Source organism: Argiope bruennichi, chromosome 4 (genome assembly GCF_947563725.1).
Source record: "Argiope bruennichi chromosome 4, qqArgBrue1.1, whole genome shotgun sequence".
In the NCBI taxonomy this organism is placed as follows: domain Eukaryota; kingdom Metazoa; phylum Arthropoda; class Arachnida; order Araneae; family Araneidae; genus Argiope; species Argiope bruennichi.
Genome location: NC_079154.1, coordinates 135,093,538 through 135,197,292, shown reverse-complemented (window position 1 = coordinate 135,197,292; position 103,755 = coordinate 135,093,538). Strand labels below are relative to the sequence as shown.

Here is a 103,755-nt window from a genome sequence, read left to right as displayed (position 1 = left end):
GAGCTCTGATTATCTGTCTCTTAAACAATCAATACGAAATGCATTTTGTCTTTGACAGTTGATAAGATTAAAAAAATATAGATTTAATAACGAAAGAATATAGATTTAATAACGAAAGAATATAGATTTAATAACGAAATATATACTAAATCGGTATACTTTCTTGTTGCTGTCTATGAAATAAAGCTTTTTAATATTTAGTATTGTGGTGAAGCGTTATAAGCTTGATAACAGCTCCTGGTCATAACCTGTTCCTACAGTATAATGACCTAAATGACTGTAAAGGGTCAAAGACAAAAAAAAAAAAAAAAAAAAAAAAAGGAAAATTTGAAATGAATCTATCCATCTTATTTCATATTGGATTAAAGCACAATATGGTGTTTTGAATAACTAAATAATAACGTGAAATAGAAGCTAAAATTTCAAAAACAATATCAATAAAAATAATACTGAAAAGAATTAACAGCTAGAATTTTTCAAATTCTATAAAGAATACAATTTTTTCTTTCTTTACTTAGGGAGTCTAAAAGAAAAGAATCTGTGTTATATATTTGCAAAAGTAAAATGAAACTGAAAATCTGTAATAGCGAACCAAAACGAAAAGCTAATGTCCGTTATCTCTTAAAAAAAAAAGTACCGTTTTGAAATTGAAGCGAGAAAGTATTATTGTATGAAATGTATCAAAAGAAATAAAAATCACTTCCTTCGATAAGCTTGCATTAAAAAACACGTTTTAGAATCCGTGCAATATTCTAAAATCAGTTATTCCATATAAATTCATAAAATATCAAATAGCGGGTAAGGGGAAAATCTCCTTTGGATCTAGAAAGCAAATTTTTTTAACTTCAGCAAGAACAACAGAGAAAGATAATGTGATTAAATGATTTGATGAAATAATAAAATTAATTTGATTTTCATTTTAAGAATGAAAAGTATTATTATAAATCATAAAAAAAATGTTGTAAAATATTTGTTAAAATTGTGGAAGAAGTTATATAATAATTACGCTATTATTAAATAAAATGGTGTGCGAATAATAATTATGTGATAATGCAGCAAAACACCAACATTTTAAATAATTTGTAGTTAACTGAAATTATATTTAACTTTTGGAAATTGATAGGGATTTCTGTCTTTCTGTTATAGGCATATATGTTAAATTTCAATAAAATCGGGAAACAAACAAACAAAAAACTGTAGATCTCTATGGAAGACGAATAACATTTCTGTTTATATATTTGTGTGCGTGCGCGCGTGTTGTAGTAGTAATAGTATTTTTGGAGTTACGGACCGAAAGAATGGACTTAATTTATTTTACCACAGGAGGTATAATTTTTACGCAGGAACAGTGGAACAATTTTGTACTAGAAGACAACAGCGGAAGTGACAAAATTTTTTCCTTTAGTAGGTTTATTACAAAATTCTGAAAAGGATTTCTTTGACAGCTGTCTATTTAGGAAAGGGATTCTTAGGTAACTTTGCAAAGGATGCGTAGGTGTTTAAGGATCTTTTTCCCTTCTCTCAGAGCGTGAGAATTAAAGCGTCAACAATTTTTCAGAGTATGTGTGTCAGAGTATAATTAAATAAAAATATGGGATTTGGATCAGGAAATGAGTGAACATCTTAGAATGAAGTTAAAATGAGCTAATTTAAGATAAAAATTAGAAAATGAATTAAATTAAGAGATATCATTACATATATGTGCATGTAATAACATTTAATAATTTAATTAATTTTATAATTCTTACCTTAAATGAACCCTGTTTTTATTCTGAAATGTTCACTTTTTCTGATCCAAATCCTTCTTTTATTTAATTATTTCTAGCACGCGCTCTGAAAAATCGTTAACGCTTTAGTTCTCTCGCTCTGAGAGAAAGAATAAAAATCTTAAACACCTACGCATTTTTTGCAAAGATACCTAAGATTCTCTTTCTTGAATCGACACATTTCAAATAAGCTGCTAGTACATACGAAATAGAAATTACGAGTTATAAATTACGAAGAGCGAGTAATCTCTAGTTTTGCCCATGGAAAACCCGTTTTTGACTAGCCCGTTTTGACTAAAATGGATAGCGGTCATTTTCACGCAAGCCAGAAAGTTGCTTTTGAAATATTTGCTCCACGAAAACGAACCAATTATTTTCAACAGAATCGAATCACCACTGGTGTGGAAAAATGAATATTACCCTTCTTTTGAATTCTAATCTACAATGGTACAAGCTACAAAGTTTGCAGCTTTCAATTGTGTTAATTTCTTACACTTAAATTAACTTTTCGTCGGTTTTTTTTCTTTTTTAAAAATATATTTAGTTTCAGATTTGAGAGAATCAGAGAATTTAGTTTCAGATTTGAGAGAATTTGTTTCTTCTAACATTGTGGCTTATTTCCAGGGCATTTTAATGTATAGCAGTTCCATTTTTAAACTATTTAACGAAGAAATACTATTTGTAAAGCATGATCATTTATTCTGTGAATCACATTATAAAAGCTTTTTGTACATTTGAGATATCTTTGTACGAGTAGTTCTTGTACACACATATACAAATTTATTTATTTCGTGTATCGAATATTTTAGTAAATTTAGAGTGCATTAAACGTTTAACTAATAACAAATGTAAAAATATGTTACTTAGATAGAAAGCGCTACCGTGCAATGTGAATAAAGTTTCTTTATTATTAAATTATCTTAGTCATTACTGTCTTCTTAATTTACATGCGTAAATTAATTTACATTTATTACTTAAATATTATATATGCCAGAACAAAAGTTAGCAAAATTTCTCGAAGATTTCTCTTTTTAAGATTCTATATGCAATAGACCATTCCAAAATTAAAATACGATGGGCCTCTGGTCAGAAAGCACAGCTTTATGGATAGGAACGATTTCTGTGTATGTGCAGTATCTTGACATCGAAAAATTGAAATAATTTCACGGATATTCCTCGTAAAATTTTATTTTATGAAGAGTGACTATTGGAATAATTGGTTGCAACTGTGGATTTAATCTGGTGTATATTATTCAAAATAAAAAAAAAACATAATAATTTAAATCACTTTTCATCTGTTCTGGGATTCAAACTGACGACCTACAAGGAAAAAAAAATGCACTGCCGTTACATCTATGAGGCCATACTTTAACCGAGATTCAATGATGTCTCAGATTATGTATACAATAACATTTCATAGCTAGATGTACGATGGGTCTCTGTTCTAAAAGCGCAATGCCCGATTAAGAACGATTTTTGAGAATGTGCAAAATCTTAACATCTAAAAATTTAGTTAATTTTATAGATATTTGTCGTAAAATTTTATTTTATGATGAGTAACTTTTGGAATAACATGTGGTAACTGTAGAATTAGTTTGGAGAATAATTTAAAAATAAATAAAAAATAAAAATACATAGCAGTTCTCTGTAGTTTCGAAATTCGAACTGAGAACCTACGAAAAGGAAAGCAAAATGGCTGTTGTACCCATCAGGCCATACTTTCACCGGGCTCCAGCGAGGTCTAACTTTCTGTACACAATTAACCTTTCCGAGCTTGAAACGCGTTGGGACTCTAGCCTAAAAAACAATGCAATGAGTAAGAATGATATTTGTGCATGTGCAAAATCTTGGCATCTAAAAATTAAATTAATTTTATAGATATTCGCCATTAAATATTATTTTATGAAGAGTTACTTTTGGAAGAACTTGTAGTAACTGTCGAATTAGTTCGGAGTAAAATAATCAAACTAAAAATAAATAAGAAATAAATATGCATAGCAGTTTTTATCGGTTCTGGGATTCGAACTGAAAAGCTGAAAAACTGCTCTGTCTTTATCGAGCCTTACTTTCACTGAGCACCAATGACGTCTAATATTCTATATGCAATTAACCATTTGTAGCTTGAAATACGATAGGTCTCTAATCTAAAAGCACAACGCTATGAATAGGAACGACATCTGCGCATGCGCAATATTTTAACATTTAAAAATTGATTTAGTTTTGTAAATTTTCTTCGTAAAATTCTATTTTATGATAAGTAACTGTTGGAATTATTCGCAGTAATTGTAGAAATAGTCCGGAGAATAATATTCAGAATAAAAATTAAAAATATACTACACACTTTTCTGCCTGAGTTGGAACTGAAGATTTATAAAAGGGCAGAGAAAATGTGCTGTCATTATATCTTCATGTCACACTATCAACGGCAGCTATTGAAATCTGATTCTATATGCGAATAACCATTTCTAGCTTGAAATACGAAAGGTTTCTGTCCTAAAAGCACAATGCTATGAATAGAAACGATTTCTGCGCATGTGCAATATCTTGACATTTAAAAATTGATTTAATTTTGTAAATGTTCGTCGTAAAATTGTATTTTCTGAAGAGTACTTAATGGAAAAATTCAGAATTGTCAAATTTGTCTGGAGTATAATATTCAAAATAAAATTAAATATATCATCGATTCCGGGATTGGAACTGTGGACCTATATAACACAGAGAAAATGCTCTGCCGTTATACTCATCCGGCCGCAGCTTCATCGAGAACCAGCCAGATCAAAAATTCTATATGCGATTAAGCATTCCTAGCATGAATGACGATGGACTTCTGGTCTAAAAGCACAATGATATGAATAGGAATGCTTTGTGAAATAATGAATGCTTTGTGAATTGAAATCTCAAAATTGAAATAATTTCAGATATATTCCTCGTAATATTTTATTTTATGAGGAGTAACTATTGGAATAATTCGTAGTAACTATAGAATTAGTCTGGAGTATAATATTCAAAATATAAAGTAAATAAAAATGTATAACGCTTTTCACCGGTTCCAGCATTCGAACTGAGGACCTATAAAATGCAGAGAAAATACGCTCCCGTTATACTCCTCTGGCCACAGCTTCATCGAGAGGCACTCAGATCTAAGATTTTATATGTGATTAAGCATTCCTAGTATGAAATACGATGGGCATCTGGTCTAAACGCATAATGCTATGAATAGGAGCCATTTCTGCGCATGTGCAAGATTTTGATATCTAAGAATTCAATTAATTTTATAATTATTCGTCATAAAATTTTATTTTATGAAGGGTAACTATTGCAATAATTTGTAGTAAAAAAAAAAAAAAAGCACTTTTTACTGGTTGTGAGATTCGAAATTAGGACCTGCGAAATGTAGAGAAAATGCGCTGTTCTTATACTAAAACGCCAAACTTTCATCGGAAACCAGTGACGTCTATATCCAATTAATCATTAGTAGCTTGAAATACGTTAAGTCTCTGGTCTAAAAGCATAATGGAAAAATAGGATCGATTTCTGAGCATATGCAATATCTTGACCTCTAAAAATTGTGAATATTCGTAATAAAATTTTATTTTCTGAAGAGTAAGCACTGGAATTATTCGTAGTAATTGTGGATTTAATATGGAGTATAATATTGAAAATAAAAAATAATAAAATTATGTAACAATTTTCATCGGTTTTGGGATTCGAACCGAGGACTTGCCAAAAGCAGCGTTAACGCTCTACCATTATACTCATCCAGCCATACTTTCCACGGGAACTACGGACGTCTAAGATTTTATATATAAATGATAATTTTTAGCATGAAATGCGACGAGTCCCTAGCTTTAAAAAAACAATGCTGTGAATGCATGTACAAGAACTTGACATAAAAAAAATCAGTTAATTTTTTAGACACTCGTCATAAAATGTTATTTTAGGAACTGTTGGAATAATGCGTAGTAACTGTAGAATTTGTCTAGAGTAAAATATTCGAAATAAATAAAAATATATAACCCTTTTTATAGGTTTCGAGATTGGAACTGAGGACCTATACAATATAGAAAAAATTCGCCGCCGTTATCACTATCCGTCTATACTTTCATCGAGAGTCAAAGGGATCTCATATTGGATATACAATTGACCATTTCTGGCTTGAAATACGATGTGTCTCTGGTCTAAAGGCATGATGCTATGCATAGGTACCATTTCCGAACACGTTAATTTTATAGATATTCGTCGTAAAATTTTATTTTATAAGTAACTTTTAGAATAATTCGTAGTAACTGTGGAATTAATCTGGAGTATAATAATAAAAATAAAAATATATAACAGTTTCCATTTTCACGATTCGGACTGAGGATCTGCAAAAATTAGAGAAAACGCGCTGTCATTATACCCTTCAGGCCATACTTTCGTTGGGAGCCAAAGAGGTCTAAGATTCTGCACACAATTAACTTTTCCTAGCTTGAAATACGACGGGTCTCTGGTTTAAAATCATACTGCTTTGAATAACAATGACTTCTGCGCATGTGGAAGATTTTAACATCTAAAAACTGAGTTAACTTTATAGATATTTAGTTAACTTTATAGAAAGTTAACTAAACTGACTGAGTTAACTTTATAGAAAAGTACAGCGAAAACGCGCTACCGTTATACCCATTTGGCTACACTTTCATCGAGAGCCAACTATATTCAACTAACCATTCGTAGCTAGAAATACGCTAGATCTCTGTTCTAAAAGCTCAATGCTATGAATAGGAACTGCGCATGTGTAATATCTTGACTTCTGAAAATTGAAGCAATTTTATAGATATTCGTCGTAAAATTTTATTTTATGAAGAGTTAACTATTGGAATAATTCGTAGTAACTGTAGAATTATTCTGGAGTATAATATTCAAAATAAAAAAAAAGTTAAAAATATATAACATATTTTATTGGTTCCAGAATTCGAACTGCGGACCGACAAAAAAGCAAGTGTAGCTAATTTTTTAAGAATTTAAAATTTCAAAATTCCATTTTCTAAAGAAAATGACATTTTTTAATTTGAAAGATATTTTCTGTAACTCTTAATTTTTTGTCATTTATTTAGATTAAAATGATTTTTTTTTATTTTAGATTAATTATCTAAAAAATACAATTATTGTAATAATCATTTCAAGCATGAGTGGTTTTAACCTCAAAAAAGGTAAATTAATTATTTTTTTATTAATTATACTTTTTGTGCATTTTATTATGAGCAAATGATCATTTTTATTTAAGATCATATTTCGTATGAGATGAGCTTTTAATATATATGTATGATTTAGATAATTGTTATAACTTTTTATTTATTTTCTAGATATTTGTAATTCAGCATTTCATAATTTGGTAATTTTGTTTAATTTTAGGATATCAGCAGCAATAATCTGCTATTTAAGTCTGTGACTATCTGAACTTTATAATTTGTTAAGTAATTTGCAATTATTATATTTTTAATTTAAATCATGTTTGAACAAAAAACAAACAATCTATAATTTTCAAACAAACAATCTAATCACATATTTTTAAAAATTCTGCTTGACTTTTTAAGATAGTTAAATATAATGGTCTAAATCATTAACTTCATAAGATGCAAAACATTTTTATTTTGCTCATGCACTAGTTCAATAATTTAAATAATAATACATTTTTTCTGTACTATTTTTTTTTATATTTTATTATTTATTTCTTAGTTATCAGTAACAATTAATACTTTCAGAATATCAAAAATTAAACTCATTCACTAAATTAAATTATTTGACATTGTGAAATTAAGTAAATTTATGTAAAAAGTTCATAATTTAAATTCAAAATATGTTATCTATACTTATAAATAAAGCTCAATGTGTGTGTGTGTTTGCACTCTACAGGCCAGGTCATTTGACCTACAGCTACCAAATTTGGTACATGTATACCTTAGAGGTCGGGAATGTGCCCCTGGGGTCCCTTTTTTTTTTGAATTTTTAATTAGAATTTTAATTATTAATCAAAAACTAACTTTTCCGCCAAAAAAATCTTCCATTTTCCGCACCGCCAAATAAGTAAGACTTCAGTTTTTTTCCCCCCCCAACAGTAATGAGGCTAGGGTTAACATTTTTTGGTCGATTATTTCAAACGATTCTGTTTATTTTCTTAATGTTTTATGCATTTAAAATTAAACATTGTTAATTAATCCATCTTTCAGATTCATTCTGAAGTACTTTTGAATTAAAATAACACAGAATAAAGGAAATTAAAAATTTCTAATCTGCATAGCGTTACCCCAACTGGCGTAGAAAAATTCAGGCATTTGCGTTACCGTAACTGGCGTTGAAAATTCACGCATGCATATTGTGTTCTGATTGTTGACATGACAACCATTATCAACGGATGATTTAAATTATTTTTAGGTTAGTTGCATGCTTTTGTAATTAAATTGTATTTATGTTAGTTATATATATTTTTTGTATATGTTTATAGTTTTAAGTACATCGTTTTTTAAGTAGTTTTTTTAAACCTGTTTTCGACCGATTATTTTAAACGATTCATTTTATTTTCTTAGTGTTTGATGCATTTAAAATTAAACATTGTTAATTAATCGATCTGTTCATGATGAATCTGAGAAAATTTTGTTGACAAATTCTTGAGATATTACATAAATTAAGAAAGATATTCTTTAGTGTCCATAAAGTTTAAACGCTCAGTGACTCTGTTTTCAGTAATCATATTATAAAAAAATGATTTGTTTCAGTAAAAAATATTATTATATTAATTGCAGATTAATTCTTTCCACTTTAATTTAAAGCATAAATTCTACGAGAGGTAACAGAAAATTAGAGAGATACATATTATGTTATGTCTGAAGGCCTTTATAATATTATGAGTGAATTATATGACTATCAAAATTTGAAGTTTTAAAATATTTTGATGAAGAATCTATTAAAGTTGGAATTGTGTAAAATATTTAATTACTAAAATTTAAACGAACATTAAGATTGGCGAACCGGTTGGTCGTCAAAGGCGGCTAGTATATCAATATTTAGGTTATATTAGAAATTAAATTTTAGCACTCTTAAAATTGGTTCATAGAGGGAAAAAAGACAACTTGCAGATTATAGTTTTAAATGCAAGGGATAATGTTTCAACCCCCCTTTAATTTGCCTTTGTTGCCTCTGTGCACAGACAGAAAAGAAGGAAAGGGGGGGGGGGGAGAATACCAAAGAAATACTAGGAACAGTAGCAAATAGATAAGGATGGAAATCAAAAGTGAGAAATAATTTTACACATCTCTGAAATAAGATTTTGGTAATTGTTCATGTCATTATCTAAAGAGCTAGTAACTGGTTTCTGAATTTTTGTCCTTGATGGAAATTGTTATAATGATTCCTGTAATGTAAATATTTAATAAAATAATAAGTTTTTAAAAGTATTATTGCTTTTGATAAAACTAGAAACATCAAGATCCTGCATTTACTCTAAAAATTTTGTTCAGAAAATTAAATTAATATAAAAATAATTTTAAATCATTTAATTCTAGAGCTTCCTTAAATTTAAAAGTTTTGACCAACAATGTAGAAATTCACTAACAGTTAATTAGTTGAAACTGAGCAATGACAATTCCATCAATTTTAGACTTGCCAGATTATTTTGAGAGTCAGTCTGAAACAAGCATATTAACAATTTTCAATAAGCAGCTTTGATGTCATTCCCATCTTCATCAAATTTTACATTATGTTTAGTTCTCCCCTATAAAACTAATACTTACAAAGGATGACTAATTAAATTTCTTTTTTCTTTGTAACCACATAAAAGAAAGTTTATCTATTTATTTATTTTGTACACCAGAACTTATATTTGTACACTGATATGTGAGTTTAGAATATTTGAATGTAAGAAAGAAGTGGGATGCTTAAAAGTTATATAGGAAACTAAGAAAAATCAGAAAATGTGATTCATGAAATAAAATTTATTAATGCCAATAAAATTTCTAAAAAAAGATCTGTTATGGCAAAAAAAAATGAAAAACATTCAAGAGCTTCTGCATTTGTTCCAAGCTCAAAAAACAAATATGCACAGAACTTAGTATTCAAATGAGATTAAGCCTCACACATTCATTAAATATACAAAGATACTGTCATGAATCAATACAGTATTTCTCAACCTTTGGTGACCATATAAACACATTTTAAATATTTACTACGCATAAGAAATAAAATAACAATATGAAGAATCAATCAGTCTCACTTCACATTTCCATATTTACCAGGAAATAAGATCAAATTAAATGGCTCTTTTTACAAGATATTCTTGAATGCAAATAATATAAACCCTACTTCTAAAATAAGCCAGCTAAAACTACCAAAAAAAGAACGTATTCAGTGGGCTACTAAAACAAATGAAATATAAATAAATAGCATTAATGTATAATTACATAAAAATATATTATATTACTGATATTAAAACTTCAAATAAACAATTAAAACAATTTAGAAATAATTATATTACAAATAAATGGTAATATAATTATTTCTAAATTTCTAATTATCAAAACTGGTCTTTTCATTTTAAATGTTCATACATATGGCAAATAATTCAAATTTATTAGTCAAAATTTCTTAAAATGAATTTAAAATTTTTCAAATTTTTAAAGATTTCATTAAACATTGGAAAATACAGTTTACTACTTTAAGAGAATAATTTTTATAATTAAAAGTAGCATACTGTAGAAAGGTTAAATACTCATGCCATAATATCTGATTTGATCTTTTTTCCTGGTATAAATAGAACATAAACAATTTAATAGAGCAACAGAACATGACTAAAATAATCAAACAATTTATCCATATAGGTATATGATAAACTGAGAGTCCTCTAAAATGTAAACATAGAAAAATTCCAATAAAAATGCAACTTTGTCTTAAATATACATTAAATTATTTTTCCTTTTACATATCATTATGAATCGGAAGCATAAATTAAGAATACTGCTTATTAGCATTTTCTTGGCATTATTATTCAATCTTCCTACAGGGAGAATAAATAAATGTATTACTTTTTTCATTTATAAAATAATTTTAATGTGCAGATTTTAAGCAGTACTGACATTATCAATGTGCAAGCATATTAATTTCCTTATTTCAAATTTTCCTCTATATTCGATAAGTTACTGTTATAAAATTATCAATTAAAAACAATCATCACAAATATAATGGTAAAAGATTCATAAAACTTTTAATAACAGTGAACGTTTAAAACTAATTTTTAATTAAAATTATTTTACATCTTTCATTTGAAACAATGCTTTCAATTTATGTTTCGAATAATTGGCCATTATTGCTTCATAACTATTGCACTAATAATCAAGACATATAAATAAATGAAAATGCAATGAAGAAAATGAAATATGCAGAAACAGAGCACTTCCAATGGTAAAAAATGAAACAATCAATATTATACAATACTTGAGAAGAATTTTGAATCTATGGAATGTATTTTCAAAATGATAAAGCTATGTGAAGTATGGTTTGAGAAAAGCTGTTGCAATCTTTTGTATGACAATTGTCTCAATGTTATATAGTAATATAATCAGCATTCACAGCACACTGCACAAAAGAAAAAAAAAAAAAAAAAAACACTTTTTTTCTCCCTTCTGGATTTTAAGGTACATGAGAAAGAAGCCGTTCTACAGCTGCATTTACATCTCCAAAGGTAGCAATCAAAGCTAAAATTGAAAAGAATATTATAATGAAGATAGAAAAAATTTACAAATTATCGTTATTCCAAAATGATATTACAATATATTGTGTCTTAATAAGACATAGTATTTTATAATATGTAATAACCTAAAATCTGAAGTACAATAATGTAATTTTTATCAAAATATGTTTCATTAATTTAAAAACAGTAATTACACATTATTTTAGCCAATTTTTCATTTCAGTTTTAAAAAATGTTATAAAATAAGTTTGAAAAAAAAAAAAAAAACTGAACATTTTGTTTTTAAAATTTTTTCATCTTCACAACATTTTCCAAAATATCTATGAAATAAAGAAAATGTTTAATTGAAAACATGCTATCAAATTGTGTACAAAACATTATTATGACATTTTCTTTAGAGAGGGAAAAAATCACCACTATTAATATTGGAATAGAAAATGAAAACAAGCTTGCTGAAAATTTTCTATATTTCAGTGACACTGAGAATTTTTCTGACTGTTGATGGCAAAGGAAGTTCTCCTAAACTGAGGCTTATCAAAACATGCCCACAATCCTTGAAGCTCATTTACATGGCTTAGTTCTGTGGTAATGGGATAACTGAATGTAATTTCAAAAAAAAATTCCAGAAGCTACTCGTTAGCTTAGGAATATTGGCAAATGATTGCTAAGTTAACTAGCTTCTTCAGCAGAGCATTGGTATTTAAGGGGGGGGGGGGGGGAGAGGATGATTTTGAAAGCAAATAGGTAAAAAAAGTGAATACTTAAACAAAATTTATAATATTGAACTAAAATAAAGTCATTTGATTTAAAAAAAATTTGTTGAAAACATTATTTTAGTTTCAATCAGATTATTACATAATTTTTACTACAGCTTTCAAAAAATTTTCACCTTAATAATATTAAGATACATTTATAAGTAAAATATCCATATTTCTAAATAAAAAGTTTGCTTAGAAGTAAAAAGTTTGTTTAAGCAAAAGTTTGACATTTAGAACATAAAGATTTTTTTTTTTTTTTTTTGTATGTGTGTACGATGAGTGAAAAATCTTGTTAATTTCTAATATGAGAATTATTTCAAAAATTGTCAGTGATTTTTGTAATTAAATTTATGAAAAATTTCATGAAGTTTATTTTAAATGCTTAGAATTAATACCTCATCTGGGTATTTCATTCTGCTAGGTACTCATATTTTATTCTGCTAGGTACATCATAAGGCATCAACAAATACTTTAGCTCCAAAACATTTGGGATGAAATAGCTTTAACAGCAATTTTTTTTTCAAGAAAATTATGTTTAGGAAATTTCAGTTGTATTGCCATACCTTGCAGATTAGCTTGTCTATTAACAAAACCCATCATTTGCATCTGCTCTAATTGACTCTTGTATCTCTCTTCAGGTGGACTTTCTGTCTGCAAGATTATTTGTAAAAAAGTCAATTTAATAAAATGGTAAGAAATCATCTATATTTTATAAACAAACAATAAAAAAATTCTGTAATGACAAATTTTGTATTATAACATAACTAACATCCAGTGAAATATTTCTAAAAACAGGGTTCCCACTCTTACCGAAGAAAAAAAAAAATCAAGGAATCTATTTGGAAAATTTAAGAATTATAAAATTACATATTTTAGATATAAAAATGCAAGCGCTAAATATAGATAATATTTGCATCGTGGACATTATAATAGATCATTACTTTCTTAATTATTACTTCTAGATGCTTCACTTAACACCTCTAAGGATATTTATTATGCTCATCTTCAGTTAATAAATAAAAACTTACAGTTCAAAGTGAGTTTTAAGATGACAATGCAAGAACCTTTACCATTAAACAATACATGGCAACTGTTAAATACTAATTTCATAGAAACTACAATTGAATATTCATTTCACAAACATACTCATATTCTAGTTGAAAACCTTCATTAAAAAAATTGTTAATCCTATCAGAATTCCTATCCTTTCTTTTGACCAGCAATTGAAGGAAAAAATTTCAAAAGACAGACAGAAGTAATCACACTTTAATTTATATTTAAACAAGTAAACAGAAAACAGTACAGCATCAAAATATTTTAAATTTACACTTTCAGTTCTTTATTAAGGGCATTAATTCCTACAATCATTTAATTCTGCTTTGCATTGAAAATCTCTAATCTTTTCTATAATTTCACGTAGTTTGTTCAAAGACTTTTGCAGTATAGAAATACTTTCTTCAATTTTAATCCCTTTTTCTTTATTTTAAATAATTTAGTTTATCAGCAGTGTGCTTCCTTTACTTATAGTTTACATCATTTGAAATTGTAACCTTTGCTTGTCAATGAATTTTGGCATAATTTTGCATATAAATTTTTTGGCCATTTGAAATTATTAAATATTTCTAAAACCTAATAATTTTCAGCCTCAATATTTTTATTTAAAAAAAAATCAGCTTTCAACAATGATTTGGCCATGGGATAAAATTTACCAAATCTTAATTTCCTATGATTTTTTATAAGACTTTTGACCTTTTAAATATTTTCGTAAAACTAATTAAATCGACTTTCGGATGTTTCCAATTCCAAATTCTACTGAATTACAAGCCACATCACATTCTATTAAAACAGAATAATATTCTTTTACTATGGTCACTTGAAATTCACAAGAACAGAAAGAATAGCTTTCAACTTGAAGCTTCTTATAGCAGGGCTTAAACGACTATTCCTTTCAGATCTAAACAATTCATACTTCTGATAAATACATTAAGTGAGAAGGGAATACATTAAGAAATGAAGTTATAACCTTAATATCCAAACTTTATTAAAGTACAAATTAGTTCTGATATTCATGATTCAAACCTGTAAGCTGCTTTTACAAAGAGAGATAAAAAAAAAAAAAAAAAAAAAAAGTAAGAAAGAAAGAAAGAAAGAAAAGTGAGAACCTTGAAAAAGTATATTAATTGCATGTATTTGAGAGATAAAAGGAAGATAAACTCAAACACATTGGTATTAAGGCATGCATGCATCTGTTAACTAAAATTTATATAAAAGGCAACAAGAAAACTTTTATTTTCATGATTTGATCAATATATTTTTTTGAATTATTGCTCAATACTTCTTTAACTGATTACTTCAAAACAAAAAATAATTTTTTTTTCATTATTGATTTTTTAAAAGGGTATGACATTTACCATTAATATAACAGAGCATAAAAATAATAATTATCTGAGAAATAATTAAATAATAATTAAATTTGAGAAAAGCAGATAATACATTTTAAATGTGATTATAAATTTTAACTAAACATTTTTTTTTTTTTTTTTTTTTTTTTGCTAATACATAAAAATTAAAGCAACCAAAAACATTTAAAAAGATATTTGGAAAAAGCACATAGTGAATTTTTTCATTTCTATCAAAACACATAATGAAAATGAGGATTAAAGAGTAACTTTCAAAATATTTTTACAAATGGATTTGCAACATGCATGCATAGCCACATTTGAATTCTGTGATTTGTTAACAACTGTTTCAAATTTACATATATGGTGACTATTAAATAACTTTCCATGCGAGAAGGCATCAGCAACTAATGAATGGATTAGAACCAAATTTCATATACTAATTATAGAAGGCTCGGTAGGGTTTAAAAGTAAACACATAAAAATCCTGATGCAATATTTTGCACACAAAAGAAGTGAATGTAACGAAAATGTTACATTGGATCAGAGAACAAAGATGTTGATTAATAAAAGATTATTTTCTGTGTGTTTCAGAAAATAATCTTTCACTTCTACATGTATATATTTTATCATAAGAACTTTAACAAAATTTTGCACAAACCATTTTTTATACGTTCATTGTTATCTGTTTTCGGTCTGACAGCACCAAAATTTATTTCCTTCATGACTTCTGAATGATTTTTAATCAATTCATACGTAATTCATCTGCCTGAGTATTCTACAGTCTGTATATGAAATTTGATTTAATAGTTTAACTGCAGAAATTTGATTTCAGTTTCAACTGCAGAAATATGATTTTAGTTTTAACTGCAGGTGCCCCCAGACAAGGAAAACTATTTTTGGTTTACTGGGTATTAACAAATGAAAAGCAGTGTTCGAAAAAGAAATCTTTTCAAAGTATTAATGCTTAGTTCCTACTGGTTCTTTCACTTACATTGTTTCCCTGAGCCATGACATTCACCATATTGCGCATGAAGAGACTAAATGTGTCTTGAGAATTTACAGTGGGTTCATTTGCATTAGTTCCTGAAACATTCCCTTTTTCTTCTGCAGATCTAGAAAGCAATGATGTACTGGGAGGTTGCCCAGGAAACCTAAAATACAAATTTAAAATAGAAAAGCAATTTTAATAAAATACAGCTTATAATAAATTTTGATTAAAAAATTAACTCTTATAAGAATAAAAATAATTATTACAAAAGTAGTTCGCTGAGAACAGATGATACACATGCAGATAATAAGTAAGCACTTTATATAAATAACACAAAGGCACATATAATAGTTAATATAGACCAATTAATAGTCATTAAGAATAACTCATCAAAACATTTCAATTCATAAAAGAATGATGAATAAATTCAAGTTGAAAATATACAAAAATAAAGAAAATTCAGAGCACTTTAATTTTTATGAAATTTTTTTTTTTTAATTATTAAGCCAAACTCGCAAAAAATAAGATTCAAACTGTAACTTTTCAACTGCAATTTCAAACATAAAAAAATATCAACTACCTACTCATCTGTCTAGATCTCTACTTATCTCTTTCTATATATATATATAGCTGCAGTTTTTTTTGACATGCTGGTATTTTTGGTGATCAAATTTGGTCCCAAATGCTTTTTGGGGGAATATAAGGTCTCAAGACTATACAAAACTTCCTTCTACAGAAAAGTTTCAAAAACGTTTGACCTTTCACCTCGCTAGACTATAAAAGTTGGAGCTGCAGAGTTGGTTGAGATATTGAATGTATTAATCCAAGTGAGTTCTGCAATTTCTGCAATTATATAATAATTAGGGATGAAACCAGTACCTTTCTAAGTTTTTTGTCAACATCCATATTTGCCTTTTATGCAGTCCGCTTTCATTTCATTTCATTTCATTTCATTTCCTTAAAATACATTTAAAACACTCTATTTTTCTACCTTTCATTTCTAAACTTGTAATTAATCTATGCTAATATACAGTCCTGATGCAAATTTGTATGGAAAATAATCTGGAGAGAACAAATTTAGAAAATCAAAGATTAAAAGCATTCATAAAAGAATAAAGAAAAGGCAAGTTTTGTTCATAAAGTTCTTATTTGTTTTCATAAAGAAGCTATGTAAACAAACAGTTCTGGAAAAATAATTCTACCTGAATGTAAAAAAATATAAACAGATACAGTCAAAATTACAGATAAATAAAAATTACAAACAACAATTTACACACCACTTCTCTTTTTTATATAAATAATTAACTGAATCAATATTTTGTATCAATAGTTCTGTTTGGTGAATACTTAATCACAAAGAAAATAAAACATAAGTTCTTTTATGAACTAGTATGAAACATTATTGAACCATGTTGTATCATCAAATATATTCATTTTTAGTAAATCAATATCTCTATAAAGAACTTTTACCACTAAAGTAAGGGGGGGATAGTTCATGGTATCATATACTTACAGTAAATAATTTTAACAATTATCGAAAAAAAATCAAAATAAATAAATAAATAAAAATAATGAAAATAAGCATTCAAATTAAATAAATTCTGAAAAATATATAATACATTATTTTCATTCAAAAGTGACTAGAAATGAGCATATACATAGCTTATTATATATATATATAACTAGATACCTCTGGTGACTAACTGATTCACCATGATTAATGATCTCTAAAATTCTCAATTAAATATGTTATGTAATGTAGTCTTGATAGCTTCTCCAACAAAATATGTACACTTCAAATTTTCATAGATATGCAATTCATATTATTTTAGAAACCTTACACTGTTTTGTTCATTTCGCTATACAGTTCCATTATTTTCTGTGAATTTGCCTAAAATTCATTAAAAAAATGCATATGCTTTGGTATTTTTAATTTTTTGACAATGTAACTTAACATCTGATTTAAAACAATATAAAATTTTGTATTTTCTTCATCCTAGCAATATATTTTAAATATAAAATTTAAATCTTTTAGAGATCTTTTTCAGAATTAAGCAAATATTTCACTTGCTTTCTTGAAATTTGCTTTGTTAATAATAGTTTGTTTTATGGGCAGAATTTTAATTTCACTATTTTGCATATCTCAATATTATTTGTATTAATAGCAATAGTAATTTGGATTACAAAAAAAATTCATCTTTAATAGTGATTCTTATAAATAATTAATATAATTGAAAGGATACTTTTTTAAAATTTGAAAATGACATAAAAACCATTTTTGTACTGAAATATTTTTTTAAGTTAGTGAAAAAAAAAAAGCCAAAATTTTGCCTTATTTCAAAGAAATTATTTCAAGGTTCTTGTCTTTATTCTCCACAATATATATGTGCTTTATAGTTGTAAATCAAATGAACTATCCTGTAGAGTGCCAATGCAGACATACACATGCACAATTCTTTAAATGAAATCACGATTTAGTAATCTTACATGTTAAAGACATCAGGAGCTGCTTGCTGTAACTGATCCAAACCCTGGTGGATATTCATCATGGCTGATAGAGCTTGAGGATTTGTTATAAATCTTTGCATATCAGGGTTTTGCATCTAATATGTAAAGAAATTTATATTTATTACAAATATATATATATATTATTCATACTATTTCTATATAAATATAAGAATTAAGTTTTAATTTTACATATTTGCCATATTTTACATGTTATCATATATATATTTACAAATTTAAGAAACGTTAAAAAGAAAAAGAATTATTCGTACTTGTCTAATAAATGCTGGCAATGCTTGCTGCATCCATCCCTGAACAGCTGTATTGTTTGCAAATACAGGATTGTTGACCATTACCTAAAATAGTATTTTTTCATTAATTTAAAAGCATATCTAAATTTCATAAATGAATACTGAAGGGAAATCAAAATTTCAGTCATCAATATTAAATTTAAACTTCAGTGCTGTTTATTTTTAAAAGAAGATCAAATTGTATTTTTTGTTTGTAGTTAATGAAAGATCTGGGGTTTATTTAATTAATATAACCATTTTATTTACCCAATCTAATAATTTAAACCTATAAAATATTGTTTTAGATTAATATGAAATAAAGGAATGCATGTTAATATAATTGATAACAATTTTTTTATTATTTTGTTTTAGATCATTTTTATAATTCTGAATCAGTTTTGAATTTTACAACTGCTTTAAAGATATATAAAAGAATAATAAATTATAAACACATATGAGTAAGTATGGGTAGCAAGGAATGTGGGAATGCAATATTCAAAAAATTCAAAGGCAATTTCAAGTTTGTTAGTAAATTAAATGTTTTGTTTGTTTGCAGTATTATATAGAATACTGAGCAAGCCTGACTTACATGAGCAGAAACTGCCACGGGTAAATATATTTGACTATGTGTAGAATAAATAACAGAAAAGGTATAAACTAATAACAATGAATTAGGTCTTATTTTTTTTAAACAAAAAAGTTCTTGACTTTTATACTTTTAAATTTATTTAAGTAGTACTACTGGGCAGTTTATTCAATGTTTCATACATTTTCTTGCAATTATACAAATGTGTGTAAATGCTAATACTAACAAAGATATGTATTACAAAATTTGATTAAAAAACATATAAGAAAGTTTTTAATGAGCATTTATTTTTTATGAGATATTATAATTTTTTCGGTCTTTTCTTCAAGTAATTTTCTAATAGTTTAAAAAAAAATGTATTTTTTTAATAATAAAGAAATAAATGACCAGAAGATTAATCAAGGTTAAATGAAAAATCAATCATTCTGTTTTATTTCCAATTTTAATTACCTTCTAAAATAATATATAAATATTTTTTATTCTTTTGCGAAATATTAACTATGCATAATCACATTAACAACAAAATATTTGACAAGTTTTTGCTGAAATTCTATAAAAAAAGAAACTAAATATTTGCATTTTTTAGATATCAAACAGTTCAAGAAAATGTGTCATTTAAAAGCAAAAAGTAACAAAGAGTTGAAGGCAAGGGCCTAATAATAATAAAAAATCTACATTGCCAACAGAAAATTATAATTTTAAATAAAGAATATTTTACATTATGTCACATATAAAAAGCATAAGCTACCAGTGTAGATAATATTTACTTGAAGAATGGCCAACAAAGGTTTCAAAATAATAATGATCAAAAATCTCATTTAGTAGTTATTACAACAGGAATACAAAGAGATAAGAAAAATATTTAAAATATTTCTACTTGTCAAAAATTAATTTTATAAGTTAACAAATAACTAAAGGCTCAATATTTAAAAATGTATCCCAAGAAAAAATCAGATATTAACTATATAGCATGCACACTTTTTATTAAATTTACCTGACTTGCTACTTCAGGATTAGCAGCCAAAGCTTCCATCATGGAATTCATGTATGGGGCACTTAGCATTTCTTGGACAAGTTGAGGGTTTTGAGTAATTTGTTCCATGATACTTTGTAAACCTGGAGATGTAAATAAACCGGGAGATGCTTGTGTACCAGAAGACTCATTACTTTTTGACTCTCCATCTTTGGCATCTTTTTTGGCAGATACAGATTCAGCTTTCTTTGTTTCAGATTTCCCTGAATCTTTGGATGCTGATGAAGTAAATAATAATAATAAAAAAGCTTCAATGCTTAATTAAATATAAACACATTAGTGAAATTTATTTTTACATTCTTCAGAAGACTCAGTATGAATAAAATTAATGCCTTGTAAATTAACTAAGGATGGTCATGAAACTAAATTGTGAATATATTTGCATTTCAAGCATTTCTTAATATATTATAAATTTATAGAAGCATGTATTATTTCACACAATGAAGTGCACGTAATCACATAATGAAGTACAAAATAAGATAATGAAACTATTACCCATTTTTTCACTTCTTTTAATTCAAAATCACGCAGGTCAAATCATTAATTCAGTGCATACAGCACATCTCCTGGTTTTATTCTACAATAATATATTTAATTTATTTCTCATTTTAGTTTAGACTTACATTCATAATACAATCCTTTGAAATATTAGTAACATACTTAAAAATATAAATAATTAAAGAATGGTTTCATATGTTTATACTACTAGAAAAACTTAGATTTATCTCTCTTTTTTCATCTTTAATATTGTAAGTTAAAGAATTAAAATTTTAAGTGAAATGGATCTGTTTAATAAATTATTCATCTTTTTTAGTAATAAAGAAGAATGTGTGCTGCTCCTCTTGAGGACAAATCATTAGCCTTGGAGCACAATTTAATTAAAATTGTAATTATTAAAATATTATGTGAAATTTTGAAATTTGTTTCTTTATAACTTGAAGAAAAAAAATATTATTTTCAAAATATTTTGCATGGAAATGATAAAAGCACACAAGTCATCCATAATATATAATCTGAAATATCAAAAATTATATATAATATCTATAATACTAATTATGTTACCCCATATTTTTTCTTTAATTATAACATTTTTTAAAAATATGTTCAGGCATATTTTACAATAATGCTTTTCATTGCTTAATGAAATTTAAATTGTTTTCATTTTTATAACAAATACAAAAAAAAAAAAAAGTTTAATTTGAATAGAAAGCTTTGATTTAAATTATTTGCAATTCCTACATAATTAAATATGTACTTTTTCTTGTTGTAACATGATTAGCAGTATAAAAACATAGAACTTTAAGTCTGAAATTTTGTCTTCTTATCACATCAATTATTTTTTTAAAGATCAGAAAACAAACAAAAAACCCTCTTGAGATATTACATAAATTATGAAAATATTTAGAATTACACATAAAAAGATTCTGATGTTGAACAATTTATTCCTTATTCATATATATTTTATGTGAATATTAACAATTTCCTGCACTAGATTAAGATTCAAAATTTAAGTGAGATGACACGTACAGGGAATTAATTAATGCACAGCCTAATGAACACAATGAAGCTTAAAAAATTAATTGATTTAAATGTCTATCAAAATGAGAAATTCAAAAATACTTTGGTAGTTGAACCATTAACCAATATAAACAAAGGAGTTTAATGAATTTTTTTATAATAATCCCAATGAACTAGCTGATCACCTAAAGAAAAAAGGAATAATTTATTTATAAACTGAATATCATAATATAAATCTAGAAAGAATATTTAAATACAAATGATTTTATGAGACATCTTAAGAAAACTACATAAATAAAGAAAGAGAGAGCAAGAAGCAGGGAAAAAATCAAATAAAATGTGGCATAGTTGAAGAAAATCAATGCTTCAAATTCATGTATTTTTAAAAAGTAAAATTTTTAATATGAATAATAGTTACCTGGTTTATTTCCTTCATTTGAAGCATTTGCTGCAATCTAAAATTAAAACAGTAAAAAAGATGAATAATTTTAAATACAATTAACATTATACATACAATTTGGTGTTAAAGATTATTTTTTAATTTCTTGCCTAACTAAAAAATGAAATTTACAAAATATAAATAAAACAAAATAAAATATGACATGAAATAAAAAAAGATTAGTTTATATAATAAATAAATAAATAATGAATTCTGTTATATACTTACATCAACTCTACCTTGTATCAATTCTTGTAGCATTGCAGGATTCCTGGCATATTCCATAGTATTGCGTAACACATCAGGATTACTCAGAACATGACATAACTCTGGATTTTTCTGGGAAAGGGAAAAGGGAGAACTTAGTAAGATACTACAAAAATGAGTTATAAAGAGAGAAATGAAACAAAGCTAAAATTGACTTATTAAAAACAGTAAATTCCTTCAATAAATACAAGAAAAAAAATTTAGTATCTCATCAGATATATCATTTCGAATTTGAGCCCCTATAGCCCAACAAAATTACCAACTTATTATACAACTACAGAGGGAAAAAAAGTAATTTGTTAAAAAATTATCTTTGATTAAAATTTTATAATTATTGCAAATTGGCATATTCAATTTTTTAAGCCAGTTTCCAACTTACATCCCAATAATATATAAGAATATGTATAAAGATTGATTATTTTTCAATTCTATATTATATAATTATTAAAAACCAAAATCCATATACTTAATACTTTTTTTAAAATATGATAAAAGAGTAAAGCCTTTGGCATTTATTTAACATTGTAAAATTTATTTTTCTAATAAGCCTTAGTGTTTGGATAAAATCTTTAAATTGCTTTTAAAGATTATCTTAAATTCTTTTTAATTTTAAAATTCCAATTTATATCTAGTTACAAAACATAATCAGATTTTTTTTTAAAAGAAAATTTAAGTTTTATCCTTTCAAAATTAAAATAAAATTAGTTTAGTGAATTCTGTTATGCTCCTGAACTACAGTCCAATTAGATTATTAGGTAAGATGGTTTGAAATTGATGGTTATTTTTTCTGTAACATATATACAGCAAAGATGATAATAGTATATAGAATCCATAAAGATTAACAGTTTCAGTTATAATTTTTATTTAATTATATTTTTTCCTATTATTTAAAAAGAACAGTCATAAATAATAAAAGCTTTTGATTTATACTTATTATATAAAATTCATATAAAAAATTACAAAGTGCTTGGGTAAATTTAATTTTCATAACAAGAGAAACGTCTTCACTTCAAAATTTCAGTTAACAGACACTAAAATAGTGGAACAAGATTGGGGAACCACCTTAAAAAAAATGCATATTTTGAACTATAGACGATTTTTTTTAAAATCAGCATTTTTTTTTTTCCAATTTTAATTTTTCCATTTTAAATAGTCTGTTGTATAAAAGATTAGTTTTGCTTCAGTACTGCATAGAAAATTATGAACATTTATGTAAACTCTGTTATCCAAAATTTATTAACACTTTAAATGTCTTTTGTATCAAATCAATATAAAATGCTTGCATTTTTATATGATATTAAATGCTGACTGCTTCTTCCAAATGTAATCAATGGTTACTGAAGTGTGGGTCACAACACCAAGAGTCTCAATTTTTTTATAAAGGTAAAACAGGTTCACAAAGATGCTGCAGAATTCCCAAGAATATATACTTTTCATAATTTTATTTTTTTATTCAATTTCATTGGTCATGGAATTTTTGAAAAGTACTTATCATTGAAATTATAAAATATATTTTCAAAAATTCTGTACAGATTCAAGATCTATCTATGCATTTACTGTTATAAATGATAATCTGAATTGTCTTACAAAAAATTCATCAAAACAAAATGCGGAAGTCCATGCGGAATTAAGGAATTCAGGTTTGCAGTGAAATATGAATGTCTACTCCAAAAAGCTAACACTCAGATTATAGGAATCATTTGAAAACTGGGTTTTCAATTGTTATAAATTTTGCTCCATCAATTTTTATATAAGTTAAACTTTTTTCCCATACTTTAGCTATAATTGAGTTGTTGCTAGTTAGCTATATTGCAAAATTTTAAATTGGGCACAATGAAAAAAAAAATCAGATACATGGAGGAGTCAAGGAATTGAAAAAGCATGAAAATCGCTGATCTAACTTATTCTGATGATACTGTTTGAAAATTAACTTTTTCCCCCCTACATTTCAATATATGCAAATCATTGATTCACTTGAACTTTAAAAAACAAAGTAAATTAAAATAATTTATATCAATAATCAAATAATAGTAATAACTAATTTATATCAATAACTGAAAAAGAATTAAAATTTCTGTAGATTTATGATGAGGAGAATTTTATGGTTTATAGTTTTCATTATTATCAGCTGATTTAAAAAAATTCACAGTACATCAAGAAATCTGATTTGGATAACTTTTTCAAAAGTTTAACAGATTTTACAAGCTAATATTCACTCATCAAATAAAATATGATTTAGAAAATAAATTTTCTTCAGTTTTGAAAAGTTACTTAAAAAAGACAAAATTCTTAATAAAGATCAACTGACATTTATTTTCAAATCTTGTAGTATTTAACAATGCCTCCACATTTTCCATACATGTAACACTTTTTTCTTGTTAAAATTTTTTGTATAGTACAACAAAAAATAATGAAGGCATAATATACAATATACTAAAATTAGATTTTAAAAACTGACAGAATTTATTTGATAAATTATAATAAATCTTTATATATAGTTTACCTCCAGCATATCCTGCATCTGAGGATTAGATGTGATTATTTGTCGCATGTATTCTGGGTTTTCCATCATAGACTGAACAAATGGGTTGTTCATAACTTGCTGTAAAAGCTCAGGATTTTGTAGAAGCTGAAAAAACATGATTCTTACAAAAGAACAAATACCATTGATTATATTTGTTAAAAGGAATATAGTGCAAGCAGATAACTTTGCATGGAATGTGACACATTGAAACAAAAACCATTATGAAACTCTACATAATTAAATCTTTCTACAATTAAATACTTTATAAATTATAGAATCAACTATTAATATATAAGAATTGTTCACTGATTGTTTAAATTAATATCATTATTTTTTAATTAATTTCAAGTAATATAACGGATTATCTGGGTTAAACATATCACACAACAATTGCATGTTCTTTTTATCATCACATTTAAAAAAAGGTATTTGATATTACAGATTTTAAAAATTCAGAGTACATAGGCATACATGTACTTAGAAAATAACCAGAAGTACTGAAAAGTAAAAAGTTTGTTAACTGCAGAATGACAATTTCTTCTTTGCATAATAATTTTAAAAAGATTCAACCTCTTCTGTATTACAACTTTAAAACTGTTGATTACCAATGTTTAGTTAAATTTACCTCCTTCAGTAACCCACTGTAAACCTATAAATTTGATATCTAACCATACTTTCAATAGAAAGGTTTATGGCCTGACACATAGCATTAGATATAAATAAAAAGATTGTTAATGCATTTTTCACAGCTTTATCATGTCATAATTTTCTTCTCAGAATATCCTTAACAAGTATCAACCACAACAAAAAAATGTGCACATAAATTATACTCAATACACAAATGAAAGAAAATAACTTAGGAACTAATTATTTCTTTAAGTCAAGGTCTAAAAAGAATCTAACACTTTTTTTTTTGTGCACTTTCAACATTTTTTCAATTGTATTTATAAAGCATAAATCAATTATATTTCTTTATTTTTAAAGTTTTTTTTTTGGTTTATAATTGAGAACAGATATTTGTCTCCCCCCCCCCCTTTTTTTAACCATGAATATCAAATATTCTGGTAATAACTAAAATAAAGAATAAGGAAGGAACAGATGTCATTAAATTAATAAAACTACTGTTCTATTGCAATAACATTGTGTGTGTGCGTTATACAATGTATTACAACGTTATACAATGTAAAGATACAATGTATTCTTCAACCAATTCTGGAGAAGAAATCACATATAAAAACTGTGTCATCTACACAGTATTCAATGTTAATTGTTAACATAACAAATTTTTTGGTACAATTTGTTGTGGAAATATGTTGCAGTAAATGAATTCTTAAGTTAATGAAAATTTTAAATAAGAAATCTTATAATCAAAGTTACAGAATTAATGTATTTTTATAAATGACTTATCAGTTCTAGGAAAGATAAATTCTTTTAAATAAAAATTAAATTTTCAATTCCATAATAAATATCTAAATCACCTCTCTTTGCATTTGTTCTTGCACTTCAAGAAAGTTTGGAGATCCTAGTCCCAAATTTCCTAAACCTGGGATACCTCCCAAAGCACTCAGCCCAAAAGGTGAAGCTGCAATATTTGCAGATGATGTTGTCTAAAGAATAAGAAGATGAAGAAAATGAAAAATATTTTAAAAGATAGAAGGAAAAAAAAAAAAACATTAATTTAAAATAAATATTCAATCAGTATTAAACTTAAAAATTTTATTAATGTTAAAGAGAAAGAAATTACCGTAGAAGATTTGATGACTACATGTACAGTATTTTCATCCTGTATCCCTAATAATCAAAAAGAAAAGATATTAACTATAATGCAATTTATACATAAATATCATTTATGAAACTCCCCTAAGTTGTTACTTTAGGTTTATATTTATATTTCATTCAGATCTGTAATTAAATCAGTCAAGCATAATTATAGATTCCATAGCTTTAGAATATAAACACTTTTTCAATACTTATCACTATTTATACCATCATGCTTCTGTTGCATTACAGTTCCCACTGGGAAATGTTTATTAAATGGATGAATAAGGCATGTTCAATGTTAACATTTAATTGCATCAGACTGAGTATATAATTATATATACTTAGTCTGACATATTATAATACCCCTTCTAGCAAGGATGTAGATAAAAAAAGGAAGATGTGCTTAGTAAGCTAAGCAGGTAATATTGCTATATTTAAAACAATCAATTTTCCACAGTAGTTTTGGTATTTTCAATCTTGATTTCCTTCTATATTAAATTTATTTATTTACACCATTCTTTTAGGAGCTATTAATTTTTTTAAAAAAATTTACTATGAATAATTTTCAATTTTTTCAAATACATTTGGATTGAATTAAAAGACTTTTATAATTTAATTGTAATTTTGTTTTTTTTAAAAAATATTTATTTATTCTCTAGAAAATAAAGATAATTATATAAGAAAGATCTTTACTACCTCTTTTCTAATCCCTTCAATGGTTGCTTTGGGTCTTCAAAGTGAGGAAATTAAATATTTTTAACTCATACACACAGATATAAAAAGTTATACTTTACAGAAATATAATATATAACAATAAAGAAATTAAAAAGAAATTGAATACATATGACAAAAATTTAAGAAAAAAGTATATATATGAAAAATAAGTTTTCTTTTTTATTTTTCAAACGTAAGCCAAATTAATGTTAAGAGAGAAAAAAAAACAATTTGTGGAAGTTTATAGAAGGCGATTCAGAAATATAAACAATTTGCATAGAAATCAATTTAAACAAATAAGTCATTTTTACAATGGAACTCAAAGTCATCAATTCAACATGCAATATTATACAAATTCAGTTTACAAAAAAATTATAGGAGAATATTTTTTAAAAAAATACTATGCAACTACCTGGTGTGCAAACAACCTTCCAAAAAACAACTGTAGGCATTTCTTCACAAATATTATAAGTTCTCATGTCAAGTCATATTGGCAACAAATATAAAAAGGAACAAACTATCTCACTCAATGTTGACCCAAACAATGATCTTGACGTACTGTTGCATTCCAAGGTCCTTTTATTATAAACTGTTTAAAGGAATCAGTTGTCTTGGTTACACTCTTTTTCAAGCATGAAGTTTTGTTTATCAAAAGGGAAGAGGGAAAAAAGACTGCAAAAATAAATCTGAGCTATGGCTTTATAGCTATAATAACTCCTTTAGTGACTATGAGTTACATCCCCATCACCACACTTCTATGGCATTAGTACTTAGTTTTATATTTTTGATCTTCTTGCACATTACCCGATGATTTTTCTGAAACACCTAATATATAATTAAATATGTTATAATTTCAAAGATAACAGCAAAAATTTTATACAATAATTAAATGTCAGAATATAAAAAATCTTAAAATCTTTTAGTAAACAAGATATTTATGAATTTCAATTTTAACCAAAGAAAATGAAATGGATAAGTAAATTCAATGAAGGAAAGTAAAATATTTTAAAGTAAAATGAGACTTACCACTGCCAGATAAAGTGTCATCCTCTTTTAAAATTTGTCCAGAAAATATAAGACAAATTTGGTCAGTATTAATCTTGAAAACCTTAGAAACTTGAGTTTTCAACTATCAGGATTTAAAGAAAAAATAGTATAATTTGTAATGAAACAGTTCCAACTATAATAAATACATAAACCTTGGATGAAACAACTAAAGTTCAAAAATACATTAAAACAATAGCATGATTATAATAATAATATTAAAAAAAAATCCCTATTAGAAATAGTTGTTAAAAATATATTTCCAGCTATTTTAAAACAGTTTAATTTATTTTACAGAAAAGCATAATAATTTTTACAAGATTAATGAAATATTTATAAAATCCAAAGAAATGTTCTTACATCTGCTATTTTTGTAAATAAAAAAAAATGACCAAATAAACAAAAAAAAAATTATCCTGATTTTGAAAACATTTTTAAAAAAACAAAGATGTGACAAAAAAAAACTGAGCAATGGAAATAAAAAAAAAAAAAAGAGAGAAATATTTCCTCTTTTACAAAACCGATTCTTTATACAATAAAAAACAGAATTAAGTTGAAAAATAAAAGAATTTTATTAATAAAGCTACTTAAAAACAATTATCAATTACTTCATAATCTTTTAACAAATTTTCACTGTTAATAAATTAACAGCCAACTAGTAATTTCATCATATATATATACCATTGAAACAAAAAGGAGTCATGGTTAAAATTTACTGACCACTCAGATCATAATACAAAAAAAATCCGACTCAAAAAAATATTTTATGCAATATTACGTCAAAACTTTGCTGATAGATATGGAGAGAGATTAACCTATTCTGAAAATTCACTATTAAAATGTAAGCGAATTCAACAAAACTATACACTGACATCTGAAATTTCTACTCTGAGTTTTATACATTAGTAATAAAAAATATATTGTAAGTTGCATTACAAATAAATTTATCAATCATTGAAAATTTCACATACTTCACTTATCGACGCATCTTTTTTCAATTCAATATCACGCTTTTCTTTAATAGTTTTGACAGTTACTTTAATCTTATCCTCATTATCTTCAGAAGCATCATTTGCAAGTTCTGTTTTAATTGTTACAGAATCATTGGACTTTTTAGATCTCTTTGGACTTCTCTCCGTTTCACAAATAACATCATCATCTCTTGGTTCTTCTTTGATTTTTTCTCCCGTTGGTAATTCCACAGTTTCTTCAGCCATGATTGCAGAAATTGAAAAATAAACAAACCCAAGCCGCAAGTAATCCGCAACCGCCGCAAAACGCAATATTGAGTTGAGTTGAGGACTTCAATTCAATTCAAAGTTTTGTTAAGCAAAAAAAAAAAAAATCATTTAATGTGAAGAATTAAACCAGTAAAATAATAAAAGTGTTCAGGATTTTATTTCCATTTTATTTATTTGAAAAATTTTTGATGGAAATATTATTTATATCTTAAATTTCACACACACACACACAAAAAAAAGGAATTGTGGAAAAGATAATATTTATTAATTCTTATTTCTCAATCTGGCAATAACTGTAAGGCCATACTTTTTGTTTTCATGTTTCATGAAGTTTTGTTGCGAGTTAAGTCGCAAAAATCATTGAAGTTATCTTCATTTAGTTTTTGTTTGCTATACCTTTACTTTTTTTTCCTTAATTGCTGTAAGTACTATTAATAATTCACGCATTTGAATGTTGTGTATTATTTCGCTGCATTTGTGTCATTGTGAAATTTGATATTATGCAAATTTAATGTTATTTATAACATTTTTATTTACAAAAGAGCAATTGTTGATTTTTTTAATTATAAAATATGAATTTTATAAGAATAATAGATGAATTTAGGATGATTACAATTAAGTAAAGTGATTAATGTATGTGGATGTGCGTTGAATTTTTTTTTTTTTTTGTTTAAAAAAATTCAGACTATTTCTTTTGTTTCCTTTTTATAAAAGCGAACAAATGTAATAAATTTTTAGCTTTATATTCATTAATTTGAGTTCATGTGTTGAATCAAGTAAAATAATTTCCGGAGATCCTCTTTCTTTTTCCCTTTTTAAGTTTCTTGCAATTAATATTAAATTTGATAATTATTGATACTTGTGCTGCAAATGACCAAAATATTGCTTTGATATAAGCTAGAAGAAATTTCTCTTGAAGTTTCTCTCAATTATCTTTTTAAAATGTATTTTTAAGTGCCTCAAGTGTAAAAAATAATGATTTGCAAAAAAATTTAGAATAATTGTCAATTATATATATGTATATATATGCTTTTTTTCCTTCCTCTCTTTTTTTAGTTAATAAATATAGCCGTAAAAAATAGTTGGTTTTTCGTCTCTAAAATAAATTAAAAATTTATATTTGTAACAATTTTTTTTAGTTATTTGTTTTATAATTAACAAAATTTATATTTGCAGCCAAATTTAATTTAGAAAATTGAATTAGTGTCTCAATGACTGAAATTAAATGTAATTAATAATATAAAAGTAGTTTTTTTTTTTTTTTTTTTTTTTTTTAATTTTATGTTTAACACAATCCCAGTAAACAGACACATTATATATCTTTATATAACTTTTATTAGCAAGTTTATTTTTAATATAAATTTGAAAAATTACTAAATTTATACTGTAGTGAAATTATTAAATTAAAATGAATAAACTTATAGGTTATGTATTCATTAAATTTAGATATGTTCCAAATAAATTAAATAACTTTTTAGAAAGTATGCAGAAATTTTAAACTGTGCATTCTGCTTTTTAAATTTCATAATATTTTGTAAATTCTTTAAATATGACAATCAAACAAAAAAATTGTTAACTTCAAATTTTATTATTTGCCAACTTTCTATTGCTTTGAATACCCAAAGTTGATGTGTAGTATCTTTTTCATTACTGACTGTAAATAAACATTTTATAATAATAGATCATCTTGTGTTTATACTCAGTTTAAGAATTAATTTATAATCTTTTTTTTTTTTTTTTAAAGATATAACATATTTTGTTATTACATATATTATGACTCTTTTTCAAAATACCCTATTTTAATGTAAATATCTTAAGAATTCTTTAAATTTTTTCCATTGCCTAAAATATAATTATCTGACTGTTTAGCGATGAATAATTATTTTGTGTTCCTACAATTATTTTTGTTTTTTATAATTGACTTTGTAAATAACTCTCTTTTTCTTAATATTTTCATAGATGTGTAGTCCTAAAATTTTGGTGTGTGTTGACTTTGATAATACATTAGTTGATTGTAATACTGATGTGGAAATTAAGAAGGTGCTACATGGCAAAGAAATACCTGAAGAAATTGAGTCTTTATCAAAGGTTTCCAAAGGATGGACTGCTTATATGCGAGAACTTTTTAAATTTCTTCACAAAAGTAACATAACAAAGGAAGACTATATTCGATGCTTGACACAATTACCCATGGTTCAAGGAATGAAAGAGCTTCTTCTTCAAATGTATGAAAGTGGAGATTGTGAAATTATAATCCTTTCAGATGCTAATTCTTTCTTTGTCCAAACTATTTTACGCCATCATCAAGTGAATGGCACTGTCTCAAAAATATTTACTAATCCTGCTGAATTTGATAAAGATGGTTGCCTTCAAATTAAGGAATTTCAGAACCAAACTTCTTGCACTAGATGCCCTCCTAATTTATGTAAAGGTTCTATTTTAGGAAATTACATATCTAAAAGAATGATAGAAGGTGTACAATTTTGTAGAACTTTATACATTGGTGATGGTCACAATGATGTGTGTGCAGCACTTCGTCTGGGAGTTAATGATTTTGTATTTGCCAGAGCAGGTTATCGTCTTCTGAGATCCTTAGAGAAAATGCCTGCTAAAAATGTTAAACCTACAGTTGTACCTTGGGAAACAGTCAAAGATATTAGAGATGTACTATTATCTTCTTAAGATATAAAATAACAGTTAATTTGCTTTGTTTATTTTTGTTGCATCTGAAATCATTGTACAGAATAAAAGTTGATTATTTATTTTGCTTTTATTTTTTATTTGTGATGAATAGCAGGGTTCACTATGCTTTGGATTAAAACATTAATTAGGATTACTGGTATTCCATTCAAGTTATAATGCAAATACATAATGATATTAGTAATTCCTTAAAACTATAAAAGCTTCATTTATAAATTATGTCAATGTTTCTGCTAAAATCTAAATTATATAAAAATAATATATTCATAACAAAGAATTTAATAATTTTATTTTATTCTGAAACTATATAATATTGAATTACACAAACTATAATGAAAAACTAATATTATGAATATCACCTAATATATATTAATGCTGCAGTAATCTCTTTATCTGGATTCATTTTTCTTGAATCAGGGTTTCACTTAAATATATTTAACATTGTACATACTTCATATTTATTATTAATGTTGATATCACTTTAATGTTGATACCTTCTTTTACATTTAACATATATGTTTTTATAGTTGCTCCTTGGCTGCACCATTTGCTGTTCACAAGAGTCATATTTGCTTAGTGCAGCATAACCAAATATGACTCTTGTGCCAAAAATCACCAAACAACCAACCAATCTAGACTGCAGATTTTTATCTTAGTTCCATTCATATCTTAGAATACAGAGTTGTATACTTCCTGTGAAAAATATTGATTTCTATTGAAATGAGAAAATATTCAGAAATATTAATTATATTCATATGCAAAGGTTTATTAAATTTTAATCTGTGTTTCTCCTTCCCTTGAACTTTAGAAGGCATGAATATCTTGATCTGTATCCTAGCAAATACCTCTAACCTTAAAATATTCAATGCAGTATCTTTAAGTCTGCTCATTTATGACCCCTGCTTATCCTGAATTAACATTTATTATTCAATTTTTGTGGTATTAATTCTTTTATTCACTTTTATGGATTCTATATAAATTCTGGATCCTAATTACAGTTGGTTATTTGCCAGCTATTTAGCGATTATATTACTGTTTCTAATAAATTTTTACCAATTCTTATTAATTAGAATTGCACTTAATTGAATACTATGAGATATAAATTAAACTGCATTAATTTAATTACATACTTAATTTTATATTATTATGTTATTTTTCTTTTCTTTTTTAATTTTTAAAAGCAAGATCTTCTACCACAAAAGACATTTCCTGTAATGGTTTTAATCTGCGAAGTAAGTTTGTTATAATATTTTTTATACAGCTTTTCTGTGATTAGTATGTTTTTTACTGGGTGTCCAGCAAAGAACACTGATTTCAATATTAAAACTCTTGATAGAAGAATGAAACAAACGGTTTGATCAATTCAGCAAAAAATTTGGAAATTAATTACAGAAGTTGTTAACAGATGGCGCTGTACAGAGCTTTTTAAAGGTATCAGTCTTCAAATCAAACAACAAATCCTGCAAAGTAATTTTTGGAATCAAATCAAAATGTCCGGAACGTGCAGTACAGGTGGCGCAACAGATAACGAAATTTGTTATCACTCCCTGAAGTGTCTCAGTAGAAATGGACACATATGCTGCACAGATCTACTCTTCAAGCTTGTCCAGTGTCGTGGAATTGTTGGGATAGAGTCTTTCAATGCACCCTTCAAAAAATAGTCACATGGGGTAAAAAGTGGGCGAATAAAGAGGTCAATCCATGTCTGCTTCAGTGTATTTGGAATAATCAAACGCAGTCATTCCATTCCCAAAGCATTCCTCCTGGAAACGAAACACCTGTTCATTGCGATGAATGAGCCACTTGAATGAATGCCTACATGAATCACTCGGTGAGTGGTTGTGCCTCCAACGCATGCTGTGGCGTTGTTCCAAGTGAATTGTTTTGAACTTGTAATATAACTCTCACCAGTGATCGTATCACGCATGGAAAAAGGTCTCTGCTGCATACTGCAGCCCAAACAGTCGCTTTGAGAAAATGTAGTGATTTCACCTCAGGCAAATTAAGATTTTCGGTTTCCTTTAATCGCCAATTTTGTTTATTCACAAAACCATTTAGGTGAAAATGTGCATTGTCTGTAAACCAGATGCAGCCAACATCGAATCCATCCTGATCAATCATTGTGAGCACCGTGTTCGCAAAGTCCTCCTGGGGAGTTAGAATTTTGAATGGAAACGCTATTTCTCAATATTTTGTGCATGCTGGAATGCTTTAAGCCAGACTCTGCTCAAATTCTTCTAATGGATTTCCTGAGATATTCTTGGATAATTCCAGAAACTGTGATGTCATTTGCATATGTAATTACCGTTTGCTGAGGCCAACATTCTTCACTAAATCATCAGCCACGCTGCCTGTCCTTTGGAATCTGTCGAAAAGCTTGCGAATAATTTTTGCATCAGGGCCTTTTGCAACATTATATCGTGTCTGGAAACTGTGCCTTGTTTCTGTAAGACTATATATATTCTAACCTGTGATATTCCAGATCTCGAAATACACGTGGTTTAATGGAATATATGATTTGTAATCTCGAGTCGATACGATAACCTTCTTTTACAAATCTCAGCAAGATCTGATCTCTCAGGACATAGGCGCGTTATTATAGAGAATTCGTAAAGCGTATATCGCCATCTATTGCAACATTTATAATTAATTTCGTTTGTAATTCTATAATTAATTTCTATAAACGTTTGTATAGAAATATTTCAAGCTTTCATATTACATTTACCGTTTGTTTCATTTCTTTATCGATAAAGGAATTAAACTTTTTTTTTTTTTTTCCCCTCATTCTTTTAACATTTTCGAGATTTTTAATTTTGAAATCGGGATGCTGTTTGCTGGACATTCTGTATTTACATGCAACACATTTTAAATGCTTTTCGAAATTTTTCATCTTAAAATGTATATGACATGTCGTTAACTTTTGAACAAAGTTTAATAAGGTAATTTATATGTTAACATGATTTTTTTTAATTCTCATAAAGGCTGTATTCACTACTTACATAAGGTTACATAAATGAACATATGAAATATATTTAAAAAAATAATTATCTTGAGTACTACATAAAAGATAAAATAATTGTTATCAGGGGTTAGCAGCTTGCATGATATTGAAGAGGAGTTTTAATTATCAGTGCTGGTATGATTTGTATTTAATTAGCGCCTATTTTAATTTCACTCAGAATTATAATAAAATGTATAGTATTTAGTTTAATGTATTGTTTTCTTTTTAACAAAGATCTTGATATTATTATGATAAAAATTTGTAATTTCTTTTTTGTAAAACAGTATTCCTTTTTTTTATTTTATTTTTTTATTATTATTACTAGCCGCCTTTGGCGACCAGCCGGTTCGCCCATCTTAATGTTCATTAAAATTTTAATAATTAAATATTTTATGCAATTCCTACTTTAATAACTTCTTCATCAAAATATTTTAAAACTTCAAATTTTGATATATAATTTACTCATAATATTATAAACGCCTTCAGTCACAACGTAATATGTATCTCTCTAATTTTCTGTTAGTTCCCGTAGAATTTATACTATAAATTAAAGTGGAAAGGATTAATCTGCAATTAATATAATAATATTTTTTACTGAAACAAAGTATTTTTTTGTAATATGATTACTGAAAAGAGTCACTGAGCGTTTAAACTTTATGGGCACTAAAGAATATCTTTCCTAATTTATGTAATATTTCAAGAATTTGTCAACAAAATATTCTCAGATTCATCATGACCAGAACGATTCATTAACAATGTTTAATTTTAAATGCATCAAACATTAAGAAAATAAAACGAATAGTTTAAAATAATCGGTCGAAAACAGGTTGAAAAAAACTACTTAAAAAACGATGTACTGAAAACTATAAGCGTATACAAAAAATATATAACTAACTTAAATACAATTTAATTACAAAAACATGCAACGAACCTAAAAATAATTTAAATCGAGTCCGCTTTCGTTGAAATGTAAACAATCATAATACAATGCGCATGCGTGAATTTTCAACACCAGTTACGGAACGCAAATGCGTGATTTTTTCTACGCCAGTTGGGGTAACGCTATGCAGATTAGAAATTTTTAATTTCCTTTATTCTATTTTATTTTAATTCAAAAGTATTTCAGAATGAATCTGAAAGATCGATTCATTAACAATGTTTAATTTTAAATGCATCAAACATTAAGAAAATAAATAGAATCGTTTCAAATAATCAGCCGAAAAATCTTAAGCCTAGCCTCATGACTGTTGGGAAAAAAAATTGAAGCCGTACTCATTTGGCGATTTGAAGATTTTTTTGGCGGGAAAGTTAGTTTTTAATTAATAATTAAAATTCTAATTAAAAATTCAAAAAAAGGGCTATCCTATCTTTTAAGTTAGATCAAACTGCACACGGTGTGCAAATTTGATTAAAATCGGTTAAGTAGTTTAGGAGTCCATCGCGGACAAACAACGTGACACGTAATTTATATATATTAAGATTGAAAATATATTTTTGCAATCTGAAAAATTATACGTGCAAATATATTTAAAAGTAAATTACCATTAATGCTACATTTAACTGTTCCATTAGTGCATCTTTATTTAATTTTTATCTCTATATGTGCATTTTTATTATAACATTGTAAAATCTAAAGTTTACTAGATTATAATTTCTAAATTTTCAGTAGTCTAGAAATGCGCACAACTAAATTTTTGTAGATTAAAAAAAAATGCACATAAATTTCATTTTAAATTTCTAATTATTAAAAACTTTATAGATAAAAAAGGATACATTTCAAAATTAATTTATTTATTTAGATTATGTAAAATTATATTATTTATAGACTTTGGTTTAAAATGTAGGCTTTAAAGGTAATAACTGCGGCTCCTTTTTTTTTCTCTCTCTTTTTTATAATTATGATAAGTATCGCTAATATTGAATCCATCTTTCATAAAGTGAGTTCGTTTCAGGTAAATACACATTAAATATTTCTATACTTTGAAATTATTCTAGATATTCAAAAGATACAAAAAAAAGTTATGAACTTTTACAATATCTACATTATTAATTCAATAAATCAGTTTTATTTAAGGCAAATATGGTTTAATATATATCCTTTCAATTCAGGGTCCATTGACTAATATGTAAACCTTAATAATAGAAATACATGTGTTAAGATGGTCTAAATGAAATTAAAAAAAAAAAAAAACACTATATTTTATGTAACTTGAGTTAATACATTCGCTAATAAATTACAAATGTTTAGTTTTTATCTAGATCCTCTGCTCTTTGAATCATACCTAACAAAATATTCTTGAGACGCTAGTATTTTTAATAAAAATAGTTACATTCTAATCAACTCAATCAATCACTACAGCTGGCTGATTTATGAAAATCTGAATATCACTATTCAATAAAAACGGGCGATTTTAGACCATCGACCGCATTATAGATTATATGCAAATCATCACCGACGGTACAAAGGCCAATCATTCATAGGCAAGACTGATTGGCCCAAGATTATGAAAATGTTGATTGTTCTAAAGTATTTTATTCAAAACTTCATAAATCGATTAGATTTGATAGCAGATGACAGAAACGTTCATTTAGTTATTTAAAAGTTGAACTATCAAGAATATTTCGCAAAATATTATTTCCTTAGAATCAAAGGACTATAAAATTTAGACTTTTATGATTTTTTGAAGAAATATTTTACGATTTTTTATATACCGAAACAAATTAAAATATTATTATTCATATCATTTAAATCCTTTTGAAAGTAAAAGTCAACACTGAATTTTATGATGGATCCGAGAAATTTTTGGCGAATAATTCTTGAGATATTACATAAACTATGAAAATTTTTCTGTAGTGCACATAAAACTTAAATGGTGAACTTAATAAAGACTTAAATGCTTGTATTGTTTTCAATACTCATATTTAAAAAAATGCCTGATTTTAGTAAAAAAAGGATTTTATATTAATTGGAGTTTAATCATTTCAACTTTAATTAAAATTTAAATTTTAAGTGAGCTGACAGAAAATTACAGAGATACATAGTACATTATAGCTCAAGGCCTTTATATAGTATGAGTGAATTATACGACTATCAAAATTTGAAGCTTAAAAATGTCTTGATGTAGAAACTATAAAAGACAAGTAACATAAAATATTTAATTGAAAATTTTAACGAGCATTAAGATTGGTGAACCGGTTGATCGCCAAAGACGGCTAGTATGTAATAAATTTTTTTAAAAAAAATCTCCCTTCCTTACATATGTGTAAAAAAAAATCAGATTTAAAATATTGTGAAGGATTTAATAATGAAAGTTGTAATTCTCTACAAATAATACTCATTTCTTTCTGGTGAACACCATTTTATTTTCGGACACATTTTTTGTGCCTCTTCAGGTAGACTGTTGCAGATTAGGACACATCTCACAATTGGTGCCACGTCTAGTTCACAGAATCGTTCTTACGCACTCTACGTTCAGATACAAAAAGGAATTAACAAAAACTTTGTACTCGACAGATACGCCATCTATCGGCGTGAAGCTGTAACAAAAGTATTAAAATATAGTGAATTACATGAATGGATAGTGAATTAAATGAAGGATTAAACTATAGTGAAGAATTTTTTTTACAAAGTCCAAAGCAAAATAAACTTATAGTAAATGGAAGTTCAGATTGTAATAAAAATGTAAACTTAAGCCATTTATTCATTTAATTTTAAGTCCTTCCATAGAAAATGCTGCTTTTCTTTTTATATTTTGAATAGTTTATCAACAACTTTTTAACCCTATTTTTCAGCAATAGATAAGTTTTGATATATGAAAAGTCTAAGAACACGGGGGTGGGGCAGTCTTTTTCAAATAAATAAAATAGTTTAATTTTGACACTACTGCCTGATATCAGAACTTTTTTTTTCTTTTTGCTCGTGTAGGTACTACTAGAAAAAGTGGGTATATTATAAGATATAAGTGTTTGATTTAAGAGGTACTTTCAAGTACTGTAAGGATATAAAACACCGAGAAGACAATTTGGACATTAAACTTGGTAGCCAAAGATGTAACAAAAGAAAAAAAAGTTTTGTTTCCATGAACTGGCGTTTCTTCTTCAAATCATAAAATACAAGAATCTTTTCTTTTATTCTATAAACCATTCAGAATGCTGAAGATTAATTATACAGCTACAGGCTTTAAAAAATATAATTAAACCCATTAGGAGAGGGGTGAGGAGGTTACAAAAAGTGCAACAGAACGTACTACATATAATCTGTTAAAGTCAATTAGACTAAAAAAAATGTTTTATCTTTGTTGAAACTACTGCATAATCACATTTCTTTTGTATAGTGAGTAATACAGTACTAACGATTTAAAAAAAAAAAAAAAAAAAAAAAACATTAACTTTAAAACCTTTCCTAGGGGAAAAAAAAAAAAAAAAAACCGAAATCGAAATAGATTTCCAGAAGCATGCTTGATTATGCCTAGAGTTAGAAATATGTCAAAGGAGCCAATTTTATCTGTACAAATTTTCATTGATATTTTAGATCTTGGCTTTACATTGTGCAAATAATATATTTTTTAGTTTTATTCACATATTCTTAAAACCTACCAACAATATGAGAAGTAATAAATAAAATAAGTGTAGACTTTAAAAAAATACTCATTACTCATCAGATGAAAATGTACACTACAGTACACTTCCGAGTATCCGGTCTAATACGGCGGAAGGGCAGGCCAGATAACAAAAGAAGCCGGATAGGCTGTTCTATAAACTCATTTATTTGCTCACCAATACCAGAAGGCAAAGTTTTTATACCAAAATTCACTGTTATAACACATAATTTCACATTTATTGAATACTAAACCCTCCATTCATCTCAAGCAATTTTGATAAAATGCTTTATTATAGTACATTAAAATTAGAGTTTTAGAAAATCACTAGATTAAAAGTTTTCAAGGAAAAAAAAACAAAAAAACTTTTGTTTAAATGGAATTGTTGTAAATATTTATCAGGAATGAGTTAATAGCAATTAATGATGCTATCGTATATGATTGCGACTATGGATTTTATCGGAAGTCGCAGTGCACTACAATATCATAGTGGCTGGTACTCTGCAAACGATGAAACCAGCGAATCTACTGTGCTCAAACTGACTAGCGTCTCAATCACAACGTAATCCCTATGGGATGGGCGAATCCATCATGAACCGTACTTTTCACAGGTAGGTACGTTTGCCCGAGAGGGGCAGCAGGGATAAACGTTGGCTTTTAAATGTTGAGTTGTAGCTCAACGCTTATCCCGGTTCATTTGAATCGCTTTTCGTTGATCAACGAGGGAATACGTTGTCATTACTTTAGCATGTGAATGTGGATATAGTTTTCCTCTCTATTAATGTCTATTTTTAAATCACTATTTCTTATCTTTGAAAATGTTTACAAACTTGTTCGTGTGTTGCATTTCATAAACGGATCGTATATAATTTTTAGAAATGTATAAAATTACATTGTGAATGAAGAGGTAATGTGATATTGATATTTAAGTTTCAGTATGTAATATGGAAATAAAGCAAATCATTAACCATTTCATTTTCATACTTGATTTTTTTTTGCCATTATATTACTCTTGTGCTTTGTAGTTTTAAGTAAATGCATGTTAAATTCTTGTAAAGGTGATAAACTAACAGGAATGAAATAACTTATTGAATTTAAATAACACGTTTTGTGAGTAGAAGACATATAACCAAAACTTAATGATCTAGGTCATCTTTATTTTTAAAAAAATAAGTAAAATAACTTTTACACAAATTTAGAAAAATAATTTTATAAAGTGCTTACTGTAAAAACAACTTTAGCACAAAGTTTATTTCCTACTCGGGGTTCATAGTGTAATAAAAGACATAGCATGTTGAGTAGGTATATATTGTAATATTTATTGTATATCAAGTCAAGCCTTTATTCAAGAAACAGTTTTCTTAAAAGGATTCTGATTTTATTAATGTTTGATTGAGATTTATTTTACTATATTATAAATTTCTAAAATTTTTATTATCACAAGTTGTTTTCCTCTTCTCAATAAATAAAACAAATTGAGTTTTATTACTTAACAGATAAATCTCATTAAATGAGCAATAAAAATATGAACCTTTTTAATGCATGAAATAAAACTATTTTCAATTCATGTTTTATTGATAATTTAAGTTCTTTTGTAACAAATTAATCCTACATAAATGACACAATTGTAAATATATTTAAAATATTTTCATTTGATGAAGTTATTTTATTAGTTCAATAACATTTTAATAATGTCTGTTAGCAATTTAAAGTTGCAAAGAATTGTATTTTATAGTGATTTTTTTTAAACATAGGACTATTTAAATTCAATTTTCTTATGACAAGTATAAGATTATATTCAATTACATAAAAGTATTAAAATGTAACTCCCTGCGAATATTTCGGAGGATATAAATTTTTTTTTTAATACTGGTTTTCTTTAAATTAAGGTTTTTCTAGTTATTAAGAAATCATGTTATATAGAGTTTCATGTTCATACTTGCAGCTTCCTCAGTATATTTCAAAATATAAATATTCTTGAAAGATTAATATAATGGTCTTTTAAAAGATGTTCAGAATATTCACAATATTGCAGCCTGTTACTGACATTCTGAATATAGGAAAGGAATAAATCTCTATTTTTAAAAAATGAAACTACTAAATTTTCCTGTTAATAACTGAAAAAGAAGTGATATTGAACTAATATATTATACAAATATAGAAAGCCTGAATGTTCAGCATGTCACATGTTCTATTTCTAGTAGCACCAATGTCTCCATGTGAAAACTTTTTTAAAGAGGGTTAGTGGAATTTGGCTTCATTCTATTTAGTCGTAGATGCCTCCAAATGGGGAAAGTTATTTTATGGTCACCCTGTAGTTTAATTACACAAAATTTTTGAAATATGGCAAAATGAAGTTTTAAAAATTCATTTAAAAAAAGTAAAAATTGGAGCAAAAAAATTATAGTTAGGAAAGAATTAATTTTACCTGCTAAATCATGCAGCAGTTATTTTTTTCATGTTTAGGAGTATGAATATAATATCCTGAAAATTCTACAATTAAATAACAAGCTAATTTTGAATTAAGCAATAACATTTGGAAAAATAGAAATATAGTCAAATATCAAATTCTTATTGGTTTAACAGTATAATATAAACAAATTAACATGAAATAAAAACTAAAGAAAATAAATAATATATAGCACTGTATTACACAATTTTTTGACTAAACTTTAATAAGTTAATGTCATAACTAGGCAGTTTTTAGAGTGAGGAAAAATATAATGTATAGATTGTTAGCTTTATACAGCTATAAAATGTAAATAAATGTGTTCATGGTAATTTTTTTCAGATTGTTGTTCTGTGACATAAAATCATATTTACAGTGTTTGGGAATGAAGTAATCGTGTTATCTTCCTTTTGTGAATAATTGCAATACTTATTAATTTATTTGAAAAATCTTGGTTGGTTTCATTATAAGAGTCATAAAAAGAAATAGCTATAATATATATAATCCTTATGATGAGAAAGGTTTTATTTGATTTGTCAAAATTTTTCTCATCTAAATCTTAATGCTTATCTTATTGAAATGATAGTGCAAGTTTACACATTACTAAAGTTTCTACTATTTTAATAACAAAACAATGACAAAATGAGATTCTCATCTTACTGTTTATCAAATAAAATACAAAGATATCCTTACCAAATATGAAATCATGATAAAAAGAATTAAATAATAATTAGCAAGTTCACTTGAATCACAACAAGAAAAACTAAAAGCTAAATTTAGAAGAGCCTACAGAAGCAAACTGTTTTTTGAGATGTAATCTAACTGACACTGCTCACAAATGGTAAAATGTTTAGTATGTAATAAAGTTAAATATAATAAAAACGCAATATATATTTATTACGAAAACATTGTGTAATGTAACAAACAGAAAATGGATTAATATTACTATGAAAGGGAATACTATGCAATATTGAAACATGACATTGTTTTCATATTTGTTATAGTCTGTTCCATCATTCTGTTATGCATTTCATAGTATATATATTCATACTTGTCACATCAGGTGACCAGTTTGTTCATCAGGAACATTGGTTGTATTTGTTTTTAGATAAATTGTTTAGATATAACTTCATATCAATGAGTCTTATCAAATAGTTTAGCATTAAAATTGTGATTTTAACTGACTTACTTAAATATTCTTATTTACTATGTGTATTGTGATCATAAACTTTTCTGATTAAGACTGTTACTTGACATCATGGCACTGTTGAAAATGTAAATAACCCTTTCATCTATCTTCTAAATTTGAGGTATTGTAACTTCACTTTTTCTATTTGTTTTATAAATTGCTCAGATATTAAATATAATACTTCTTTACTTGACTTTCAATAATGGGCAAAAACCATGCGATTAATTACATGATGAAAAAATGAAAACGATTTGGATTTCAGGGTAATAATGTAACATTAAATGTGGGGAGGGGGATATTTTTAAAAAAAGCAAATATTCGTTCTACAATTCAATTGATATAATTAAAAAAATTTCAAACAATGTAAAATTTATGTTTGTGCAGTGATATTTTCAGAAATTATCATGGAAAAACGGCGAATTTCAGCTTAAAATATTATTTAAAATTTCTAAAAAATCGATGCACACATCCACCATTCTACATATGTGTGACATTTGATACATGTAGGTCAAATATTTAGCTTGTAGAGCACCAAAACACACACATTCAACTTTATTATTAGTATATAAATATATTTGTTCCACTTTTTTTATAATTAAATGTTACATTATTCGTTCGTTGAAGCAAGTTATGTATGTGGTGGATTAAAAAATGATTCCGTTTTTATCTTAATAATGTATTAAAATAAAATAGATAAATATATATATATATATATATATATATATATATATATATATATATATATATATATATATATATATATATATATGCAAGTGATACAATAAATGAGTTTGTCTGCATTATCTAACCAATAAAAAAAAAAGATATTTACATAAATACTACAGACAACAATTCTGTGCACGATGACTTGCAATTCTGTTATTTGGTTAAATGTTACAAACTGTATTTTGGTTTATATATTATAATTATGCTAAAAACTAGTGAATCTGTAGAACTTCAGCTCTCAAGAATTGAATAAATTTGATGATAGTTAATAGATATTTTATAGAAACTTTTAATTTAATAAATGTAAATAATAATATTTTATAAACTTTCTATAGCAAACAACTTTTTTTTTATTATCTTTATTGAATATAGAATAAGAAATGAAATACTTTTTTTACTTAATATACAAATGAATCTAAATTTTTCAAGGCAGATTTTTTAAAAATTTCAAATGCAATTTAGTTTTTCCATTGGTATATTGTATCTAATTATTAAAAAATATAGCATTGTAGTTTTATTAGAAACAAAGAATTTTTCAAAAGCATAAAATATATTTCTTCATTTGAAGAACTTATTGTGCTATTTGACTTTAAGTGGCAGAAAAAAAACTTAATACAAATTAAAATAATATAATGAAAATAGTTATTTCCATTTTTTTATTATTATTTATATAAAAATATGTTATTTTCTATGAGAAGAAATATATTTCTATAATTTTATATTATTTATTTTATTGTTTTACAATAAAAAAAATAATAAACACAAAATAAAGTTGGATGGACACTAGAAACAAAGACAAGGAACCAAAGTAAACAGAATGAAAGTAATTTGATTAAAACTTGTTTCAAATATTTACATAAAAGCTCATTTTTGTGAGGCAGTTAAGAAAATAATATATTTGTTTTCATTAGGTTTGCTTCAAAATCATTAAGGAAACCAAAATATGAATGGCTGATAAACAGATAATATACTCTCAATTAGCATTGGAACCATTGTGCATTATATATGTAATTTTCATAATTGTGCTATAGATATAGGAAAAATATTTACAGATTGGTTACAGAAGGCTACACTTAGCTGAATGCCTGCCAAAAATGTCTTTGGTAAGTGGTTAGCGATTAAAAAAAATAACTATAATTGGTTATTTATTTACTGAATTATATAGGTAATTCTCATAATTTATAAGACTAACAATGAAAAACATTTATACATGAATATTTGACCGAGTTAGTCCAACAAACATTGATATTGCATAATAGGAGATGCTTTGGATGTAGAATATTTTACTATATAACTTTCAAAAATCAAATAATAAAAACAGCAAATTATTTAGCCTGTAACTAAATTGAAATACTAATATGAAAATTTTTTTTTGTCTATTGAATTGATATATTACAATGTAAAATTTTAATGAAAGGAATTAACATTATCAAGAGGGTTTTGCAATGAATAGACACATATTAAATGCACAAACTACATATAAAATGCTACGCAAAATGTGTAAACTTTATTAAGAATGAGAACAACGCATAATATAAAAAAAAATATTACAACTGAAAAACATAGATACCATAATTACAGTTTCAGGATCAATAAAGTAAAGAAAGCGACAAGAAGGAAAAATTTACCTAAGTATTTTAAACACTAGTATATCTTCTCACGAATCATGTGATGTGTCGCATTTTATCGTTAAAAAACGTTCCAAGATTCAAATTGCCAATACCACAATTGATTTTGAATAATCAATTTTTGAATACTTAGTACATTCTAAAAGAGACACTATGAATCTATGTGTGCAATATTTTACTTGCTTACTTTTCTTTTTAAAAAGAATTTATCAAAGCATAATTATTTTTAGAAACTATATAACTGCAACTGGCTAATGGAAAATAAATGTAAAACTTATGAAGTTCCCAAATAATGTCTTAAATTGTGTTTTTATTATATGAAAACACAATACAGTTTTGGGAATGAAATTTTTATTTCAGAAAAAAAATTGGCCAGCTATATCTTTAAATTGGGACTGCAAAAAATGCAAAATATCAGAAAACATTCTAAATCCATTCCAAATTTATTCTTTTTGAGTTTATATTCTGAATTAACAACATTCTAATCATATTATAGAAAATACTTCTACAGAAAGATTATATCAGGAAGCGTATTCTATTTAAAGTATATATATTTCAGATGCTTCAATTTGTCAATGCCTTTTGTGACTATCTATGGTTTAAAAATCCAAATTTTAGTTTATATTACAAAATTGAAATGTTCTCACGTCATATTTTAAATTTAAAAATAGCAGTATACATTTTTTTTTTCAGTTCATGGTAACATATTAAGACAAATAGAAATGTGAAGTTTAGGAATTATAAAAAAAAATAGATATACACTGTTCTGGGAATGTAAAGGCAAATATAACCATTGGCAGAATATTTTTTTTCTCAGACTATAAAGATATTATATCCATACAATCATATAATAGGCATATCTTTTTTATTTACTGCAGAAATAGTACATGTTAGATGTAAATGAAAAATATGTTTCCATATTATTCAGAAATTTTTCTGTAAAGGAATGTTATATTACAATTAAATTTTTTTCAAAATCAGTAAATTACCAGTTTTGAAGATGATGTATTAATGGAAACATTCGTCGGGTCAAATGTACTTTTAAATGATTTCAAGATTCATTAATATCAGGAAATTCAGAACCCTATAAAAACAGAATTAGTAATAATAATAATAAAAACAGTAGAAAACAAGTAAAAGCCACCTGAAAATGAATTGTCTGAAATATTGCTTTTGGTAAAATAAATGGTATTTGTATTAAATATCCATTGAATAAGATGAAGGTCACTGAAAAATATGTTTTAAGCTAATATGTCGACAGCTTGCTTGGAAAACGCATCCTTCCACTCCAGCGGAAAACGATTCAATTGAAGCGGGATAAGCGTTGAGCTACAACTCAACATTTAAAAGACAACGTTTATCCCTGCTGCCCATCTCGGTCAAACGGTCCTACCTGTCGAAAGTATGGTTTGGGATGGATTCGCCCATCCCGTAGGGATAGACGTTGCGATTGAGACGCTAGTCTCAAACTGAGGAAGATCTCTCATAAGCACGACGTTCATCTGCAATGGATCTCTTCACACGTAAACGTTTGTGGTAATGATGTACTGATAGATTGGCCAAAGAAGGTAGCAAGTATGAAACGGCCATTGGCTCTTCGCTTACTTATCCAGAACTATACTCAAATGAAAGATCTAAACTCAATTTAATATGGCATATTCCACCTGCGCACCCACGGTACACGGGAACATCCCTTGGCACTCTACTGGAAATCAAATGTGACCGTGGCTCCTCGAGTACTTTGGCTAGACTAAAAAGTGGCCATATTAAGTGTCTTTCCTTTGAAAGTGGTAGAAAATTCCATCCCACTTGTAAATATTGCTGTGACCATCCAGCTTCACCGGATCACATTCTGGGTTGCATCGTACTTTCTAAGGTAGACTTAACATCCGATCCCCTTATTATTATAGATTTTTTTGGCGATCAACAACCTACTGGAGCTGATTTGATGTATGTCAGATCTTTTAAGGATAAGCAAAAAAAAAAAAAAAAAAAAACCCACACATAAAAAGTTTTTTTTTTTATTATTATTGCTTTACAATGTATGTACATAAGTACATTTTTGAAATGTATTACAAAATTTAGACTTATAAAGACTAACATTAAACAACAGCGGGAAAAAATGCTTGGGAAACGTTCTAATTAAATATATTTGCTCCGCATTTCAAATTTAAACTAATATTTTTTTAATGAAATAATTATTATCTTGCTTAATGTTTTAATTGAGTTGCAATTTCTTAATTGGATAAATGCTATAATTTTTTCAAAATTAAATAATTTTTAGCATCTGAACAGATACATTTGGAGTTCAATTATTTGTATGATTTTTAAACTTAATTGATAAAGGTATTAAAAATTATTACAGAACTGCTTTACCATTATTCCTGGATGATATTTCGCATGTTTAGAATGAATAAAGCATTAAAAATTTACTTGAATTGTAAATATATTTGAAAATAAAGGATACATAATTCTTTTATTATATTTAAATTTGCTGGTGGTATCATTCAGTTAGGGAACAGAAAACAGTTTATTCTAAAATGACATGCTTAAATCAAGTGTTTTTATATATTAGATTATGACAGTATTTATAGAAATAATAACAAAAATTAAGTACGAAGATGGAAAACAATGAAGAGCAACAAAAATAAACATTAACAGAAAACAAAATCAAAAATTAATTATGAATATCGATTTAATGTATCTCGATACATTGTGAACTATGATTCACGATCATGATATTGATACATCGATATTTTTAAAAAAACTGATAAAAAATCTATTTTTTTCGATAAAGCGAAAAGCGGCACAGCCTTACTGTGCAGTTATCATCCGGAACAGCGGCAACAATTATGGTCCGCTACAGACTTGACAAAACGATGAACAACGAGCAGAACGCTGCTCTCTTCCTGTCACAACTTGTATTTTGTACATGACAAGTTGAAGGATCGCAGCAGCCACCTACTTTCAATCCTTGCCCTTCTCATTTAATTGCGATAAAAGAAAACTTGATCGGATAATCGCGAACCGAATACTCGAGAGTGCATATCATTCTAAAGATACTCATTCCTCCACTCCCTTATGTTGCTCAAAATACAATTTGAATCTTGTTCTAGTTTTTTAATAAACAATTTAGAAATACTCTTTACATTTAGTTTAACTAAATGACTTTACTTCTGTTTTATCACTAATTAAGATAATTTTGTCATTAAATAACTGTTTAAAATTGACTTCAGAAATTTGTAAAAGTTTCTGAAAGAAAATAAATTTGCTTTAATAAGTTTACCTTAGCTGATGTAAATGAGTTTCTTGACACAAAATTTTTAAGTAGTACTAAAGTAATGCTTGCATTTTATATGAAAATATAAGATACGAATGTATTAAAAAGCATTTTTCTTATCATTAAAATATAAAATTTTAATACTTAAAAAAAAATAGAAACAAAGGATGATAATGAAGTCGGTAGTTATGTATTAACCGTATGTCAGCAACTAATTGCCAAAACAATTTCCAAAAATATCATGTTTACTGCATTCAGCAATTGATAATCAAAGGTGTCAAATTAATGTATTGATTCACCAATGATAAGCGGTTAAGTCTAAACTTTGCCAACAGCATTCTTTAATGTTTAGGAATCGCAACCTTTTTAATCATAAGCTGAAAATTTTTGTAGACAAAAAATTAAATCTTTACTTTTGAAAAATTATATTTCAAAGCTTATTAGATAATTTACTTTAGTGAATTGCTTTTAATTGAAAATTACAACATTCAATAAAAAAACATTAGCTGCAACTTATATCTATATCAAAAATATAATAATATTAAATGAAATACATCTACAGAGGATGAGTAAGATTATAAGATTTTTATTAGTTTAAATATTCATCTTAAAAATATAAATACAGTTAAATTTATTGGGATAAAATGTAACTTTACTGAAACAATTGATTTTAATGAAATCTGAATAACTTACTTTTAAATCACAGATTAGCATAGAAATCACTGGTGTGGGATTTATTTTGTAAATCAACTGCTTAATTTTATAAAAAGAGTTTTATTGGTAAGAAAAGACAATAAATAGAAGAGATATTAGTCAATATCACATTAAAGCATATGTGTACTTCTTTTATTTTTGCTTGTAGACAATAGGGAAGTTCCTAAATTTTACTTTTCAGAGAAAAATAATTAATCTGCTAAAAAGTCAGATTTATATGCTTCATTCAAATAAAAAAATATATTATATGAATTTATATAAGACTGAGAATCCTGATTTTCACAAAGAGAAAATTTATGTGAAGGAAATTATTATCTATTATATGAGAATGAAAATTTATTAAGTTCTTAGAATTAATTTTTGATCTAACAGCTGTTGTAATTTGTTGCTATAATTAAAAATACAAAAAAGGTGAAATATAAAATAAGGTTACTATTTTTTTTGAAAATTTCAACTTTTTTTTCTTACAAATAATTAGTTAAAAAAATGCTTGAATATTATTTCAGTATTATTATAAATGAAAATTTAATTTTAAAGTTAATCAGCAAATTATACATATTTTATAAACTGATGATTCATATCAGTTCTTAAAACTTTTTCAGCTTGCAATCTCTTTCTACTGGCCATATTTCATCCGACCCCAATACCAAAATGAAATATAATTAAATGATGGTTAAAAGGAAATACAATTATAATAATTTTGAAAAATTTTACCAATATGATTAAGGTCATAACCTACAGTTTAAGCCATAGCTTATATATCTTTAAATTTCTTATTCTGTAAAAGGATTTCTCAGTACAGAAATTCTATACAAAAAAGTCCTGTCATTTAAAATATTTTGAAACTGCACATATAATGCAAAATGTGCATTTATTTACAAGAAATGCAAAGATAGTATAAAAAATAATTAAAAAAAATTGAAACATAAATATAATACAATACTTTTCTCTACTATCTATCATAGAAACTAAACTTTAAATGCTTCACAAACAACTTTTTGACTCACTTGCTTCGAAACTTTCAAAAGAACAGTTTTAAAATGCTTTATAAATATGTCAATATCATCTTTTTTAACACCAATTGTAGCTGATACAGTAAGATAACCAATAAAATGTTCATCTATATGTGAGCCCCAATTTTTAAATTCATAGCCTCCAATTATTTTCGTGTCACCTGGTGCAACTAAACGCGCACCCATAACAAACTTAGAAAACAACATGGATCCAATTTCAGTAAAAAATTTATAATGCAGAGATTCAAATTGGGTAAATACAAATGCAATTGATAAATGGTTACCAGGAATTTCTAGTACCTCTCCTCCAAATTCTTCAGAAATTTTCTTAAGTTCCATTTTTAAGTAAATAAACAGTTGTTTTCTTTTCTCTAAATAATCTAAGTAGCCTTTTTTACCAATGTTCAACAATGTGATAAATAAATCCAAAGAAGGAGTTGCAGAACCCCGGCCTGGATACATTTTTCCAACACTATCAATGATTTTAGCATCAAAACCACAAATAATAGAACCACCAACTGGAACCATAAAATTTTTATCAGTACTTGAAACAAATAAGTCAATACGATTTTTTGATGCTTGCTCAATTAGTTCCAAATATGTCTGACACTGAAGTCCATATGCATTATTGACAACATGAGGAATATTGTAATTCTTACATAATTTTGCAATCTCAATTAAATTATCGGGGACTTTCGGTGCAAAACTAGACACAGTACTTAAAACACAAACAATTTTTTCAGGTCCTAAGGATTTAATTTGATCTTCTATGTCTTCCACACATCCTACCAAACCTTTTCCTGCATTAACATTTTTTATAACTAGTGGTACAAGCCCAGAAGCTAAAATGCATTTGAAACATGACTTTTGATCCAATCGTGGCCAAATTACATATTTCGCTTCAGGTCTGTTGCTGTGCAACATCCGAAGACATAGTAGAATACTCATACCAGTTGCTAATGGAACTATTATGCATTTTTTTAAACTTGATAAGCCAATTGATTTAAGTAGATCCAACACCATACAATTAGAAAGTTGGCCAATTAAGCTAGAGCCTGCAGCTTTGGGTTGTATTTCAGTAATATCACCGGATCTTCCAATGCCATGCCCCATAAAATAATGCCGGCGCGCAACAATTTTGGAAGCAAATCTAGATTCTCTTTCACCAACGCCGCAACTTCCTAAAAAGTTATTGCTGTCCATCATAGAAATCTCATGCAAGAAAACTTCTATTTCTTCTTCACTCCATCCATCGTCCGGGCAATTTTTACCATCCAATAATTTCAAAATTTTCTTTCGCCGGCTTTCAAAACATTGAACAGCTTGGTCAGAATATTGACGAACAAATTGTTTAGTAGCTTTTAATGTACTTGAATCCATGTTAGTGCAATCTGAAATGCAATTGCGGCAGAGAAGCTAAATCACAAATAAGATAAATGGAATCAGATGATAATCGCGATAATAATTTCCGGCTCATTGAAAAATCTCAGCAAGTAAGAAAACGAATGAGGAAATTGGAAAAATATATCAACAATAACTTATTTCAGTTCAGTTTGTTTTTAAATTTATTTTTTAATGTTATTATCTGCAAAAATAGTTTTCTTTCTTTGTCTGTTGAATCAATTGCATTTAAATTTCAAGCAGTATATTAAATTTTAAGTAGGATAAATATTATAATTTATGATAATCAGCTACTAAATAAAAAACGCCTTTGCAGTTTTATTTCAAATTTATCTCTTCTTGCTTTTCAAACTGTAACTTTGTTCGCCAGAATGTTTTTATTTACGATTGTTTCCGTCTGAATGCAGTGGTTGAAAGTTCGTATTTTCAATGTTAATTGCAGCCCTGAAATAATTAAATTACAAAGAGATTTAATAAAATGTTAAATAATTTGACATCTTATTTTTAGTTAGAATTTTTCTAAAGAAAGCCTAAATGTCGTCTAAAGTTCCTTTAGATTTGATGCCTATCAATGAAGAAGGTCCTTCATTAATTCGAGGTTCTTATCCAGATTCTTTTGGTATTCCAGCGACTGATTTTAAACAGCCCACTATAACCACTGAAAGTATTCCTGAAAATTTTGATGCTAATGGTAATTTTATTTAATATCATAAAATTTAATTGATGACAGTAAAAATATGATTATTCAGCATATTTGTTCTTTTTGAAGAAATTATTTCTGTATATTTTTTTCATAAAATAATTTTTTTTTCTCGAACAGATCCTGTCCAAAAATTTGCTGGCATTGGGTTAGAAATTACTAGGTAAAATAATACTTTTATTCAATTTAGTAAACTGTAATTAATCTAATCTAAAGGAATGACCCCCCCCCCCATCCAAACTTTATTACATTTCTTTTCTTTTACAGTGCTGTTATTGGAAATGTGATATCTCATCCTTGTATTGTAATTCGAAGACAATGTCAGGTAATAAAATTATACATATTCGTAAAAAAATAATAAAAGAGTATTGAAAGTTTATATTATAATGCTTATATTGTTTTAGTCTTTTAGTTATTTTAAATTTAAATTTCTGATAAATTCGATTGAATAGTTTTTATCAATTATTGGGATGTGGTATTCAGAGAAAAAAGTTTGATAAATATATGTTTCTCTTTAGAATAATTTTGAAAATCTTCCCGGCTTATGTCCATTGTTTGTTCATAATTATTATTGTATTTTATTAATGATATTATTATTTTGTTATTTGCACTTTCTGGGAAGTTGCCTAGTAAAATTATTAGTATAAGCATTTGTACCTTGTATTTATTTAATGGTATGTTACTATTAAAATCATATAATATTAACTCATTAGCTTCAAATAATTGCATAAATCTATTTTTCATTAGATATATTATATTCAATTATGTTTTTAAACTTGTTGAAAACTATAGGATCTATAGTATATTCAATTTTATTGATTCCTAGATTTCTAGTTGATATTTGGTTTGTAATTTTCAATATAGCTAAAAATCCTTTTCTGTAATTTGTTTAAAAATTTGTAATATTCATTAAAAAATGAAATATTTTAGAATTTTTTTTATGCAATATATATTAATTACAAAATACTTTAATTAATATATGGATGTTCTAATAATTTTTTAATAAATATTCTAGTTATCAATTTCATAAACCAAGTTAGAAATTGAATTTTTATATATTTTTGGTAATATAATTGCCTTATATCTGCTTAGTATCATAATGAAAGGGAATTAAAAATGTCATCTTAATATTATAATAATGTTCTCTAGTAATTGAAAAATATTTGGATAACATTAACATTTTTTATCATTGTTATTCTCTATTTATTTTTCCAAATATCTATTTGTAGAATGAAATTATGAAAAACATAACTTTTTTAAGGTTCAGTAGGATTTGGCAGTCTGTTGAAACTAAATTTTAAATAATATATAAAAGTGTTCATGTTTTAATTTATATATGATTCTAAGTTATCCATAAAGTCATCTTATGTAATTGGGGGGGGGGGATTTAAATTTTGTATTTCGAAGCAAGCACTGACACTATTTATTAATGCTGAACTATTTTGATCTCTAGGTCAACCGGAAGGCTACAAAATACCATTTAAGTCCATTCACTTTAATCCCTGTTCTAATGAGACTCCACAGCAGACAGGTTAATAATGTTGTTCCAGTTTTTATTAATTGCGATATGATACATTTTCTTGTTTGTAATAATATGTTGTTAATCTTTTTTGTATAAATGAATTTATAAAATTCACTAAAATTATTATTGTATTGATTTCTAAATACTTTGTCAGTTTTTAATTTTATACAACATTTGCTTATTTTTTTATTTGGTTTTCATAATTCGGACATAAAGGGGAATCGGGTACATGTTGGACATTTGTATTAAGTTGTAAAGTTTAACAATTTTTAATAATCTTAAAAGCAAAAAATTAATGACCCAAAAGCGATGAATTGCCGAATTTTCATTTGTTGTTTTTAGAGCAAACTGATGAAATGATCCAAATTTGAATTTCATTGGCTTTGAATTTATACTTCTTTTGGGGATATTAATTTTCCCTCTTCGGAAATTTCACTCAACTAATGGCTTTAAGTTTAAAGTTTTTATTCATTTCCTAGTTAATGCTACAAGTAATTCTGTTTTTCCTCCATTTTCTCAAGTGTTTTTCTTAAAACCCTGTTATGGCTTCTTCTCACTTTGCTTTGTACGGCGCAGCCAAATTGTGTGTTTGAATGAGTGAAGGTGAAAATGAGTTCTATATTGGTATGAAAGAGTTTTTTGTTTAAATTTAGCATCGAGAGTTTGTCTATAATTTGGGTGAAACGGGCAAGTAGCAGATGGATTCTGGATGAAGTTTTGATTGAAGGTAAAATTTTGTGTGGTTGGACGAGTTTTTGCAGAGAAAGAAGGCTAGGAGAAATGAGGTTAATGCTTTTTTTTTCTTTCTGTATTCAGCAATTTTTCCATTTTTACAGTTCTTTTAATTTTTGTTAAATTTTGGATTAAATTTTTCTTGTCAATTTTGAGATAACTAGATTTATTCCAATATTTTCTTTGATAATTTTTGTCACTATTAATGATATAATTTCCATTATTATTATTATTGACATTGTTGAATTGGGATTTTTAGTACTAAAGGCTGTCATATAATTTTCATTTTTTAATAATTTTGCATTACTTGTCTCATGTCCAGTTGACATTTTATTCATGGTTTTTTATTTTTTTTGTGTGTGTGTATGTGTGTGAGCTATTTTTCTTTTTTACCATCTAGTGGCGACCATTTTCAAAATTGGCGTCTTATACTACTTGTAGCTATCCAAGATGGCAGAAATTTGGCAAGCTTTATGTGCTTGGTGTGAACTTGGTACCTTCTCCTCCTGTACCCATTGATTTTATAAACAAATTCAGAAAAGATGAATAATAAAATATCACTGTATTTTGAGTATTGTTCATAGTTGCATAATTGAAGGTTCACGGACAGAATACTTTGGGATGAGCAAAGCAGTGTGCATAATCACAAGGACATTCATTTATCATAAAAATAATTCCGTTGCTTTTTCTTAACAGTATTATTTCATATTTGTCAGCTGTAAATTTTCTTAACTGTGAATTATTAAATAGTTTTTATAATTCAGTTTTAGCAATTATGAGCAATTAGCTCATAAAATTTTATTTAATAGGAATATTATTTAATTAACATTTAACATCTACAAATGGGAGATCTAAGTGTATTAACTTAAGCAAAGTATCTACCATTATCATCATTCAATAGTTAATTTCTACACCTTTAGAGAAAGACATATATTCTAATTGAAAAAATATTTTAAATCATGGGATGAATGATATTTAACATTGTTTGAGTCAGCAAATATTCAAAAATTTCTACTAGAGTTACAAAATATAACTTTTTTCATACAATCCTAGTAGATATTTTAAGTAAAAAAAAAAAAAAAAAAAATGATTGCACGCTAATACTTCCTTTACACATTTTTTTCAGGCTACCACCTCAATATAGCTGGCATCATTTTCTCTCCTAGGCTTAAGCTGTAACTTTAATTAAATTTTCCTGCTTTTGACTACATGACTTTGTGTACATGATGACTTTATAAAAATAAACTCAGCAAGCAAATCCTATTTTATTTTTACTTAAATTTATATATTTACCCATCCCCCCACAATATCCTTGCTTAGTTTTTGTAAAATGCAGTTAAGCAATCATTTGCTTATAATATTCAAATCAGAACTGAAAAAAAAAATATCTTGACCTTGAAAAGGATATTTTTATTTATTTTTGTTAGCATTTAGTAAACAAATGAAACTAAAAAGGAAATATGTGAAATAAGGGAGGTAAGAGTTTAAAGATAATCTAAAAATAAATTATTTAGATTTAACAATAAAGAACTTGTGTGATATTTTAGCACAATTATATAAAATGCCAATTGGTGAATTAATAACTCCTAAATTGATTTCCTTTTGATATCTTAACTTCATCAATACAGACTAAAATTTTTTAGCCCTAATAAGAGCCTTTTTGTTTAATGAAGGTATTATAAAGACAAATTTCACTGGCAAATGAAACTATCCAAGAAGACTACTTAAGTTAATGAGAAAAATGTAGAGCTCATTTTCAGATTAGTAATATGTTTGCAATTATGTAAATAATCAATATATTGATGTTTATTAGGATTTCCTAAAACAACTGATAGACATTTAAAAAATTAATTCAATCATAAGTCAAAATATAAATCACATACAGAGCTATCTCATAAATTATATGGATGTTTACAGTACTTCTTTATAAATAGAATTGTATACATTTTTGATCAGTGAGATTACTGTAATGCTTTCAAATAAGCTGGATCCAGACAAACCAACATAAAATTGGCCTTTTATAGAAACAGGCTTGCATAACACTATATTTACTTTATCAAAAGTTAGACCTTCAGATTTATTTGTGGTCAAATGTATAGAGAATTATTCCTATTTAAACCTAAAAGACATATTAACATCTGATGGGATGAATGACATTCTAAAAATTTTGTATATTTCTTTTGGATGTGATTCTGCTATTTCTACTTCAATAATGTTGCATGATATATCCACATTGAATTGGTTTCATTGGAATCAAATTTATAAAGATGAATGACCATAGCCAGCATCTGATTTGGGTTTGCTATGTAAAGATGAAACTTGGTTTATAGATTTGATCATGGATTTTATACCAATAAGTTCCATTGGAATTCCAGTTTCATTTCAAATTTTTAATTGTGCTTATATAAATACAAAGTTTATGAGGCATTGCATTCATAAATATGTAGATAGTAATTACAGTAATTAGGCAAATCTGAGCATAAAGGTTTTTGCTCAGGTGGCCATTTGGTCATTTTTAACATCTGCAAATGCACCTTACCATCACAAAAGCATTTTATGTACTTATAACTATTTCATTCTTCCAAAAATAGTCCCCACAGACTGACACATTTCTGTCATTGTTTCATTAAAATTCTCTTCAACACCAATATCTGACTATCCACAACCTTGCAGGCATGCTGAAAGTATTGGAATGATCTACTCTTTTTGCCTGCTTTTGCAAAATTTTCTTCAGACAATTTATTTGACCTTTAAATTCATCTTCTTTTAATGTATGGATAATATTTTACAGCATGGCTGACATTAATGTTTAAATAATAATGATAAACATTCAAAACAAATTTTAAACTAAAATGTAAATAACTGCAGCAAAGAAAAATTAATCTTTAAAAACTGAAATTCATTCAAATGATCATAAATTTGTCCAGATGAAATAAAAAGATTTTATAAAAATTTATAGTTATTTTATACATTAGCTATTATATTCCAAAATAGCTTCACTTTTCCAAAAAGAATTTAAAAATGAGTTACAATTCTACCACAATATTTTAACATTTTTTTTTGAAAATAATCATTTGCAATTCTGATAAAAAAATACTGTTAGTGTTGTCAATTTTTATAGTTATGTAATATGGTTTGGAAAGAAGCCTAAGAGAAATATTTAAATTGATCATGCCATATTTTTGCTCTATAGGAGTTTTCTAGATTTTTTTTATGTGTTTCTTGTCAACCCTGTATATTATGATTTGTTACCTTATTTTAAATTAGGGAGTATCATGTCTTTGGAAGGGCTGTAGTGGTATTTTTATACTTAGAGGTTGTTCAACAGTGCTTGAAACATTCTTAGCTGAAGCAACCCCTTTCCCAAGGTAATAATGGGTAAAATATTTTATTTAGCATTCATCATTAGATGTTAAGTGTTTTTTTTTTCTTTTGCTGAAAAAACTATAATTAACTAGTATTCATGTGTGCTGATGTAAAAGTTTACCATTTGTAAGTAAGTAAAAAAGTTATCACTTAAAAAAAATGGCGAATTTTGCAAAGTATGATTTCATAAAATATTCTAGTGTTAATAAAAATTAGTACTAGGTAATTATTTAAATTTCAAATTGAGATTAGAATAATTTTTAAGAAATGTATTCAGTTTTATACAAAATTTTACTTATATATCTAATTATAATTAATATTTATTAATTGAATGCAAATTTAAAATCTGATGAAAAGAATGTTTGTCCATTTGTAATTGGCCATCTGTAAGCCTGTTTATCATATAAATTTTCAAACTTAGCCTTCAGATGATGATAAAATAACTTATGTTGTATATGATAATTCAATTGAATGTGGCTGTTTTTTAACACATACTTTTCTGCTTAAAAATTTTTAAGTTCAATAAGTAATAAAGATTTAATAATTTTTTTTTAGAATTACTTATTTGTATTTTTAATTACCAATTTGTGAATATTTACTATAAATTTTATTTAAAATAAAAATAAAGTTTTGTTTTCCTGAATGCTTTAAATAAATAAATTAATAAAATAATGATTGTGACCTAAGAAAATAAAACACACCTTCATGCAAATAACATAAAAGTGAAAATAAATATGATTTTCAAATAATTAAAGCAGTTTGTGTAGATCTGGATCTGGAAGAGAGACAATATATTTAAAATGTTGTTACAAAAGAATTACTTAAGTTAATTTAAATCTATAAACTTGATTTGTAGACAATGCAATTTATACTGATATTTTTAAAACTAAGAATTTTCAGTTGAATATATATATATATATATATATATATATATATATATATATATATATATATATATATAAATTTAAGTACCACTTATGTTCCATTTACTTGGAATTCAATGAGTTCAAATTGAAATGCTAAATTTTGCATATATATTTTGTGTGAACAATGAATTTATTTTAACTTTGTATTGATGTTTTATTTATCAACTGTCCTTCATTTTTAAATATTTGGAGCCATAACTTCATTTGTATAAATACAAAGTTATTTTTTTCTTTGCATTTAATGTATTATCTCTTATTTCTATTATTACTTTTTTTATGCATTATATTAGTGTTTAGTATTAATGCAAAAAAAAAAAAACCATCATGCAAGAATAAGATTCTCTCCCCCCCCCCTTTCTGTTATAACTTTGAGTATACTTTTGTTATGACTTTATACTTTGAAAAATTTATTAGTGCTCATGTTTTGTGACTTCATGAAGATTGTTTTGCAATTTTTCTGGCAAGCAGTAGCAATGCATTTTTTTTATTGTGTATTCAGTTGTAAATATTATGTATTTTTCAAAACTTTTCATCATTTTTTTCAGAGAAGTTTCATCCAGTAGCTCCTTGAAACAACTGTCTCAACATCTCCTATTAAAGCTGTAAGTTTAATTTTTAAGAAATCTATTATGAAAATGTTTATGCTTTTTATTTCTCCTAAACTGTAGATTCTGAACCCCTAGTCGGACTTTCTGCAAACCATATTAAAATCATAGAAAATTTTGCATCATTATATTTCAGAATTTTTAATGTTTGCTATCAGGAATTGTTAAAATAATAGATTTAACATAAAGTGTTTCACTAAAACTCACTGGATAGTTAATTTAAATTGTGAATATATTTTTCATCAATGATGCTTAATTCCCATTATTTATTTAATTATTTTAAAATTGCAACTGAACTTTTAAGATAGAATTTAATATTCTATCTTTTTTCTTCCTCTTACCTGAAAGTTATTGAAAGTAGAAAATGTTCAAGAAGGCTCATTTTAAAATAATAAATTTCAAAATTTGAACTGTAAAAATTGTATGAAACTGACTTAATATTTTATTTTAAAAAATTCTCTTGGTAGAGTTTGAATGTTATTGTTGTTAAAAGGGAAATTCTAAATATTTAAGGTGTCTGTTGTGGCCTGGTGGTAAGATCTCGGTTTCAGAACTGGAGGGTTTCAGGTTCGAGACTCGATTCCACCAAAGAACCATTGTGTAGGCAGGTTTGGTGCACATTAAATCTGTTGGGGCCAAACATTTTCCCTCTGGTGTGGTGTGAAAGTTTGGATAGTGGGTGTCATCTCAGGTATCGTCATCGCCATCTGATCATGGTTCAAAATTACAAAGTCCGTCCCAATATAGCACTAGTGTTGCTTTAAAGTTGTTTATTAAGTGAAGCATTAATATAACTAAATCAATTAAATTTTTAAGTTAGATGAAAATTATTTAGTTATGTTTTTATTAATGCATTTTTGGAAATTGTATTAGTAACTAAAACAAGAATTATAACCATAAAAGATTGACCTCCACCCTGGCATAATAAGCTGTAAGTGTAAATTAAAAAAAGCTCTGTCCAGTTACTTGAACCTCCAATAAAATTGGATGAGAATATGAGGGTGGTTCAGTAATAAAAGTACAGTGGTAAATGTTACACACATGTGCAATATTGGTGCAAAGTGGATCATTTGATATATTAAGGAGTGCACTGATCAACTGATTATTCTGTGTCATTCTGTTCAAGATGCAATTGTGTTTCCAAGAAGCAAAAAAACATTGTGTATCCAAATGCAGAATATGCAAAGTTTGAAATGCATGCAATTATTGGAATTTTGCTTGTCAAAAAAGTTAATCAGACAGAAATTCATTGCAGATTGGAGGATGTTTATGCGCTGAATATTTTAAGCAGAATAGGAGTCAATGTTCGATGATAAAAATGTAAAGTTAGAAGAGTGGATCTAAAAGATGATGTGGAGAGAAGAGAAAAATCTATGAAATAGGTTCTGCAACACCTACCCTATAGTTCAGATTTATCCCCACTCCTTTCATTTCATTTTCAATTAATCAAAACTTTAAAAAAAATTATGTCAGGAAAACATTTAGCAGATCAGGAAGATTTAAAATAACTTCAAGCAACTTAACAAACAGCAGTAGCATGAAGTGATGTTGAAACTAATGTTATGCTGTGATAAATGCTTCAATGTTTACAGAAATTATTTTGAGAAATTAGCAAAAATATGTAAATTTTGTGAATTGTATTAAATATTTTCTTAAATTATAATTGCCAATGTAATTTAGTCTTTTCCTCTATTATCAAATCAGCCTCATAATATAAATACTGTGAGCCATGCAAAACAAATTCATTTAGAAGCATCTCATACAGTGAACTTTAATAAGGAAATACATTCCATTATCTGTGATGACACCATTAATATTAAATTTTGTTGGAAACAATTTTATACAATATCATCCTTGTATCCAAATATTTATACAATTCCACATCCTTGTCCCAGAAAACAACTGATAAAGGGAAAACTTGGGATTTTACTTTAATATTAAAAACCTAAATAGTTTTATCTTAAATATTTTCAGGTATTGATTGCTTTCTTCAATGCAGTTTTGAGCTAGACTTCTTAATTTTACGTTCTATAGTATCTCTGTTTTATCACTACAATTATAATATAAATTTTTCATATATAATTAATTAGAAAGAAACATTTACCAGTAGAAATGATGAATTAATATGGAAAGGAAAAGCTCATATTGGAATGATTAAAGTACTAATTATGCATATGTACTTCTATCGTATATTGTTATTTTCAAAAAATTATTATGTGATAAAAATTTTGGTATTCTTGTTTCATTCCTTGTAATAAAAAAAAAATCATCTTACATATTTTAATTTTTTTTTTTTTATTGAAATTTATATTTATTTCTATTTCAGAATTTCTTTTGGAATTCTAACTCCATTTTATTGTGCTAGCCTTGTAGAAACTGTTCAAGTAAGTATTAGTAGCATATAATAATAAAATTGATGAACATTGACTTGATCATTTTTGACTGTTTATATGTATTATAGTATGTTTTTAAAGAAAAGAAACCAAAACAATAATATATTTATGTTAATGTTGTATATGCTTTTATGGCAAAACTAATATTTATAACATTTGAAAGTAAAACTAGAAATGAGTATTATACAACAGCTATGTACATATAATAGTTAAATGTTTCATTTTTTTTCTGTCAAAAATCTGTCAAAATTCTGTAATAAAAATAGTAATTCTACCCTTTTTCAGACCTCATTTTATGTTCGATCTTGTTTACAGGACCTATGTATTTGTAGCATTCCTGTTACAATAAACTGAGAATTATTATTACTCTTGGAATGCAATAAAGTGGTTTTGTTTCATTTCGTTTTTAGTGCAGTCATAGATTATATGTTTAAAAATTAAATTAGAAACACAGAATATAAAATAGAATTGGTTATTAAAATGAAAAAAAGTATGAATAATCCCCAAACAGTAAATATTTGAGTAATTATTTTTTGAATATTTTTGTTCTCATCTTGTATACATTTTTTTAAGTAAAGCATATTGTATGAGATATTTTAATATCTACATGTAAATTTAAATTACTTAAAAGGATTAAAATTAAATTAATTTTTTTCCAGAGTGATATTGCTAGTGAAAAACCTGGAGTACTTGATTGTTTAAAAGAAGGAGTATGTCGTTTGTTAAAAATAGGTACTCCAAGATCAACACGACTTCTTCCGATGTGGCAGTTGGTTGGTCCAACTGCTCTCTTTGGATTGTCTACTTATGTTTTCTCATCTTTAATTCAATCTGTTCTTCATTGGTTTCGTAATTTAAAACTTTACAATACACAAAAAAAGGTTTGTATATATATTTTGTTATTTTCTTAACTAAATACAATGATAATAAAAACGAATTGCATTATAAGATTTATTGTTGATAAAAATATTTAAGGATAGATAAAAACTCATAAACAAAAAGATTTGAAATTTTAAAGAGCAAATTATTTTTCAAATGGAAATTTCATATAATAAAACAAAGAGAAAACAAATATTAGTATTAATATTAATATTTATCATTTCACTGAAAATCCTTTGGTAAATGAAAAAACAATAGATACCATAGCTTGAGTCATGGAGAAGAATACAAATTTCAGTGAATAATTTCTGTAGACTAACTACCTGTTCTAATTTCTAAGGTTAATTACCTGTTTAAAAGTGATTAGCGATTTCATGAAATTTTCTTAGTTCTTATGCTTATGGTTTAACAAAACCAAGCAATATTATTGATTAAGCGAAGAGTGATCTGAATGTGGTTGTTAAAGTTAAAAAAAAAAAAAAAAAAAAAAAAACCCTTCCCTTCTTTTTTTTCAGGCTGAACTTTTATTTATTTATCATTTATCCCCAGGTTTTGTACTGTGCAGAATGAAATTGCATTTCTTTTTTATTGTGGAAATTTTTGTAATGATTTTTATTTCAAAAGCTTTTTAACAAACAATTTTATTTGGAAATTCATATATATATATATATATATATATATATATATATATATATATGTAGATAATCAGAAATTTAACAAGTGTGCTGAAGTGCTGTAAAATAATATATATAATCAAAGAGTTTCTTAAAACCTTTTTCTGTCATTGTTTGTTTAAACAATGTTAAACACAAACAAAATAATAAAAACAATGCTGTTTTTTTTTAATTTTAAAAATAGAGCAGGGTTATTTATTTTAAATGAAGCTAGATGATAGTTCAAAATTTTATATTTAGTAATTTTTTATAGTTAATTTTGTATCATACATTTTATAAGCATCTGCTTCTGTAACTAATATCATATAAATAAGTAAATTATAAAATATTTCTTACAGGGAATGATTCATAACTCTTTGCAGGCTTAATCTGAAGTATCTGTATTTTTTTTAAATGCCTTTCAATTGATTTTAATTGATTCAGTTTGATGTATTAGTTTATGGTGCATCTTTTAATAAATTAAGAACTAAAGCTTAGTTTAATTTAAATTCAATAAAGTATTCATGTTTTGTTACTAAGTATGACTTTGAATGCTTCAAATTTTTTGCTGACATTTTCTTGTGAACTTATTACATGCATACATGTTAAAATTCTTTGCTTATTATTGAAATCATGTTCTTTATTATGTTATTTTAGAATAATTTTTTATCTAGAATGATATCAGTGTGATCTTTATTTGATGATAGTAAGCATGCTAGCATACTTCTGTTCATTTTAATTTCATGCACAAGCAGTTTTAATCTTCTAAAAGGAAAATAAACAAATGCATATAATAAAAATGAAAAAAAAAAAAAGATTTAATGCAATGATGTACTAAATTTTAATGAATGAAGATGGTTTCATTAATTATATATACTCATTAGCATAAACATATTTAATAATAGTATTCATTTCCAAAGTATTTTCTGTTTGAAAAAAAATTTGTTATACCTCATTTTTTGACTACATTTACTGTTAGTTTTCATAAGGGTTTTTTTTAAAAAAATAATTTACTGCAGTTCAAACTACAAAATAATTTCTTTTTTCAATTATTTTAGTGAATATATTCCTTATTATATTAAAAAAACACACACATTTGTTTTGCTCTTTTTAGACTCTTTTTGAATATCAGTCTAGTCAAAGCTCTACAGCAAACTATCTTGAAGATTTGTCTATACAATACTTCAGTTCCTTTATTGCCAGCATTCTGATGTATCCTGCTGAAACCATGTTACATAGGTATTTTTAAAAAAATCTAAATCGATCAAAATTAGCATTTATATATTCTGTTTTGTTATATTTTACCCTCTTTTTGCAGAGTAAGGAGTAGCAATACATGCTGGATTGTTAAAATGAAAGTCTTTTCAAGAATACTGCAAAGAGAAAATTAGGAAATATAAAAATGCAGAATCTCAGTGCATTTCTCAATATGAAGAAACATATATGAACAAAGAATAAATAAGACAATTATATAACAATTCATTCATAGGCAGGATCCATAATTATTGCAAATTATTAGTTGATCTTATAGAAATGCTGTTGGTTTTAATTGTTGTCCTAAGTATCCATACCTCAATTTAATTAATGTGTGATTAAGTAAAGAAAGAAGAATTGCAGACTCTCCTCTCATGTTTCTTTTTTTGCATCATTCATAAGATGAATATGTGTATGTATGTTGTGGCACTTTACAGCCCAGATTGACCTAGTGCTAATAAATTTGGCCTTACTATATTTTGAAAGATAAGAATGTGCACCTTGGAGTGATATTTTTAAATTTTGAACTATACCTTTTGCAAATAATCTTGCTCAAAAACAATTTGTGCGAGTTTGAAAATTTGAAATCAGTAATGCCAGGTTTTGGTTGCTGTTTAGTTTAATTAACTTTTAATTTAATTCTTTAGTCTAGTTTTAGTTAAGTTTTAAATATATTTTTAAGTATATTTTATATTAGTATTTTCATTGTAGGGAAACCGAAATCTCCTTTCATTGTTTTATCAAATATTTGATTGTGTGATTTTCTTCTAATGTTGAAAATAAAGCGGTCCATCATTTAATTTCTATGTAATCTAAAAAAATGAATAAAAAAGTGGTTAGAATACCACTAAATATAGAAGATAGATGAAATGGACATAAAAAGCACTATGATGTCTTGAGACTGATATCCCTTAGAAAAATGTGTATATACAACAAACAGAACAGATGTAAGGCTATTAAAGTAACATGCTGTTAATGTATGTTGATTTGACAGGATTATTGAGATGAAGTTTGTTTAAACAATGCAACTGAAATTAATGCTGATGAAATCAAATGGTCGCCAGAGGTGACTAGTATATATATATATATATATAAGTAACCAATCTAAAGTAAGAAAAAGTTTGAAAACGAAAACGAAACAAAATAGTTTTGGAATCGCAACTAGAAATTATTTCTTATTCAAACTAAAACCAAAAAAGGAACAGGAAAAAACTTCATAGTATTTAGAGAGCACAAATGAAGCTACTTCTAAAACACAGATGAATTGAAACAAAAACATTAAAATCAAGTTAATCGGAAAATCAAATAAACCAAATAAAAAAAGAATATATATATATATACAGTGGTTGGACAAAATAATGGAAACACCTAACATTTTGGCATCATAATCTTTGAACATTGATAAACAATTAAAACTTAACATATTTTGATGTCTTTTAGTTTTATTTAAAATAACTGTTTTTTTACAGAAATTAAAAAAAAATGTGGTTATAACCTTATTAAAATGGCAGACTTTCAAAGAGGCCAAATTATTGGTGCTCGTATGGCAGGCGCTAGTGTAAGTGAAACTATGCTTGGCATTTCAAGAGGTACTGTCTCAAAAGTAATGACTGCTTTGGAAAGAGAAGGAAAAACGTCTTCTGCAAAGCACAGGTCTTGCCGAAAATCGAAGTTGTCTGCGAGAGACTGTTGGACTCTAAATCGAATTATTAGAAAGGATCGCAAGACCACGGCTCCTAAAATTACTGCAGAGCTCAATGAATACCAACAGAACCCAGTTTCCATGAAAACTGTTCGTCGGGAACTGCGTAAATCTGGATTCCATGGAAGATCTGCAATTAGAAAACCTCTGCTCTCAAAGACAAATGTTTCAAAGCGTTTAGAATGGTTGTAGAAACCTCCAGAATTGGTCCCTCGAGCAGTGGAAAAATGTGATTTTCTCTGACGAATCACCGTTTACCCTATTTCCGACCACCGGCCGAGGGTACGTTTGGAGACAGCCGAAAGAAGCATTTCATCCAAACTGCCTTCTCCCAACAAAAAACATGGCACTGGTTCTGTGATGATCTGGGGTGCTATTTCTTGTAAATCTGCTGGGCCAATGATTTCCCTTCATGGAAGAATTAACAGCCTAGATTATATAGGAATTTTGGGCTACCAAGTTCATCCTATGGTTCAAGAACTGTTTCCAGTGGGGAATACTATCTTTCAAGATGATAATGCACCAATTCATACAGCTGGAATTGTTAAAGAATGGCATGAGGAACATTCTAATGAAGTTGAGCATCTCATCTGGCCACCACAATCCTCAGATCTCAAGATTATTGAGCATTTATGTTGATTTTAGAGATTCAAGTAAGAAGTTGATTTTCGTCGCCATCATCTCTAAAAGAACTGGAGAGTGTTTTAGTTGAAGAATGGGTAAAATTCCTTTGGAAACGATTAACAATATATATGAATCAATGCCTCGGAGAATTGAGACTTTTAATTGCCGCAAAAGGTGGACTTACACCATATTAAAATATAAATTGCGGATTTTTCAAGGTCTTTCCATTATTTTGTTCAACCTTAAGCAAAGTCTTCATAAAGTGTGTGTGTGGGTATACACACACACACACTTTATCAAGATTTTGCTTTAGAAAAGTTGTTTTGATACCATTTAACAAACTAAAATTTGTCATGTTGTACCCTTCCAAATGTGCAAGAACTTCATGAACGAACCTGTGCTTAGCTCTCAAAGCTCCCAGTTATTTTAACCTCAAGGTAGAAAAATTATTTCTAAAGTGAATGGATTAAATTTTCTTGTATTTCATCATTTTTCTGAAAAGATCACTTCATACATGATTGCTTAAAAAATATATACATTTAAATCCAAACTACCAGCTTTTTGAACTGAATATTGAATCGAAAAAATTGCTGTCACTACTTAGAGAGTTATTATATATTATCCCAATGTTACTTGAGAAAATATGGCATTGGATACTGCTTCTAAGATAGGTTTGTTAATTAATTTACTTTAAGTTGCTAATTTTCGTTTTTGTAAGACAGTTGATGTAGTCTAATCAAGCTTTCCTTTTCCTCTCTTTTGTCATTTATTTATTTTGATTAATGAAATTTTCATTCATAAAATAATTAGTTTGAATGAATTTGTATTTTCTTTAATTAAATACAAACTTTTTTTGTATATGGAGAAGCTTATTTCATAACATGCAATGTTAAAATTGTTCAGTTCATATATTCTTACTTTTACTAATCTTCTGCTTTAAACAGACAATCTCTTTAAAATAAAAATAATCACTAAGAATGCCCCAATTGGCTATTAATTGTGTTATATTGAACACTGTATGCTCAGTGATATATTTTTTCTAATACAAATTTGTATGACATAAAGTTCATAAAATAATTTATTTTAAAATAAAACATGAATATTCATACCTTTTGCAATTACAAGGAATGCAAAAGGAAAAAGAAAAGTCATTATATATATATATATATTTTGAATATTCAAAAATATAAAATAGTAGAAAAGTAGTAATAATCAATGACAATTCAAGCTGACAGTATGTGGGAAACTAAAAATACTTTAGGGTTGAATAATTTTTATACATCTTAGAGCACTGGAAAAAGATCCATAATTGAATGCAGAATTTTCTTGTACAAAATTTTAATTATCTATATTTAAAACTAGATTCTGTTTAAATTATCTCTTTTAAATGTGTTTAAGGTAAAAAATTCCATTGAACTGACTATAGTAGATTATTTATAGTAATACTGTCAAAAGCAAGCTTAAATATTTATGCATTTTAATGAATGTGTGGCAATTTTTAAATAACATTTTATTCTTATTTCTCCATCAGGCTGTATCTCCAAGGAACTCGAACCATTATTGATGATCTAGATTCTGGTACATCTGTTCTTCCTGTGATATCTACATATGAAGGATTTGTTGACTGTTTCCATACTATTGTAAATGAAGAAGGAGCATCTGGACTGTATAAAGGCTTTGGAGCCTTGCTGTTAGAATATGCCATGCAGGCCTTGCTTTTAAAAGCTGCACAAATGGCTTTTCGTGAAATGGAATCATTATTTAAGACCGCCAAAAAGCCAATTTCTGAAGCTACTGAAACTACACAAATTATGTCATAGACTATTAGAAAATATTTTACTTGTGAAAGTGTATCTAAGATTATTTCAAAATTTGCATGAATATGATTATTAATGTTTTAAATTAAATTATTTGGTTATTTATTCTCAGGTAAATTTTTGTTCACAATTATTTATAATCTTTGTTGGAATTTGTTTGTTTTATGAAGATATTATTAAATATATTACAACACCATTTTGGTTTGATCAAAAATATGTAATATCTGTTTACATTGTATAATAATATAGAGCTTACATAAACCTTTCATTTTATTGAGAAAGGAAAATAAATTTCCTTTCTCAATAAATATCTCTCTTGTATGTAGTTCCTCTTTGTATGAGTTCCATTTTCATCAGTAATAAATAATATTTTTACCAGATAAGTTTAATTAAATAGAACTTTTTTGTATATTTATAAATATAAGGTAAAGCATGAATAATAATTTTATTTTAAAATTTTGGTTAAAAAATATAGGACTTTAATTTATTATTTTTCACTTCTTTGATTTTACTTTCTATAGACGTTTTGTCACAGAAACCCAAATAATTTTTAACTATTTGCTGTTGAATTCATTTGACTGAAATATCTATAATTCAAATGTTAGGAAGAAATTTTCAATTTTGAATTAGATTTCAAATAAATAATTATATAGAAAATTTTTAAATATATTATATCCAGGGTGTATAGCATCATAAAAATTGCTTAAATTTGAAAACCATTTTGTGCACCTTAAAAGTGTTTAGTTTTGAAAAAGGGGTTCTTAAAAAGTTCTTAGTTTTCTTAAAAGACAGCATTTTATTCGTTTTGTTTCAACATGCGTTAAATACGAAAATTTAAAGCATAGTCAAAGGCTGGTTTTTCAAATGTATCAAGAAGGGGGGGGGGAGCAAAATGAGAAAAGGGAAGAATTCAAACAAGGAATCCAAGGTGAATTAGTTCCAGGAGCACCAACACATATTAAGATAACACTCATGAAACTTTTTTTTTTTCTTCTTCCTCCAGCAATGTGCATTGCCATTTATTGAAATACTGGAATATTTATCTGGAAGGGGCAGTACGAAATATGTACTTTGCCATCCTTATTGCGGCTCAAAAAACGTTTGATTTTTAAAAAAAATCTGATAAACACTTAACAAATTTTTTATGTTTGACATGTTGAAGAATTTATTTGTTATTTCAGGTACCTTTTACATGTTGTTAAAAAGTACATAGATTGTTCCTATCAATAGGAAACAAATATACAGCAGAATGAATTTGGTACACCAAAGAGATATATTAACATGAGAGAAACTGCCTTAAAAACACTTACAGTGAAGCCTCTTTAGTGGATTACACATTCAATCATCATTCTCTTTAATATGTAGTTTTGGAGAAATCACTTGAACGACTTATTAGTTTGATTTGAATGTACTATACTGAAATGTAATTAATTGTGGTGTGTAATTATGTTAGTCGATTCCATAAAATCTGGTATGATGAGATTTTAACTTGAAGTTGTACATTTTTTGTGATTAAGGTTTCTTCCATGGTATACTTTTTAAATATCACCCATCCATTTGAAAATTATTATTTGTTGGACCAATCTCGCCAAATTTTAGTTTTTACCAAGGGGAAAAAAAAAAAAGAAAAAAAATTCCCCTGCAAGTTTTCTGGTATTTAAAATTTTTAATGAAATAAATAAAAGTTTTTCAAAACTTATTCTTCAGGGTCCGAATTGTATAATTCTATAGCAATTGTTACTTTTCTTTGCTTGTATAATTCTTACAGAAATTTTGTTCCAAAAGAAATCTCTCTTTACATATAAAGGTTTGCGAAAATCGATAGAGCAGCATGCAGCATAAACCATTTAAATTAGGAGCATGTAATTTGTGAAGTTATTTTTGGGATATTAGAGGCTGACTAAACACATATTTTTCAAAATCTTAGTTAAAAAAAATAAAAAACAGAATTTTAACATGTTTTCACCATAACATCAAAGCATATCATCATACAAAAATTATTTTAACGCCGTTTAAAAGGCTAAAAAAAAGTAACTTTTTAATGATAAAAATTTTGTTTGAATGAATGCATTTTTTTTGTTTAAAATTTTTGAAAAAATAGTTTTATACACAATTTATAACAATGATTTTTATTATGATGATGTTCAAAACAATGTCATTTCTTCTTTGAATCGTTACGTCGCATTATTTTACGACGGTTAAAGTCATGAAAAAGAAAAGGGTGAAAAAAAAAAAGCTTTCTTTGCGGTTTTATTTAACAAAATTTAAAGCAGTTCATTCAATGAAATTCTTCATTTAATGAGTTTTGTTAAATTTTGAAGCAATGTGATATATTGTCTTTTGCTGGTTCCAAAAAATATTTTTAAAAAGTGCTTCAACTAACATTTTTGGTTTTCATTTTGCTTCTAAGTAAAGAATTGGCTCTTTTTTAACTTTGCGAATTTGTTTCTTTATTTATGGAAATTAGAAGTTATTAAAGCATTTTAATTTCTTCATAAAATATATAACCACATTTTTTGCAATTTTTTAAAGCTAAAGTATATATATAAAGTATATATATCAATTAAAAAGCAAGTTTTTATTAAATTTTCGGAATGCAAAAACTTGCATATAAAGGTATTTACAAACTTCAGAAGTAAGAAGCAACAAGACAATTTTTTTATAGCCTGACCATTTTTTGAACGTTGCTATTCTTTCCTATTATAAAATTGATTTTAGAAATTCATTTAGAACTTGGCATTGTATTGTCGTCAATTTCATGGCAGTTTTGCCAGTCTTATGGTGGTAGCCATTCCAAAATGCTTAGCTCTGAGCTTTATAAGATTGCAACTAAAATTCCTAAATATAGTAAATAAACAGGAGGAAATTTACGCTTTCTATCTCATCTAAGATGAACCTTATTTGTTGTTACATATATAAAAATCAAATATAAACTGCTATGTTTCTATATTAATGTTAACATTTTCTGAAATAATGTATGCATTTAAACAAATTGGTAGTTTGTTAATTTTAAGAAACACTGAAAAAAAATCGCCCATTTTTATTGTTAATCTTATAAAAATGACTTTATTTTTTAATTTTTATAATTTTTTTTTTGTTTTTGTCAAAAGCCTACAATAGTTTAATTTGTTTTACAATAGAAGAAGTTGCACAAATACAGAAAAAAATATTAAAATTTAAAAAATACTCATTTAAAATTAATTTTAAAAAATTCTGATAAAAACAATGCATTATTATAAAACAGAAAATATCATATGCTTAGAAAATACACATGGTTACATATGTGTACATGTCCAAAGATGCTTACTTTTTTTTTTTTTTTTTGTCTAAGATGCTTAAAAAGTGCTTAAAAGTACTTAATTTTGGCAGCAATTTCTGTCTACGCACCCTGGATCAATAAATATTTTCTCAATAGGGTATTATATTATTTTTATTCTAAGAGAAAAAAACTACTGCATTTCCCCTAAAAAAAACTTTAAAACATTTTTTTATACTTAATTTTGTCATTGACAAAGATTTATGGGGTTTATTTCTTATATAGTTTAATGATTTGAAATTTTATTTATGACTGTAAAATGTAATATTTGAATAGATATTTTAATTGTTTATACATTCTTATTGCTTTATTTCTGATGGTATATCTTGTTCCTTATGTCACTGAAATCGATGCAAAACAAATTTCCCTTTTTTTAATTTTTATGCACAGCAGTGTCATTTGTCTCCTAAAGTTTTCAATGAATCAAAATATCTTTAATATTAACACCTTGGTCATTTGTGTATGAAGTATGTTTATATTTATTAACATTTCAAAACTAATATTGCTTTCTTTTCTTAGTTTAATAAGTATAGAAATATGTTAAAAGAAGAAAAAGATACATATATATTATATGTCTTATTTTTCATGATTACTTTCCAGTTGTATAGGATCGTTGTTTTGCCATATAAAACTAGTCATATATTCCAAACTAATCTATTTAGTTTGTAAGACTATTGTTCATACTAAATACTATGGGTTCTATTTAATTTCTGAATAGTCTTTTGGCATAATTAACATGTAGAGCAAATTGCACTGTCTCTTTGCTGAAAAATAAAATTTGCATATATATATGAAAGCTATGCATACAATACGATGAAAAATCATTTCAAGGAATTTTGATTGAAGCATAAGAAGATGCAGAGAAGTTGCTTTTTAATGTTAAAATTGAAAAAGAATCATATTCGTTTGTTGAGAAAGTGTTTATAACTTAATTTCAATTTTTCTCACCTATTGACACTTTAGTATTTTGGAAGAAGAAAATATTGCAAGATAATTTGTGATATAAATTTTGATCTTTTACCCCATAAATACATATATTTCCTTATTCTATCCAAACAATTGAAATCTGCTAGATGTATGCAAAATTTATATTTTACTTGAAAAGGTAAGGTGGAATTTTTAAAAAAGTTGTGGAAAATTAGAAAATTGAGGAGATATTTTTGTATGATCGATGAACTATATCTTACTCCACTTTCTTTCTTTAAAAAAAAAGGAAGAAGGGAGGATAGAGTTAAAAAGTTAATTGTAATAGTAATAAAATAAATTCATTTCATTAAAAAAATCCTTTAAAAAGAGTTTGCATATCTTTCCTGTTATAATGATAATTATGTTTCAATGCTCATTATGTTTTTTTTAAAAAAATGTTTTCAAAACTCGTAGTAAAAGAACTCGAATATCGTAATATTTATCGAAAAAGAAAATTGCTGTCAGAAACGTATTAAATAGTAAAAGAAGTAGGTTAGTATTATATGTAAACTGCATTGTAATAAATGTACTTTATATTGTATAAAGCATTGCTATGTTTAGTACTCAACTGTATACTTTTGACAATGTATGTGAATAAAAGTTCTTTGTGGTTGGAGATTTTTCCATTTGTTAGTTAACAAATAATGGTAATTTAGATATTGATATGTTCTTAATACTCGGCACTAATCCAGCTTTAATTAAAATTTCGAAGTTAAGTATTTTTACATTTCTTACATAATGATGAATATATTCTAAAACATCTTTTAAAAAAATTCCTGCAACATGATATTTTTCAATGAAATGATATTTTAAATCGTATAACTTTTTTTTTATCACTGTAATTAATTTGAAACGATAGATTAATTTTGCAAGCATTTATTGAAAATCATTCGAGTAATTCGATGGACGACTGAATAGTTGGATTCCATCTATAGAAAAATTAGGGAATGGTTCTCCCCTCAACTTTTTCGTACATATAGACAATCTAACGCTTTTTATCCTCCTTTACATGCCTTAAACCTATGGTGGGTATAAAGTAGTGGAGGGAATTAGGCGGCATATCCTCAGGGTGTGTGAACCTTTGCCCCAACCACCATGTGCTAAGGCGCAGTTTAGTGCGTTTTATGCTTCTTAATATAAAAAAGAAATCTTAGTGTGTATTTTGGAGGTCTTCTCTCCTACTGAATAAGTGTGAAATTAGACTCGGATAAAAAATTTTGGCTACAAGTTAGCGTGCCTAATTTTATTCATGCAAGTCGGGTTTGTAATCGCATTCACGTACAAGTGAATGTACTGCCTCTTTTACAGATTTGATCAGGGTGTAATATACATCTATGCTTCTGATGAAAAATTTTATTTTCAAAATTTCATCTACTTTGCTCTCTGCATGTTTAAATTATCACGTGCATATAGTGAAAACGAATTTCCTTTTAACGAATTGCGTCTAAATTTTGATAGAGAACCATAAACTTTGTATTAATTAATTTTTATTTATTATATAATTAATTAATTTTTTATTTATTATATTTACAGACAGATAGATATATCTTAAATATATTTTTTGGACTTAAGTGGTTCGAAACATGGAAATTCATTAGAAGTTCAAGGTAGATTTTTTTTCACATTTCATTAAAGCTAAAGTAAAGAAGAAATGTGTTTTTTCTTTAGTCATAGTTTTTGAATTACTAATAAATTAATCATATGAAAATTGGAAGATCCTTTTTCCTGGAATTGTAGTTTTTTATTTGGTTAATGCATCTGTGACCAAAGTATGGGCTAAAATTTGCACTTATCATGACAGTAAATTTTTCTCCAGCCAATATTATTTCTTTCCATTCTTTTTTAAATTACATATGTCCGCTAAAATTACTTTTCAGGATTCTGTTTTAAGGTTTCATTGCTGATTTTTGTATATAACCTTCATAAATTCATTAATTTTGTTTCATCTTGAATTTCTTAATATTTAGAAGTTTAATTAACGAATAACTTTAAATATTCCAATGCAAAAGATTAATCAGTAAGAATAGGTATCGATTAGTCTTATTTTAAGACTTCAGAATATATAACAGTACTTAAAAGACAAGTTTTATTCTGTGAATTTTTGAAAATATTGTCCCTGTAACCATCATTTTGAGGGTTAGATTTTTATTTTTCGCTACCTAGCCCTACTTTGAAATACCTGGAATTGTATATTCGTTGATCGTTGGGCTGCTAGAAGCCTGTATACTCTCAAAATTATCCTCTTCTATTGACTTATATAATTGTTCATAAGGTTCGGTTTGTTTTTTTTCCCTTCAAATTTATGAATTTATGCGGCGGTAAATTGCATGGACAAAAAGTTTTATATTTTTGAAAGATAATTAAATACTCTACATGATTGTAATTTTGATTTTATTATTATTATTATAGACTTATATTTTTTCTCACATGATTAAAATGGGATGTAAAAAAGATAAAATTGAACTTTTGTATTTAATCGTGATTTTTAGACCGCCAAAATTTTTATGAGATTTATATTGTATATGAAAATGAACCAATGCTTGTATACTGCTTGTCGTTAATTTTCAAGATTTTTTGTAAAGGATGAAGAGTGATTGAAATAAATTCCCCTTGAAACGATCAGAGGAATTCTTTTTAAAAATTTCAGAAGCGCTTATGAATTATTTCTTAACCCAATATATTGTGTGTAAAGAAGGTATTAGGATACCACTAGATAAATTGTGAGAATCCTCGTTCTAAATTACATAGAAGTCCACAGAATTATGTCTCTATGACGACTAATTTTCGAAATATACGCAAAAGAAAAGTTTAATTGTGTACGGAAAATCAATTATATTAAATTTCAAAAAATTGCAGTACAGTCGAGAAATAAAGATTAAAAAAATAGAAAAATAAATGAAAAATTTACTTCATAAAGTTACTAAATGGGGACATATTAAAATGAATTCCATGATAGGTTCATTTTAAAGTTATGGTAGATGGATTGGCCGTAGGAGCCCACTTATGTGGTCGTCACGATCACCGTATAACTGTTATCGATTTTTTTCTTCAGAGGATATCTAAAGGAATTGGCGTATCGAACCTGATTTACTTCTAAGTAAATTAATTGTCGATCTATGTGTGGTTTTCATTATTGTTAACACTATGATGTTGGAGTGTGCAGTTAGACATTGCACTCATTGTCCCACAATCATGATTAGAATTTCGCGGCGGTCATTTTGAAAAGCCATTTATGTAAATTCCATGGTGTAAATAAATTTCGCGATTTCTCTTTAAATTAAAATCTTTTTTTTTTTCTTCATTTTTTGGAGAAATTATGCGTTATTGAAATATGGTTCCCTGGAGAACTTTTATGTATTCAACGAGTATTCTCGTTCTGCACAGTTTCTGCAGTGATGTCCAATTCCTATGCTTAAACATCGAACATGTTTATTCATACTTAGCGTAGAAATCATATAAGTTTCATTATCAATTTCATTTTCTCGTATAAGAAATACGGAGAAAGTAATGTAATCGTCAAAAAATTCGAACTCGAGATTTTGACAAATTTTAATACATTGCCTGAATTCGAAAAAAACATTTTCGGAAGATGTCTGTCCGTCTGTGGCAAAGATAACTTAAAAATGCTTTGATCTAGACTAGTGAAATATATTATATGGTCTTTACACTAAATTTATAGATTTCTATCAAATTTTGTCAAAATCCAACAGGAGGTTGATCGTCTGTCGGTCTATACTTTCAGAAGTATGTAAACTCAAAAACGCAATGATTTAAATATTTCAAATTTGGTACGTGATTTTGTGACTCAACTGTAGTTCTGAGTCAAATTTTACTTGGGAAAAAGCGTGCCTAAAACAGCACAAATTTACCCTTATTAGAGGGTGCGTGAGAAAGTTTTGGGGAGACCGAATCTCACTGGTTTGTGAATGAATGAAGTTATAAAAGTAGCTTCTACTTAAAGAAAATTGAATACGCATTTCATATTGAATCCCAAATAGCACTTCTAGCGTCGAAATGAAAGAATGAAACCTTTTGCAGACATAGGGAAATAATTAATAACGAAAGTGTCATCAACATCGATTTAGTAAGAAATGATACTGCGTGGACAGAATGGAAGAATCTAAATGGACTTTGCTTTTGCTTCAGTCCAGATCCATTCTTTTTGCCTTTTCACTCAGAATAGTTACGGATAGAAATAGAAATGACTCATCCATTAAGATTAAAAAATTCTCTTAAATTAATTAAAATTCTTCATTTTTTAAAAAAATTCTTATTTAGATACTTTTTCTACGTTCAATGTGTGTGATGAGCGATGAAAAGGGGGAAAGGTAATAATCTTATCAAAAAAGAAAACCGAAAATAGATCATGAGGTTCGAGTGACAAAGGTTGGGTCTACATCTAGAAAACATTAGAAATACAGTGCAAAATCTAAACAACACAACATAAGCAAAAATAGAGGTTCACTTCGATTGAATTCGGTTGTGATTCGGCAGTTAAGTCAAATCACTGACTCTTCGACTTGCCCAAAGGCACACGGATAAAAATTACTGAATGACCGGACCGCCGCAACAGCAATACTGGCGGGAACTGTGGTTGAGTCCCAAGAGCCATCACCGGCCACGGTGCAACCCTTCCCTAAGGAAGTACATCCCATTATCGATGGGAGGAGCCAGATGCCCACCTTTTCCTGTACTCTCCAGGGTGGCGAGAACTAACCACTATGCCAGAAGCTTCTCATCCTCTTTTCGAGGTGCCCCCCCGGGGGAGGGGTTGATTCGGCAGTTAAATCCCCTAACCAGGTTTTGTACAGTGTTGTTGCTTTTTTTCCCGTTCCTGCCCAACCGAGGCTGATTTGCACTTTCTACATTTATCTGCCAACAATTTTTCACATCTTATTTGGTTATGGTTTTGCTTTCTCTTTACCAAAATGAAACTTATCTGCTTTGATACTCATTTCTTTTTCTTTCTTTTTTTTTGAAGTCAGTAATCGAAAACATATATAGTACAGTAAACATATTGTTAAGTATCTAGGAAGCGTGGAATACATTTTGAGGACTTTTATTAGCGCTATTCGAAAATGCACCATCCTTTATTTATTGTATTGTAATAATGCGATTACTTATTAACTGTTCACAAGCATGTAAAAGCGATTGATGCTGGAAGTCGCATTCTTTTGTGGAAACGTGCAAGTGCAGCTCTGAATTTTGGGCATTCCTGAATCTGAGAACACTATTTTTACATTCTCGTTTTCAGTGAAATTTTTGTAAAAAATTCAAGCTCGACATTTTTATGAATATCCACATTTTAGACCACCCTAACTCCGGAAAACCCATTTTTAGGCATTACGTCTGTCCGTTTGTAATAAAGATAATTCAAAAAGGATTTGAGCTTGAATGAAATTTGGTATACGGTCTTTAGACCAAATTTGTAGATTTCTATTAAATTTGGAGCAAAATCCACTCACAGAAAGTCTGCTTATTAGGCTGTTCGAATATAAATTAGCGACAAAACGAAGCTAGATGAATAAAATTTTTTACACAAATTTAGCATTTATAGTGTAAACACCTATCAAATTTTAAGCGAAATTCAAGAAGGGATGAAACTTTTTTTTCGGCCAGTACTTTTAAAAGCGCATAAGCGCGATAACTCAAAAACACAGTGACTTAAATATAGCAAATTTAGTATGGGATTTTGCGACTACAATTGTAGCTGTTTCAAATTTTGGCTCTAATGGGTCGGGGAAAACGCGTCTGAAACACATATTCGATTTTCGGGTACTATTAAACTCTTGCCAGGAATTAATTGCCAAAGATCACACGTAAGATTCAGTAAAAATGCTACATTCACACCAAACTGTAATAATTAGTGACTGTTGTACGTTAATTTCATGCAAAGGTGTTCTCTACGATAACACATTTTTTTAGATAGTATGACCACAATGTTTTGGGAAGATTATCCACACTGGTTTTTAACTATGCCCGTGTATGAACACGATAACTCAAATATGTTTATCTATGCCAGTCATTCAATGATAAGGACTTCAAGATGCATACTCGTCTCTGTAATATGCATCTAAACATTAATGTACCATGTTATTTAAGTATTCGAGAAAATCTAAAGGATAAATTCCATAGTCTTTTACTTTTACTTCTTTTTTATTTCTAGATTTGTAACGTTTTTGTTAACAATATGAATTAAACGGAACGAAATCGCAAAATATATATAAAATCAATTATAATTCATTCCCCCCCAACTTTTAAAAGTGAGAGCATGTTTTATTTACTTTGTTTACGTCTCGACTCAATGCCAATTATCCAACTAAAAAAAGAGAGAAAACAGATTCGCACATATAAATATTAAAAGAAAAAAAAAAAAAAGAATAATGACTATTTATTTTCTTACTGACGTATGAAAAGGAAACGGATGCGGAAGATATGACATTTGCGACAGTGTTTGGTTCCGTATATTTCGAATGAATGTCGTTCTTTCATGAGCGATGCTTCGTTTTGTTCTAAATTCGCAGCTCAAAATGGCGAGTTGTTTCGAAAGTCTTATTCGATAATTGATATATGTTCTTCGATGCTAGGGGCCACTGAAAGCAACATCATATTTGTACATGTGGGTATTTGTATTTGAATCATGGCATTTATTCTACTTCTGAAAAGGCTGTTAGTGGTCGCGATTATTTTTATTTGTTTTGATGGTAAGTAATGATACTGTCGATAGACATTGCTGTCGGCGCTATGTTATTTAATATTTATTTAACGCACATAAATAACAAATTAAATTTGAAAAAAAATTATTGTTTTGAAATAAGTATAAAAATGTTTCCAGTTTAAAATTAATGAAAAGTTGTTCAAAGTTGAAATTCTTTATAAATGTCTTTATCGAAGGATAAATTGGCAGGAATTTAACGAGAATTTTTTAAAATATAATTTGATGTTTAATAATATGAAATAAATTACGAATTCATTTCATTGGTTTACTGAAAATATCAAATTCTTTTTTCTTTTGTTTCTATTTAATGTCAAAATTAAATAAATGTAAAATAAAATTGAATTAATTTTTTCAGAAATTCAATGAAACTGTAAAATAACTATCCAAATTAAAAATTGTAAAAAAAAACATTTACGAACAATAATAATAAAATTTTCACTGAAGAAAATTTTATTAAAAAATTCTTACCCAGGTAATTTTGTTAAAACTGTTTAAAAATTTAAGAAACATTTTAAAAAATCAGGTTCTTTTTTTATTAAATTAGTTAAATAAACAGGATGATTTATGGCCTTGAAAAGTATGAAAAAACTTTTATCCTTTGAAACAAAATATTTACAATTTTTGAAAATTCGATATTTCTTTTTCTTGAGTATCATTCATTATACCATTTAGAAGCCCAAAATTAAATTAAAAATGTATTTAAATTATTTGAAAGAAATAGCACTTTTGCTTTTCAATTTTTTTCTTAAAAGAACCTAAATATGGAAATAAATTTTCGATATTCGAAATTATCGAAAATGTTTATTTTAAATTTATTTTCTGGATAGATTAGCATATCGATTTTAAACATTAAAACGCTGTATATTATTTTGAAGGTAAATGTTCCTTATGTCATTTGATTAACAATGTTTTTTTAAATAAGTTAATTTTATGTTTTATTGACTACTAGGATAAATTTTATTTTGACATTGATTAATTATTCACTTGAAAATTGTTGCTATGTGAATTATATAAGTATATTGTTATCTGAATATTTTGAAGATTCTTTGCTTTTATATTCCAAGTCACTCTTTTAAATTTGTATTAAATCTTAAAACTTAATAAAATATTAGAATTGCGATGAATTTGGCTTATTGTAATTGCTTTTAGGCACATTCAGTTAATGATCTCAAACCTGCTTAAAAATTTTCTTCAGTTTTAGCGTCATAGAGTTTTTTTTCTTTCTTATTCAAATTCATTTTTCTTTTCCTGCAGAAAAAAAATATATTCTAATAAGATTTTTTCGAAGGATATAATAAATAATGCGATAATACTTTTTAAATATATTTATAAAATTTTTGGTATCAAAAATTTATTGGGGAATAATTTTTCATAGTTATTCTTTTCTGTTTGAAGTTCTAGAAAGTAAGTTCCAATATTTTTTGCAGATTTGTCTCGTTTATTTATTGAAAAATTATGCATGATTAGAACTTTATTCGTATTGTTGCTATTTTTAAAATTTAATTTAGTTTTGTTGGTCTTAAATTACATTTACTGCAAATTAGGATATTTTAATATTTAGCATCCAAAATTGTCACATTACTCTTAACATTTAAATAGTTGAATTGAGGTTATTTATTAAATGTTAATGATGCCAATAAATGTTTGACAAAGTAAAAGAGGTTGACATCCATTGCATAGAGTTGGTTAACCATTTTGCTTTATTTTCTTAAATTAGGAACTGCCAAAATGATAAAAGGATGTCACCCGACTTCAAAAGCCCTACATATCTGCCTGAACATCTACTTGGAGAAAGATTTCCCTCTCATTGAAACCTTTGTGAAGAGCAGGAGGCATGGAAGAGTGCTTCTGGAGGATCCAGACCTTCAGAATATATGCAGGTGTTGGTTTAAATCCTCTTCCTACTCGTGTTCATTTTCCCTGACATATTGATTTACAAAATGTATCTCTTTGTGTTATAAATGAATCAAATACTTTTTTGCATTTTAATTTAAATTGCGTTTTGTCGATTTGTCAACTGTTTGGAAAATTATTTACTGCCGCTGCTTTGGTCTAATATCTCAGTGTCAGAGCTTTTACAAATCGATAATCAGGCTTAATATTTCCTATAAAGGATTTTTGTTGACATGCAAATATGTCCACTCAAAATTATCGGAACAAAAGTATATAGATGCATTATGGTCTTATAAATGACAATTTAAAATAAAATCTTTGCTCCTCCTTAAAAAAATCACGTGGTTAATTCTTTGAGCTATCATTCGAATTTTAAAATTTGTTTGGTAACGAAATTATAAAACGGTCATATCAAAAACGTAAATTATTAATCTTTTAATGTCATAGTGTTTTTAAATGTTTTTTTTAACGCAATATTCGTAATTTGATTCAAAACTTTTGCAACAGATATAGTTTTTTATTCAACGCTCTAAAAATGCAAAATATTGGTATTCAAAATTAAGAACTGACTATTATCACAATGGTTGATATAATAATAAACTAATCAAATAATAGTTATGATGCAACGCAGGATTCGTATATAAGACCCATCAACGCAGTGAATTTTGAACACATAGGTTGCAATGCTGGACAATAAATAAATAAATGAATAAAAAGAGGGAATAATGCAGTTCTTAAGCATCAATTCATATTAAAAATAAGTCCCTGAGGCAATCGGTTTCATTGCTTCAGTAGCACTATTTGTACGACTTTGCTTTTCTGGAAAGGAAAAAGCGAACTGAAATTGTTCTTCTAAGAGCTTTTCCGTATGAAGAATAGAGTTAAAATTTAGCTGACTAGCTTATCCGATAAATATTTTCACTTTCCAAAAATTCATCACCTATACGACATTCGTGCACACATTCTCCATAAAAAGAAAATCACAGACAACTTCAACACTGGAAAATCTCGTATTGAATTTCAAGATTTCATCCCTATATTTCATAATTGCCATAGACCCTCTTTTTAAGATATTGATATATCCATTCTGATACCCTCTCAGACCTTAAAACTGTCGCTGAAATAGTGTCCTCTCTTGGATGTTGGAAGACAGATAAAAGGCTTTTGGTTTCTCCAGACTTCTTGAATCAATGTTCATATTACATGGGCACAACCCTTCAGTTCCACGTTTTGCTTTCAAAAGGCTTCCCTATCGACTTTCGGTTTTCAGATAATAGTACAAAAGGCATTTTTTATTTTCTCGTATACGCAGTAGAGAGAAAGTATTGTAATAGTCAAAAAATTCGAACTCGAGATTTTGATGAATCTCCCATTTTTGACTATTCTTTTATTATATTTGTTTGTGGTTACGGACATTTGTTATACGGTCTTAAAACTAAATTTGTAGATTTCTATGAAATTTCGAGAAAAATCTGTTTAAAAAATATGTCTGTCCGGCTGTTAGAATATATTAATAAAATGACTGCAAACAAAATACAAACGAGTACTAGAAGAATAAAATTCGGAACCTAATCCAACTAAGGGTGACTGTTTGTCGGTCTGTACTTTCGGAAGCATGTAAACACATTAACTTAAATATATCAAATTTGGTATTTAATTTTATGACTACAAGTATAGATTCTGTGCCAAATTTTTAAAATTTCAGTTAGCTGGGAAAAATGCTGTTACCACATGCCAGGGATTAATCACGTAACAACTCGCCAGGGATCAATCACACAGCAGATTCAGTAAAATTGCTAAATTCACGTCAAAGATTAATCTTTCGTAATTATTGTAGGCCAGTGCCATACAAGGCGCTCTTTGAAATAACATCTATATTACAGAGTATGTGGAAAAAGTTTGGGGAGAACACTTCCGCTGGTTTGTTTCCTGATGCTTCAAAAATAATAACTTGTTTAACTCGGATAATTCTTAAAATTGTTATCAACAAGCTTTCACAATGATTTGGTTACACAAAGACATGGGCAAATCTTGATTTATCTTAAATTTCATTGAGCACAAATAAAAATCTTAATAAAATCTAAAATTCGAACCGAGGAATTCCCCCTTCCTTACAAAAAATCTTTTTTATGGACTATTTTTTCAAAAATACGTATAATTTTTTATTCTTTCTTTGTGTTTGTTTAAATACATTTTATGATGTTCAGAAACTTAAAAGGGCTGAAACATTCAAGATATTGGGCTCTCTCTCGTCACTTTGTTCTAAGGACATGAGACAAAATGTCTCACACAAATCATTCCTTTTAATTGACCATAATGTGCATGTCCTTAACGGGTATTTAAATCATTTAGTTCCGTAAGGAACGATCCACTAAATGTTTAGGATTTAAATATGACAATTAAATAATCAATAATGATGATACCAAATTTCCTGCAAAATGATGAGCAGCCTTTTTAACCTGCTTTCATTTAACTTGCAATAGTAATAGTTAACTTTTTACTTTGCACTTTCCACCTTATCAAAAAAATTTTACAAAAGAGATAAAATCATTACAATTTGCCGCGCAAAGAGAAAAAAAAGTTTTTATGGCGTGCCTTTGTAAACATTTGCACTGTTACCTTTCTACCGTTTATAATAATTATATATTTTACAACAAATTACTCACTTTATAATATATATTTTTGTTACAGACACATCGCCTCTCTTAATGACTGCTACAATAGTTTGTGGGGAGAATGCACTTCCTACTGGCAGGTGGAGAGATATTCAAGGCTGATCCATCTCATCAACTCAACCCATTCTTACCTCTGCTCCAATACAACAGATGTTTTGAAAGGTAGGTGGGTACAAGCTTTTTTCGACAATGCAATTTCACAGAATTCCTAAAATTAAGCTGAAGTAGGGATTTTAAAACCTTTTTTGTGTTTCTATTTCGAATGTCATCAAACGAAATTAATTTTCGATATCTTATTTTTGTGGGAAACTATTTTCTCATACATTAAGAGTTTATTCGAAATATATATATATATATATATATATATATATATATATATATATATATATATATATATATATATATATATATATATATATATATATATATATATATATATATATATATATATATATAGTGCATTAAGTTACGGCGCGAAAATGTGAAGTAATTCTCTCTTTGAAAATTTTAAATTTCCTGCTTAATTTTATTATCATTCCACAGTCTTCATTGTCATTCCCGGTATTCCATATTTTCCACATGGCACATTTTTCATCTATCGTATAAATATGCCGCTCGTTCCAATTTGTGACCATAAACCAAAATATTAGAACACCTGTTCAAAAGGAATTTTGTGCCTATGTAGATATTATGTTTTATAATAAATTTACATCAGAAAGAGCGGTAACCGGCACATTGTATATATTTATTGCGCTGCATTATGAGGCCAGTCATTCCGTTTGTAATTACACAGAAGTAAATACTTGAATGCCAACTTTCTAAAGTCATTAAATATATTTGCAATTTGAAAAGGTAGAAGGTCTTAAAGCTTTATTAAGAAAAATAGTTTCTAGCTGAATTTATAACATTTAAAAATTAGTTTTTTACAAAAAGTGAGATTTATAGGTGGGATGTGTATAAATAAAACTTGTCACCGTGACATTTCTTTAAAAAATACGTTCTTATGAAAGTTGCTAATATATTATCTACACTAAGTATATTTTAATAAAATCAAGTCATTTTCTAGTTCATGTTCCTACTTCATTTTACTTCAGATCTTCTTATAAATCTTGACTGCTTGGCGAGAGCGAGGGATTATCTCGCCAAATGTTCCCATGCTGGTTTCAACTGGATGACAACATGGAAACAGATAATGAGGTTGCGAATACTGTCTACAGAAAGTTGCCCTATGTTGAATGACTACAAATCCTGCATGGTACAAGAATTGGAGGGTGTCATTTGTGGTAAAGAAGCCAGTATAGTTTATGGAGATTTAATAGAAGAATGGCTGAAAACTTTGTGCAATGAAAATACTCTGTATTATCTGACGTTCACTTCTGTTGCATCTTCTAGGGTAACTTTGGAATTCACTTTATATACGGTCATATTTCTTTTTCTACGATCTATATCATTCACTTTCTGAAGCAGTTCAGAGAATTTTGCTAGAAAGTATCTTTCTGTGTTTCAAAATGAGTATCGGCCCTTCAATAATGAGTAGTGTTATATTCATGTTCATCCTTTTCTTTTGCGGATCATATGCTTTTAGTATATTTTTCTGAGCATATTTTTGCATAATCATCTTTCTTCACTTCCACTTTTCTTTACTTTCTCTTTCTTTTTCCACTTCAGGAGAGATGAATGCGCTTGAACGCGTTGCTCCGCAGAGCGACTGCCGTAAGTTTGTCACATTGCCTCTTTTTCATTTTTGCTGAAAAGACATGACAAACTTTAATTGCATTTCTTTTGTTATTCTATTATTTCTGATATTTGTATTACTCGCAGTTTGATTTGAGAAAGATGATTGTGGCAGGATGAATTTGGAAAAATTGTTTTGAAAGAAGAAAATTGTTTCTTTGGATGGACAAGAAAGCACAGAAAGTTCTCGTGCTCATGCGTTTTGTATCTGTCGTGGGAGCTTGGAATTTTGCATTTAACATAAAGATTCTACTTATTGCACTATTCGCGTCATTTCTGGATTACACTAACTAAATTGGAGTTAATGCTACAATAATGAGTTATATTACCTCATAATTGCCATTATTTTAATAAACGTTTGGTATATAGGGTGCTCAGTGAATGTAACGGCATATTTAGAGGATTATTAAAAGGCATCAAAAGGAACAAAAGCACAGAATGATATCCCAAACTCCGATTGGTCAGAGAAAATTTCGAACAATATCGTCAGGCGCAATGGCGGATTTTCGAAAGGGTAGATTAGGGTAGATCTAAGCCGAGAGAAGGTAATAAACAGACAGATTAGAAAGCTTTATTTTTCTAGTTATCACCGGAATGCGCTTGCAAAAATTAAAAATTATATAAATTGTAAAATAATAGAATAATATTATTAACATTTTCAAGTCTAATCGATCTTCTTATATTTTTCTGAGTTATTAAAATATTTATGAACACCGAACATGCTGCTTCAATAACAAATGTGAGTGCCAGAAAAACAAGAGTCTTAACAGATAAACAGAAATAAATACATTTTGACGAAATGAATAAAATAAAAATGATTAACCTTAAATCATAGACATGTTAAAAGTGTTTTGAAATTAAGTTGATCAATTTATTAAAAGAAGGCGCTTTTAATGTGAACTGTGCAAGATCTTGAAATAATTTAAATCCGCCATCATTGTTCAGGCGACGAGAATAAAAAAATGTAACAATAATAACGAAAAGATTGACTCGAATAGACAGATTTGCAAATCTTCGCATAGTCTACAAAGATGTCAAAGCTTGTACAATACTGTCTACAATGATGGAAAAGTAACGATAATGATTTGAATGAAATTATTATAGATGTCACTCGAATTGACAGACTTGAATATTCTTGCAAAGGTATAATGCATTTGTTCTCTCAGAGGTTCCAGTTATGCTATTGATACTAGATTGAAACTGAAATGACTGATTGAAATTTACAAATGCATTCAGCGATCAATTGACACCCGCTTTTTGTCTGCTCCGAAATCAAATCTCCATATATATTTATATCGACTAAATAAATGCCTTATGCACTTTCATTTCCCGTTCCCTTTGGTACTTTTTAACAAGCTTTTGAGTTTGTTACCTCATTATTTGAAAAGCATATTTTCTATAATAAAAAAATAAAAGTCTATTTTTTTTCTTTTCTATGATTTTCTTTTCTATGATCTTTCTATTCCTGACTAACTGATGCAAACAGACGAATATGAAAATGACATGAAATGATTTCCAAAATAAGAATATTCCGAATCAATTTCATCATCCGTTAAATCAGATGCTATAAGTTTTACGACCAGTTTTTCCTTTTTCTGTGATACCTGTTACTTGCTTCTTTAAAGAGAAAATAAATGTAACTGAAAGTTATTTGAAATTATTGGATCAAATAGAATTTTTCTTTTTGTGAATTATGCTACATTCTTATATTTCTTCCACCTGTATTTGCTGTGGTAAGTTTTCAATATGTTATTTACTTTATCTATCGATATTTTCTTTAAATGCTGCCTTTTACAGTCTAACATAGGATTACTGATTCTAAGTTCAAGAGACTTGAAAAAATGTTTCAAAGTTGTTTCAATAGATTAGACTGTATTTGAGCAAAAGTAGAATTTTCGACGATTATCTCAATCCTTCTCTTCACTTCGATGTGTACAATATCAGGTCATCATATTCCTATTTAATTTTATGCTCAGTATTGTTTCACACTATATATTCATTTTAAAAATTCATACACCAGTCACTTGGTTCTTGTTTTAATATGATTGTATGACGCACGATGTTAACGTGTTAATGGTCTTAACGTCAAGAACTTATATGTTCTTACTTTATAGTCAGTAAGACCCCAGATTGACATTATGTATGACATGTGACATTATTTTGGTCAGCAATAATTCAAAATTGATATTTTGTAGGAAGATGATAGAATCATATTCAGGCCAACTTAACTAAATGTAATAAGTAGTTTATCCATATTGTAAGCTTAAGTTGTCTCTGACTGATCCACTGTTTAATAATAATTTTCAATAGAATACATTCATATTACAGCACAGCTGGATACATCTTGTATCTTTTTCTTAAATATGAATAATCTTTTTCAATCAAAAATTATTACTTTCAAGAAATAATAATTAGAACATTTTTTTTTCTTAATTCTTCTATTAACTTAACCTCTTCATAGTCCGTAATGCGTCTAGCGCATTCAAGTGAAATTTCTGTAGGGAGGCCGTAACGCGCTTCTTCAAGTGTTCTTCCACATTTTAAAATTTTTAAACGTTTAAAACGCTTTGTAAATGTTTACCTGTTTGAGTTTTTATTTTCGTTTGTTCTAATTCAATGAAAAACAGAGGACAGCCAGAAATCTTTGTGGCCAGAAAAGGACAACGAAAGGGTTAAACCATGAAATTTTCTGTGATTGGAGCACATATTTTTCTTCCGTTATTGTTATTGCGCCATTCCAAAATTTTATTCACGTTTTTTTCATATCTCAATTTTCCCGGATCTTTTTAAAATTATTGTCTAAACTTATTAGTTCTTTGCGGTAGTTATATACAAAAAGTATTCTTTCCTAAATCAAGCAATCCTTAAAAAATTCTCATCTAAATTAATCTCATCTTTAATTGTGCGATGTTAGATTCTCTTTATAAATAATATCCATAAGTACTCATTCAAGTGTATGTTCCTGTTTGAATTCGAATGTGCTCAGTACCCTTTGCTCCAATGCTTGTTATGCTTTCGCAATTTTGTGTAAATTCTTTTGCATAGTTCATAAAAATAACCAAAATTTAACCAACATGAAAATAGTTTTCTTTAAAGTGACTTTATTCTAAATACTTATGTTTGAAAATTATATTTCTCTTTATAAGAAAATGTATTTGTATGGCTCAGTTTGAGTGCTTATTATCAAGTGAGAACGCGATGTTGTTTTCGGAATAGGGTTTGTGTTGTCGGTCAGGTATAAAGACAATCGGTCATCGGAGATTATAGATGATGGGAAGTGGCTTTAAATTGGGACCGCAGAAAACGTAAAATATCAGAAAAAATTACAAATGCTAAACGTTTCAGTTTAGATTCTGAATTGTTGCCATTTACTTTTATCTTTAATCACATCATTGAAAATATTTCTATAGAAAGATTATAGTAGGAAGCTCACTCTACTTTTTTCAAAGTACTTCCTAATGAATATTCAATTTAACAGTACATTTCATGTTATCAACCATGGTTTACAAAAACAATTATTAGAATCAACCATTATCACAAGTTATTGTACGATACTTCAACAATGTTGTTTGATTTTGTAAATGACGGATTTTACCGCCGGATGTAATAAACATATTATTGAGTATTTTGTGCTAATAGGAATGATTATAATATAGTATTATAAACTTCCGTAATTGTTGGCAGTAATTGAATCAAAAACACCTTAAGATCTTTTTCTATGTAAATACATATCTGAAATTTTAAACTCAGCAGATTGAGTATCAATCAAAATCCATTTTATTTTTATTTCTTTATCTCTACTTTAAAATTGGGATTTTTTTTTTGCTTAAAGTTTTTCTTTAAATTGAAGATTTGGAGATTAACTGAATTCCCCACCCCTACCCCTATCGAATTTGGAAACGCAATATTTCATACCCTAGTCATGTTTGATAAACAGGTTTGAACAGGAAAGATTGAAGTTATTTTGAAGATAAATGTTTAATTCTCATAGATCCAAGTGTTGAAATGCACGTTGAATATTCAGTCCGTCGGAATTGATGGTTCTCTTAGATGTGAGCTTCTGACTTTCTTAATTTATGCCTTTCAGTAGAAAGTTGGATTGCGTCCAGGAATTATGAACCGCTAACATTTTGTGTTTCGTTCAACTTTTTTTTACGAATGCAAAAAATGTCATAAAACTAAAGTGATTTAAAACATTTACGTAAAATGTAACAAATAAACATATTTCACTGTTTATTTTAATTTATCATACCATGAATGTTATTTTTTCATTTTGCTTCTCTTTTTATGTATAGAATTAAAAATATGATCATTTACTTTTTATGTATAGAAAGTAAGTAATCATTTGGAAAATTTCATTTTTGCGAGAATGGGAGATGTTAAAAATTACAATGTAATGTCAATTTCTTGTTAAATCTTATGTCCAAATACTTTTAACATAAATATATAAGTTTCGGTTGGATCATTAGTGTCAAAAGTGGAGTGTGGTTTGATTTTAAAATATATCTGTATGTCGTTTAATTTTAAATGCTTTTATTTGTTTGCGTTAAATCGAGCTTCTTTAGAATATTCCTTGAAATAAGTTTTGTAGTTTTTTCCTTAATTATTTTGTGACGAATATTTTTAATTTTTAGAGTATTGTGGTATGAAATATTTGATTTATTTGTATTTTTATGACTATTTATCCGATTAATGTGATAATATTGTTATTACTTTTATTAACATTATTTTTTATTACTTCAAAGAAGTGGCTGTGATGCAGAAAAGGTTGTGGTTTTAATATTTTATATTTTATTCTTTTATATTTAATTTTATCTTATGAATCTGAAATTTTTGTGGTTGTGATCTTATTTCAAGAAATGCTCAAAAGCATTTCAATATAGATATATAGCATGCACAAAATAAAGTTCTGCCATACTTGAATCAACATATTTTTTATTTTTGTATTTTTTATGTTTTGTGTCAAAACTGTTGAATGAGAATATGTGAATACTGTTTTTTTATCAACAGAAAATACTTACATATTCGTGCAATTTTTACACTTAGTTAGATTCTCCTACATTTATTATTGCAAGATTAAAATCTTCCTTACACTTTTAAAACGAATAAAGTATAAATGTAAATGACATATTTTTAATTGTCTGAATAAAGTATTAATGTATATTCAGTTTCAGAGAAGAATCTTAAATTATCTAGCAAAAAGAAGACGATTACATGAGAAAAATGAAGGTTGGGGTAAAGCAAGTTGAAACGTCATTTCGAGCTGCTAGGTGAATAGAATAATAAACATTTGTATGCATCGCAGAAGCACAGAAAAAGTTCTACGAAATAAAGATATCCTCGAAATTTACTATTCAGTAATTACTATTAGTAAAAACTTAATCAGTAACTTAAATCAAACTTAATCAATTAAAATTAAAATCAATGACATGTTTCCGCTTAGACATATTAGGCAATTACTTAAGACCATTGGTCTGAAGCGCAGCAAACAGTTGTATAGTATGTAGCATGTCATTAGTTGTATAGCATGTGCGAATGATATCCAGGCATGATATTAATTTTTCACCCTTTCATTATATTTGGTTTTAAAACAATGGCATTAACAGACTGATATTTTGTCTTCATTGCCCCCCCCCTCCAAAAAAAAAAAAAAAAAAAACTGGCGCCAGGGCACCTATATCCCTCTAGCCGTTGCTTTGCCGATGATTTTACCTTATACCCTTCTAGGTAATAATAAATGCATTTACTTTTAACAGTAAAGACAAAAACCTTCCTATTGTGAATATTAATTTATATTTCTAAGGATTGCATTATTGTTTAAATCAATCAGAAATACAATTAATATTTTTTTAAAAGGCATTGTTTCAACTTAACTTTGAAAAAAATTCAGAAAATCTTCTTTATTTGGTTCAGCGAGGATTAATAAAATCTGAAATATGGCATTAAATCTAATAAAAAAAGCAGATACTTTGAGGAAACGTTTCCACTTTCCTCATACCATTCGCTTGTCGATTATTACTGTTAACTGCATTACTATTTTGAAAACATATCCCCCTTTGTTACACACACAATTTTTCTTTCAACAAAAATACGCCGATGCAGTAAAAGCAAAATTTTGAATAAGAACAAACAGATATTCGTTACTACTTACAAATTGTAAAACTAACTAAATCTGTGGAAGTCGTCATTCCGGAAGTTTCTTGCACACTCCCTAATAAATCGTCCCAACTTCCTGCATAAAACTATGGATCTTATACAAAGTCATGGACATTATGAGTGCTCAGATCTTTATATTCAGCATTCCTGTACACGAAAATTTTGTGCTTCGCAGAATGGTAAAGAAAACCGACTATGCATTAGGGAAAACGACTTTTAATGACCGATTGAAATCTAACTTTGATACAGAACTGCTATTTTACTTACAAGATAATTTCATTTATTTGAGTTATGTGTTTTTGAGTTATCATATTTAGTTGTATGCGAAAGGCTGGGATAGTCTGGTTGGTAAGGCATTGGATTCGCGTCTCTTGGGTTGTGAGTTCGAACCCGGCGATTGAAGACTCTCCGTGTGTGTGTGTGTGGTGGCTGCTGCATTTAAAAATCGGTCGTGGTCACAAAATCCTCCATTTCGGGAGTAATATCACTGGTGGTACTGGATCAGGGGTGATCTTTCTCCGATTCAGGTCTAAATTACGATCTGTGGCTGAGTGAATGAAGTCTTCCCCGTAAAAAGGGTTGTGACGTGTTTGCAGCTAAGTCGTACTCTATGCCTTCTGTGGTGAAACAAGAAAAAGAAAAGAAAATTAGAAAAACAAGAGACGCACCCTTGGCGTAAAATCAGTGGGCTTGTCAAGTGCCATTAAAAACAACGACAACATGTACGTGATAAAATGTACAAAATGTCCATCAATCCCTTGGCGGCTTTAGTTTCGAATATGCTAAGGAGAATACATAGAATCGACACTTTAGGTGCTAAACTATGTACCAACTGTATCCATGTAGTTCTTTTGTTATCTGTATTTAGGTAGGCAGAGAGATAGACACATTTTCTGTGAATGGATTTCGTTTAAAATTTTATTGAAAACTACCAATTTTGAACAAAACTCACATACTAAATTTAGCTCAAAGTACTTTGGGGTTATCGTATTCACTGACAGAGGGACAGACATAATTCCAAAAAGTGTGTTATTCACATTTAGGGAGGTTCGTCAAACTTTCGAGTTCGAAATTTTTGACGATTACAATACTTTTTCTTTGTATACTTCGTGTACGAGAAAGCAAAAAGACATTGTATTTGGCAGCACTGTAGATCCGATTTCTGCAGAAAACTGAAAATATTAATTTATTGAAATGAGATAAACGATGCGATTTGCTTTTCAATTCAGTCAATATTTCCGAATACGTTACCTTCCTGTTTGTAGCCACTTGATCTAGGACGTGTGTTTAATTCTGAATTTTTTTTACAGTCTTTGTACCCTATACTTTGAACATTTTTAACTTTTTCATAAATTTTCCTATTAGCACAAGATATTGTCCGATATCTCCTCAATGCTCTGAATGTTAGACAGTATCGTGAAGACAGCGTAACAATTGTTCGGCATTTTGGGCCATTAGGGTTTAAATTGTTTTGTAGATAAATAACGCCGTAATAATGAAGCATAACATATCACTCAATAGTCTTTGATTTAACACGTATATGGCAACTCTGTTGACGGACCCTTATGATTTTTGGATAGTACCAATATTCAAACGATACGTGTCAAAATTTCGTGACATTCTGACAATTAGTTTACAGCTACAGTGGTTTTAGTAGTTTTTATAATTTTGAAAGTGGATTTGTTCAGACAGTGGCTTGATAAGCGTTATGGAGATTTTGCACCTGGGAAATCAACTATTATTGATTGGTATGTTGAATTTAATACGCTCTCATATAAACACTGATGATACTAAACGCTGTAATCCCCCAAAACCGGCTTGTCATTACGGAAAACATAAAAAAAATAATAATAATAAAAAAAAATGTAAGACCATAAAGGGAAGTTGCTTGAGATAACTGACACCTTAAAGATGTCAGAAGATAATACAATTTTAAACGAAGATTCGTAAATTGCTTCCGAAGTGGGTGCAGCGTTTTCTCGAGTCGGACCAAAAATAACAACGCGCCTTTCAGATTCGCAGCACTGTTTACAGCTGTTCAAGCGAGATAAAAATGATTTCTTGTATGTGACAATAGACGAATCATAGTTCCATTACTAAAGCAGCAAAAAACCAAATAAAAAAGATCGTTCGCTGAGTGGGCAGCAACCGATGAAAGTTGTCCAAGGCGATTAAAAACTGAAAAGTCAGCCGGAAAAGTTATGGCATTCATATTCTGGAATGCGCACAGTATTTCATTCATTGACTGTCATAAGAAAGGCAAAGGTACCAACCTTATCAATTGCGAATATTACAAAGCATTGTTGGATTCATTGAGTGTAGAAGTCAAGGAAAAACGAACGCACATATGAAAGAAAAAAGTGTATTCTAGCAAGATAATCCCCCGTGTCACGAGTTGATGAAAACGATGGTGAAATGGAATGAATGACACTTCGAATTGCTTCCACACCCTCCATATTCTCCAGATATGGCCCCCAGTGACTTCTGGCTTTTTACAGACGTCAAAAAGATGCCCCAGGTAAAGAAATTTGGCTCAGATATAGAAATGATTGCCGAAACTGAAGTATATTTGAGAGCAAAGACAAACCTTCTACTAAAAAGGCATCGAGGCTTAGAGGAGTATTGGACTGAATGTTGACTCTTGTTGGACTCTTGAAGGAGAGTGTATTCTTGAATAAAGTCGAATTTATACAAAAAATGTTTTCTTAATTAAACCGTGAACTTATTGAGTAATACGTAGGGCTATGCGGATTTTCGATTTATCGAAAATAATCGATTTTTCGATATCAATTTTAGAAAAATGTCGATTTATCAGTATTATGATCAAGAATCATGGATCACGATGAATCGCGATACAATAAATCGATATTTACAAGTAATTTGAGTTTTCGATTTTGTTTCGGTTTCCGGTTAGTGTTTATTTTTGTTGCTCTTCATTGTTTTTTTACTTCCATTTTTCATTTTTGTTAATATTTCTATAAATACTGTCATAATCAAATATATATAAACACTTGTTTTAAGCATGTCACTTTAGAATAAATTATTTTCTGTTCCCTAACTGAATGATACCACCCGCAAATTTATATTTAAATATAATAAAAGAATTATGTATCTTTTATTTTCATATATATTTACAAGTAAATTTTTAATGTTTTATACGTTCTAAACAGGCGAAATATCTTCCAGAAATAATAGTAAAGCAATTCTGTAATAATTTTTAATACCTTTATCAATTAAGTTTAAAAATCTTACAAATAGTTGAACGCCAAATGTATCTGTTCAGAAACAGATGCTAAAAAATATTTAATTAAAAAACTTGCAGTATTTATCAAATTAAAAAAATTGCAGTCTATTTAAAAATTAAGTAGGGTATTAATTATTATACATTATTAAGGTATTAATTCATAAAAAATACATTAATAAAATTTGAAATGCAGAGCAAATAAATTTAATTAGAAATCATTAATCATTTCCCAATCATTTTTTGTTTGTTTAATTCTTTCGATACAAGTTTTTATAAATCTAAATGTTGTAATGGATTTCCAAAATTTATTTACATATATACATTGTAAAGCAAAAAGCGAGATTTAAATCATTATACATATCTCCTACATTGTATGTAAAATTTATAAATTCTATTTAAACTAAAGTCCTGTTTGGTGAAAATTTTTGAACTAATGATTTTTAAAAGTCTGATTTTAATTTGCTATAATAAATTTTTAAAACATTTTTACTGTCAAAATCTGCATTTTCTTTTTATCTTCGTATTATTATTTAATCAGCCAAGGATGGGAGGTTGCGATATATTAATATATGAATATTCTGGTTAAATGAAATTAAAATGCAACTTTTTTTTAGTAACGAATGCAAATGTTATATCTTATTGTAAGATAATACAATATTAACAACTAAATTCATCCAAAATGTGTAGAGTGATCATTCCACGAGGAAAAAAGCTTTTCTCCAATTTAGTAGTTTTCAAATTCTATGTTCCAAATTTAAATAAATTTAAAAGCAGCAGGGTGAAATTGAAATTTCCAGTTGCGCATTGAAGTTAAAAATTTAGTATAGGTATGAAGCTATATATAATCTCAAACACTCAGAAGTAAAAAATGAATCAGCCTTTGAAGTCTTTCAGATCTTCCTATAGTAACGCATTTAAAAGAGATTAGTATCAGCGTTTTTAATGCGAGACAAAATGTCAGTGCGAAAGCTTAATTATCTGCTATAAAATGCTTTCTATACATATAATATATGTTTTGCACTTGTCCATCGAGGTTTTGTGAGTGTGACACCACTTTAAACAACGTTTACCATTAACATCTGTGTCAAGTGGTTTGGAAATTGCTTCTCTGCCCTAAATGTTCTGTTTAGGAAGGTGCCTTCTAATTGTAATCACTGACTCTGGAGAATCCAGATGGGTATTGAGCTCTGCGGTCACTTTTGCTGCAGTTATTCTCTTTTTAGACATTACAATATCCGAATTAGACATTACAATACTTTAATATCCGTCGGTCTCTTTTACTGAACTTCTCTTTCCGCCCACTATTTTGCTTTGCCCAGCTTGTCTTGCCGCGCTGTGTGTATGCTGTCATGACTTTAGACACCGTACTTCTAGAAACGCCTAAAAGTTGGGATGTTTCGGTCACACTTGCTACAGCTAGACGGACTCCTACAATTTGGCCTCTTTGAAAATCTGAGAGGTCCTGCATTTTATGCTTTTGAAAAAAAAATCCAAGAATTACAGAACTTTAATAAAGCTAACACATACTACCAGAATATATACATTGCTATTTATATATATATATAAAAACAACTGGTGGCTATTATTATATTTTAATGCCTACGAAGCGCATTCAAAAATGTCAGTTTTATTCACAGGTGTTTCCATTATTTTGATAACCACATGTATGTTACTTTAAATATATGTGGCAGTTAAATAGAAACTCATAACTGTTTCCTTAAACACTTGTACATAAAATACGCTCACTCGTTGTTAATCTACAATATTATAGAAAATAAGCAGACAATTATGTACTATCTCTCCTTAGTGCTTTATCTTGATTTCGAAAACAGACAAAAACAAATAGGTAAATAATTTTTATATGCCTTTTCCAGTTTGAAATATTGGCTTGAAATTTTATCCTCAATTAACTAAACTCTTATAATTTGTAATATTTAATTCACATTAACTTGTTTTTCCAGAAGTGCTTCTGAATACTGATTGCATGTCCAGGGCGAAACCTTATATTGCCAATTGCTCCAGCACTGGCTTCGACTGGATGATGACGTGGAAGCAAATACTCAGGATGCAAGTATCCCCCGAGGATCGCTGCCATGCTCTGGGCAACTACAAAACGTGCTTGTCTCAGCAGCTCATGAACATACCGTGCGGCATGGAATCCACCAGGGTGTACGGAAATTTGATAGAAGTGTGGCTGAAGAACTGGTGCGACAAGGATTCATCACCATCCAGTGCTATGAAGTATTTTTACCGCCCTGTAACATTTAGATCGAGTTGAAGTGCAGCTTTATCGGTATATGAAATACAGCTATATGAATTTGAATGAATGGACGTATTTTGTACACTGGAATGTACAGTCTGTAGAGAAGCAGAAGAAACGGAAATGCTAAAATCAACTAAAACAAGACCTGATACGACACGTAAAGTCATTTTTAGCACAATCTTATGAAGGGCTTCGCTATGTCTGGAATTTCCAATTTTTTTATTTAGTAATTTAGATTTAGTGATACTTTTTTTAAAAAAAAAAAATCACTTCTAATTAACTCTAACAAATAAAATTTAGAATCCTATCATCAATTTTTGTTTCTCTTAGATATTAATTATGATTACTATGACTTTCTGGATCTCTATCCAGTACGCTTTGAAAATACGAGTGCGCAATCTGGCATTTTTATATATTTATTGAATGAATTTCAATAAATATATAAAACATTTATTTTATTAATAAATATTTTTCAAACCAGAGGGAAGGTTCTCCAAGGAACTTTCTTGCATGTTCTCTAATAAAAGTATAAAAGCATAAAATTGTGAACTTTGGGCAAATTTTCAAATTTTTTACTTTCATACATATATATGTTGTTGTTTTATAATATACAGAAGAAAACTGGTATTCACTGCATGCCATTGGCTCAGGCGAGCCGTGAAAGATCGAACTTTTTGCTTGAATTTAGCGTTTTTATTGAATTTAGCCTGCTATTTTTTTCCGAATAATCGCTGACATGTAATTAATACACAAGTTTCAGAAAATGAAACATGTCATTTGGACACCTTTTTTCCCGATCGACAGAAACCAAAATTCGACATAGAATTACAATTGCAGTCACAAGACTGCATATCGAGTTTCATTTATTAACTCATTATTTATTTATTTATTTGGATTATTGCGTTTACAATCATTAGAAAAGACAGACGACACACGATAAATCCTTTGATAGATTTAGTTCAGTATTTGACAAGATCTTACGCTTTAGACATTAAATAGTGAATCAAATTTCATGTACCTAAATTGTTATATTTTTTACATACGATTTTGCATGCATGGAAAAGTATAAATTAACTGAAAGTTAACCCTTGTTGGATTTAGTTTCAAATTTGGTTCGGATCTACACGCTAAGCCTGTGCACCAAATTTTATTTATCCTGCTCTTTATGTTATGAATTGAACACATATTAAATTTGCCATTAAACCAAATACTTTAAGAAAAAATGTTTTCTTCTGTTTTATAATTAAAATCCATCCTTTATTCTATAAGTCCTGAATTTTTAATCCAATATTAAATTTCCTTGCGAAAAAAATTGTGCAGAACATTTCAGTTCTCTTAAACTGTGCAGATTTAAAGGCATATATAGTCTTCAACAACAACATTAAAAGAAGGGGCACCTCTGTAACTCTAGCAATTTCTCCAAACTGATGAGATGTCTGTGGAAATGGCTACAAGGGGCAGGTTTAAAAACGGACTAAGCTGACTAATTAGTATCTCGGAATTGTCCCTTTACGGTGAACGAGATATGCATTTTTTTAAAAATGTGTTGTCAAATTTTACTTCGACATTCTTAGTAATTCTAGAGATATAATTAGCTTTGTTCGATAAAGATTCCGCTTGAAAAGAACCCACTCAATCAGATTTATTAAATAAATCGCAGCTTGTTAAATAAAAAAAAGAAAAAAAAAAAAGAAAAAAAAAACTTTCTGTAACTTTTTTTTTAAAACGGCATTTTGAAAATTAACAAAGCATGATTCAGATTTATCTTTTCCTCAATTATTTATTTGCCAATTCCACTAACTGAAAAATAACTGATTGTGATTTTACTGGAAATCGAGATATTTTATTATTTTTCAAAGTGTTTTAGAATCCATATTTATGGTTGATCTCATCCTAAAGACATTTCAATAACACCTTAAAATTCTTATTGCGAATGTGATGCATTGGTTCCATTAATTTCAAATCAAGTTTTGCCTCATTAGTAAGAAACTAAATCACGTAATGGCGTTTTCTCATTTTAAGACAATGAATTCATCAGGTTTTCCTTAAAAGAAGAAAATTTTATTTTTAGGTGAAAGCGATTGTTAAATAACTTTAGGATTTTAAATTGCAGAAGCGAAGGTTAATTTCAGAAAGAAAATTCATTTGACGTCATATAGTTGAAAGACTTGTTTGAGAATTATATGTATGGTACTGAAATTAACAATATTTTTCTCTTATTTCATTAGAATAAGGGAATTTATGTTTTTATTCTAATTTATTTTCCCGTATACAGAAATATGCTACACGAAAAGCATGATAGTTGTCAAATAATATAACTGCAAGAATGTACTGAAATTTCATGTTTTATACTTCCTATAGACGAAAAGCATGATAGTTGTCAAATAATATGATTGCAAGAATTTATTGAAATTTAATGTTTTATACCTCCTATAGACGAAAAGCATGATAGTTGTCAAATAATATAACTGCAAGAATTTACTGAAATTTCATGTTTTATACTTCCTATAGACGAAAAGCATGATAGTTGTCAAATAATATGATTGCAAGAATTTATTGAAATTTCATGTTTTATACCTCCTATAGACGAAAAGCATGATAGTTGTCAAATAATATAACTGCAAGAATTTACTGAAATTTCATGTTTTATACTTCCTATAGACGAAAAGCATGATAGTTGTCAAATAATATGATTGCAAGAATTTATTGAAATTTCATGTTTTATACCTCCTATAGACGAAAAGCATGATAGTTGTCAAATAATATAACTGCAAGAATTTACTGCAATTTCATGTTTTATACCTCTTATAGACGGAAAACAAAACCTTTTTAGAACTATGTCCGCCTTTCTACGAAAATGAAAAGTAAAAAATGGAGCGAGTTAGACTAGAGAATGACATATGGTACAAGGTTTTATCAAGACACTTTCAGATGTAAATCTACTTTTGGACCAAATCTGTCAAATAATTGATCGCCTATTCTTCTGTCTATCCCTAAGTGTTCAATCATAATTGTCAGAAATGTAATATACTAGATATATGAAGTTTGGTATATAATTTTTAACATTAAAATTCTGAATGGATTACAGACACTAAAACCAAAAAGAGAAGAAGGTATTTTTTAAAAATAATATTTAAATAATGTAATAATTTTTCTTATAATAAATTCTACGTGATATTTTTAAACCTTTAAATACACGTTTGCTGTTGTTGAGAAATGTTATTAATCCTCTCATCTAAAAATTATTCAACGAAGTTTAGTTAACGGTAATTAAAACTCAATTAGATGGATAGAAACGATTACAAATAATATATAGTCCCCCAACAAGCAAACGTAATCAAAGCTTTCATCAATGGCAATTTTCCTTTTTTTTTTTTTTTTTTTTTTTTTTTTTGTAAATATTTTAAAAATTATTACATGCATGCGGCGCGCAATTTTTAGAATTCCGTCTTTTTTTGTATTTTATCTTTGCTCTCGTAAAAATTTTATTACATTATTCTTTTTTTTTTTCTTTTCTCAAAGTGTTTAAAATCTGTAAAATTTATATATTTATTATTTGTGTGGGAAAATTATGCTCTTTTAATTGCTACGTCGAAACATTCGAGAAATATATAATAGTTCCTGAAATATCAATGAAAGTTTTTATGATTCGTTTAAATTTCGGAGTATCAGTTTTCAAAATTCTGTTACTCGAAATTTTCAGTAGAAACTTACAAAATTCTTTGGAGACATTTCATAATGGGCAATTGAGTGAGTAAAAAAAAAAAAAAAAAAAAAAATGTTACTTTGAACGTCTACATTTCAAGATCCTGTTTAATTCATTATGTTGGATAACTCGACCAATCAGTTTGTCTATAGAAACAAACCTTTCCTCTGAATCATTTCTATCGTCACTAATCCTGCGAAGATCTGACAGAAAATATTCGAGTTATAGAGAACCCAAATTATCGTTGTTGAAAATTGTACTTCTGTTGATAATTCCGATTGTGGTATTGGTTTCGTTAAAAAGATGAACCTGCATGACATGGCGTTGTAATATCTTAATCTAGACCGATCAAATAAGAGAGTAGCGTAGTAAAATAATTCTTTTATCTCTGCCTTATATATTTACAAAAAAGCAAAAACAAACTCATTCTCATCTGGGTTAATATTATTTACAAAACTCTCATAGCAACTGAAAGTTGAATCACGAAATTGTTCCTCTATCAAATTGGAGAATAAGTCTTTTATATATATATATATAAAAAAAAAAAAAAAACGCTAACAGGCTATTAGCTTTAAAAGGCTACTCCAAGGTCACTCCAGAAATCCACCGATCTTTATCGGGTGGACCGAACCACAGAAACCCGAATCACACGGAGCTTCTCAAAAAAATCAGGAACTACTTTTCCGCACCCGAAGTCTCTTTGAATTCTAATTCGAAATTCTCTTCTCTTCTCTCTGAAAAAAAAATACCACATTTTATTTTTGTGAGATATCTGACTCTGGTTTCTCATTAGCGAACTTGAGTTCGAATATAATCTAACTCGATAACTGAACGAAGAGAAATGAATAAACGAAATATTTCCAAAACGAAAAATTTCCAAAATTTCTTTGAAAATGAAGGTTTTAAAAAATAATTTATCTCTAGTAAAATTTTTACTTTCTCGTATGTGAAATATAGAGAAAGTGTTGTAGATTTGTAGATTATTAAGACATTTTGAGTAACTTTGGTACATGGATTTAATACCTACTGCGCAAGCAAGCGCCTATCATATTTTGAACCATATCCAACAAAGGGTCGATCGTCTGTCAATCTGTACTTTCAGAAGTATGTAAACGCGATAACTCAAAAACTCAATGACTTAAATATAAATATCAAATTCAATATGTTGTTTTGTGACTTCAGTTGCAGTTCTGTGTCAAATTTTAGTTTTAATCCGATGGGAAAAAATGCACCAGAGATCAATCGCCAAAATACTCGCCAAGGATCACATGATAGGTTCAAATTCAAACCAAGGGTTAATATTTCGTATATGTGATACGCAAATGCCCTGCAAAGCGTTCTGTGCCTTACCTAAGGTCCATAATGGTTTGCAGGGAAGGGGGGGGGGGTAACGTCTTCATTAGAGAGTAGGCGAGAAAGTTTTGGGCAGATCACCTTCATTGTTTTTCGTATTTCATACATGCTCTTAAAATTACAATTCTTCTACCATAAGTGAAAAAAAAAAAAAAAAAAAACAACAAAAAAAAAAAAACGATTTTTTTTTTTTTTTTTTTTTTTACATGGACTCTATTTACGCTCTATTCATTAGATGATTTATAATGAAATCTTTAAGCAATTTTTGGATGATTTTATCTTTAGATTGCGAAAATATGCTTTTG

The 103,755-nt window shown here is 27.5% G+C and overlaps 5 protein-coding genes across 6 annotated transcripts; 3 read left to right on the top strand and 2 right to left on the bottom strand.

Moving 5' to 3' along the window:
- Positions 1 to 9,725: 9,725 nt before the first annotated feature.
- LOC129966762 (ubiquilin-1-like) lies at positions 9,726 to 29,581 on the bottom strand. The gene is made up of 13 exons (XM_056081321.1): positions 29,285 to 29,581; positions 28,296 to 28,398; positions 26,539 to 26,585; positions 26,273 to 26,401; positions 24,774 to 24,899; positions 22,232 to 22,342; positions 21,983 to 22,019; positions 20,008 to 20,264; positions 18,410 to 18,493; positions 18,120 to 18,235; positions 15,636 to 15,795; positions 12,806 to 12,893; positions 9,726 to 11,488 (listed from the first exon to the last, which is right to left on the bottom strand). The coding sequence occupies exons 1-13, from the start codon at positions 29,528 to 29,530 to the stop codon at positions 11,424 to 11,426; spliced, it is 1,569 nt and encodes a 522-aa protein (XP_055937296.1). The 5' UTR covers positions 29,531 to 29,581; the 3' UTR covers positions 9,726 to 11,423.
- A 268-nt stretch (positions 29,582 to 29,849) lies between these two features.
- On the top strand, positions 29,850 to 32,316 carry LOC129966496 (pyridoxal phosphate phosphatase PHOSPHO2-like). Its single transcript, XM_056080924.1, has 2 exons — positions 29,850 to 29,975; positions 31,514 to 32,316. The coding sequence occupies exon 2, from the start codon at positions 31,514 to 31,516 to the stop codon at positions 32,234 to 32,236; it is 723 nt and encodes a 240-aa protein (XP_055936899.1). The 5' UTR covers positions 29,850 to 29,975; the 3' UTR covers positions 32,237 to 32,316.
- A 17,451-nt stretch (positions 32,317 to 49,767) lies between these two features.
- LOC129965934 (O-phosphoseryl-tRNA(Sec) selenium transferase-like) lies at positions 49,768 to 52,357 on the bottom strand. The gene has a single exon (XM_056080227.1). It carries the CDS (start codon positions 52,230 to 52,232, stop codon positions 50,808 to 50,810), a length of 1,425 nt encoding a protein of 474 aa, XP_055936202.1. The 5' UTR covers positions 52,233 to 52,357; the 3' UTR covers positions 49,768 to 50,807.
- Positions 52,358 to 52,632: 275 nt separating this feature from the next.
- LOC129965709 (mitochondrial outer membrane protein SLC25A46-like) lies at positions 52,633 to 69,635 on the top strand. Its single transcript, XM_056079822.1, has 10 exons — positions 52,633 to 52,944; positions 53,074 to 53,116; positions 53,221 to 53,278; positions 54,407 to 54,484; positions 58,475 to 58,575; positions 60,045 to 60,101; positions 62,431 to 62,488; positions 63,157 to 63,378; positions 65,144 to 65,268; positions 69,141 to 69,635. Exons 1-10 carry the CDS (start codon positions 52,788 to 52,790, stop codon positions 69,427 to 69,429), a joined length of 1,188 nt encoding a protein of 395 aa, XP_055935797.1. The 5' UTR covers positions 52,633 to 52,787; the 3' UTR covers positions 69,430 to 69,635.
- Positions 69,636 to 80,153: 10,518 nt separating this feature from the next.
- Positions 80,154 to 98,790, top strand: LOC129966624 (uncharacterized). Of its 2 annotated transcripts, none has more exons than XM_056081124.1 (4): positions 80,154 to 80,412; positions 82,144 to 82,306; positions 85,011 to 85,156; positions 86,089 to 91,637. In XM_056081124.1, the coding sequence occupies exons 1-4, from the start codon at positions 80,349 to 80,351 to the stop codon at positions 86,454 to 86,456; spliced, it is 741 nt and encodes a 246-aa protein (XP_055937099.1). In that variant the 5' UTR covers positions 80,154 to 80,348; the 3' UTR covers positions 86,457 to 91,637. The 2 variants fall into 2 exon arrangements, with proteins under 2 accessions (XP_055937099.1, XP_055937100.1); XM_056081125.1 differs by lacking the exon at positions 86,089 to 91,637 and adding an exon at positions 98,090 to 98,790 and having other exon boundaries at positions 80,160 to 80,412.
- Positions 98,791 to 103,755: the final 4,965 nt, after the last annotated feature.

Bases quoted from the DNA above. Each gene is read 5' to 3' on its own strand.
- LOC129966762 (XM_056081321.1), bottom strand. From the start codon at position 29,530: ATGGCTGAAGAAACTGTGGAATTACCAACGGGAGAAAAAATCAAAGAA. The intron at 18,494-20,007 runs GTAAATTTAATA...ATACTATTTTAG, and splicing joins ATCCTGAAGTAGCAAGTCAG to GTAATGGTCAACAATCCTGT. The intron at 15,796-18,119 runs GTAAGATTACTA...TTTGTATTTTAG, and splicing joins GCTCCTGATGTCTTTAACAT to GTTTCCTGGGCAACCTCCCA.
- LOC129966496 (XM_056080924.1), top strand. From the start codon at position 31,514: ATGTGTAGTCCTAAAATTTTGGTGTGTGTTGACTTTGATAATACATTA.
- LOC129965934 (XM_056080227.1), bottom strand. From the start codon at position 52,232: ATGGATTCAAGTACATTAAAAGCTACTAAACAATTTGTTCGTCAATAT.
- LOC129965709 (XM_056079822.1), top strand. From the start codon at position 52,788: ATGTCGTCTAAAGTTCCTTTAGATTTGATGCCTATCAATGAAGAAGGT. The intron at 62,489-63,156 runs GTAAGTATTAGT...ATTTTTTTCCAG, and splicing joins GCCTTGTAGAAACTGTTCAA to AGTGATATTGCTAGTGAAAA. The intron at 63,379-65,143 runs GTTTGTATATAT...TGCTCTTTTTAG, and splicing joins TTTACAATACACAAAAAAAG to ACTCTTTTTGAATATCAGTC.
- LOC129966624 (XM_056081124.1), top strand. From the start codon at position 80,349: ATGGCATTTATTCTACTTCTGAAAAGGCTGTTAGTGGTCGCGATTATT. The intron at 80,413-82,143 runs GTAAGTAATGAT...TTCTTAAATTAG, and splicing joins TATTTTTATTTGTTTTGATG to GAACTGCCAAAATGATAAAA. The intron at 85,157-86,088 runs GTAGGTGGGTAC...ATTTTACTTCAG, and splicing joins TACAACAGATGTTTTGAAAG to ATCTTCTTATAAATCTTGAC.